Source organism: Ciconia boyciana, chromosome 14 (assembly GCF_034638445.1).
Source record: "Ciconia boyciana chromosome 14, ASM3463844v1, whole genome shotgun sequence".
NCBI classification, from domain to species: domain Eukaryota; kingdom Metazoa; phylum Chordata; class Aves; order Ciconiiformes; family Ciconiidae; genus Ciconia; species Ciconia boyciana.
In genome coordinates, this window is record NC_132947.1 from 15,376,344 (window position 1) to 15,516,812 (window position 140,469).

A 140,469-nucleotide genomic window follows, 5' to 3' on the forward strand; every position below is an offset into this window, starting at 1 on the left:
AACACCCAACGGGACAGATGGGCTCTTTGCTAGCGCAATGCAAGAGCCGGTCACACTCTTTCCCATTTACACTGCGTTTGGGTGTGTCCAGTTTGTACGTTGTATGACCCTCCCAGCCGAGCCCCAATTTGACTCACTTGGTCTGAAGATATTGCCACGCTAAGTGATCCAAACAGCTATGGCATAGGAAAGTTCATGCTTAAAAAAAAAGAAATAAAAAAAGGATGACAGCTACACCAGTTTGTCTTTGCAGCTAGGATCCTTACCCGAGCTAGCCAGTGTTGCAGTAGTTAAATCTGATGGTGTGGTCAAAGTAGCACTGGCTGTTGCCTCGAGGCTGGTAACACGAGGGCATAACCGATGCCAAAAACGCACTCCATGCATGACTCCTCTACATATAGGACTAGTAACATGCAATAATTAAGCATTACTTCACATATTTTAGCTTAATAATGACAGTAAAAACACAACAACAAAAAGTTTTTATTATTATTAAAGCACAGTATTATAATATTCAAAGAGTAATTATACAGAAATAATCCACAAATTAGTTTGGCAGAAAGTCTTGATATACTACACCAACTGCACAAGAAGTCGATTCATAGTGGGCAGAGCTACTTCAACAACCCACTGCCCCCTCTTTCACACATTTTACAACCAAAACCAGATATTCCTACAAGCATCCTGATCAGTGTAAATGCAAGTTACCTGAGTTTATGTTCTTAACTTTATTCTACGCTGTCAGAAAATCAGGGCCTGGATTACACAGCAATTACGAACACAAAATATATACCAAAAGCAGAGGTAATAATACTTGTATTATAGAGCATTTAATTTGTTTTTCCTGCTCCTCATCACCGGTCTCACAAGGAAATGAGACAGTTGAAATTTCTTCTATGTAAAGAAAAAGAAGTTACCTCCTCCAACAATCTGGTATGAACACAAAGGTTGAAAATTCAAGATTAGCACCCCTAAAATATTAACAGTGGCAGACAGACATTACGCTGGATAGCATTACACCTTATTTTCTCTCCTCCCTCATCTGGTGGATTTCAAAACCATCATCAGAAAACCAAACGTGTTCTGCTCAGGTTGGCATAATCCAGGAAGACAAACACAACCTGACAAATAGGAAACGGCATGTGGCTCGGGGTATTATCCAAAGGTCGTATTTGTGCTGATGCAGTGAAACTGAGTTTGAGTCACAGCAGTTTCTCCTGTGTGAGGCTATCTGCACGGGGTTCTGGTTACTCCACTAGCACCAGCTATCCACGACAGCTCCTAGCTGGCTGCAGAGCTTAGCGTGCACAGGGGACCCTCTGCAGTCACAGGGGGTCCCCAAGGACACCTGGTTTTGCTCTACTTCAGCAGCCAGAGACCATCCCCACACTTCTACCCCCACCCAGCTTGGTTTAAAGCAGAGCTTGAACTACTCTACCAGGGCTAGAAAGTCTCACAGCACCAATATCAAAGCTCTTCTGCAGCCTCTCCCTCCTGACCCAGCTATCCGGAGCAGGGGTGGTTATTGCCCAGACACACGGACAGTGGCCGGGACACAGCATGCTGTCATGCTGCAAACACAGGTTCACACCTTATAGCAGCCACAACCTCCTCCGTAAGCACTTCCCTGTGGCACTAATTGGACAAGCACAAGCTTTTCTTTCAGAAATATCCACCCCTTAACTGAAAGGATCAAACACAGTACAGAAAATACTAAACCAAATGTCACGCACCCATTTAATTTTCACCTTTGTTAAACAATGTAATTGTCCCGGAAACGGTTCTTCAGCAATCCTGACAGCCAGCACTAGCATACAAGTTGTCCTCCAAAGAGAAGTGAAGCACAGTGGGCATGCTAGGGCAGCATGCAGCGGCAGTAAATAACCCTGAGCTTGCTTTGTTCCTTCATAAAATAAATGATTAATAGCTCAGTATAGTCAGTCTGCTATTCAAGGTGTGCTGAAAACTTTTGATCAGTTTGATTCATTAACCTTTAAAACTTGCCTCTAAAAGAGGCCTAAAATCTAAAGGAGAAGCATCATTTTAAAATGAACACTTCAATTTTATCCAGAAATCCTAATTTTTGACAAACTGAGCTAAGCATTGAGACACTCTGCTCTTCAGAGGCACTCAGCATCTCAGTCAGGTGTCCAGGAAGAAATAACAAGGTAAAATGAAGTTGATGTAGACAAATAAAACCATGTCCATCTTAAAATTCAAAACTGATCGGGGCTGGGGGGAGAAAATGGCACTTCTTTGTGATTCTTAAGCATTTGGCCGATTCGCAGGTGGCTTCCCAACTGTCTCTTTATTTCTTTTGGTCTTAATGCTAATAAAAAAGAAACACAAACAGGGGACTCAATTCCCAACACAATACACTGGGGGAGGGCAGGGAGTGTAACTTATGTATCTGAAAAGTCTGACTCAGACAAATTACTTCTAGTTCACTTCCTTACTACACGCCTGCATTGTTCCAACACCTCGGTAGCATAAGGGGTTCATCCCCAGCTATCTGGTCACAGAAACAGCAATGCGGACTAATGCCGTTAAAGAACTGTTCCAATTACTTCCCTGGGGAAAGCAGTGACTTGCAGCTTAACGTCCTGCCCCAGCGCAGCAGGAAAACCAACCGTCCGCAAATGCTCGGCTAATGGCTGCTGCTGTACGGGACCCGCTCCTGGGATGAGCTGCAGTTTGTCTTCCAGGACGGCAGCTGGTTCCTGGATCAGAAGTACAGATGGTTTGAGGCTCAGGCAGAATTTGCTTTGAAAGTGAGGTTGGCGATAGATTCCCAAGAGAAAAAGGGCGTTTTGAACCAAGGACGACTGATGGCCACTGCTGCCAGGCTGATACTAGAAACTCGCTATTGGCTTGTTTTTGCCATCTAGAGAGGACAGAGATACTACAGTAGCATAAAAAGGGCAGGACAGGTCACTTGTCCTTCACATGGCCAGAGAAGTGCTTCACAAGCAGCCATATGGTTGCAGTGGCAGAACTACTAGCAGAAGAAAATGATTTTGCCTCTAAGGGAATCACAAGCCTTTCTCAGAGCAAGGAATGCCAGCTATAAATTAAAAAGGCTTAAAACTTCTTATAGACACACGGCTCACATAACCAGCCTGCACCATCTTTTGCTACAATAATTATACACGGTCAGGGTCTAGCAAACTATTGCAAGTCTAACAGTTCTAGGGAGAAATTCTCAAGCCATGGCTGTCAGAATCTGGAAGGGTGTCCTGAAATCCCATCAAAGCTTGCAGGAATTCAGCAATATTAGCAGAAAATTAACATTCTTATTTGGAACAATATTGAGGCTTCTGACATAAAAACAGAGTGCTGCACTTGCGCTGCTTTAGATATCCAGCAGTGGTGCAAATAAAGACACAATGTTTATAAAGAAATCAGACCTCACCTGTAGCTTCAGTATTTCTTCTGTACTTGAATCTTTAAGCTTATATACACCAAATAAAATATTTAACTACAAAGAAACAAAACCAATTCTTAACTTCTATAGCTTTCCTGGGGTCTATCTGATTAAATACTGCTTGGTGTTCAAATTCAAGTATCCAGTACAGACTGTAATAGCAGGTGACGTTAAAAGTTGAAGGTACCTGGGACAGTTGTTATGGCAAAGCAGTATCTTGTCTTTTGGGCACCAAAGACGAGTACATCATGGATTTGCATGGGATGAGCACAAAGAAGCTTCCGCCTCTACACTGTAAGATCTCACAGTGAATGCAGTTAGATTCAGCATTAGATTCAGTTCAAGAGCCAGAAGAGACTACTCCTACTCGACCCGAGACACTCAGGATGCGATTCAATCCCAAACATCACAGCACCAGACAGACTATGGGGAAGGGAACATTTAACTCTCCCTCTTGCTGACACAGAGAATGGAAAAATGAAGAGCAAACCAGCACTCAGAAGATGCATAATAGTAATAAAAGAGCTTAGGAGGACAAGGAAAAATGACTTAAGAAGAAATCGAGAATTTTTTTCTACTCAGAAGCTACCTGAACTTAAATGTATTGTTTTGGCCATACCATTAAATATGACAAACTGCTAGAGCCTGGAGTGTAGAGACTGCAAAAGACGATGAAGAACAGCATCAGGGGGATTATGAAATAACAAGGTCAGGTTACGATGGAAAAGCAGATGGGTACAGGGAGAACTAACCTTTTTTAAACGAGAGGTATAAAAGGAGCAAATAAAATAGTCCTGACTGAGGCAAAAGGGAACGGTTAGCACAGGGTGCTTAATGACTCTCTTGCGATATCACCACATAAAACCAGTCTGTCAGGAATTATTTTAATGTACATCATTAAGTGAATGATATAGTGTTATACGGCAGTGTAAGTGCTTTGTACTATTAACAGTTCAATTTTACTAATTTTAAAGCAGTTTATCTTCTCTCTCAGCTATCTAGTCGATCTTCTGTTAAAGCCCAGTGTGTACTGCACTGTTTCTGGGGCTCAGCAGTGTGTTTTTAAGAGGAAGATTCACTTGCATATTCATCTGTGGCCTCAACCTGTCTCAGCAACAAGCCTGCACAAACTACAGGTACATTCAAGCTTGATTACAGCTAACACATGCCACTGCTGTGGAGGGTAGATTCTGGACCTAAGAGAAACCACGTGCTTATCTTCCACCGAAATAAAAGTGCTTGTTACAAGTGTTGCTTGCTTCTACGTATGAAGTACCCAGTGTGATATCTGAGGGCGTGCAATGCGCCTCGGCCTGTTTTCAAAGGAATCTAAGTTGCGTAACTGGTTTTGGTATTTAGTTCAAGCAGCTTTTAAAAACTTTACAAATAAGTTTAAAATAACTACAGGGTATTAATTAGTGCACTCTGCAGAGGGACAAATTCAGCCCAAGTGCATGAAAGAAACTGAGCAAAAATAGTCCTTCTGAGCCTGATTTACCAGGCTCGTACCAGAAAATCTTGACAGTTTTATTCTCAAACACCTTATTATCTCCCTGAGGGAAAACTGCAGAGAAACTCTCTTAAGGAGCACACAACTGTCCCTGTAATAGTTTAAACTAAGACTGCCAGTCATCCACAGAAATCAAGAAATTATGTTGCTGCTTTCAGACCTGAACAGGTCCCCCACTCTCATCACACTACAGTGAGCACAGCAGCACAGATAAACGCTTCTCTCTTGCGACATTCAGACAATCCCTAGGACATTTTTTTCATGATTAGGCACACTCCCCACTTACTGTCAGGCTGTCATTTTATAAGTATATTTAGTTTCTTTAAAAAATAAACGCACATACTTGTAGGGAAAATAAGGCCTCTTAAAAAAAGACTTATTTTAACTGAAGATTCCCAAGGCATTTTAGTCTCCCTGAGGACTGCAACAAGTTTCTGTGGGGTATTTACATGCTTTAAACAGAGCCAAGAGAAGACTAATCAGAACATTTTGGCCAGGACACAAGAAGCAACTGTGCTTGATAGATGTTAATTTAAAAAAATGACCAGTCAAGAGCAACGGAATAACCTTTTCCCTTAGCAGCTGGCAGGTGCCATCCCATTCCAAGGTGTTTTACAATGAACCACCTACTTGCTGTCTGTCCTTTTGTTATAAATGAGAAAGTCAGAAATGTCATGCCATACATCACTATCATCATACAGGTAGGTCATGGAGGACTGCAGAGAAGGCTGCAGGGTTTGCCGGTGGTATTCAAAGAGCCAGAGAACTGTCCCCCATACCAGAGCAGCGACAAGCGGAAAGGGATCCTGCTTTGGCTGTGGGACGTAGCCCTTTTCCACCGCCAGCCGAGACAAGCCGAACAGGATACGAGACAGCAGGTACATAATGATCTGCATGAAGAGAAAACCCAAAGAGCATTAGGTAAATAACCTGACCAAATATACTAGCCAGGTTAAGTAATTTAGAAGCGATAAGCCAGGCAAGATGAGTGGAAACAATTTACCCAGCTTAACAGCAAACAGGCTGCAGGTTCACATATCAGTCTTTGTAACTGGAGACGTTTGTGTCTTCCCTATGTCCTCAAAGTCCTACTTCTCTGCTGGTGCTCTAGTTTAGTAATCAACAAGTCACACTTGATGCAACATACCTTTGCAGTTGCACAACTTTGCTCAGTTAATGCTACCTCAGATGCTGCTGCTGATAGAATAGTCACGGAGCAGCCCTGCTAGTCGGCCAAGCCGATGCAAACTCAGTAGACTGGATGCATCCTAAAACCAGACTGAAGGTATGCTCTTGCAGGGGACTGCATAAGTAAAAGACTTTTGATTAATCTGCATCTGTGTGTTTTACTGACTGATTAATCTGTGACTGAGTGTTAACAAACAAACTTCCCTTGAGCGGCTTTTGTCAGTTTACCCCGTTTAGTTAAGTGTAGCTCAGTAACTGACTGTGCTCTACACCCACAGCGTTCAAGCTACAGTGTTTAGCCCTGCAAGCGGGCAGACTAGGAGCATACGCCGTCGGTAACCACAGCTCAGGTGACAGGTGGGGTAACCCAACGGCTTTGGATTGCGTGACTGCCTGCCTGTCTTCCTAGGTATACAGCTGCAGCTCTAGCGGTAAACCTGGTCTTTTAGCTCTCAAACTGCACACACCGTTCACTGAGGCACACAACCACCTCTAGGATTTGAGTGCAGTGCAGCCAAAACCAGAACTTGTGCAAAGAGAAATACGATAGAACACCACCACTATACGGTAAGAACCACCAGAAACACGGCAGGCTATACCAACCACGTCCTGGCACACGATCATCCACCTGTTGGGTTTTTTGTCAAGGAAACTTTCAACAGATGCATTTACCTGGCTGTTGATGGGATTGTTCTCACCAAACACTAGCCAACCTCCAATGCAGGCTGCAAAGAAAGAATGAAATGGAATTTTTTTCCCCTGTAGTTGGGACTGCAACGCCATCAGCCCCTTGTAGGTGAACACAAAATACGCCAAGTTCCGGGAATGAATGTACGTAGCCTTAGCAATCGATTTCAATTTCTCTCTTAAACTGAAGAAAAGAAACAGACAATTAGAAGAGCAAAAAGGCAGTACCACTACAGTCACTCAGCCTGGACACTATGCCCCTCTGGCCTGCCCGCCCAGACTGATAGCTCAGGCACCCCACAGAACATCTACTTTGTGAGGAAGGACCAATCCCTTCACCTCTGGCTCACTCCTCAGAATACATTCAACAGCTCTACTTAGACTGTGGGCTGTGCTCTTGTCTAATTCTATGAACAGTCAAGGAGCGCTTTTTTTTTCCATTATTTTTTATTTTTTGCCTAAGTGCAAACCTCTGGCATAAGCAGGGAAAGCCACAACGTGCACTGCTATAGCTTGGCTTCCCTTATTTCAACAGAGAGCAGAGTGCTGCTGTTTGCATCTGCTAATTTCTCCTCTGCCCACTGGTTCTCGTCAACCACCGCACAAGTGGTTGACCCCCATAAGCATGTATAAATATACATACTTGTGTATGTGTGTGCATACGAGTTGTCCTGTGTAGCTGTCAGACAACAGGCTATAACCATGGCTCATGTATCTTTCTGCTTTCTAAGCCCTCTGGAAACATGAAAGAGTGAGTGCTTGAATGAAAGCATTCTAAGCAGTAACAGACACACAGAACTAGGGTTCGTACCTTCCACTCTTGAACAGGAAAGTCATCACCAGGGCATGTGGGGCACGAATTTTTGCTCCATAACTGCAAAAGTGAATAGATATTTCAGACTTTTTGCATTATGCTATCAAATGATTGTATTTCTATTCTACTGACAGCCAAAAGATGCTACTTAAGCAACTACATCTTACTTTCAAGTCAGCAGCACACACACCAAACCAGAAGGAGCCCAGGCCACAGGCTTAAGAGAACGTGCACCCCAACAAGCCAGGCCCAACGGGGACCCCGAAAGCCGTTAAAACCCCACTTATCGGCGAGGGAGACGGAAACGCCTCTCCTGAACCTCTACCACAACAGCCCCGGCCTCCTTACAGGACAGGAGGGCACACGGCAGCTTTCCCGCGGCTCTCGGGGCGACTGGGCCCCGAGAGAACCGAGATCTCCCCCCCACACCGGGTCCGCCGCCCCTCCCTCCCCTCAGCCGCCCCCGCCGCACTCACACGGCCCCGTTGCGGAAGCCCTTGAGGACGGCGAGCGCGGCGCGGTAGCGGCGCTGCTGCAGGAGGGCGTTGGCGGCGCGGAGCAGGGCGCGGAGCGCGTCCCCGCTGCCGGCCATGGCGCACCTCCCGCCCGGACCGGCGGCTGCCGGCAGCGCGCACGCTTCCGGGGGCGGGGCTCCGCCCGAAGCGCGCATAGGCTCTCCCGGCTGTCCATCGACGCTCTTGGCTAATAGGCGGCGCCACCTTAACCGCTCATTGGTGGGGAGCGTCTGTCCCGCAGCCAATGGGGGGTGCGCGGAGCGCCCCGCCCATCCCCTCTCACTGAGGGCGGCCGCGGGGCAGCGTTCGCCGCTGTCGGCCCCGCGGGGCGGCGCGGCCCGGCCCGGCGCGGGTCATGGGGCCGGGGGCGCGGCGGTCCCGCGGCAGAGGCGCGGGGCGGGGGCTCCGCGGGCCCTCGCAGGCGCCGCGCCGGGAGCCCGAGCGGGGCAGGTGCAGTCGCCGGGCGGTTCCCGCCCTTCTCGGCGGGGCCCGGCCTCCGCGGACCCCCGGGGCGCTGCCAGAGGCGCCGCTCCGCCGCGGCCCCAGTTAAACGCGAGAGCCCCGCCCGGCCCTGCGCGCACGCCGGGCGGTCGCTGCCCGGCGCAGCGGCCCAGCCCCCGGGCCGCCCCCCCGCCCCCTCCGGGCGCCGTCGCGGGCGGCGGGCGCCCCCTGGCGGCGGGCGGCGGCGCTGCTCCCGGTGCCCGCTCCGGCTGGCGGGTCGCGGCCGCCCCGGCTCCAAGATGGCGCAGGCGATCTTCGAGGCGCTGGAAGGTAACGGGGCCGCCGCGCCGGGCCCAGCCGGGCTGCGCCGGGCCGACAGCGGGGGATGCGCCTCTCCTCGCTCCCCCCGCCCGGCGTCGCCGCACCGCGCCGCCGCCGCGCGGGACGAGGGGCCGCGGCGGGGCCGCCCCGCGAGGCCTGGCGCGGCGCGGGGGGCTCCCGGCACCGCGGGGCCGCGCCCCGCTCCCCCTTCACTCCCCCCACGGCGGCGGCGCGCACCGGCGCGGCCCCGGGGCAGGCGGGCGGCGCGAGCGGCCCCGTGCGGCGGGGGCGGGGCGGCACGGCGGCGGGCATCCCCCGCCGGCAGCCCGGGGCTCGCCTCGCCGTCCCCTGTCACCTCCCGCCCCCCCGGCCCTGTGCCCCGCGGCACCCCGCCACTCCCTCCCTGCGCGTCGAGGCATCCCCGCGCCGCCCGTCCCAGTGCCCTGTGCACCGGGCAGCCCCCGTTAGCCCGGCGCCCCGGGGCACCCCGTCGCCTCCGGGCCCCGGAGCCCCCCACCCCGGGGCACCCCATCGCCTCCGGGCCCCGGAGCCCCCCACCCCGGGGCACCCCGTCGCCTCCGGGCCCCGGAGCCCCCCACCCCGGGGCACCCCATCGCCTCCCTGCCCCTGTGCCCCCCACCCCGGGGCTCCCCATCGCCTCCCTACCCCTGTGCCCTGCGCCTTGGGGCACTCCCATCGCCCCCGTCTCCGTGCCCGGTAAACGGAATCGCCAGTCCCCGGGGCAGCCCCGTCACTCGTGTGCCCCTCGCCCTCCCCTCGCTCCCCGTCCTCGTGCCCAGCAGCCGGGACGCCACCGTGCAGCGGGGCACCCTCGTGCCCTGCGTGCTGGGCTCCCCCATCCTCCCCGCACCCCAGGGCTCACGCTGCCGGCCCCAGCGATGTGCCTCGCTCCCCGCCTGCCCCGGGGATGGGCCCCGGGTGGGTGCTGGCCCCTGCGTGCGTGTGTTAGTGCGGGGGGTCCGTGCTTTCCGGCGCAGGCAGGGCAGTGCCCGGCTCCTGTCCGCCGTGCGGGCGAACGGGTTGCGCTCGCGTTGGGCTCAGTGTAGCGTTGGGACACTGCGTGTGACAGGCAGGTGCCATCCGAGGGGGACTCTTGGACGTGCTAAGCTGCGGCAGTCTGACACTGAGCTCAGGGTCAGCCCGTTTGGAGAAAAACTATTTCACAAGGCATTTATTTCTGAAATTGGATTACACACATATTTTCTTTTACATGGGGGGACACTGCTAACTGAAAGGCCTTCCATAGGGGTCGTTGCCCTGTGCTTTGCAAACAGCACCTGTGATCACAGCGGCAGAAAGAAGACCAAAGAAAAAATGTTCTCTCTATTTTGTCAGGTTACTTGGTGCATTTGACAGCACTCTGTGTGTCGTCAGGTTCCCTATTTCCTCTTCGCAATCAGCTCCTCATTGTGTGGGTTTCCTCGCAGAATTCAGTAGAGCCAAACATTTTAGCCAATTAAGAAAAAAAGCATGGGGGTTTTTTTTAAACCCACAATAATTGGCAGCTTTTAGTAGCTGAGCTTGTTTGTTTTGTTTTGTTGATTCGATTAGGTGGTGACTTGGAGTTCGTGTGTGGTGCTGAGAGCAGCCGTGTCCTCAGCGGGTGCTGTGGGGCAGAGGTGCATCTTCTCCCATCACCTGGTGCTTGTGTCAGCAGAAAAAAAGACTCAATGCATGAAAGTCAGGGCATGAGGGAAAAGTAGCACCTGGGTGAGACTTGTTTCCCTCTCTAAACTGAGAGAAATTCGAAAGGGAAAGAACAAGCACAAATCAGTAGTCTTGTACTTTTATCCTGGCTTCCCCAAATCGCCTTGTTTTTGTCAGGCTCTGGGGAAAGCCTGCTGCCACCAGGAGAGAAGAGATGGCTTTTTTTTTTTGTTTCATGACTGTGAAGAACATCCTGCAGACTGGTGCTGGCTGTAATCAGTGCAAGATTGATCCAAAGCTTTCTCCTGGAGTCCGTGGATGGCTGTGAACGGCATCTGTGTAACCAAGTAACTCTGCCTGCTTGTCTTCATGGGTTACTAAACCTTGAACTTGGTGATTTCCCTCTGTGTTAAGTGTGGCGTTCTGCATTTACCTTGTGAAACTGCAGGAATTCTGTGGGCATTTGCGTGAATTGCCAAATGAATGAAGAGCAACATATTTCTGTTGTCCTGGGCCACTTTTCTCTGGCAGAAGGCTGAATGCAACACTGACAATGCTGCTGCATTGTTGTTGCCTGTCTTCAGGTCTTGGCTTCTCCTCCAGCTTCCTTCTGCTAGCGGGATCAAGGCAATCATCTCTCTGGCTTTTTCACTTGGAAGATCTGGCTACATGCCAGAAGGAAACCCAGTTGTCTGGTGCCCAGCACGTCAAGAGTGGCATTCTTGATGCAAGCTGTTCTTAATTATCCCCATAATATACTAAACCTGAATTTTTGATCCCCCTTTTTCTTTTGTGTCCTGCTAGCTTACTTCTGCTGAAGAATGGCTGCTCCGTTTCGCTCTCTGGATCAGATGTGCCAACAAGAGCCTGCAGTGCTGCCTTTGCCGTTGATCAGGAGGGTATTTGTAGAAGAGGAGGTATACTTTAAAGCAGGGCTTCAGTCAATATGAGAAGATCCACTCAGGAGTGCTCCAGCGGCATTCTGCTGGCAGGGCTGTCCTACGGGGCTGGTTGCAGCTCTCTGCGCGAGCAAAGGCTTGCAGAACTGGACCTGCAGCTTTGCTGTGCCTCCATGTGATTTATGTGAAAGGGTTCCCATAGGCTTGGTGGCAATTTTATGGTAGCGTGTGAAGTAGTGTGATCTGCTGCTTTCCAGTAGGTGCTTGTGCCCTCCGCTCCCCAGCAGCTGGAGAGCGGTGCTCTCCTCTCTCCCAAGGGCACGTGCAGCATTTGCAACCTCTTCTTGGTGAAAGGTGATTGATGAAAAAGGTGTTCACAGAGTCTTAGTGTTACTTGCTTCACACTGGAGATACAGGAGAAACGAGTATTTAGAGTGTCTTTAAAATGCCATGGATTATATGGGTGCTTCCCATCGGGAACATAACGTCCCAGTTGTCCAGGAGAAATTTTAAAATGACAAGAGGAACTTGCAATGGGAAGATGAGGTGGTTGCTTCTGCTGTGCTGTTCCTTTATGCTGTGATCTGTTACAGCATTTCACTATCCTTCCTGCTGCTGTTTGCAGAGCGAGCTCTCATCAGGAACTGTCCTCACCTCACTGCTTGGAAATGATCAGACCAATAGATTTTACTGCGGCACGTAATTCTGAGTTCAGAGCTTTACAGTTTTGTTTTGCAAAGATCTTGAAGAAAAGTGAAAAGCAACCTAAGAACCCCCCACCTTTCTTTTCTCCCTTAATCCACAAGGTATAACATACAACTCTGGCATGCCATTTATTTTATTCATGGGTTCCTTGCCATAAAGGAATGGTAGGGAGGAGTGGTGCATAAAAATCACCCCTTTTTGCTATTTTTTTCCATAATCAGATTGTTCTACATGTCTTTACATCTGATTTCTAAAAAGAAAGAGTGTGTTGGGCTTAATCCACCGGTCACATGCTACTGGCCAGGTTGTGTCCCTAGATGAGCAGTCCCCATCCCCTGTATTTATCTGGAATATTTTTAGAACGTTTTAGCTGTAGTGAAAAATATTTGTGCCAAACAAAGTGCACCGATTCTGACAACACATCTGTCTGGGAGTGTGTGCTCTTGTGGAATCCTGAGGGAAATGGAAATGAGAGAGAGCAACCGGCAGCTCTTGCGTGAGAGGTCCCCACAGAGGAGCACGGCGCTGGGAGTGGAAGGAGCCACAGTCCAGCTCTCTTGCATGTCCCAGGACTGGTGTGGCAGCTGGTGGCTGAGCAGGTCCCCCCCAGAGCAGCTCTCCCAGGACCCTATGTTTAATATTTCCTTCTTAAAGCTGTATCTAAATCCTCCTGCAGTTCATAGCCCTGTGTCTGATCAGATCTGGGAATGCTGATCTTGAACACAGGGAGGCATTTCTAACACTGCTGCTGAAACAGAGTTGCTGTACACCAAAGATTTTGTCTTCAGCGAGCTCAGCGGCTTGTCTGTGCTTTATGACACTGGGTCCCCAGAGAGATCCACCCAGGCTGCTGCCCCGTCTGACCTGTGATATCCCAAATGCTCTTTTCATACCCACTGTTTGTAAGCATCCTTCCTCTCTGCAGCAAATGCCTGAAACCAAGTCCTCATTAGGCTTTCCTTGCCCTTCTTCCCTTTCTTCTCTTTGTATCGAGGGAGTGTGTGGAGGCAGGTGGGGGTGTTGCTTTAGTACGATAGTTAATCCTGTGGAGTAGAGGGGGATGAGAAGGTGAGAGTGGCTCTGCGGGAGAAGACAGCAGCAGCCAGCAAGTGGCTTCCCTCCACGACTAGTAAGCGAGCTCCCAGCGCCCGAGCGCTCCATGTTCAGGCCGTGCTCGATTTACCATCCATGCTTGTGTCTCCTTTCAGGAATGGATAATCAGACAGTGCTGGCTGTGCAGTCCTTACTGGATGGTCAAGGAGGCGTGACAGATCCATCTGGTCAAAATGTCAACTCCTCCACCGCCATCCAGTCAATGGGTGAGTCCTGGTAGCACTGAGAGAGAGGGGCAGGGACTGCAGGTCTCTTCCTACAGCGCACTCTCAGCATACTCCTACAGCGGCTGTCAGAACAGTTGGCAGAACGGCTGTAGGTGTAGGGCGCTGCTACAAGCGTTGTGAGCCCTCGGCAGGACTAGGCAGAGCAGGAGGAAGGGGGCAAGTGCCCAAGTGAGTTGGTCATGGCAATAGACTGGACCACGCATTTACAATAGGGGCACGAAAGGAGGGAGCAGTCGCTCTCCCTGCCACTAGTCCTGTTACTGTTTACATTTTTTATTTAATGAGCCATTCCTTATCCTCTGGGGATGTACGACTACTCCAGTCATTGAGTATCTCATCTGTGTGATTGAATACGGAAACTGGTGCTCGACCAGCACTCGCTGGGTGGATACCGAGTTATCCTCTGGAGGAGTTATAGTCTGTGTCCCCAGAAACCTTCTGCTTCAGGCTGTGAATCGGACAGGAGGTACAGCCTTGTGAGTCCGACTGGATCGAGTACAAAATGGTGTGTGCTTGTGTGGTTTGCTAACGCTGCACATTTCGTCTAGGACATGGTAACTGGGTTGTCTTTCTGCTTCTAACGTAAGGCAGAGCTGCCAAAGATCAGCAGTCTGGGGGTGGGGGGTTGGCTTTCGGACACAAGCTGCCATTGACTCTGTGCCCTGATCCAAGTTACTTCTCTTCCTGCGTGCAACCTGAGTAATAAAATCTGCCTCAGCCGGCATAACGCAGGTGCTTTGGAAGAAGCTGTTTTGACTAAAAGCAGAGGGTGCTACAGGAGCAAGGCTGGGTTGGTTGTTCATGTCTTTGGGATGAGAAGACAGACAATGGGATTCAGTTTGTCACAGGGAGATGGTGGGTTTCGTGTATGGGAGCAGGGCTGAGATGGGCTCAATCGCATCAGTTGGCTTTAAGGGAGAGCTTGGGATTGAGGAGGAGGGCCAGTTTGGCCTTTGCAGCTGATCTCTCCTGATGATGATGTCCTTGAGGTGCTAAGATCCAAAGGGTGTCTGTTTTCCTACGGCTGTGGTTGTTAGGTGTAGCATTGGGGAATGCAGAAGAAAGCCTGCAGCAGTGACCTGGTCCTCTTAATTGCAGATGACGAAGATGTGTTCCTCTGTGGGAAGTGTAAGAAGCAGTTCAACTCGCTGCCTGCCTTCATGACCCACAAGAGAGAGCAGTGCCAAGGAAATGCCCCTTCGCTCTCCACGGTCTCGCTGGCCACCAACAGTGTGTACACCCCCTCCATCACATCGGTGCAGCAGGCTCCAAGCGCCAGCCGGCAGGTACCATGCTGCGGGCAGAGGCTCTACTGCTCTGTCGCCGTGGTTTTGTGAGTGGGGGGAACCTCTGGGTCATGCTTTTAGATCCAGTGGTGCCTCATGACTGACCTCTTTTCTGGGAAGCTCAGTTGTGGTCCTCTTGGCTTCTGACCTCACAGTTAAAGCTGCCTGGCCCTCTGCAGTGAGGTGTCCTTCAGCACAAGTGTCTGATAGCTCTTTTTTCAAGACAGGAGGGGTTTCATATTGTGTCTGTGCTACAGCCAGACTTCGGTTCTACTGGAGAGCCCCAATGTCACCGCCTGGTAGGCTGGCCACGTGCCTGGGTGCATACTGTGCGGTGCTCAGGGTGGAATGGCTCTCGCTGTCCCCTGGGCCGTGGTCTGGCTCGTGGGCAGAAGAGGAGGGCAATGTCTGGCAGCCTTATTCCTACATCCCTCTTCTCAGTCTCCTGCAGCTAAGCCCACATAATGTGGTGTGATGAGCGTTAAGGGAATATCCTCTCTGGAGTAACTCTCCTTCCCAACAGACTTCTCAGGAGTCAATCCCTTGTGCATGACATGTACTGTGCCTGCAGTCGTGATGGTTTCCGAAGTGCTTTCAAACCAACTGTTTTTTTAAAGTTAACTTAGTGCCAGTGGATGGTGCTGCCCAGGGCTGCAAATACAAGTTGTTTCCACCCAGCAAATGGGACAGCCTGCCTCCCCTCCTATAATCTGACTCCAGTCCGAAGACATGAACCTGACGTTCACCCTCTGCAGCCAGAGCAGCCTCCCTCAGTTCTCCACCTTCCCTAGCTGGGGGAAGCACCCAGGAAAGGCCTGAACTTGTCTGCGACCAGTTTGTCCTGCAGATCTTGTTTAATAACCCCTGATTTGAATTGTAGCCAGTGGCCACTTTCCTGAGCCACTGTGATATTTTTTACCTCCTTTTCTGAGGAACGTTTCTGGAGCTGCCTTATTGTTATGGCTAGAAACTACCATGAACTCAGCAGGAAGCTGTAGATAATTACTGTGGCTCACCAGAGGCTGTGAAAGCAGAGACTCTGAGGTTCAGTAAAAAGCAGTGTCATCATTTTTTGTTTATTGTTTTGTCCTGTTGCTGGTCGACAATGCATCATTTTCTTTCAGCAAATTTCTACGTACATCACCGTTCCCCCATCACCTTTGATCCAGACCCTGGTGCAGGGGAACATCTTAGTCAGCGATGAGGTGCTGATGTCGGCCATGTCTGCTTTTACATCCTTGGATCAGCCCATGCCAACGGTGCAGTCCCCGGCACAGGTAAGGGGCACGTGTGGGCCCGGGGAATCCCGCTGCGTGGGGCCATGCTTTGCACAGCAGGAGAGCCCTGTTGGTCGATCAGACTCTAGAGCTAGTTTGCTTCGATGCTGAATCCTGGGCACCTTCCCAACGTGACAGCCGGGTTCAGGAAGGAGTGATGAATAAATGACAGGATAGCTCCAGGGCCTGCTCTCTCCTGGTGTCCTTGTTGCTGGATGTCCAAATCTTTGTAACGTGGTCTCTCCAGCTTTTTCTTGAGCCCCTGTATAATGGTTGGCTTCCAGAGCCTTTGCCAGTTTGCTCCATGGATCCCTTTCCTCCTGGGATGGTTGTTTCGGGCTCTCCCTGGGGCCGGCCAGGCAGTATACACTCTCCACGCTGTGAAAATGTTCTTTGTAACCAGAAGGATTAAAAGCTTTAAAAACAAAGCAAAAAAAGCAGTGGGGCCTGAGCACTTGGGTTTTGGAGGAGGCAATGTCTACTGGCAGGTCATGCCAACCCTCTGCAAGCCAGCACAGTCTGGTCCAACCTGGCAGTTGGACAGTGCTGCATTGTGTCAAGACATCGTCGCTGTTCCTGCAGGTGCTGTTTTGAATTGGGATTGGGAACGTGTGTGAGGGAGCAGCCCTTCCAACTCATCGCTGCTGCATTTTCAACATCTTGTCTGTCTGTCTCTCTCTGTTTTGGTTTTAGAGCAGCTTGAGTATGCACGCTGGGGCTGGCTACCTCTCCCAGCCCCCCCCTCCTCCGCCTCCCCCACCGCCACCCCCTCCTCAGCCTCCACCGCCTCCCCCCCCAAGCATGGGGGCTCCGGGGCAGCCCAGCGCCGGCGGCAGCGGGGTGGTCGAAGTGTACAGTGCACCTGCTCCTATGGCAGCAAACAGCGCAGTGGAGATCCAGACGCTGGGGATGCAGCCCTATCCGCCCATGGAGGTAAGGCCAGGGCTCTGTTCTCCTGGGCCTCTTCTAACAAGCAAGGCTGCTCAGCAGTCGTCTGGACTGGCAATGCGGAAGTAGAGTCTGGGAAGATGTGTTAGGTTATTTGACAATGATTATTTCCTCTGGGAGAAGGTACTGAACAGAAGGATGTCGGCAAGATGACAGGGATTCTGAGGACAAGAAGAACGGTTAAGAGGGTCGGAGGGCTTGGCTGGCATGGGCCTAGGAGACCTGAATGTCTGCTGTGCTTAAGGGATACCTGCAGGTGTTGGGAGTGAGAGGGAGCTGAGGTGAGGGGGCTTAGCTCCCAGAGGGGTGCAGAGCAGCACCCTGTGCGCTGCAGGCTTAAGTGGAGAGAAAAATTTAATCTGAATATCAATAAGCAGGCTTGACCAGGCAGCTTCTCCTAAAGAGAGGCACAAGCAGGGGTGGATTTACTGGTGGGTCAGCTGTTCACAGCCTCCATGTTCCATTGCCATTCACAACGGAAATTACTGGGTGTAACAGGTTTGTCGGCCTTATCTTTGTAGCTGGCATCTGACCTGGAAGTGTGAGTGGAAGAGGTCAGAAATGGACGGGGATGTTGGATACTCAGCACTCTGTGTTAATTTATCAGGGTGGGCAACAGAAATGCCCTCAAACCATGTCACCCCAGACTAATGCCTCTGTCTTTTTCTCTAAGCGTCCTTTTCTAATATTGGTGCTGACGTAAACAACTGTGCTTTGCCACCTGGAGTTTTCTTGTGCTTTCCTTCCCTTCTGCAGTCCTGCCAGGGCAGGCAGCAGGGCCTGGAGATCCCTGCCTTCAAGGGTGGTGTGAACCCACAGGGTCAGTGCTGATCGTTCTGGTAACCTGCTCCAGAGGGATGAGAAAGTCTTCTAGGCATAAGACACTGATGAGGGATTAGATGGCTCCTTCGTAGTGTTTGTTTGCTGTCCTGTTCCTGCTGTAGTAACTCCTGGATACTTTGTGATGTTCAGTGAGAGAGTTTCACACTGTGCAGGGTGTTATGTTTTAGTTAGAGACACGTTGTTGGACTGGTGAACCGGAAATTCGATCCAGTTTGGCAGGAGGCAGAAAACTCAGCCAGATGTGGCAAGTGTTGCTGAAGATGGAGGTTAGGGCACAGTATGACTCTGTGTAGCAAACTTGTTTCCTCTGATAAATTGCACTCTTGCAGGTACCGAGCCAGTGTGTGGAAAGTCCTGTGTACCCTTCTCCTCCTGTGTACAGCCCTGGGAAGCAGGCGTTCAAGTCCAAGAGCACCAGCACTCCCACACCTTTGACCAGTGCAGGAGGCAATGTGGTTGGTTTTGATTCCACCTCTGCTGCCAAAAGTCGGCGCTGCAAAAACGAGAGCGGGCTGCAGGAAGGTAAGTGTCCTTATAGTGTTTGCCCTGCACTAACCTGTAGGCCAGCGTGCTTATCCCGTAGTGGACTGTCAAGCCATGGGCTCTCTGGGTGTAGTGGGGTGGCACTGGCTGTGCATGCAGCTCTGGAGGAGGAACACGATGCCCTGCACAAAGCTGTCAAGAGCAGGTGAAAGTGTGGATGTGCTTCTTGTCTGTCACCTCTGAGTGCACGTGAAAAGACTGTCACTGTGCTACTGCATGGGCAAGCTTGTGCTGAATCTCTGCAACTACGTGCTTACTGGATCACACCTGAAACGGGGAGATCCTGCAAAGTAAGGTGTTAGAGCTTGGCCCGTTTTAACCCAAGGAAGACTGCCCAGCTGCAAGGCCAGTGGGCTAGATGTGGCCTGGCCCTGAAGACTCTCTTCTCAAGGGCCCCCTGCCGTGTGTTTCGATGCCTATGAAGAAAACACGCCTGTCCCCAGGTGAGGCAGGACAGGGGCATGCCCCATTACAGGATGGAGGAGCGTCAGATCCTCGCTGGCTGAGCCTGCCCGTTGCTGGTGTGATGCAGGCACACCTAGCTGAGTGACAGGGGAGGTCCCAGGTGAGAGGTGGAGGAAAGCCACGTAGCCTTCCTCCCCAGGAAGGTTGGAGTTACACCCATACAGATGCTAGGGTTTAACGTTATTTGCAGAGGTGTGAATGATCATGCAGGCTGCAGCTCTCAGTCCAGAATTTCCTAGAGCAGCGCACAGTTCTGCTGTTTTCCATTGGTTTATACCCCATCACAGTCGATAGATGATGTGACTGACTGGAGGGGAGAAATATGCATGTGCTCTGGCTAATGGCTGACCTTGGTGAGTTCGAAGGAGAGCAACAGAACTGGGGCCCTTTCCCTCACTAATCCCGTGTCTTTTCCCAGTGCCCAACATGCCTTTAAAGTAGGTGCTTTGTAGCACAGCTGGAAGGGTCCCTGGAGCAGTTAGTGCCTGAAGGGGATGCCCTGCCCCTTCCACTACTACTCTTCTCAGTACTTCTAGAGTTACCTCAGGCTACGTTAAATATATGTTTGTGCCCATAACCTCTCCCCAGTCTGGCCAGGCAGATCTTCTCCTTTCATAAGCCCTTTATTCTTGGTCCTGAATAGACATGTCTTGGGGTGAGGGCCCTGTGGCACAGGGGGGGACAGGGCTGTGCCACATGACCTCATTCCTGTGTGTGCTCTTGCTATTTCAGGCAAACCCAAGTCCCCCAAGCTGAAATGCACTTACTGTGACAAGGCCTTTACCAAGAACTTCGACCTGCAGCAGCACATCAGAAGGTAACGGTGCTGCTAGCCCAGACACAGCAGAGTGGCTGGGGTGGAGGTGGACACAGCCCCACTGAGGGAGTCTGCGCAGTCCAGTAGACCTTGCGTTTGTCATGTCCTAGAATCTGTGCTGCGCTGGGAGGTGACCCTTCATCCCCCTTGCTCCAGGACATCTTCTCCCCAGTGGCTGGGCTGAAGGTTGCATCATGGATGTAATCTTGCTGATTATGGGCTGGGACTGGAGACTTGTTTTCCTCGCTGATGAGACCTTGAAAGCCAAACTTGTTGTCACCTGATCACTGGAGCAGCATCATCTCCAGTGCTTGCCTCTGCCCTTTCCTCTTCTCTCCCTCCCTAGCCAAGCTCAGTGTCTATATAGGGAGCTCTTATAAGAGAGCTCTTCTCTGCCAGGAGGCAGTTGAAATCTTCAGAGTTTCCCCCAGTGGAGTCTGCCGGACTCAGGACAGATAAGAAGGAACAAGTGGTGGTTTTGCTCCCCTTCCCAGCCTGGACTCTTCACATGATGTACTCCATGTGTTAGAGTCTGCTCTTTCTCCTGCAGCAGAAGGGCAGAGTAGAAAGACCTTTCTGCTGTGGACAGGGGAAAGCAAATTCAGGGAGATCAAGGGGCTGCAAGCTAGTAGAGACATGGGTGCAGGGGAGAGAGGGGGTGACAGGGAAGAAAAGGGTTGTACACCTGAGAAAATGATGGGGTCCCCAAGGTCCGTGCGGAAACCCCGACAGTGAATGCCCTGATGTTGCAGAGGTCTTTTCCTGTCCCACTTCTTCCTTTGATTCCTTGTCATCCCAGATTGCAAGTGTTTTGTCTGTGTGCCAGGCTTGTTTCCCTAGGCCTCTCACAATCCATTTTCTCTAGTTAATCAGGTCTCAAAGCTGTTGTTTGGCTGGTCCAGGTGCTGATCTGCCAGAGTGCTTAGTGCAGTCCTGCAGCAGCCACCCCACCACAGTCCATGCCTGGGAGCTGCCTTCTCTCTCTGCCCGCTGCTGATACAGTGTCTTCTGCCTTCAGTCACACAGGCGAGAAGCCCTTCCAGTGCATCGTGTGTGGTCGAGCCTTTGCCCAGAAGTCCAACGTGAAGAAGCACATGCAAACCCATAAAGTGTGGCCTCCAGGGCTGGGGTGCACCATCTCCCGCAACTCCATCACAGTGCAGGTCATGGCCTTGAACCCCAACCAGCCAGAGGACGAGGAGAACACAGGTTTGCTGCCTGGGGATGGCATGTGCTAGGGGCAGAGCAGTGATGTGAGGAGTCTGCACGTCCCTGCACCTCCACACAGGGAGGGAGAGGAGACAGGAGCTGTGCGTGCTGTTTGCATTCCTCCCGTGGGGTTTAGCAGCACACGCTAGAGAAGTGAGTCACATTTGCTAGATTTCTGCTGGCAGGTGCATCCTTGGGTACCCCCAGCCATGGTGGATTCAGATGCTGGTGGAGATAGTGGCTCCAGACGCTGTGCCAGTATGTGCATGGGAACAGAGCGAGGTGTCTTTCCCCTTCTCCCTCCCTGGCAGGTGCAGCTTTGGCAGTGCATGAGCCACACTTGGCAGTTCTGGTCTAGTGGCCAGACAAGCCAGTGGTTTAGCATAGCCCAGTGCTCCGTCTTGTTTGCAATGTGCAAGTCATGCCTGGGCTTTGTCTGGCCCTGATGGCCAACTGAAAATACTTGAGGCAGAGAAGAGCTCCTTGTTGGCAGACTGTGTCTGGATACTCTTTCAGCTGGTGGCCTCAGTCCTGGTGGGAGGGGAGGGAACACTGTGACAATGTCATGTTTAGGACAAGGCCCCACTGGAGCTGCTCCATACAGACATCATGGACTGTGAGCTACTGGCTGGATCTTGCCGCCCATCTCCTGCCAGAGATAAGAGTAAATCTGGCTCTGGTTTCCTGGCAGCCCTGCTGACTGCTCCACAGGGCACAATTAGGTCCCTGGAAAAACAGAATGGGTCAAGGAGAGGAAGATGGAGTAGTCAGAGCCCTTGATAATCTGTAGACAAACTTAAAACTACCCTGTTAGAGAGTGAGATTTGTCTGATCTAAAGAATCTGCCTTTGAAAGGAAGGAAAGCATGGCCCCAGAGCCAGGCCTGGTGTGTCTTGGCAGCGTGGCACTTGCATAGCAGCTTTCAGAGCTGTCTCATGGCAGGCTGTGACTTTCTCTCTCCCTTTCTCCAGGTTTGACTCAGCCCTCCAGGAACCCTGCACAACCGCCCCAAGACATGAGCCCCTTGGACGAGAGTGAGGTGGGAAAACTGGAAGCCAAGCAGGTTGTCTTGATTGATAGCTCTTACCAGTGCCAGTTCTGCCCCAGCAAATTCAACACCTATTTCCAGCTCAAATCGCACATGACACAGCACAAGAACGAGCAGGTAGGGACAGAGGGTGTCCTGGGTTGGTGGTGAGATTGGGATGGGCTTCATATAGTGCACCAGCTTCCAGGGTCTGTCCTGAGCCTCTTACTCTCTGAAGCTGCCAGCACTTTGCATGCAGCTTGGCTCTCTGCATGTCTGGCTAGCAGCTGTGTGGTCTGGGTGGCTTTGACAAGCTCTGCTGCCTCCACCCTGCTGAGTGAGAAGTCAGCCGAGCAGGTTTGGGTGGCTAGAGAAGAAGCAAAGAAGCAAAGTCCAAAGTTTTCAGTGTAGGTGGCAGCTCTCAGGTCGTGGGACAGTCACCGCTGGGGTGTTGTGGTCTCACCCACTCGAGTGGTTTCAAGCGCTTACACCAACACCCCTTTCTCCCACCTTGCTTTCTTACAGGGGTGCCCTGACAATCTGCGTTTGCAGAACGTTCAACTCCCAGCAGATTCTGCCGTTGTCTTCCCGTGGAGCTCTCAGCGACATTTTGATGCTGAGCTGCTCTGCACTGTTCTTCAAAGACCCTTCCTCTGAGGAAGGGGATGTTTTACCACCACATTGTGTCCTGCTGCAGTGCAGGGCAGGGTTTCACTGCTGTGCCCTGACTGAGCGCTAATATGGCTGTGGGTGTGGTGGGATGCTCTGGTAACCACAGTGTTGCTTTGTTCATAACATCAGCTCAGCTGTTTTCCAGCACAGTGGGTCAAGGGGCAGTGATCCCTTTCTGTAAGTGACCCAGCAGCAATGATTTCCAAAAAGGAAGGCCACTCTGTCTTGGCAGAGGATTTTCCCTGCTTGTTTCCATGGTGTGCCACTCCAGTCGCTCTCCCTTCTTCTCCCAGGTGTATAAGTGTGTGGTGAAGACCTGTGCTCAGACCTTCCAGAAGCTGGAGTCCTTCCTTGAGCACATCAAGAGCCACCAGGAGGAGCTGAGTTATCGCTGCCACCTCTGCAGCAAGGACTTCCCCTCCCTGTATGAGCTGGGCGTCCACCAGTACTCCCACAGCCTGCTGCCCCAGCACAGCCCCAAGAAGGACGTGGCCGTGTACAAGTACAGTAGCAATCGGTGCTCACAAGGCTTGTAGGAGTGAGTGGGTGCAGAGCGTGTTTGGCTGAGAGCGGTGGGGACATTAGAGGGAAAAGGGGGCTGCGTGTTCAGTGGCTGCGGTTCTCTTGGGCACTCAAGTGGCAAATGGGGGACCCCTCCACCAGGCTACTAGGACGTGGCACTTTGAATGCAAGGAACCTTTCAGAAAGACAGTGAAAGGCTGGGATCAGTTAGGTGGGAAGATCCCATCACTGCAAGTCCTCTTATCACCAGTTGAGAGTGAGACTGGCACAGCTGAACCTGCACTGGACTGGATCAGAGACCCAGGGAAGTCCTTTCCAGCCTGTTTTCTGTGATTCTTTAAACACCTGCAGCAAAGGGAGTGCAGGCTGTAGAAGCTGTGCCCCGAAAAAAAGACTTATTTCTCCTATCCCTTTGCTGCGAAGGCATCTATTACCTGGGAAAGCCTTTCTACTAGTGTAGAGGGAAAGGGTGAGGAGTCCACGAAGAGCTCTCGAAATGCCTGTAGAGACATACAGGAAGAGTAGGAAGCCCAGAGGATACTGAAGTCGCCTAGGAGCTTCATGGAATAAATATCTGCTCCTTCTTGCATAGACCATAATTTCTAGTTATCCTTGTGCTGTGGAGCTTCATCCTACAGCTTGCTAGTGGGGATCTTTGAGATCAGAGCCCTGCTTATATTTGAGGAGGTTTTAGTTTGATCTAAGGAAAAGGGGTTTCACAGCAGATACATGTTGTGAGTGCCTCTGCATTCATTGTTGATGATGCATGTCCCCATTGCCCATTATCAGTCAGCTTTGGCAGACGTCTCCGGCAGAAATGCTGCCAGGATGTGTGAGAACAGGTGAGTTAGGTGGAGAGGGCCCAGGTGGTTTTGGAGAGGTGGCGGTGTGAGGTTTGTTAGATGCCAGAGACCCCACACGGGAGCATGTTGCCTTGTGGCTGCCCCAGCCACGGGTAATGCTGCTGTTGTGCTGTGACCCCACTGTCAGCTCCTTCACTGGGAGCTGCTGTCTCCATGAGGAAGCAACGTGGAATATGTGCTCGGGTCCCTGGCTGCTCCCATGGGTGTCTGTGTGGAAAAGCACTAGCGATTTAAAGGCTTCTCCACCCAGTTTCCCAGCATCTCCCCCTTGTGAAGGGTGCTAAGTGTGAGTGTGATCTGGCCATGTGGGTTGCTGAGGTTTCAGAGCACCTGGGTGTTGTTGTTATTGTCTGTACCAAACTGACCCTACCAAAAATCAACCTGGAAGGTGGCTGGTGAATGGGCTGGGCAGCCCTGCCTGGGGTCTGCCTGCGGTGTGGGGTTTGCTGGCGGCAGCCTCATTCACAGGCTCTGTCCTTTCTCTCCGCATTCAGATGTGTGAAGTGTGTAAATAAGTACTCCACCCCGGAAGCCCTGGAGCACCATCTGCAGACAGCAACGCACAACTTTCCCTGCCCTCACTGCCAGAAGGTGGGTGGGTGACGGCTGCCTGAGCCGGTCCTGGACATGTCGCTAGGGCTCTGAGGGGGACGGGAACCCTCGGCTCCCTTTCCTCTCCCTTCCTACCTCAGTACGGACTGGCAGGCTCACAAGGTGCTTTTCAGAGAGACAGAGGTGAGTGCACCCCTGGCCTCCAGCTCTCTGGCCTCTCACGCAGAGCATGTTCCTCCCTGCACTGCTGGCTTTTCTGCCGGTTCCCATTTGCTGAACAGAATTTGTCAGGGGAGCTCCCTTGTTCCCACGACAGCACAGGACTGCACGCTCTGGGCTGCTGTCCTTATTTCTTAAAAGCAAGTGTACCAGGAGGAGCGAGGCTAGTTTTGGGAAGTCTTAGAGTGGCGGCAGTGCCTTTGACCCACTGTGCCTGGCTACCTATGGCTGGAAGGTTGGGCACGAAAAGCCCTAGGTCCTGGGGGAGCTCGTACATCTCTACTGCTGTCCTCATCTCCTGTTGCAACAGAAGTCTCTGGGTTCCCCCTCGTTCTTCTCTTTTTGATGAGTGCTCTGTGTCCTTGGCAAAGAGAAGCCTGTCTGAGTGATGTGACTGGAACTAGAACGATGCCTGGGTAGGTTTTGGCTGGAAATACTCACTTCAGCACAGTCCCTGAGGGGGTTTGAGGGACAGAATTTTTTTGGATTTGAATTCTAAGAAATTATTTTTTGAAATCCAGACTAAAATTTGGACCCTTGCTCCTCTGTTTATAGCAAAGGAAATGAAAATCCTGCAGTGGGGGCAGGGACAATCTCAAAGGAGTGACCACTCTGTACTGAGGTAGCTCAGGAAGGGGAAACACTCTGCCATGGTTAGTAACTCATCTTTCTTTACCTGTTTTCTCTCCACTTCCCCCGCCAGGTGACAGATGCCCTTCTGAGCCCGGGTGGGACTTTCAGCATGCGGCATAGGGGTTGGAAAGCCCATTATCTGCAGCAGCATTTTTTACTTCTGTTTGTATTCTTACTCATATTGCTGTTTTCTGGAGATGCGAGAGCACAGTCCTGAGTACCAGAACTCCTGGCTCTCCTGTGCTCCCCTCAGATGTGTGCTTGCAGCATCCTCATTAGGAATTCACTTAGCTTGGGTATTTCCAGTATCCCTATTAGCCAAAGGAACCATTCCTACTGGCTTTATAAAGACCGTGAATGAGAGCCTTTGGTAACAGGTGATCGGGAAGAACAAACTGAAGTTAACACTGTGGGAAGGTAGTAACTGCTGGGAGTCCTTGCCCAGCCTGTCCTACCGCTGGTTCCGGTGGGAGACTGGGCATCCATCTGGGGTGCTGGTCCTCAGCAGTATGGTGTTACAAACCTAGCAGCAAGGTTTCAGCTTATGTGTTCCTTAAGGATAAGAAGGTGGTGTTTGTTTTTGTTTTGGGTTTGTTTTTTTTTTTTAAAGCTCTATCTGTATTTTCCTTATGCAAACTAAAGGTTTCCTCAGTGCGTTCTTTCCAAGAAAGCAGTAACCATGAGCTTCTTACACTTTCTATACAGGCCACACCTCCCATGCCCATGCAGGCTCAGTCATGTTCCTTGTGTGCTGCTGGCTCTTAGCCTTGTTTTTATGTGCTAACAGGTGTTCCCCTGCGAGAGGTACCTGCGCCGCCACATCCCCACGCATGGTGGTGGCAGCAAGTTCAAGTGCCAGATCTGCAAGAAGTTCTTTCGCCGGGAGCACTACCTCAAGCTGCATGCCCACATCCACTCGGGTATGGGCTCACCTGCCACCACAGTGCTTACTATCTCCATATCACAGTCCTTGCTGCACGCTGTAATGCCCTGGCTATTTTCCTGATAACCAGAGTAACAGAGTTGAGTGTGTAAGTCATTTGTAGTAACATGGGTTCAGGAAGTTCAGGAAATGTATGGTTTTGGTTCAGCCTCATGCCCAGTACTGCACCAGCTAGAAGTGGGACACAGAGGTGGCCTCCCCCACTGCCTGCGGTTGCAGAAGCTAAGGAAGCTGTCCCTGGAGATCAGGAGCAGCGCGCGGTGTGGATTGTATCCATCCATTTACCCATCAGGCAAGGTAGGGAAGCTTGGGGAAGTTTATAGAGAAGCAGAGAGTGGCACTGCTGCCAGAGTGAATCCTGTACGTGACTAGAGCAGCCCTGTGTGACTGGACTCTCCCTGACTCTTGGTCTCTTTTTTATCCAGGTGAAAAGCCCTTTAAATGCTCAGTGTGTGATGCGGCCTTCAATCGGAAAGACAAACTCAAGCGACATATGCTGATCCATGAGCCTTTTAAGAAATATAAATGTCCCTTCTCGTACGTAGCGTGTCTCCAGCATGGCGGCATGTCTTAAGGGGGTTGGGATGGTGTTTGGGAAGAAAGGAGTGTCTCTTGTAGGTATCCTAGGGTACATGGGTGGCATCTGCCAGTCCACTACTTCTTAGGGAGGCAGGAATGCTGTCTGCTGTTGAACTGGCAACCCAGAAGTCCCAGTTCCTGTCATGTGAGGCCACATAATTTCATCTCGGTTCATCAAGCCTGTAAAATAATGCCTGCCTTCATGGGAAGCTTGGGGGATTGCACCTGGGGAGCACTGGGGAAGAGAAGGAGTATTATTTGAGCACAAAGCACAAGGTTGCCTGAATGATGGGCTCTCCCTGACTGCCATGTCTCGAATAGCACTTGGCAACGTAGGAGCTAATGTACAAGCCAAAGAAACCCAGGTTTAGAAGGTGCATCCCCAAATCCATTGCACAGCCATGGGCCTTCTGAGATAACCAAGACTGACTGACTTCTCCCTGCTCCAACCACCTTGTAGCTCCTTCCAAAATACTTCTGTCTGTAGGCGAGATCTTGAACCTGCTGCTTTTAGAAGCATTCATAGTGAGACACAGGCCCTGTGTAGACTAGCAGAAGCCACATGTCCCTGTAGCAGCCTGTGTATTTCTCGCCCCTCTCCAGAAGGGCTGAAATAGTGGAGCTCCTACCCAGGGACCCATCTGGGTGCTGCTAAGGGGAAGGGTTGTGGGTCTCCTTGTGTTCCAGGGTCTGTTTATACATGGATCCTCAGTTGATTCATGCTGCTCACCAGCATTTGTTGTTGTTACAGAAGCCACACGGGCTGCAATAAAGAGTTCAACAGGCCTGACAAGCTGAAGGCTCACATACTGTCCCATTCGGGTAAGTGCAGCTCTGCCCATGCTGCCAGTGGTTGGGAACAAAGTGGCTGGGATTCGCTGTGGTGCTGCAGGAGCATGTTACAGAAGGAGTAAGCTTGAGAAATGAGATAGCAAACTGTGAAAGTGCTTCTGCTTTATACCCCCAGAAGCACAGGATGTTCCTTACAGGTGCTTTCCCTGTGGTGTCCCTCCACCCACCACTCAGCTAACGCAGCTACTCTCATTTTCTATGGGAGAATTTGCCACCCACCGTGTGTGGTACAGTTTTTCCCAGATATAGGCCTAGATTCTTAATATAATCTATTAGCTTTAGATTTTTTTATCTCTGTTGCTGCAGGCCTGTTTAAGTGAGCTTGCATTTTACAGCTGTGTCTAGGCTTTGGGCTGTTTTCTAAGGCAATATAAATCTGTAGGCAGGGCCTGCTGGCGAGACTCGGAAGCAGAGCTGGATTACTCGGTGTGTTTGCTATCCAATGAATATCCAGAGTGCTCTGTCCACTCCTCCCCAATACCATCTTACATTCAAAAGGAGATCTCTTGGGATTTGATTCCCTTCTCTCTGTGTTCCAAAAATGATGCTCCCACTCCTAATAAAGACAAATGATTTATTCCTGTGCCCTAGGGAACGTTCTGACTTTTGTCTCTTGGAGTAAAACTGAAAGTCTTTTTATGTGCCTGTCATGTCCGAAGCCCTGCAGAGTGCGATCAGATGGGACTGTGCTGACAGTGCAATGGATGGTTTGTTTCAGACTGTACATTCCTATACTTGGGAGGAAAAAAAAAAAGTGAAAATTTTTTTACTTACCAAATACACTAGAAAAAAAATCAGAGTTTAAGACTGTTTTGCGTTTTCATCACAATTACCTGACTTTTTTTTCTGGTGATATTTTAATCCTCTTATTTGAGGCAGGAACTATTGTTTTAGCCCTTCCTAAACACAGACATTCAAGTGTGGCCACTCACCCTTTTCTGACTGCAAATTTGCCTGGCACAATGTCTCCTCAGGCCATGGGGTTTTTGGTTTGTTTTAATTAGCAAGCTGAAAAAGAATAGGGCTTCCTGGGTGAGGAGGTGGCTGCTTCAAGGTTTTATCAGGGAACATCTCCTTGGAAGAGGAGATGGAGCTGTCATGCACTCCCTCGGTGCGGTGCAGATTTTCCTGAAGATCTGCATTAGGATGCAGGGTCTCTTAACTGAGCTCTCTCTCCTCCGATGCTTTGTGCAGGGATGAAGATCCACAAGTGCCAGTACTGTAACAAGTCCTTCAGCCGACGAGCCCACATGATAGAGCATCAGCGCTCGCACACCGGTAACTACAAATACCGCTGCCCCACCTGCAGCAAAGGCTTCACACGCCACAAGTACATGAAGGACCACAAGTGCCGGCTGGGCTCACCCAAGGACAAAGACCTGCAGCTCAGGAAGCCCCAGAAGAAGCGGGTGGCGCGGGGGCGCAAGGTGGGCCTTTCCCTCCCCAACCAGCTGGGTCTGGCAGAGCTGAAGGACAGTGCCGCTGGGGAAAGCCCCCCCGAAGGTGGCCCTAACAAAGAACCGTTCCAGGAGTCAGATGCAGTCCTGTCCATCGTGGTCGGTGGGTCAGGAGCTGCTGACTCGGACCTTGTCGTTCCTGGGCAGCCCAACAGCATCGCATCCAATTTGGCCCTGGCAGAACTGCAGACTGCCTCGGACGGCCCCTGCACCATGCTGGCTGTCCCTGTTTACATCCAGACGACAGAGTGATAATGGGTAGAGCCACTGTGTGGCTGAGGGCTGCTGCTGGGGCTGTCAGACTTGGTGCTGAAATTTATCACAGTGAAAAAGACCAAAGCTCTTGCGGGGAGGTAGGTGGATATGGGAGAGAATGGCTTTCATCTCCACTTGTTCTTCCCATCCTTGGGCAGAGGACTGCTTGGAAGCCACCAACGGCTACAAGGCACTGAAGAGAATGGCTCCATTATTTCTTGTCCCTCTGCATCACTAGTCAGCCTAGGGCAAGAAAGACTAAGATCCCTGAATCAGGGTAAGAAGAAGGAGCATGCAAACTTGCAACAAACAGAGCTGCTGAAATCAGGTGGCTTTGCAAATCACAGCCTGCCCCATCTGTGGTTTTTCTGGCCTAAAAGCTGTATTGCCCAGTATTTGGGTGGCCTTTCCGAGAGCAAACAATTGATCCTTCCTAGTGGAAGCAAGTTCATCCTGAGATCCTTTGGGAACACTGTTCAGAAATACCCTGCTAGACTTATCTCTGGTATCTTTCTCCTCTCTGTCTCTATCAGTAGAAAGATCACCTTGTCTGTACTACATGTGTTATAAACACCGTGGACCTCATGTGCCGTGTGGAGTCGGTGGGTGGGAGCATGCGTGTATGTTGGCTCTTCTTGCTGGTTGGTGTTCTCTCCACAGTGTTTGTTCTTTTCATGGTTTTTCTCCATATCCAAGGATCTCCAAGTGCCTTAAACATCAGTGAGTCAATCCTTGTGACAGTGAAACGTGACACCTTCTGTGTACAGCAAGGGAGACAAAAGCCTGGGTGAAGTGACCTGTCCAGGGTCACACAGGAAACCTGTGATGCATCCACGAGCCAGTTTTCTAGCATCGGCTCTGGACTAGGTGCTGCGGGGTAATTCTGTGCACTTCTCTGGCAGCTGCTTCCCGGGCCGCACATTCCCTTAGCTCAGTTCTGTGAGCCAGTTAGTAGATTCAGTGGGTCACTGGCAGGTGGGGAGTTGGTGTCGTTAGGTAGCAAGAAAGTCTGGTGTGACTGGGACAATTTCTCTTGTCTGCTTGGCTTCTCCTCTCTGATTTTCCAAGTAGGAGTCCCAAACGGTGCCCGGGAGCACCAAACCCAGGAACTGAAAATCACCATTGTGCAATATTGGTACGGGAGGTTGCTCTGCTCTCCCATGCTTTCTTCCTGCTCCATGTGTTGGCCAGCCAAGCTGAGCTTTCCATGGTAAATTCGTGTGATGAGCTGCTAAGTTGTAGATGCAAAATGCTGCATTTCCAGCCTATTTATCTGGGGGTGGTGCAGAGCAGAGCATGGGTTCAGTCAGTCCTGGGTGCCGAAACTCTGGCTGCGGAGTCCCCTGCCTTGCCATCTGGGAAACGGTGGGTGTTTCTGGCAGCTGGGGCAGTCAGCCCAGCGTTACTGGTCTGACCGGCCTGACCCTGATGCCTGCCTGCAACCTGCCTGAGCTCCAGCCCATCGCTTAACCTCGAGGTGCTTTTCCTGTCTCCTTGCAGTGTATTTTGCTCAAATCTTAAAAATAAGAGCTTGCAGAGACAGCGTGCTGGTGCCGTGCCCATCGTGGCATCTCCTGGCGGCATGTGCTCCCAGACTGCACCCAATCTAACGATGAGTTACACTGTCACCCCTGGAAGACTGTCACACAGTTCCTGTCGGGATGGGTCCCGCTGCCAGTTCGCTTTGCTCACTCACTTTCTTAACTCACTTTTTGTCCATTTTACTTTTTTGTGATGCTTCTGTACCTCCTGCTGTTGGTGGGTGTTAGGAAATGGAGCACAGGGCTTACAAGGGGAGGCTGGGAGAAGGGGGTTCAGGCTTTAGAAGAGGTTAAGGAGAGGTCTTGCTGCTGCCTACAGCTGCCTAACAGGTGGGGGTGGAGAAGGTGGAGCCAGACTCTTCAGAGGTCCCCAGGGATGGGACGAGAGGCAACAGGGACATGTTGGAACATGGCAACTTCTGACTCAATACAAAGAAAAGAAATTTCTGCCAAGGGGGTGGTCAAAGGAAGGAGGCCACAGAGAGGCCGTGAGATCTCAGTACCTGCTGATACTCCAAATTCGACAGAGCGTCCTGCTCTGAGTGGATGTGCTTGGGAGGAGGTGGCTGGGCCAGAGATGTCCAGACGGCCCTTCCTACTTAGGAGTTTCTGTGCTTCTGTGAAATGTCTTGTCTACTTTGAAGGACAGAGTTTATTTGCCCACAATGTTTGTTTTAAATACTTAGCTCTCACAGGAGGGGAACAGTATCAGGAAATAGTTTGCTAAATATACTTTTCCTATTTTCCTCCCCTCTGTACCCGCACCATACAGTGTCATTATGTGGTCTCTGGTGCTTGCTGCGGCGCTGCAGTCGGGTCTATTTTGAGATGATGATATGTGGGTGCTGCACTCCTTCAGCTCGGAGGCACCATCTGGAGGCCCGGCCCTTCCTTTCTGGCCCCTGCTTTCCACCAGCCCTGCGCACAGGCCAGCCAGTCTAAATGAGACGCTGGAAGCTGGTTTCCACTGGCTACGCTGAGTGTAATTCAAGGAGTGGAAGCAGAGCCACAGAACAGCCTCGTATGTGACTGTGGGACATGAGGGCTGAAAGATGCTGTGCTGTTTGCTTGATATGTGTTTGCATGTGTCGTACTGTTGAACCGAAACAAGTTTTATCAAGTTTTATCTTGAGCATAACGATTGTCCTCTTAGAGTAAACCTCAGAGCGATTATGTGTAAGATAACATAACAGAGGTCCCTGATCAGAAGAGAGGCCAGGCTGGCTGGTTGTGCAGCCTTTGCCTTTGGCAGCTCTGTGGATGTGAGTCCTACGCGTGTCTGACGGATGCTGCAGCCCCAGGGGGACTGGCAGAGGAAAGGATGGGCGACTGCCTGCAAGTGTGGTGGCCCCTGTCCCGTGCTTCCTAGCTGGGCTGGCTGCACTGGAGCAACAGCAGGTCCCAGCAGCCCCAGGTAGGTGCTCCTGGAGCTTCACTGCCCTTTCTGTGGAAAGGAAAAAAAAAAGCCGTTATTTAAAACAACAACAAACCCCCCCCTCTCCTCTGTAGCCATACTGCCTGCAGATTAAATTTTGCCATGGAAGGAAATGTCATGGGAAAGAGAATTTAATTAGAAGACTAAATGCTGTCACTGAGACATCGTGAGTTACGTGCAATCCTCAGTACTATTCAGTACGCAGGGACCAGTTGTGCAGGGAAGGTGCCTCATCACAGCAGGCCACGAACTTCAGAAATTCTTCTATTTCCTGCTGGCCAAAAGGGAAGAATTCTACCCAGAATTTTACCCCATTTCTGTTCCTCTAGTGGGGGCCTGCCTCCTGCTCAGCTGCAGCACGGGCTGAGGTGGATCTAAGCTGCTCAGGGCACTGCTTTTGTCCCAGCACCTTTCCAGAGGACTGGTTCCATCCTGCGTCCTGGGTACAATCGTTTTCCTTACAAAACCACTGTCGGAAGCATCTTGGCCTTTTCTGGAAGTTCCCTGGAGTACCCCAGGGCCAGAGCCATCCCCTGGGAGAACTGGAGCCGATACTGGATCAGAACAAAGGTCTGCGGTGCTCAGCCTCCACTCCTGACAGCAGGTGCCTATGTGAGAGTAAGAAAAGGGCAGGTAAAAGCTCTGCCTCCCCTGGTACTCATCCAGCCTCCCATGTCGTCAGCTGGGGGGCTTTCCTACCCTTTCTATAAGCCCCTGTGGATTTTTCTTGTGTACTTTTTGTCTTTCTTCCGTATCTGCCATTACAATGTTAACACGGTAGAACGAGGCAGGATCCATTACACAGCTTTGTTGCTGAATTCCCACCTTGTACATAAGGAGGCTGTCTTTAATTATATTAGCCGGCGCAGTGCCTTTTCCCACTTACTGAGGGCATGAAAAGGCTCTCTTGCCCGGTAAGCAGTTGTTTGGTTCATTTTTCCTCTGCCATTTGGTGTGTATACCCCAGCCTGTTTTACAGAGCACTAACTAGTCCAACCCTGCTCAAAATGATTAATTTTCTCGGGTGATTTCCACTGGTAAACACTATTGTCCAAGTCTGTTATTAATTAACTTGTTTTCACAACAGCACTGTGAGTGCTAAGGGGAGTGTTTATTACTTTTACAGATGATAGAGGCCAAGCACAAAGAAAGGAAAGTCAAATGTATCCAGTAAAGGTTGGTAGCAGGCCGAGGCACTTAAGACTTAATTTCTTCATTGGACTTTGGACTCTGTACATAGGTACTGTGGTCATATAGCATGGAATTACATGCTGTATCCACAAATCGGAATGTGTGACTCAAGCTTCCGGGAAATAAGGAGCTCACAACTAGTCACCACCAATTAAGCAATCGTGACTCGGGATTTAAATACTTGATTTTGTGAAGTTGGCAAGTTGAGAGAGGAAGGTTTAAAAGAAGACATTTCCCCGCACCTTCGTGGGCTGTGCACAAGTGGCAGAGTTTGAGGGCCACGTTAAGGGTGGTAACCGAGAGCAGCGTCCCGGCTCTTGCTGTGTGGACTCCCGCTACGGGAGGCGGCGACTTCCCGGGACTGGCAGGCAGGCCCGCCCAGGGCGGGGACAGGAGGCTCCGCTCCCGGCCCCGCCGGTGCCGGGGCGGGAGGGCAGGCTCCCACGTTAACTTCAACGGGGCCCTCTGCGCCCTGGTTCTTCCACGCCCCGTGACGCCACTTCCAGGTTCCGCTCGGGAGACCGCACCTCCCCGCTCTTCCCGTCGTTCCCCGCGCCTCGCTCCGGCCGCGACTACATCTCCCAGCAGCCCTCGGGGGCGGCCGCCGCCTGCCGGCGCGGCGCGGCGCCGCGGGGCACGACGGGAGCCGTATGCGGCGCGGGGGCGGCGGGCGGGGGCGGAACGGCGGGCTGAGGCGGGCGGGGTGCGGGGAGTCCTGCGAGCGGCGGCGGCGGCGGCGGCCCGGGCTGTGCGGGCGGACGGACGGTCGGTCGGTCGGTCGGTCGGTCTGTCTGTCTGTCTGTCTGTGAGGGGAGTACGGAGTGAGGGGAGCCGGTGCTCCACGGCCGTCTTCATCGCCCCCGCCTCACACCGCGGCCTCGGCGGCCCGGCCCGGCGCAGCCATGTCGGGGCTCTTGGGGAAGCTGTTCGGGACGGGCGCCGGCGGGAAGGGCGCCGGGAAGGGCCCGTCCCCGCAGGAGGCGATCCAGCGGCTCCGCGACACGGAGGAGATGCTCAGCAAGAAGCAGGAGTTCCTGGAGAAGAAGATCGAGCAGGAGCTGGCGGCCGCCCGCAAGCACGGCACCAAGAACAAGCGCGGTGAGCGGCCGGGCCGGGGGAGGCCGGGCTGGGCCGCTCCTTCCCCGGGCAACAGGTCGGCCGGGCCCGGCTGCCCGGGAGTGGGGAGGGCCGGGGCGGCCTGTGGGGTTGCTGGCTGTGCTCTGCGTACAGCACAGGCGTATACGTGTAGGTGTATTTTATAGCTTATTGCCTTTATTTTATAGGGCGCTGCCTGGGAGCTGCGGCAGCCCTCTCTCCAGGGCCTGCCGGCCTGCCCAGCGAGGTTATAGCGGAGCAGGCTCTCCCTGGCTGGGGAAGGGCAGCCTTTATCTCCTGGAGCTGTCTAGCGTGGGTGCCGCGTCACTCCCGCGTGATAACCATGTCACGGTGTTGCTCGGCTCCTCTGTGCGAGGTTTGCTTTGTGTTCCGTGTGCGTGTCGGTTTAGGGAGAGGTTGGGAAAATATTTTAAAGCAGAAGCTGGGGTGTTGCTGGTTGGATACAGGAGTAGCTGGAAAAGCGCTGCTTTTTCAGCGTGGAATAAGGCCTTGCTTTACTGTGTCGTTTTTTCTTCTAACAAGCAAAACTCTTCACCAAAACCCTGCTTAATTTGAGGATTTGGTGAAATATATTTTTATTGTTGTCAGGATATGCTAAAGCTATAGGTGGCTTATAAATGGATATTAGAAATTGGTGTTCACCAGGTGGAACTTGGCCTTCCTGGGGAGGTCTAGCTATGTAGTTGCAAGCACCACTTGATAGGCTTTAGCGGTCTGTCAGCCTAAGATAAGAAGTGGGTTGTCAGCTCATGTATTTCGGTGCTCTGATGAGCTTCTTGCTTGTTTTACAAAGGTCATTAAAAGCGGCGTTTTCAGGAAAGCGTATGTAGATCTTTGTGTTGATGTTGCCCTTTTTGTGCTGGTTACGGCAGAGTTTGAGGCAGGAGGTGCGTCTCTGTCACACTGAGAGTTGCTAACACACAACTGTTGGCCAGGTAGCAAGGGTTAACTTACAGTAATTACCAGTAACAGTTTCTGTGTCATATCACTACTTTAGTCAATATTTTAAGCCTCCTTTCAAACTCCAGAACAGTGTGCTACATCAGGGCTTCTCACTTGCACTGTGTTTGAGTCAGTGCAAATGGAGCGGCTCACAAGTGCTCGCTGGGTTTGTCGGCAGCGGCAGCGTGGCAGAGGCCTCACTTGCTGCCCCAGCTGTCTTCTGAAGGACCTCAACAGAGCCTGACTTTAGCCTTAACTAAGTTAGTTTCTAAATCAAATTTATTGCAACAGTTTTAATAAGTCTGAGTTTCTTGTGCAGTTTTTGGCCTAGTTTGGTAATGAGCTTAAAAGGAGAACTAAAATGCATCTGTTTCTAGCCGCCGCCTTCTTCAGCAGTTTCTGCACCCTCTGTCTTACGCTGGTCCTGTTTAACTTCTCTTTCTGCTGCTGGTTGTTCAGGTCTTTGCCATTCTCTACTGTAATGCCATCTCTCTCCATGCCTTTCTGTGCATGCTGCCCGTCAGTGTGCTCTGGAGCACTTTGGGTAGCAGAGGGATTAAATTTCCTTGGAGGTGGAGGAAGGAGAAAAACCTGCCCATTCACTTGCGGGATTCTGGGTCAGACTAATTGAGGTCTCGGAGAAGTACAGGATCCTGACGTGTAATTAAGGAGCTGTGAAAAGGAGAAGGGCTAGGGATGGTTTTCTTTTTTCCAGAGGACTTCTGAAACTAGGAGGCCAACTTTTATTATTGGGCTTCTAGGAAAGACAGCTGGTTATCTGCTAGCTTGCTGGGAAGTGAGTTCCCCTCAGCACAGACTAAGGGACTGCTCATTTATTCTGGGTTCAAGATGTCAGTCATCAGCTGAGCTCCAACAAATTGCATTTTTTTATATGCAGTTGTTTGGATTTTTCCTTCTCTGACTTCAGGCTGTTTTATAATCCATAAATTGGGTAATTTTGATGCAAAGTCACTTAAATCCATAACTTAAGTGAAAATAAAAATATGTTGGTTTTATATGTGGAAGTCTGTCTTTTAAATGGAAATACTTTGATATAGTTGAATGTTTTAAGTAAAACCGAACAAAAGCTAATTAAGTAGGGATTTTTTTTTTAAAATGCTGAATCAACTTTTAAAAAATGCAACTTTAAGAATCCTTAAGCTTTCTTAGTTCTCCAAGACTTAAGCATTTTACTCTGGGGATTTCTGTATATCCCTTCTATTTAGAGAGAAGCGTACTGTGGATGGTGCATATGTGTAAAGCTCAGCTGGACAGCTGTGCTGACATTAACGGAAGCTGCTGTGGTAAAGCCGGCAGAAGAATATGCATGTCTGCAGCAGTGGGGCGGGGAGCTTACCTGCAAGCTTAAAGCCACCTTGGAAAACCTGGAATGATATTTTTGTTTTCTCAGAGGAAAGATGGGCGTCTGGCACACTTGGGGTAACAAAAGGAAACGTTCTCTGCTCTCCAGCACACTGTGCGATTGTTCGGGTGCCAAGTGAGCGGGGTTTCTAAAGGCTCATTGACTAATTCCTACAGCACTTCTGGAGCCTAACGAAAGCACGGAAACTTATAGGCCTTCTGGTTCTTGTGCCTGCCCCAAGCACATACAGGTTTTTATTAATTTATGAACTTACTGTATGTGTATATTTTTCATAATCTGCATTTGGGATATCCAGGCTGTATAACTCCTCATGAAATTCTGAAGTTAAAATGAGTAACTAACTAGTGTAAGCTTCCCTAGTCTGTGTTGTTTCTTGGCATGGGAGACTTTCAACTTTTAATAAAAAGCTCCTTTTTTCAGGGTCTTTCTGTTCTTTTCTGGCTGCACAGACATGGCAATTTTATGCTCACCATGCCTTCTGAAGGAACTCAAGTAATTTTAATAAGTAGAAATTTTTTTTTTGCCTTCACTTTACCGATTCCTTCTCATTAGTCCACAATATCAAACTGGCTCCTGGGGGAGGGAGAGGGCAACAGTCTCCAAGCACTAGGTTGGTGTGAAGGCACCTGTGCTGCTTCTAGAGCGTGCTGGGGAGACCAGCAGTTGTGGCTTTAATGTGCATGTCACTTTTTGTCCATGGGATGAAAAACTGCTGAGGAGAAGACTGATCATCTTTAGAAGGGTTTCTTGAAAAGATGCAAGTTAATATTCCCTCTTCTGGGAAGAAGCTGGGTTATGCTTGTGTTTTGTTTTGTGTTATCTCATGAAAATGTTCAGCCTGTTCTTTTGGAAACAGTGTGTGTTCTGGTGTTTATCTTTTTTTTTTTTCTTTTCTCTCGAGAGGCTCTTCAGCACTTTTGCTCTAGCTCATGAATAGTGGACTTACTCCTTTTGGTGAAGTTAATGGAAGTAGCAGTAGTACAGCATGGTTTGAACACCAGTCAGGCAGTATCTTACTGGATTTTAAATCTGTCCTGAAAATAACTTTTGCTTTAACAAAAGAAGTGCGCAGCTGTGAGCTTGACGGTTTGGAAGTACTGTGCTGCTGCTGCATCCTTTTATTCCGCTCCAGTTTGTTGATAGGGCGTTGTTGCATCCAGTCTGGGATATTTTATCAGGCACTCAAACTTCATGAAGCAAACCAATCTGCTAGATCTTGCCAAGGGTTATGAAGTATGGTGCTCAGTGTTCAGTTTCAGGATAGCTCAAGCTGATCTTAATCACTACGGCTCCAGTTTTACTTCTTTCCTTATGGCTATCGCCACAAAACCAAGCTGCCAGAGAAATAGCATACATACACAAAGCAGCAATGTGTTAATTCCTTGATCTCTGACTGCTTTGGGTGTAACAATTCCAGAATCTGTTTCTGCATTATCTTTTCTGATGGAAATCCAAAGCTCACGTTATGCCTCAATGTGAGGATTACAGTAGGGAGAGAAACCTGATGCTCTGCTCAGGTGCCAGTTTTATAAGTAGTCCACTCTAGAGTTTAGATCCAGGATGAATCAATGCAGTTATGTTCCTGCCTGCCACTAGATTTTACATTTTTGTTAATGAACACTACGTCCACAAACACTGGAATAGGTGAAAAGCTAATATCGTGCTAATATGCAGTAAAAATGTTCAGGCTTCAGCAGGAACTGACATTTCATGGATTTTCTATCAACTCTGACTTCTGTTAGTTAGCATTTTTTCTTCTCCGATGTCAGAGTTTCTCTTTCACTGGAAATAAATGCTGGTTTTTTTCAGCAGTGGTGACCGAGTACAAAATGGATGCAAAACCACTGCTAGATTCCAGGCCTTTCCTGGAAAGAGAACACTCCTATGCTCCACCCCACACATAAAAAAAACAACAAAGAAAGTTGGGTGTAGGCTGAAGCCAAAAGTGGTAATTTTATGCCTACCAATAAAATAGATCACACACTGCTGCCACAGGTAAGTCAGTTCAGCTGGCTGGTCCGATGGAAAATTAACTGTTTTCCATCTTCCTGCCTTTTCAATCTGTCATGTCAGTCTGCTGGACTGATTTGCCTGTTGCTGGAGGGTTACTGTGTGTGGCACCAGAGAGGAGACAGAACTGCCCCTTTCAGTAGCAGCTCAGTTAACCTGGCTGAAACGTACAACTGGTGCGTGCTGGTGCGGCCGTGGAACAGGCACCGGCTGCTCTCCAGTGATGTGGCTGCCAGAAGCGGTAGTGCCCTGTCCCGCTTGTTTCTCTTGTGCTGGTGTTAGCATTTGTGTGGGCAGTGCATGAGTTGGATTAGTTTGCTGATCCAGCCAAAACCTAACTCTTAAGGGGAAAAAAAAAAAAGAATATTTTTCATGCTTAACTGCACAAATGCTAGAGCTGGCAGGAGAGGGAGTCAGGAATGTGACTGGAAGGAGGGGGGCAGTTCTGCCTCTCCTGGCAACAGTTCCCCTGCTTGGTCAGCTTAGAGGTATTAACTGTGATAAAATCTGAGGGTGACGTGCCATCTCCTAGCAAGGAGGCCAGCTGATCATTAATTAAAAAAATGCCATCATGCAGGCTTGCTTCCATGGACATTTTTATTTAGAAGTTTGAGTGGTTCAAAGTGTTGCAACAATCTGGAATTCAAGGAAGAGAAAGCTGCAGCCTCAGGCCTGGGTATGGGCAGAGACTCAAATGACCTATGACCATGTATGTAAGGTCTTAGACATTAATGCATTGCTTGCAAACGTGTTTTTAAGGTCCTGCTTGACATTTGGCAAGAGAAGTGATCTCTGCTTCCAGAATCAAATAACACGAACCTGGTTTTGTTTCCATGAATCGCAAGATGCTCATGTAGGAGAAGCAGGAGTCCTGCAGCACACACTATCCAGCCCTTCTTGTAGTACTTCAGTCTGTCTTTTCTGTGTTTTAGGTCATAATCTAATGTAAAAATGCATCTTTGAGTTCCAGGTCCTTAATCGTAAACCACAGCTTCAGTGCAAGAGTACTGATAGCAGTGCTGGCCTGAGCCCTTCTTTTCCCCTCAGACTCATGAGTTGAGCATTAACCACCTGGCTTGGGAAAATTGTGATCATTACTCTTTTTAAATAGGTGTTTAAAAATTAGGAAACTTTTTTGAAATTCTACCCTACCTATGTTTAACAGAGGCTTTTTGAGGCAGATTTCTGTAGTATAGAACAGTTTGGGAGGGATGGGGGGATTCACAAACAACTTTTTAAAAACTTTAAAAAACTTTAAAACTTTTTAAAAACTTTAAAAAGTGGCATAAATAAAAACAAAAACCTATGGTTCTGCCAGATGTGTTTTGGTAACTGTATTTGATGCAATACATCCTTCCTGTTCTCTGTCAAGCCCTGTCAGAAGAGAAACCTGGCATGTTTGTGGCCACTGACTTTGTTTTTATTACTTTTTCTGTCCAAATGTATTAGATGTTGGATTCTAGTATCTCATTAAGCTCCATCCCTAGTTACCGAATCCTGCTTAAGGGCTCCTAGTGCTAGTTCAAAACTGTAATTTGCAGGTGATGCAAATTGCTAATTTGGTTTAATCCTCTTCTACTTTCTCAGACTTGGTCAGAAAACTGACAGGTTGTTTCTCACTGGCAGAATTTCTGCTGACTTGTGTAACATTTGTCTGGAGCGCGATGTTGTGGGGCTTTGCGCTTGTATCCTTCAGGCCTCTCTGTCAGTCCCTTCCTGCCCTTTGGCCATGTGTGGTGGCTGTCTCCAGATACTTCTCCTTTAGCAGCACAGCTGAAGTGCACGGTGAGAGGTGGGAATATTCTCCACTGCCAAGGTTTACACTGAGTTTTGCCTTTGATTAGAGGACATGGAGCCTGTTCTGTCTGGATTCCGGTAAGAACCATGTGCTCATACTTGAACATCACCTGGGCCATGTAGCAGGATCCCAGCTGGACCTTCTGGGACGCTGGGGATGGCCAGGCGCTGTGTGCTCAGGTACGCTCCGTGGTGCAATCTACAATGCTGCTCAGTGGACAGGTCAGTGTAGGAAAGGTGTTGTATTGGGGCTTGGAATTAAAAGTGGTCGCTACTCCTTACCTGGCAAATCTTGGTGCTTCCAGGCCTGAAGTGATGGTGAAGGCTATGCTTCATTGCTGAGCAGGCGATTAATTTAACACAGAGAAGGGAGGGATGGTGTCACATCAAGAGGAGTCTGCAGCCAATGCTGTTCAGGAAAAGGAGTTTTTGTTTTGTTGCCTAAACTGTTTTGCAGTTGCTCTTTGACATTTATGAATGACCTACCTTAGGAGGGTACCACCACCTCTAAGCTCTTGGAGGGCTCATGCAGACTGTGTTGCCTGTACTACTGGACTGAGTGCACACCCTTGCAAAAGGTCTGCCGCAGCTGTGCGTGTCCATGTGCCTCTGTGTCTCCTTGTCTGGTAGCCCAGCCTCTCCTGCCTGCATACGGTGGACCTCCTGCCTGTATGCGGTGCTCTGCATTGCTCCTGGGCTCTTGTACTTGCTGGGAGCAGCAGCAGGCAGGGGGTTGCACTGCTGGCACTTGCTCAGTCTAGCTGGGAAAAGACCACTGAGATGATTTTGGCAGCTTTTTGCTCTCCCCTGTGAAATGCCCATCTGTTTTGGAAAAAAACAAAGTTTTTAACATTGCCCTTTTCTTTTTTGGGGTAGTACACACTGCTTGTTTCAGAGACTTTGCATGGGATGTGCTGTGAGTGGGGAGGATGTGGCCTGACCTTCTGCAGCCAGCAAGGCTCTGAAAGAGTGTGTGTGTGTGGGGTGTGAAGTAAAATCTTACTGTTTACTCACGCCACTTAAAAATGGATGATTTTTGCAAAACTAAAAGTTGGAGCAGCTCATGTGTTTTAACGTGCTTTCCGTGAAGTTTGCAGCCAGGCGTCCAGTAAACTGGAACTCCTGGCATGAAGTGCCTGAAACAAAAAGGATGTGGTTGGAGAATCCTAAACAGGCCATGCATCAGATGTCGATAGACCTTTGCCTTTCCCTCAGACAACCCAAGGCCACAGCATACAGCTGATGGTAAGGAGGTTACATCTGCTTGTAATCATCCTGGATGAGTCTTTGAGCAGAAGTGGTGTTACGGTTGCTGAAGATGTTGGCAGATGCAGGCAAGTCTGCTCACATGGATGTAGCCAGGTTGCAGGTGAGGAACCTGGGGGCACTATGGACCTTCCCAGTCGCCAGTACAGAGGGCAGTGAAATGTTCCCCCCAGCGGAATGTCACTGTGGCCACGGTAGAGCAGAAGTTTCCCCTTGGTGAAGCTCAGTGCCTGGCTGCGGCAAAGAACTGTAATGTTCTTGCAGTTGGAAGCCCAGTTGGGAAAGGTCTTCTATGGCTTCCTCTGGTTTCATTGTTTAAATGAAGCCTTGCCAATAAACATTTTTATAGGGGTTAGTACAAGTATAGGGTAATTATACAGACAGCTCTTGTCTTGCAACAACTGATTGGCAGCAAACCATGGAAGTTTGGGGTTGGTGTTGTCCAAATAACCAGTATAGCCATCTCTCTTGCACACACTGGGATGTGCATGTTTATCCTTGTGTGCAGCAAGTGAGCGCTGAGCTCAGTACAGACTTTCATGACTGCTCCCTTCCCATTTCTGAGCTTCTGCACCAGCCTGTGCTCCAGCACTCAGCTGTTTCCCCAGCTCCTTAACCCTCCCCCAGATAAGGGCAGCCAAGTCAGCAAGTGTATCGGTACAACTGATAGTCCATCCTGGACTGTGCTGTTGCAGCTTGCACAATCACATCTGGAGTGATAACCAGGTAGTACCACCTTCCACTGCAGCTGCTTTCCAGACAGCAGTTGCTTCAAAACAGAATATAAGATTAACAGGTCTCTCCCATCCAGTAGGTCTGACGTGTGGAAGTCAAGGGTTGGCTTAGGCACAAGGTAAACCAAGACACTTGGTAACGTGGTCACCATCCTGCTGGCACAAACCCCTTGAGTCTAACCTGATAGTAACTGTTTGTGAATTTGGTCATGAAGCTGCAGCTTGAGCTTGTTTGGATACCTGCTGCCATGCATGCAAAGACTTGCAACATCTTTCACTGTAAAACCTGTATTTTTGGAGTCCCCCGTTCTGATAAGGCTGTGATCAGCCATGCTGGCTGTTTCACTAATGTGGTGGTGTATTAAGTGTTACCAAACATCCATGTTGTATGTGCTCTTCATGGCTCGGCAGGAGCTTATTCAGGTTTAAGGATGTCATGTTTACTTCCAGGTGACTGCACAGAGGTTCCTCAGATGTAGTGGAACTGAAAAGAAACATAAATGCCAGGGTGACAGGAACAGCAATCGATGATATTCAGGAACTTGCAGGTGTTTTTTTGTTAGTTATGAAATAAAACAACTTGATATAAAGCAAACTTTGTAATGGGCTAACTAGGAACTCTGCACAGTCATTGTATCTCCCCCGAAGGGTACCTTAATAAACTGTCTTGACAGCATCCCCATGGTGGGCTCAGCATGTGCGGTGTCCTGGGAGGAAACTGAGTGGTAGAAAGCCTCTTCTGGTAAGTGCTTCCCTGGCAGCACTGTCAGCTTGTGATGCGAGGGCTGCAGTAACAATGCTTATTGCTAAACCTGGCTCCTGGAGCTGATCACTGCTTAAGAGTGTGGGATTACCATTAAAAAAAAATGAAATTCATTTCTGGCCTCGAGAGACGTACTGCAGTGTTGCCAGTTAAGTGTTTAGGGGTTGATTCAAGAATTACAAAAATTTTATTTTTTTTTTTTGAAAATAAATATGTTTTGTTTTATTTGCTTTATAACTGCTGGGTTTCTAAAGGCCTGCATTTTCAACTTTCCCCCCTTAGTTGTTAGTGTTGGAATCTGAGCATTCATGAAAAAAGTAATTTTTTCACATCTCAAAATAGCATAACTTCACCAGATGAGATGTTAAGAGAAATGCTAAATATTATGACAGCCTCAAAAAAATTCTTAGACTTGGCAACACTCTAATAATAATTGCCCAAAGCTGGAAAATGCATGATAGATTACCAGGCAGCCACTTGTTTTATTCCCCAGAAAGAGAAGGTCTTGAAATGGGCCACTTAAGGGTAGGATCTTCTGAGTTTTGTGACTTAATCACAAAAAATATTGTTAAGCATAGGGAATTTGGTTGTTTGGGTGTTTTCCCCTGTGAGAAAAGAACATTTTGAGATACTTCAGAAGAGCTGCTTCTGTTCTTGTAAAGCTGAATCTCTACCTGATGCATTTCTGGCAGGGATTCAGAGGAAGATTATAGTTTTGCTCTGGAATTCTTCTTAGCAAGGTATCTTCAGCAATCACAAAATAAAGAAGAAAACCTGTAAAGAGTATTTGCAGGCTGGGAGAATCCCAAGGAGTCCTTAAGGAACATACTTTTCTCATCCTAAAAGTTTAAACATTTGTTGAATTCTGAATAATTATCTCATTTGATATACATGTAAAATTCTGATGTGAAATAAGGTGCAGATTTTTAACAGCAAAGTTATTGGGCAGTTTAAAAGGGGAAGGGAGGATAATTTACCCCAGCAGCCTTAGAATATATCTAGTTTTATTTGGAAAGAAGAAATGTGTTTTGGGTAAATCATTTTTGGAGATGCCTTGCGTCATCCAATGACATGTAGGACTGCAAGAAGTGAAACACTGAAAATTGGGAAATAGGGTATACGGTTTGCTTTCAGAGAGTGGATCAGATTTAATGTAATAGTTGGAAGCATTAGGCCTAGATGATCTTGGCTGCTCTGGCGTTTCTTAGGCTCATTCCAGCTCCTGGGTGGAACAAACCCGTTGGCTACTTCTCTGTAATTGGGTTCTGTCTTTCCTGGTTTTCTCATTTGGGCTTCAGATCTCACTGTAGTTGACATTTTTTTCCTTTTCTTGGACCAAACTGTCCCAGACTTACCTAGAGATTATTTTACAGAGGATTATTGACCAGAAGGTTGTTGCCTTGATGTTCAAGGGGCAGAGGAATCAACTTCCAAGACTGAAGGCTTGCTTGCTTTCTGGACTATCCACCTCTGTTGCCTGAGAAGGCCAGGCCAGGAGGAGGTTACTCAGCTGACCGGTTCTGCATCCACCAGTGCAATACATTTCCATCTGTAACTTTCAACCTGAGCAAATTACTCGCCATTTCAGGAATAAATAGCGTTGTCATCATGGATTCTGACCTTCGGAAACACACTTTCTGCACTCCATATGAAAATGACTGCTTGTGACTAATTTGTAATAAGGAAGTGTGACAAGGAAGTGTGTTATGCTTCAAGTATCGCTGCCTTACGTGTCGGCTGTGGGATGTGGAACCACACTGACAGTTGCTGGTGCAAAGGTTGAGTCGATGGTGATCAGAGCACTGAGCAGCACTGCAGCACTGAGTCAGCGCTGCATGAAGGCAGTGGTTACTGTGTTGTTTGGGTAATGCATGTATCAAAGCTTTGATTGCTGTTGTACAGGATGCTTTTTTCTTTTTTTTTTTTTCCTGCCTTTGTGTATTTATAGATTTTTAGACCAGGAATGCTTATTGTTTAGTTTAATGTCTTGCACAATAGACTAAATATTCTGGCACTACTCTGCTCAAGAGGCAGTTGTAATCTTGTTGTTTTAAATACAGATAGGACAGAAACCTCCTTGTATTCTCTGCCTGGGTTTGCATGTTTTATTGGAGTAGTTTTAATCAGGCACTTCATCTCTGAGCTGAGAATAGTTGCCTTCCTTTGAGGAGAGGATTTGGGAACTTTATTAGATGTTTAGTAGACAGACACAGAAAGATAAGCGGAGGACAAAGACTGAAGCTCACAATTCCCTGCTAAAAGCGCAGCATCTCCTGAAAGAAAGGCACAGGAGGCTGCTGCCAGCTCTTGCGAGCTGCTCTCTGGGAAGCATGCTTGGAGACCTTAGGCCCTGGCATTGGGGGGAAACGTGTGATAATGGCTTCAGACATTCAGCATGAAGTGACTTTTAGGCCTGTGTATATCCTCTAGACATCATAGATCTCAGCAGGTGATCCTCATGGGAAAGGAAATCATGCTGCTTTGCACTGTATTAGCCTTGGAGTTGATGTGAATTTATTTTTAACCATGCTTCGGTACCTCTGTCTCCCAGCCACTTTCACACCATGATGCTTAAAATCAAACCTGACTCCTTGGACCTCTGACGTTTCGTGCTGTGCCATCAACTTGGCTCAATGTAGCTGGGTATTTAACGGGCAACCAGTTAAGAATATGCTTATGTATCAGCTTAGTGGCCATGCTTGCTTCCTTCCTCTTCAGTCCCTTGTACGAGGCCTGTATGTTACTGTCTCTGAAAGGCTTTACGTTTCTTTTCATGTAGAGAAATCTCACTAATGTGCAGGATGTGGGCAAGGCTCTGCTGGAGCAAAGGAAGGGTAGGAAGTACTTCCAGAACTGGAAAGAGCACCAAAACAAAAATGCTCAGGCAGAAGCTTGCAGGACAAGGGTGCTCTCTAGCTGTTGTATCTAGAGTAGTTACATGGTTTTGGAAATACCCTGCCTGAAAGGTTTTGGAAACACCCTGAAAAGATCTGACCTCTAGGACCCTGAGTAGAGAATTGAGAGTCACCAGCTTCTGCATCTTGTAAGACTCACCTGGTCTGGGACGAGCATTCCTTTGTATGTACTGCAGATCTGTTGTGGCAAGATAGTGGCTGGATGCTGTTGTACTGGGTTTGGTTTGAACCAACATGAACATTCTTCAGCTGGTTAACAGTTTCTTGAGCCAGCACATCCCTGCAGAAAGATATTTATTCAAGGCTAAACTCAATGGTGTGAAAAAAATTTGGTAAGACTGTAGTGGGATTTATATCTATCTTTTTATCTGCTTGTAGCATTGGAGGATATTTTGCGAATTGCTTTAAATTACCTTTGCACTTCTCAGGAATGTTTTTGAGATACTGTGGGCAGTTTGCTAATTCTCAGTAGAATGAGAGATGAGCAGTTGCTGCCTAAGATGAAGCTCCTCTGCTATATGACTACTGCAGGCAAGGCAGATGATTACTTCTTACACCTACTGGTGTCTCTTGTTTATCCCATTTCAAGGATGGTGAGGATGTTGTGCATGATTAAATTTGCTGCCAAGGCAAGTGCCAGGAAGATGGAATGGTATTTTCAGAGGCAGCAAAAATAATGACACTTCTTTCCATTGAGCAAATTATAGATGGAGACACGATATAATGTGCCAGACAGTCACCCAGTATTGAGTTGATTATCTCAATCATCTCTAATATCTGGGCTTTCTGCTAGAGGGGCAAAGAGACCCCCATTTGGGAAGCTTCTCTGCAGCTATCTTGCACTATTTATTTTGGTGTGGCTTGACATTTGGTGTACATTATTTTTGAGGCTGCTGTGGACCTTTTTAATCCCATATTAATGCAGCTGGTATCCTTTTGCAGTGGTATCTCTGCTGCTGCCATTTCTTCTCTCGTTTGCTAGAGAAAATGTAAGTATTAGATGTGAGATGAAGTTATTTTTTTCCCCTCAATTGGAGTAATCAGAGCTATTAACCCATGTGTCTTCCTCTGGATGAGAAGCCTTTCTGGTTTAGGTATTGGCATGATTTTTTTAGCAGAGTTTTGCAGAGGCAGGCGTTGGGTAGGCAGGAAATGCTGCGTTGTGAGCCACCAGTCGGGACAATTTCCCTGGGTTCACAAATGTGTGGACCTTGGTACAAGTGTGTTTTTGAATTCAGTGAAACTCTTGAATTATATTCCCAGTTGTTCCCAGTGCTCTTTGAAGTAACTGGCCCTCCTGCTCTTCTGAAGTTGAGGCATGCTTTTGCTAGCAAAATTTGGAGTTGCAAGTATGTAGAAAAAGAAGTCTTAAGTTCTTCCTTGTTTTTTATCTACTCATCTGTACGTTTCTACTAATGATGTTTAAAAGCATTAATTCAATAGAATTGCTGTATGCATAAATATCCCACTAACACTACTTGTCCTATAAGCGTATAAGCAGTACTTATTTGCTGGAGGGCTGTTGATTTTTAACAAAATCACTGACACGTTCATAGTTAATTTTTCCTCTCTGAATGCGGTACTGTGTAGTAAAATTGTATTTTTATTATCCTGCTAACTTCTTATCACAGTGAACATTTTTCTTATTTCACTCACAAACTGCTTTAAATATTGCAAGGAAAATCTTAAGACTTACAACAGCTCTGTTAGTAATTTGCTTATATACAGGTTGAAATACTTTAAAAATACATAAAATTAAATTCTTCCAGATAGCATTTCTTGAGAATAAAGTGAAATTATTTGGGTGAGCAGTCATGCTTTTCAGACTGTGAGTGCTGATGGAGGAGGATAGTCTGGCTAAATGACTCTCTTCACTTGTGAGTGTTCATTAGTCAGAAGGAGCAGTGGCTGAAAACCGTAACACGAGTTCCTGCTTATCAGTTGTGCTGGAGGGCTGGGTGCTGCCATGGTAGGCATAACAATGAAACCCTTGGCTTCTTGTTATTCACCGTGGTCGAACAGTAAGTGTAAAACTTCTGCCAGGATTTCTAGGGCGGACTAGCATAGAAATTCAGATAAACATTAAATTAAAAATAGTATTTTGCAGTTCATCAATTGAAGACTGTAAATAAAAACAAAACAAACCCAAAACCAAGCAACCTCCTCCCCAAAAACCCAGAGGAAGGAATGGCTTTTTATGTATTAAAAAGTTTGAGTTTTTAAAAAGCCTTTAAAATGTTCTTCAAATGTACTTTTATACATGTTTTTACATTCAAGTAATTGAAGCAGTCAGTCCAGATCTCACTGCTTTTGACTCGGCTGCTGTTTTACTGGACTTGTCCTCCTCTCTGGAAGCTGACGTTTTCTTTGTGAGAATTTCTGTGTAAAAAGGAACTGCAGAAGTTAGAGACTGATGCTTATTAACACTGAGACACTTTATTTTACTTTGCCAATGGAAAAGGGGTCATAAACTATTTATATCAGTTTTAACTGGTCAGAGCTCTGTGGTGAAATCTTTATGAATAAAAATTGGCTCCAACATCCCAGTCATAGCTGATAATAAAGGCAATGAATATATCAGAATGTCATATGGAGAAGATAATGCTGAGCCTGCTCACCATCTCCTAATGGATGGCAGGAGTCACCCAGTTAGTTTTAAATGTATTACCTTTAATTTAATTGTAATAATATATATAACTGCTTTTTCCCCAGTGCATACTTCTTTATGTAATCTGCTGAAAACTTTACTAAAATTCAAATAAAATACAACTAAGTTTTGTTATCTGCTGTTATTGTTTTAGAGGATATTTTAAGTGCATGCAATTCCTCATGCACATTGGACTTACAAGGTAAAACACACACTCGGCCTGTTAAGGTACGGGTTGTAAAGGTTGTCTAAAATACTGAGTGTTTATTGGCAGGTTTTTTCTGTCGTCTTGTGGAAGCTAACTTCCCATGTAATGATCAAATATTTTTGCTGTCGTTGAGTCTGCATTGATTCATTAAGTGAAGGTTATCTTTAATATTAAACTTTTTTAAAATAGTAAATTCTAAGTCTACCAACAGCTTTCTCTTCTTGCATCAGTTTATCTAATCTGTGGCTGTTTAGCAGGTCGGGAGGGTAATCTGTCAGTTTGTTCTTGTAAAATGGTTCAGCAACTACTGTATTTTCCTCCTGTGCAACCTATGGGGAGACTTGAGCTAAAAAAAGGGGGGTGGGGGGGGAAAAGGAGGGGTGGGGGGGGCCCTGCAAGGAAGAAAAATCCCCTCCTAAACAAGCCAGTGATTTGAACTGGTACTACTGTTTTTATATGTAATACGGATATTTCAAGAGTAAGTTAACCCCCACCCAAAGGCAGGATGCTCTGGGAGGAGAAACTGGAGGTGTTACTGAGCGACTTCAGTGGAATGTCACTTCTCACCGAGGGACGGCTGCTCATGGGACAGTGAGTGCTGATCAGGGACACCGCCTGTCATTTTTCTGTACCTGTTCCTGGCATCCTTTGTTGCAAGTGTGGTGCCTAGGAGCTGGGGAGGTTTTTATATAGAGTGATTTCCTTCAGCTCTGTGCAAGAGGAACGCTGCGCCGAGTGATCCTGCAAGAGCTGCACCTTGCCCTGTACTCACCGCCTGCAACGCACCGGACTTACCAGCTGTGCTTAAGTAATTAGTAACATGTAGAGATCGTAGTCGGGATCTTTCTGTGCTTTATTCTGTATAAAGGCAGATATTTTCATAAGAAATACACAGCTACAACATGGTGAGAAAAAGCATCAGTCCTTATTTGTTTCGAGCCTCTGAATATCGGGCACTTTGCAGAAGCCACTGTGAGAGTCTGGTCCAGCGATCTTGTAATCTCATATAGCTTTTTACTCTTAAGATAAGGAAATTGTCACACTGTTGGAAAACTTAGATGAGCTGTTTCTAGAAAAATGTGCTGGTGATCTCTCTAGCAACAGGTTCTGAGTGAAGTCTGTCTGGCTATGTTAGAGAATAAATGCTTTAAACTTAATATATGGTTACAGGTCCTGCTGAAGGAGTTCCACAGCAATTAAAGCTGGGTATTAAATTACATTGCCTGCCTATGTAATTACTGTCTTGGAAGCAGTGAAGGCATAATTAGGGGTGTGGGTCCTGAGGACTGCCTCTTCCACGGCTGCCTAACGTGATAGCAGTCTTCAGGAGGAATGAAGATGGGCTGTATTACACTTTGACTTCAAACACGCATTCGTTTCTTGCATGTGTATAATGCTAGAGGACATATTTGTAGCCTACTGTCTCTTTTTTATATTTATTTCAACCTCTGGAAACTGATTTTTTTTTTTTTTGAGAAAAAGAGCCAATGTCATTCCCTTCAGAGTAAGTATTTATAGCTTTGACTTCAATGAAAACTTAATAAAAATGTATTGCTCTGGCAGTACATAAGATTTCAGTAGGTATTTATGCAGATGGTAAAGACTGTTTTGCAGGAAAAAAAGCGGCACAACTGCTCATCAGTTTTCAGAAATCGACGCTTAAATAGAGTAGAGATGAAGTAGCTGCAGATCAGAACAGAATCACCCCCTTGGATCTATACCTCTGTGAGATACCACCGCTTTGTAAAGTACGTCAAGTGTGATAGCAACAGATGGAAAATCTGCAGACCCATTATTTGTGCTAGCAAAGACTTGCTGGTCCTGCATTTCAAGCAGGTGACTCTTCCCCCTTGCCTGTGCCCGGGTGGGTAAGCCCCTTGGCCCTGTGCAGAGGTCAGCGTGGCTCTCATTTTTGCCTCCAGATGGACCCTTACTCTAGAAATTCCTTGAGACCTCTGAGCAGTGGGTATTGATGTGGTGTGCTCATCCACAAATACCTGAAAATTGGGAAGTCAGTCCTGAGAGATGGACTTAACTGTAATGGTCTTAAACAAACATGATTTCAAGTATTTCTCTAAGAAAATGTGTTTTTATTAACCTTTTTATTAAGTTACATGCAGAGAAAATGATCATTTAGTGATCTGTTTTTCTAGCCAAGGTAAGTACTGATGAGAAAGGTCTGCACCAGATCCTAGCAGTCTCCACCACCCTGTGTAGAAGGCAGGCACGCGGGAACGTAGCACAGAGCATTGTTTTCTGAGTTGTGTTTGTGTCCAGATGTGGGTGCCTGGGACCATCCGTGAAAGGGGCACCGTGAAACAGCTGTGCTGCTAACTGCAACAAGGAGAATCCTGAACGTAAAGTGCAAATCCTCTTCTGGGGGGTAGGAATGTGGGAAAGGAATTGCCAAAACTTGCAGGATGAAATGAATGCGAGTGACCTAAATTAACTTGGTGTTTTCTTTTCAGCTTAATAAAAATCTTCTAGTATAAACAAGGACTTTACATTAAAAGATAGTTAAGCAAGGAAACACAGATGAAAATAAATTGCAGGAAGTTGTGATCATCTAATTTAAGGCACCGAGTACCTTGTTTTACATTCCTTAGTGCTTCTAGGTGCAAGAAATTGCATTCTCTTGTGTAAGATTTTCTTCATTTCAGAAACTCATTTATCACTTTGTTAATTGGCCTGTGCTAAATATTTATGCCGAACTGTCCAGACACAGAATCTTTATGCACGGCCCTGCGTTTGTTGCTGGGGCTGTGTATCACTCCGTGCTCCTTTTAGGTTACCGAAACAGGCATTTCTACCAGTCAGTCTTCAAGTAGGTATGGGTGGGCACTGTGGCCATGGGAAGCTTTGTCCTTGCACTGGCCTTACGGAGGAGAGGGGGAAATATAAATATCTTCCTTGGCTGCTCTTGGTCTAAAGGAGTTGGAAACATTTCTAGAAAGTACCACAAATCCATTTTAAGTTTGCACTTTAAATAAGGCAAGTTGTAAAACGAGCATGTTTGTATTCCTGTTCATAGGCAGGGGTCTGTGTGCCAGGCTTCCGACTGTAGCAGATCCGAGTGTGGTCGGTGCTTGGCTGGGAGACCAGCAGGAACTCGAGGAGGGTCAGCAGCAACTGGGCAGGTGGCAGTGCTGCAGCCTGAACCCCGTGGGAGACGTGTGCCGTCTTCCAGGTCTCGTGGGGGGACCCCTGCTCAGTTCTGCAAGCTAGATTATGTACCATGCTTTTGTAAAAATGGGAGCTTTGATCTGTAGATACAAGTGAGAAATTAAGCAAGGAAAGGACTTATAAAACAGAGTGAGGGCTGGGGAGTGCAGTTCTGGTACACTGAACCAGCACGCGTGGGAGCAGGAGGGGTAGGGTTACTCAACAGTCCGATAAACACTCCTGATCACAAGATCTTTTACAATGACGCTTGCAATATTTGGTATCTGAGCAGCTTGTTTTAAAAGTACATAAGCATGAAATGTAGATAAACTGTAGCTATTCTCAGAGAAAGCTATAGTGGGGAACCGTATGTAAATTATAGTACTTTACTTGGGTTTGTATAATGGTTATAAAATCTCTGGTTTTGCCAATGCAAAAATCCATGATGCACAAAATCCTCAATAAAGGATGTCCTATCACTGTCTGACACTTTCCCAGCATCTGTCACTATATCAACACAGCCTATTAACAGTTTTATCTTTGAGTAAGAAAACTTTATATATCCTTAATTAAACCATTAGCACAAATTTAACCAGACTAAATACACCAGTAATGTGTTGCTCATCACTTTATGATCTGGCATAAAGCTGGAATGTTTCAGATGGTATCTGTGTTGTGCTTGATTCTGCAGAGCAAATGTTGTCCTTTGTGTTACACGAAAACCCAGTCCTGTTCCCACTCTTGTCAAAAGAGAATGGATGTTGGGACTGGCCCCAAAGCAGTGGGGAGATTTAACTGATCGTTGGAGTGAAAGTCAGTGAAGCGGCTTGTTTTGGGTCTTTGGCTTCTGTTGGAACAGTCGAGGTGACCTGTGTGTGCTTTTATGTCTTTGATCACTTCTACTAAATCAACCTGTGCTACTTTGCATGCTGGGCAACCTTCACAAAGTACTTTTTTATTCTCTAATACATTAGTGTAATTTGAAAGTAATCAAATACAGCATATTCATAACCAGTTGTAGAACTGAAGGTATATGTAGGGCTTCTGGATGCCAGGATGTTGTCTTGAAGGACTGTCGAGCTTCTCAAGATGGCATCTGACAAAAGACTCGGGATGCCTGCAGGCCTAAGCTGCTTATCGGAGAGGAGCCATTTTGCATGTGCTGCAGGAACATACTCATCATGTCACAAAGTTATCACCACTCTAGTAGGGAAGATGAGGGAAGCTGTCTGCTGTCGGGATTTCCTACTCCTTGTTTTCTACTCCCCTCCAAAAAATCTGCAAAGGTTTGAAATAACATCTTTCGGAGACTTAAAGATTTAAAGCCTTTATTTGCCACCATTCCTGGTGCCTGTGACTGATTTGTTGGGAGGTCCAGGACACCGATTTTTAGCAGAGCTGATCCTGTATCATGTTAACTGTTTTCCGGTATGAGTTTCACAGAGATTAGAGCATTGAAGAAATGAAGTGTGCACATGGCTGAGTTCAGAAACCGAGGGAGTAAGGCTGTTAGGACAGCAGCTTGTGTCCAAGCTGAGTTTTTAAAGTACATGGGTGTATTATGTGACCAAGACTGTCACACAGTGGATGAGTCTGTTCATATCAGGAGGGGAAGTAGAAATGCCACGAAGGGAAGCTGTATTTATATCTTACCCCGTGTGATACTTGGTGTTTGTTTGTCAGCCGGCAGTGCTCAGTGCTTGGTAGGTCTTGCTGCCACTGCGGCTGCTACAAAAACTTTTAGCCACATACAGGCAAGATTATATGTAAATCTAGTTTTTGTTCACTGTCAGTGTTCCAGGAACGGACGTGCACCAGTCTGTTGTCTGTCCAGGTGCCTCAGGAAGAGCTAGCTGTTGACTGTTTTCACCCGTTGGATGCATACCTGGTCTGGGTGGGGTGGAGCTGAGCGTTGGAGAAGCCTAGCTGTGCAGCGGGTCGGACCAGTCCTCCCACACCGGGTGGTCCCTGTGGGTGTGGACCTCTGTGTTGGTGCTGTCATGGGTGAACTCCTCTTGCAAGAGCAGGCATTGTACAAGTGCTTATGAGCAGCAAATTCCTCAAACCAACTTAAGTGATGGCATCTCTCTTCTCAAGTCTATCAGTAGAGACTGTTGTGTGGACAGTACCTTGTAGTAGGAGTAATATGAAACATGCACAAAGTTTGTATGTTTCCATATATGCACAAATATGCTTATTTCACAGCGTTCAGTAGCAAAGCTGAAGAAACATTTGCCTTGCTTTGTATTTGAACGAGTTTCGTCTCCCAGCAGCTGCCCAGGAGTTCAGCTGGCTGGTAGGGACCCTGCAGCAACATCATAACCTCATCTGACAGGGGCTACAGCAACAACCGTGCCTTGATGTATTGGGGTGATGGTGAAAAAAGATGTTTTTTAAGTGGATCAGCTTGCGTATTGAAGGCTGCTGTTTGTTGTAGTGTAGTCTCTGGTTTGTGGTGTGTTACGCGTGACTGGACTGCTGATCCTTGAGTTGTCTCTTGGCTTGCATCCTTCGTGTGGCAGGGGATGGAGAGGAGGCACCTGGCCACCTTTAAACAATTTTGTTGAAGGAGGCAAACACAAGGGTTGGGCAATTTAGTTTATCTAGGAAGAAAAGTAGATGACAAACAATAGAAGGTGTTAAACATTGCTCTGTACTGAGTGGCATTTGGTACAAAATGTGAATGGCTGTTTTGGGCATAAATCTCACAAATCCTACCCTCCTCTTTGTCGTTCAGCTGCTCTTCAGGCCCTAAAGCGTAAGAAGAGGTACGAGAAGCAGCTTGCACAGATAGACGGCACGTTATCCACAATTGAATTTCAGAGGGAAGCCCTTGAGAATGCCAACACTAACACTGAAGTGCTTAAGAATATGGGTTTTGCTGCTAAAGCTATGAAAGCTGCTCATGACAACATGTAAGTTATTCCCTTCTGCATCTTTCCATAGGACCTTTAGTTTGCCATTTGTTTGATCTGCTAAATGCCAGGTGTTTCATAACCAAAGGTAGAGCTGGAGTAGCAAAATCTTCTTTTAAAAGGCTATAACTTAAATTAAACTAAAATCCTAGATATGCTTTCATATTGAACAGAATACACAAGTATCGCTGCTTTCTCAGTTTGACACCATTTTATATGGCACAAAAGCCGCTGCCTTTGTCCAACAGAAGGCTAGCACCAGTGTAGTCTAAAGCAGATGGGAGGGTGCACCAGTTACAGATCCACCTAGCAGCAGCAAGAATTTTGAGCCTTAAGGGGAAACTTAAACTTCTTTCTGTGCAGTGGAGTTTGTGTATGTAGCAATAATTAAAGGAGAACTGCATTATGGGAATGTTGTACTTGCTCCAAAAGCAAATATTGTGGATGTAATGTAATAATGCTGGATCAGGGAAGAGAGCAAATTGTTATTAATACCAGTAATGCAGAACAAAACCTCGTCATATGAAGTCTCTGTATATAACTGCTGTGAGCTAAGCTTTTAGGGAAGAGTAAAATATACATGCATAATTTTGTTGAGACCGGGGGGATAAAATTCAGACTTGCATGCAAAGTATATTTTGGGAAAGGACCTTGTAAATGTCACCATGGTGTGGCATTTCTACAAAACCCAAGAAATACAGTCTTAAGTGTTGATTGGGAAAGTGCCTGATTATATTGAACTCTTTCCTTTCTTTTACAGGGATATTGATAAAGTAGATGAATTAATGCAGGACATTGCAGAACAGCAAGAGCTGGCAGATGAGATTTCAACAGCCATCTCAAAGCCAGTGGGATTTGGGGAAGAATTTGATGAGGTATGCTTTAAATTTGCCTCTGTTTATATCATAGAATCATGGAATCATTTAGGTTGGAAAAGACCCTTGAGATCATTGAGTCCAACTGTTAACCTAACAGTACCAAGTCCACAACTAAACGATGTCCCTAAGCGCCACGTCTACACTTCTTTTAAATACCTCCAGGGATGGTGACTCTTATGAGATCTTTCTTTTAAGATCTACGTATTGTGTGTGTCTAGCTGTAGTACTAGGATATGAAATCTCTCCTAGAACTTGTTACTAGCTGTTCCTACCAGTGCATACAACAGCTATGAACCTGACTTTATGCTGAGAATGGTCTGGATGGCCTGATCTGAAAATGTTTGGGCTTAGATTTCTTCTCTTCACTGCTTTCCCCACCCTCCAAGAGATCATGTACAGGAATTCAGATGAAGAATCAGACTCCTCATCTCCTCAGTTTGCTCTGATCCTGTGTGTTTAAGCTATTTTCTTTAATAATATGACCAGCTAAATCTGCTTGCTAATAAATATGACTTAAAGTTTCTTTCCCCTTTTTTTTTTTCTCCTTTAAAAAACTAGGATGAACTCATGGCAGAACTAGAGGAACTAGAACAAGAAGAACTAGACAAAAACTTGCTGGAAATAAGTGGTCCCGAGACAGTACCACTACCAAATGTGCCCTCAATATCAATACCATCAAAGCCAGGTATGTATGGACCTTTACAAGAAACATCTTGGATTGTTAAAAAGTATGCTTATTAACTGCCAGCTCGTCAGATTTGAGAGATCTAGCTGCAGGCAACACAGACATTTTGCTTGAAATTGCTTATAAATCACAAATTACATCTAGTGCCGTTTCTCCGTGGGGGTAACCTGCCTTTCATAAAAACTGTGAAACTTAATAGTTATCACAGGAACAGTTATTATCTATTCTAGCACTACCAGTTTATCTACAGCATGGATGATGCTCAGGGTAGAGCGGAGATGTGGAGAAAGGAAGCCTTCCACCATTTGCTGCTGGCCCAACAAGGAAGTAATCTTGACAAATATACCAAGGCTGTAAAAGGGAGTGGAGAGTAAATTAGCTCTTGGAATTAGTCCCAGGCTGGTTCAGATTCCCACATTGAACCATGCTTCCTTGCTGCTGCTTTGTTTGTTAATTTGATCCCTGCTTTTCTGGCTTTTAGGAGGAACTAACCTCGGAGTCCCCTCTTTGGGGACAGCTGTTACCTCCTCTGAGGTTTACACGTACTCGAGCCAGACAGTACCAAACTTAGGGTCATCCCAGTCTTACAGCACATATATCTAGGAAATTTTAGTTAGTGTGGTGACTGTTTGACAGAGGCCCTTGGGAGGCAGTCCTGAAGGGCAAAGGAGTCGAGCAAGGCTGGATGTTCTTCAAGAAGGAAATCTTAAAGGCACAGGAACAGGCCGTCCCCATGTGCCGAAAGATGAGCTGGCGGGGAAGAAGACTGGCCTGGCTGAACACAGAGCTTTGGCTGGAACTCAGGAAAAAAAGGAGAGTTTATGACCTTTGGAAGAAGGGGCAGGCAACTCAGGACTACAAAGATGTTGTGAGGTTATGCAGGGAGAAAATCAGAAGGGCCAAAACCCAACTAGAACTTAATCTGGCTACTGCCATAAAAGACAGTAAAAAATGTTTCTATAAATACAATAGCAACAAAAGGAGGGCTAAGGAGAATCTCCATCCTGTATTGCATGCAGGGGGAAACATAGTGACCAAGGATGAGGAAAAGGCTGAGGTACTTAATGCCTTCTTTGCCACAGTCTTTAACAGTAAGACCAGCACTTTGTTCTCTGGGTACCCAGCCCCCTGAGCTGGAAGACGGGGACGGGGAGCAGAATGCAGCCCCCATAATCCAAGGGGAAATGGTTAGCGACCTGCTACACCACTTGGTCACACACAAGTCCATGGGGCTGGATGGGATCCACCCTAGGGTACTGAGGGAGCTGGTGGAAGTGCTCACCAAGCCACCTTCCATCCTTTACCAGCAGTCCTGGCTGACCAGGGAGGTCCCAGTTGACTGGAGGTTAGCAAGTGTGATGCCCATCTACAAGAAGGGCCAGAAGGAGGATCTGGGGAACTACAGGCCTGTCAGCCTGACCTCGGTGCTGGGGAAGCTGATGGAGCAGATCATCCTGAGTGCCATCATGCGGCACGTACAGGGCAACCAGGTGATCAGGCCCAGCCAGCATGGGTTTATGAAAGGCAGGTCCTGCTTGACCAACCTGATCTCCTTCTACGACAAGGTGACCCACTTAGTGGATGAGGGAAAGGCTGTGGATGTTGTCTGTCTGGACTTCAGTAAAGCCTTTGACAGTCTCCCACAGCATTCTCCTGGAGAAACTGTCTGCTCATGGCTTAGGCAGGTGTACTCTTTGCTGGGTAAAGAGCTGGCTGGATGGCTGAGCCCAGAGAGTTGTGGTGAATGGAGTTAACTCCAGTTGGCGGCCGGTCACAAGTGGTGTTCCCCAGGGCTCAGTTTTGGGGCCAGTCTTGTTTAATATCTTTATCAATGATCTGGATGAGGGGATCGAGTGCAGCCTCAGTGAGTTTGCAGATGACACCAAATTGGGTGGGAGTGTTGATCTGCTTGAGGGGAGGAAGGCTCTGCAGAGGGACCTGGACAGGCTGGATTGATGGGCCGAGGCCAGTTGTATGAGGTTCAACAAGGCGAAGTGCCAGGTCCTGCCCTTGGGTCACAACAACCCCATGCAACGCTACAGGCTTGGGGAAGAGTGGCTGGAAAGCTGCCCGGTGGAAAAGGAACTGGGGGTGCTGGTTGGCAGCCGGCTGAATTATGAGCCAGCAGTGTGCCCAGGTGGCCAAGAAGGCCAACAGGATCCTGGCTTGTATCGAGAATAGTGTGGCCAGCAGGACTAGGGCAGTGATCGTGCCCCTGTACTCGGCACTGGTGAGGCCACACCTCAGATAATACTGTGTTCAGTTTTGGGCCCCCCACTACAAGAGAGACATTGAGGGGCTGGAGCGTGTCCAGAGAAGGGCAACGGAGCTGTGGAAGGGTCTGGAGCACAAGGCTGATGAGGAGCGGCTGAGGGAACTGGGGTTGTTTAGCCTGGAGAAAAGGAGGCTGAGGGGAGACCTTCTCGCTGTGTACAGCTACCTGAAAGGAGGTGGTAGGGAGGTGGGTGGTGGTCTCTTCTCCCAAGTAACAAGTGATAGGACAAGAGGAAATGGCCTCAAGTTGCACCAGGGGAGGTTTATATTGGATATTAGGAACAATGTCTTCACCGAAAGGGTTGTCAAGCGTTGGAACAGGCTGCCCAGGGCAGTGGTTGAGTCACCATCCCTGGAGGTATTTGAAAGATGTTTGGATGTGGTGCTTAGGGACACGGTGTAGTGGTGGACTTGGCAGTGCTGGGTTAATGGTTGGACTTGATGATCTTAAAGGTCTTTTCCAACCTAAATGATTCTGTGATCCTGTGATTTTACATGGAGAATGGGCAAGGCAAGAATAGTTCATATTTACAGAGACAGTTTAAAGCTGCTGTTAAATCTGAACTGGTCAGTCTTCTATGAACTAGAAGTGATACCTCATGAAATATAGTTGTTGGAATACCTCTGGCATGCATTAGTGGGATATGAAGCTTTAGTAGCTTATTTTGCTGAATCTGCCTTAATGTATTATGAGTAAGTTGTAGGCTTTGCGGCTCTGTTTCATGTGCTTACTTTGGAAAAAAAGGTCCAAGAAACTAGTGGATGAAAGTAGTCCCAATTGGTCAGTGTATCTATAATTATGTTGCTGCCTTTCCAGGCTTAAAAGGACCTGGGAAGCAGCAGACGCTGCCAAACCACAAGGTTCTGCTTTAGGGGGCATACTATGAAGTTTGCTCCTTGTGCATTGTAGTTCTTTTATTTTGACGTAATTGATTTTATGTGTTTTTAGTTCTGTTTTGCTAGGCAGAATTGCTGACAAGTGTTGATGAGAGGGGAGTGAGTTATATCAAAATATCTTAAATCTGAGACTTTATCTAGATTCAGATCCAACAGCGGGAGAAATAGTTTAAATAAATGTGTGTGTTACCTTTTTATTTCCTAGCTGGTTTAATGAGGTTTGTTCTCTAAGTATTCTTTGGGTATGGACATTAAAACATACTGACTTGAACCCAAATACGCTTTTTGCATTATATTAGGTAGTAGTGACTGCACTAGTAAGAGGCATTGTAATTGTGCACATATTTAGGTAACTATACAGCATAAGACTTATGTAGACATACCACTTCCTAAAATAATAATAAAAATTACGAATGTTTTTTGTAGTAAAAACTATGAGTATAAAACTCAGTGTTTTATAGGATTTATGTTAAGCTGCTTTTGAATGGAAATTAGAATTCCATTAATGTATTTAAATAGCATGCTACTTCTTACTTAAATAAAACTGCTTCCAAGACTGGTATTTGGGAAACCTCGGGATTCTGGGGTGGTGTGGGTGGGGATTTTGTGTGGGTTGGTTTTTTTTTTAACCTAAATTGTTTTTCACTTAAAATTAACTTAATATACACTGGGATTAAAAGTTTACTTCTGGTCATCATGAGTCGGACTTTCAAAGGGACTACTTTACCTAACAACGCAGGTACATGCTTAATGTGTCTTTTGGAAATAAGTCAGGTGTCTTCTGCGGTAGAGCTGACTCTTATTACCTCCTTTTTATTCATTGAATGGAAAATGATCGTGAGCTTTCCCGCTTTTCCAGTTCTCGGGAGCTGTCTGGATTTTGACTTAATTGGTCTGAATGAGAAATTTTTTGCTGTTGCCTGTCAGCTAAGTTGATGTCAGGAGAAATTCAGTCAAAAGCAGTTTTTGTTTAACGGAGACCAGAAGAGCTTAATATAGAAAAACAAATTCCAAACTTGTACAAATTATAGGTCTCAGGTTTGACTTAAAGCTGACTCAGTTCTCTCTTACGTAAATGTTTCATTTGGAATGACACAAACGATTTTGAGTATGAATTATTTGACTCTGTTTTTCCCCTCTTGATGCGAAAACACTGTCTGAGGAAATGACATCTTTTTTTGGTATTTGCCAAAATTATTGCAGCTATTTCTGGGTTAAAACCTTTTTGCCAAGTTAGTGGTTTTCATCTCCAGAAACTGAACTTGTCACGTTATGACAAATAGCAGCATTTGCTCCCCTGGAAGGACCAAAAATGACAAGAAGGCAGGATGCAGCCCGCTGCTTAACAATCCCATCCAACCGGCTCCTAGCGAGCGCGGCCAGAGGTGGGGAGTAGCACGCACCCAGTGCTGGTTAGCTCTTCAGCCCTTGAAGAGCTTGAGCTGGCACAGGGGTTGGAGGTCTCCAAATTCTGTACCTAGCTAGACCAAAACACGGTAGCCTCCTTTGTTGCACTTTGAGGACTTAGTGGTGGAATAAGGAATTTATTTTTTATGGGGGAGAGACTGTAATATTGGAGATGTCAGACGAATTTGTGCAAGAAGCTATATCCCCCTGAGAGGGGCTCAGAACCTGAAGGCTTGGGGTCTCTTGCTTGGTGGCTTAGCGATTATAGAAAACGATAGACACTGCTGGTGTACACATCTTAACCTTCATGCATGTTTGCATTCTTCCCACGTGAGCTATTGTCTTTCTCCACTTAAAGTGGTAATATCAGGAAGGTCAGCCCATGCTGGCTTTTTCAGAAAGCACCTTTTACTTCAATTCAGAAAGGTCTTTTTTTTTTCCTCTGCTGGCATTTGGTGCTTCATTTATTGGTTAGGGCAGTGGCACAGAGGCTTCTCTCCTGCAAAGAATTGAGACAGGATTCTGTCAAGATTCCCACTCATTTGTTTTCTTTTAATATTTTGCAGCCAAGAAGAAAGAGGAAGAAGAGGATGATGACATGAAAGAGCTTGAAGCTTGGGCAGGAACCATGTAACCACAGCAGTAACTGGCTGGAAAAAGACTTTGGTTACCTATTCTGGGTGCAAATGTGTTGTGTTGCGGAGAAAGCATAAGCAAAATATCTTTATCTTTAATTTTAACCCAAAGCAGTGGGAACTGCATTGCTGTTTTCTGCATAGCATGGTCTGCACAAAAGAAAGAAAGGGGAGCAGGGGGAATTGCCTGCAGTTTATACGGTTGAATTTCTGTAAAAAGGTATTTGCAAAATCAAACATTCAGCTTTTGGACTGTGCTGCTGCCACTGCTGGATCTTCGTCTTCAAAAGTTTGGGCCATACTGAATTGAAATAAGCTGAGAAACACTCTGTAATTTTAAGTCTGTTTTAGTGTGTCTAGAAGTCTTGTAAGGCATTTGAAAAACAGGAAAAGTCGTAAGCCACCATCGGCTTCTTATTGTGTTTAGGTGCAAGAATGCTTTAGGTTTTTAGTTCTTTGCAAGTTATATTTATATCCCTCGACTGATGTGTGGCCAGCCTTGTGTTTGTCACTGCAACAACATAGTCACTATTCCCATTTTAATTGGTGATAATGATTTGCAATTGACAAATGCTATCTTGGAAGTAGGAAAGATTTAAATTTCAGTTGTACATTTTTCTACATAGCACTACAATGTTTATTGCTTTTTTGTGATAATTGATAACCCATTCAGATACATGCACACAATTATTTTAATTAAGAAACTACTATGGATTGCACTGTATTAAATATCTTGATTAATTTTCATCTGTGGCTACTGTTGTCAATTCTTTGTGATGTTGAAGTAATCTGACTATAACTTACGTGCAGTTTGGCCTCTTTCTACATGAGTGACGTACACTCTTTAAAGCTAGCTGAACTTGGTTGAATGACTGTAGCGTAGTTGCATAAAACTACAGTCTTAGCTGAGCAAAATTGCTGGAGTGCTGCTATAGCTGTTTTCTTGCTGTAATAATATTCTGGTCCACCATGTCGAAACCTCCACACTAAGGAGAAATCAAAGCTGAATTAATACTAGAAGCAACAGGTTTAGGGACAGAGCTGGGAGCCTTGGCTTTATATTTTTTGTCATAGAAATGATAGCTGTTGTGCACTGTGCTAACAAAATGTTGTATTTTAAAGCACTAGTATTATAGGAGCTATGGGTGAGCATCTCAAGTGCAGTGAAGTGTCTTAATAGAAGTGTTCAGGTGTAGCTGGGAGAGGAAAAAGAAATCCTACAGCACTGTTAATGCTCTTAAGGTTACTGATGTAGAAGCTCAGAAACTGTAAGTGACAGAGGCACCACCTGGCAACCCAGCTGTTTCCTGGGTTGTGTTTCCTTTCCTGTTCATTTAGCCAATTGCTTTAACTAAAGGAAGAACCTCGTCTGCACAGCAAGAAAAAAAATGCAATAATGAGCATATGTCACAATTCCTGTTTACTTTTAGCCAGACAGCTAGGACAACTTTGTGTCTTATAACCTATTTTTTCTTGATTATTTTAATAAATGATGGGGTGGTTTCTTAATCCTACAATTTATTAGTATGTCTGAGGACTGCTCACCTTTCTGCTTTGAATATCACTGAATTCCTTGATATATTGCATAATAGCAGTGAATAGCTAAAATGCTTAGAGTAAAACATTTTTCTGCCTTGCTCAGACTCATTCTGTGGGCAAAACTGACCTGTAAAGAGCACCAAGATGCAATGTAAAAGGAAGCAGCTATCAAGTGCCAGCAGGCTTTCTGTAGCTGTGCACTCAGTGCCCAGGGTTTCCCCTTCCTCGGAAAGGTCTAGTTCCTGCTAGGAAACTATTCTCAGCTAACTTGTCCTCATCACACAGTTTGCAGCTGCATCAGTGTTTTCTTGTAGAGCTGCTGTTACGTGTTCAAGGAGGCAAGCGGGACACTGGGATCCAGGTAGTTTCAGTTTGTGATTAACCTGTGTTTTTTCTAATGGGAAAGGTGAAAAGCATTTTGCTGTTGCATGTGTGTGTGATACTGACGCATTTAAAGCAGGGCAAAAACGTAGTCCAGGCTGAGGGACCTCATTACTGCTTTTCCCCATGACACTTTCAGCCTTTTGCAGAGGGGATGGCTGTTATCTCTGCTATGCAGGTGGAGAAACCAGGACACTGCGTTTGTACTTTGACCCTAGGGAAGCACAGCGCTTTTGCCAGGAGAGGCAGGGAAGTATTTTGTGTTTATGCTGCTTGTTTGGGTTCGAGGAGTCAGAGAAGAGATCGCTGTGTGGTGGCCGCTCAAAGGCTCAGGATTTCACTCTCACCAAGTATCTGCTTTTCTACCTTTAGAACAGGGCGAACATGCAAAGAGAGCACTTGGAAAAGCTGGGCCAGAGAGTGGCTGAGGTGGCTTTGCTTTCAGCACTGCTGATTATAAACCTCAGCACACATCCTCCCCGGGGGCTGGAGAGTGCTTGTGTTGTAGGGCAGGCGAGGGGGCTGTTCCCTCCCAGCAATAATGGAAATCCATAGCTCTGCCTCATACTGCTTTATATGAAATCAATCTTTAGCGTTGTCGGATCTTTACCTTTCCAGATGTCTAAATGGCTTTTCTGTGTGCCTTTCCTTGTCTTCTCTCCAACAGATGCTCTTTCTGGGACTGTTTTAAGACATTTAACTGCAAGAACCTTCAGTGTAATGTTAAATAGGCAGGAAATAAGAGGGGCTCCATTAGCCACTGGTGGCAAATCGCTCTCCAGTTGCTTAACTGATGAGTTGTAAGCTTGTTACTTAATGCATGTTAGTAATGGGCTCTCAGGAGATGCTTCTTGGGACTTCCCTGGTGTGAGCAGTAAGAGATCTAGCTGGAGAGCGGTTGGCTTCGCACACGGGTCCTGGCGCAGCAGGAGCGAAGCAGTGCATCGTGTGGGGGGCATTTGGGTACGTAGCCCACCAGGAACCATCTCGGGCTGCGGTGGGGGGCAACACGCTCACTAAAATGTATAATCTACTTTTTGGTACTTGAAGCATTCGAGGGAAAGTGTGACTTCTCCAGAAAAAGTCATCGGACCTTTGTCTTTGCTTCGCCTGCAGGGAAGTGCTGCCCATCTCCCCAGGAACGAGTGCTGTACCCTGGCTGCCTGTCCCTAATGGACCTCCTGTGGGCCAAAGGCTTTGCTGCCAGATGTGCTAGCACTGTTCTTGCATTAGGTCTGCTCTTATTGCTTGTGGCTAAACGGCCTCTGTGCTAAACGGCAAGTGGAGGTCAGCAGTCAAGGGCCTGCGTGTGGCTGTGGTTCACTTTCAGAGCAAGGCTGAACCTGCTCTGAGTGCCCTTGGGGTGGCAGTTCGTTAGCATGGTTGCTGCAGGGATGGATGGAGATGTGACTGCTCCCTAAAGGCAGGGAGAACCTGTGTCCTCAGCTCGGGAAGGTGAATATGAAAGTGGTGGGAGGCAGGAGGCCTTTTTCAAAAGGGCCAAGGTGCCATCTCGGCCACGTTTGTCAGTGCTGCGATGGGAAGGAGCAGGAATGCTTTCCCAGCTTTCCAGGAGCTGCTGCACCCTGTGCACACACAGAGCATGACATTTCATTTAGGAGTGAGGGCTCATGGCTGTCACTTAGTGGCATGAATCGGCTGCCACGCTTGCCCTGGGGACTTCCTTTTCCCTGTCTGAAATGCTGGCTGCCACCCCACCTCTGTCACTCTCCCCCTTCCCATGGCATCTTACCTATGCCTGTAGAGCTCCTGCATCCCCCCTCGGGACCTAGTCCCGATCTGGGGGACAGCTGACCTTATTTCACCGCCAAATAAACCCTGCTTCCCACTCTCACAGCAACACGTTACAGCTCCCTGGCTCTGCCTTTGCCCTCACGTTGTCTGATGCAAGTCACCGTCCGGTTGCTCCTGCCCCCGGTTCTCCCAACCCTAAATTGACCCTCTGGCTCTGGACTTCTGCATGTGTCTCACTGCCGGGCTTCCTTGCAGGACGGGTGGGTGCCACCAGGCTGGGCCCCTTGGGAGCAGCCGATGCGGGTGCTATGGGGCGTGCGCTGGGCTGTGCCTCCAGTAGAGCCGGGAGCCCCTGCTTCCCCTGCTGCTGGGGGAGGCTGGAGCCATGATCGTGGGTTTTGGCACTGAAGAACCTCTGGCCAGCCTGGCCCTGGAGGTCACGGCCTGGGCTAAGCTGCTTGTGCTTCTTTCTTCCTCCTCTTCTCTACGTTGGACCTACCCTGCCTGCATCCCCTGTTAAACCCCACCACAGAAACCCATCAGATGCTCCTGTGATGCTGCAGCTCCTCCATCCCCGGGCACAACCCCTGTGGTACATCACGTCCCGGGGTCCCAAGGCCACCTCCATCATCCTGCGCATCGCTGGTGCCAGGTGAGTGTTTAACAGCACGGGGCACCCGAAAAGCGGAGCGTGCTGGAGAGCCCCTCAGCTGCACCGGGGCTGCAGTGCTGGTGGCCGCGGGGTCTCTCCCCAGGCAGCCCGTCCCTCCACGGCTCCCCGGGGATGCTGGTGCCCCAGGAAGCACCGTGGGCTTCTCCACGCCTCTGCGGGTACCCCCAGCGTGTGACAGCCTGTTGGGTTACTATGGCAATGTGGCTTCATCCCCAGAGATGCCATCACCAGTTGCAACTCTCTCTAATCCCTTTGCAGACGTATATTTAAATCTCAACCCTTTCATTAAAACCGATCAGCTTATTGAAGCCTCTGAACGCAGCGTATTTATGAAATTAGCCTGCCTGTAAGAATGAGTTTCTTCTCACTCAAGAGGTGTAATACCACTAATCGATATAATAGGTTAAACCCTTTTATTATGGCTCTGCTGAGAGGATCTGGAGTTTGACATTTGTATGCCGTGCTCAATGCTCCCTTTCTCCCCTGCTAGTTATTTTTATCATTATTTTGGTTCTTATGTCAAAATTGCACTCTGCTCATCTGGAAAGCTCTTCCCCCTCTAAATCCTGCTCGCGTTCGGCTTATGCTCAGCCCTGTGGCAAATAAAAGAGCTCTCTTGACTTAATTTTCAAACATCAAGGTCCATTAAATCAAAGTGATGCTTTCCAGATCTTGTGGTTCTCAGCAGCCCACCCCGTCCCCGTCCCTCCCTCCCCTGGCTCCAGGCGTTTCAGCTCTGCTGGACGTTTCCTGAGCTGGTCAGCTGGCAGGATTTTGAGGTCACATTTTAGGGCCTTAATGGAGGTTCCCCCTTGTCCTCCCTGTGCTATGGGAACCCGGTGATGTCCTCCTACTCTGAGCTGTGGCTGAGAGCATCCCTTGTTGGCTGTCCCATGGGTGCGAAGGAGGGATGGTTGGCCGGATCCAGCTGGGGCCAGCTCGTGCTGCCCTTCTGGCCAGCTCATGTCACCCTTCTGCTGTTCTTGGCTTTCCCCTGCCCTTTGCTATTTGCTTAGCCGTTCACCTGCACTCGTGCTCCTGTTCTCATTACCTGCTGTGCTAACAAGGGGAAGGTCCCCATCCTCCTCCGTGACCAGCTCCATGCACGCGATGTGAGGAGGTTTTGCAGAGGGACCCGGAGAGTGGTCAGCAGGGAGGAGGGACACGACACGCAGGGCTAAATGGCTTGGACAGATCTTCCCCGTCCACGGTGAGTTCTCTAAAATGAGCCGCCTTTGCAGCTCCCGTCCCCGGCTGTGGGCAGACGGTCCCAGGGACTCACCTATGGGCACGAGGGAGAAGATGGCTTTGGGGTTAGGTGGAACTGAGACTTCTAGGGCTTTTTGGGGTCCCGGGTAGGCAGCACCCCGGCTTGAGGATCCCAAATGTCCCAGGCACCAGTGGGGCTTAGGCTGGGCTATCAAGCCCAGAGGCACAACCAAAAAGCTTGTCCTGCTGCCCTGCATTGTCCCATCTCTGCTGTGCTTGCGCACGCGTCCCCCTTCTCCGCGTCGTTCAGCCTGCGGCAGGGAGCGCGCAAACGCGATTTGCGGGCTGTACTGTGCCGTGCGGGAGGGTGAGACCAGCTAACGCCGCCCGTGCAATGTCCTGCTTGAACGCTTGGAGGCAAAACTGCGTTTCTGGACAGACGTGCCGGCACCGCGATGCACAGCTGGCGGGCACAGCTGGCGGGCACAGCTGGCGGGCACAGCTGGCGGGCACGGCAGGGGCTCCGGCCGCCCCTTCCTGGCTCTTCCCTTGAGGCGCGGGGGAGGCACTAACCCCAGCTGCGGGGTGCTGCCTAGGAGCGGGGCACAGGGTGCTGCCCGCGGGCCCCGGCCCTCTGCCGTGGGTTGCGATGTGGGCACGAAGCTGCCCGCCCTGGGCAGCGGGGCCCGGCCGTGAGGTGCTCTGCCAGCGGCCGACCTTCGCCCGGCTCCCCGCTGCCGGGGGGCGGGGGGTGCTGGGGTGCTGCTGAGGGCACCCTGCCAGGGTCGCCCCAGGCCCAAAAGCAGTGGTGGCCCGTCAGCCAGGCATCCCTCTGCTCTGGAAAGCATCTCCCAACGAGCTTTGCAACCCTAAAATAATTTCTGTGTCTCTCTCCTGAACTGCGTCAAACTTCTGTAAATGAGAGACCAGTATTTTAATGCTGCGATGGGGTCACTGGCTGCCAACTGTTAATGAAAACCAATTTTTTTCCCACTTTAATTTTCGGCTCCCTGTTTCCCCAAGGGTGAAGCCCGGCCCCTGAAAGGCTCCAGCCCCCTTTTCCAGTTGCTCGGCTGCTTTTCTGGGCGCACAGCAGCCTGCCAGAGCCTGCAGCCGAGCCTCGGTGGAAGGTCTTCCTTGCCCAGCCCCTCCAGCTGAGGCCAGTGGTGCCGCTGGGATCGGCCCCGGGGATGCTGTGGGTGCCCAGATGAGCAGCCAGAGGCAGCGGAGATGCTCCCCGGCATATTTTGGGGATACACGGCGGTGGAAAGGCTTCTCCGGGTGGGATTACCAGCAGAGGGCAATGCCGTGATGGATTTCCATCTCTGCGTAGATCAGTAGGTGTTAAGCCAGAGCTGGTCCAGCGTGGGAGGGGGAAGGAGACAGATGCTGGGACCGCAGTCCCCCTCGCCTTTTCAAACAGCCTCAGCCCTGGCGACGTTTCCCTCAGCAGGCAGGAGCAGGCAGGAGGGCACCTTCCTGCCGGGGCAGGCAGCTCTCGACTGCCCAGCACCTCCCAGTCCCACCAGTGAGGGCCGGAGGTGATGGCTGGGAGCTGCCTCCCTGCCCGCGCGGTGCCCTTGGGGGCAGCTCTGGGGAAGCGGCCGCGGGATCAGAGCATCCCAAATGCGGGTGGACCAAATCCTGGATGGTGCTGAGTGTTTTGACTGCTCTCAAAGATCAAGGCTTGGGCTTTGCTGCTGGCCCGTTCCCCTGAGGGCAAGGCAGAGCATTCGGGAGGCAAGAGGAGAAGCGCTCACACCGCTCTTCAAACCCTCAGCGGAACAGGGAGGAACGTTGCCTTTGGCTTTGCGAGGCTGCAAGCACCCTAACCGGGTTTGCGCACCTGTATCGTCAGTAGAGACAAGAGCATCCTTCCAGCAGGCAGCGACAAATGCTGCCGCTCCCCTCGGCGTGGCGATGGCATCCGGGGAGGCGAGGAGTGCTCGTGCTCGCGCAGGAGCGATGTGCGTGGGGCTGGCGGGAGCTTGGTCTCTTGTGAACGTGGTAGGGGAAGGGGAAAATCTGATTACAAGTGGCAAAAATGCAGTGGGGTTACACCAAATATGCGTGGTGTGGAGCACAGAAAAGCATGCACTTTTGCACAAAAGACCCTAAAAAGTAGCACCTTTCAAAAAAAAAAAGAGAAAAAAACAGAGAAATCTCAGGGTGCCTGGATGGTCGCGTGGCTCATTCTCGTGGCTCAGCTGACGGGCAGTAAAGTGGCAGCTTGGCCATGCAGGGATGCATCGGATCCTGCAAAAAAGTTAAATGCTCTTTTTCAAGTAACTCTGCACCCACAGCTCGCTGACTGGCCCTTGCTCTGCCTGGATCGCAGTGTCCTCTGCAGCGCCAGCGATCCCCGTCTCTCCCACCACGGTGTGCTGGAAAAGCAACTTGCATTTTCCTGCTCTGGCCACCTCTGGAGGTGACAGAGGTCACATCCAGTGACAGCAGCGCTGGGTTCAGGGAGCACAAATGCCTTCCTCTGCTGGACCGGTAACTTTTTGGCAGTGCAACCACCAGCATCCCTGTGCGGGGCCGGCCGCAGCTCCTGGGCGCTGGGCTCTGTTCTCCTGCCCTGCAGCACGTGGGCACCTGGCCAGAGGAGCAGCACCTTCCCAGGGGCTGCTGATGCTTTGGAGTCCTTGCTTTGCCTTGCTCTGTTGTTTCATGAAGCAGCAGCACACAATGGTCTCTTTAGTCTCTATTAACAGAACACGAGCTGGAGAAAATTTGTAGCCAGCTGAAGTGCTGAGCGGAGGAGGAGGTGATCCGCGCTTGCAGCTAGAGAGCGATGCTGCTTTGGACACGGCAGAGGCACTCGTCATCCCGTGGCCGTTCCCTGCAGAAACAGGGATCAGCTCAGCGGATCAGCTCTCTGCACTTACATCTTTTATTTCACCCTCCAGGAAAGCTGCTGCTCCTAAGGCTGCCATAAGCACAGCACTGTCCCCAAACCCAGGAGACCCTGGCTGGGCTCCCGCTCTGCATTTTCCAAGATTGCACTTGTTTGGCTTCCAGGGAAGAAGTTTGTTTCATTCTTCCAAAAAAGATCAGAACAAAGAGGCCAGTTTCATCATAAATAAAATATAACGCATCTTCATTATTAAGTGTACACCCACTCCAGCATCAGTTATGGAGAAAGAGTGTTACTTGCCCCGATGTTCGGGGCTGGAGTCAGAAGACTGCTTGCTGGCCAGAAAATAGCTGGGGTAAACTGTCCTCAGCCCTCTTCCTTGGCTGCTTGGGACCAAAGCTCAGGGCAGGTCCCCACCACCGTGCTCAGCCCCTGCGATGCTGAATGGACAAGCAAGATCAGCTGCAGGTGGGAGATGTCACCGCTTATTAATGACTCCTGTTTTGAATAGGGGTGTTGGAATGAACTTGGCTGATGGCCACTGCTCTGAAGTCTCTGCGGTCTCGTCTGGGACCTCTCCTGGCCAGGGCTGGTGGCTTTTGGGGCATTTGGCCAAGGATGTCCACGTTCCTCCTCCTGTCCTTCCCCTGTTGGCTTCCCACGTTCCTTCCCCCTGTCCTTCGCCCCTCCAAGGTGCAAGAGCCGTTTGTGAAGCTCTGAGCAATGAAATCCCTCCTTTGCAGAGCCATCCTCAGGCCACTGTGTCCGAACACCAGTCTGAGCAGCTCTTCTTTCCCCCCCAGCCTGTCAGGCTACCACCCCGGGGCCATGCTGGGGTCTCTGGGGTTTGGCACAGCCTCTCCCAGCTCTTGTGCTCACCCCTGTCAGGGAGGGTCAGGTCTCAGCTCTTCCCTACCAGCAACGACATGGAGATAAAATGTAAAATGCACTTCTTTATTGCAGGGAAGACACAGTCCAAGGCTTTTCTCTCCCACGCTGGCAATGGCAGTACAATTTATGCCCCCCTGACGGTAGGAGGGCCATAAAGAGACTGTGGTGCAAGCAGTCCCATGGTGCAAACTCTGGTCCGTGGAATAAATCCTGGGCAGGTTTGTTACAAGATGGGTGGATCCAGCTGTGATTTGGGCATGCAGGGAGACTCTCCCGTCCCTCCTTGTCCTTGTGAGTTGGAGGCTTCACGAAGCTGGGCTGTGCTCTGCCCCAGCATGCCTGACATATCTGCCCAGCTTTCACCTCGGATGGGCTTGGGCCTGGGTTGTGGCTCTCACACTTCTAGTAAGAAAACCATCAGCTGATGTTTGATGGCACAGAGGGGGATCGGGCTCGTCAGCACAAGTGGTTAAACTGGTTTATAGGTGGGGAAACTGAGGTGCAGAGCGGCAGCACTGCCCTGTGCGACAGGCTCTCGGGAAGCACGGCCACCGTCTTTGGGCAGGGCCATCTTGTGCCGTGTTGGCATCCTGACTGACAGCACATCCCTCTCGTGTCCGTGGCGTTCCAGTTACTCAGTTAACGCTCCCAGACCTCTCTCTCCTTTGACTCTGCTGGAAGATGAGAAAGTAGAATTTTGCCATATGGTTTCTTGATGGCACGTTGCTGTAAAAGGAGCTATTACAGATGCAAATGAACAATTTTAAGCAGTGAATGTGAACCCCAATGGCAACGGGACGCCCTTCGCCTCTGTGACACTCTCACTTTGGCAGAGGCTTGTGCAGCCGTGTGCCCCAGGTGATGGGTCTGGCACGTCAGGACTGAGCTCTCAGCAGTGTTGGGATGCTGGGCCTGGAGGCATCGCTGGATTGCTCTGCATGGGGCGGGATAAATTGCCTTGTGCTGGCTCGGGTGGAGCATTGGAGGCAGTAAATGCTGTGCTCAGCATCCCCAAAAATGGGGGCCCAGCTCCTGGGAGGGGAGCATCTCCACTGCATGTCCCTGAGGAACCATTGCAGTGATGGAGCTGTTCCCTCTGGGCATCTTCAAGATGTCCCAGCTCTGGGGCTCTTGTGTACAACAGGGATTGCTGGGCTGATGGTTGTGGCTGTGCTGGGGCTTTCTGCAGCCCCGCAAGACACATAACCATTTTTTCTCTCTGTTGTCCCAAACAGCTCTTCTGCTGGGTCTGAGAGTTCCACGAGCGGCAACAGTGCGTGTCCATCCTTGTCCTTGTCCTGGTCTGCTCCTCCCTGACTGCAGAGGTGCAGAACAGAAACACTTGTAATGACTTTCACAGGGCCTGCTGGCATTTTTGGGCACAGGAAGGAAACAGAAACCTCCCAGCCCCAGGTCAGATGTGCATGGAGGCAGGGTTTCATGCCCATAACCCTGCGCGCAAGGAGAGCAGGAGCATCCAAGACACGTTTTTTCAGCCTCTGCATTAACAGCCTGCTGCCCGCAGACACGAACCGGGGAACAAGTGCTAAAGCTCTGTGATGGCACACATGTTCCCAGCAGAAAACGCCAACACGTGTCCCGCAGACCAAGGAGGTCTTGGAGAGGATGTGTGGTGCGGGGAGGGGGAGCAGAGCCATCTGTCACTGCTTTCTAATTAACACTGGGTTTGATATGATAATTAAATCTGACTTTTGCATTAATTTTTTGCTAATTATTTACAAAAAATGTTTTGGATAACTGTCATCATGTTGTGCAAAAGTGATATCCAGCGGCCAGCTGGTGGGTGCTGAGTCTGAGTGTGATGATGGGCTCATCAGCGCGCTTGGCCGTGGGGCTGAAGCTGCCGGGAAGCAGGCGGCCCCAGGTCCTCAGGGCCACCACATCAGCGGGGGCTTTTTGGGAAGCTCCACATCCCACAGTACTGGGATGGGGGTCGGGGCCGGCCCTGGGGGTTGGCAGCGGCTCTCCTTCACCCAGCTGCCCTGGTGCCATGTGCTGGTGTGTGCAGGGCTGGGGGAAGGAGGACGCATGGGTGTCCCCCATGGGGCATCCAAGCCTCCGGCGAGGGTGCGGGAGGGGCCCGGGGTGCATCCCGGGGCTGCCCCAGGTAGGGCAGGGGCTGGAGGGAAGGTGGGGGCAGCAGCATGGCTGCTACTCCGCTGGGTTCTGATGAACGACCCGATTTTGAGCATCCATTGATGAACACAAAGGGCCGCTCCCACTGACATTTCACAGCTCTGACCGCATCATTTGGAGCGCCGGAGACTCGTCCCCTTCTAAAGTCAAACCTGTGACCATGTTTGGCATCGCCACCAGGTGCTGCGGCCAGGTTGCCCCTGCAGGCAGCTCCGATGGCTGCACAGATGTCCCCGCTCACCAGGTTACGCCGTGGGGGCTCAGGGATGCTCTGCCCACAGCGGGTGCCAGACCTGGAGAGAAAAGCAACCCCGTGGCAGCAGCCTTGTGGGTCAGAAGAACAGTGCTGGAAATCAGCGTTTTCAGGCAAGGCCAGCCGCCCCAGAGGAGCTGTGCTCTGGGCTCCCTGGCCTTCGCAGCCCACCGTCGCCTTGAGGTGAGGCAGCATTTGTCTCATCCTTGGGGCACCCTGGAGCAGTTGTGCCAGGTGCTGCTGAAAAGTCAGCTGCAAAGGAGCTTCCTGGCATTTCAAAGCACTGGTGTTTGAATGAGCTGTAAGAACGAGAGCTGGCATCAGCGGGGGAAGCACGGGGAGGCTGGGGGGCCAGCAGGACCGAGGGAGCGGCCGAGGGATGCGGATGGATGCTCCAGCGCAGTAGAGAAGGACTGTCAGGGACCAGCAGCGCGGCTGGGGTCTCTGCAAACTTCTTGGCATCACACCCAAGCTGCTCGGTGCAGGTTCAACCCCAGGACTCCCTTTGCCACTGCCAGCAGCCAAGGGGGCTGGGGTCTCTGGGGGCTATAAATGCCAGCCAGCCTTTGCGCAGGGGCTCCATTTTCCCCTTTTTCATAGAAATTGGATTTTGTGGTTCCTCTCCAGCCGTGCTCTGCCATTCCTGCTCACCGCGTCCCTAAACCCCGTCCTCTCAGGTGCTGGCACCACAGGGGACAACGTCAGCGCAGCCCAGTCCCACCATGTCAGCCCGAGAGCCGTTGGGGATGTCTTTCCCCAGGAAGGACCTGAACTGGTTCAGCCTCCTCCCGCTGTGGAGGGAAGCACTGCAGGAGGCTGCTGGCCGTCAGGCAGCTCTGCGGAAGGACGTGCGCCACTTATTGTATTTTTACGGGCATCTGCATTGAAATTTGTCAGATGGCCTCAACAGGGAGCAGCTCTGCATTGCACGTAAGGCTGGGGTGGGCACCATGGTCTCCTGGCCCTGCCGAAGCATCGGTGCTTTCCCAGTGCTTCCCTCCTCATGTGTTTCACCGGCTCCACCCGCCCTTGCGTGGTACAAAGGGTCTGACTGCTCTCCCCGGCAAGGCTTTGGCGAGTGACGAGTGGTGGCTGTGCTGGATCTGTGCAGGGCCAGCAGCGCTGCCAGTGCCTCGGTGAGGCTTGGCCGCTGCCAGCTCTCATCGCTTGCACAAGGGGGGCAGGAGCATCTCAAAACCAGCGGTTAAAAGCTGTGCAGAGCAGTTGTGGCAGGTATTTTAAGTAAGTTTTCCTCCACCCAGGGCAAATCTTGGGTAAGAAATGTTTAAATTTTAAATCTGTGGTTCTCACTTGGTGCTTTCATGGCTCATCTGACTCTTTGCATGCTGCCTGAGAGGCAGATTATGGAGCTGGGTGGGACTGAGCTGCAGAGGTTGGTGATGGGGGTAGGCAGGGGGTGGCGGGGAGCTGCCCGGGGGTGAGCGGGGCCCTGTGCCCAACTGTCGGGGTGCAGGATGGGGTGCACGAGCTGCAGCCTGCGGCACCCTCAGTTCTGGCTGTTGCTTTTCCCTTCGTTAGTATGAAGCACGCGTGTGCGGATTAGCTCACCCTGCTGAGCATATTATAGGTTGCTGGTTTTCTGCACCGGTCGGCTCTGTGGCTGTACAATGTGTAATTCACAATCAATTTACCTAAAGTTAAAATACAAAGAAGGGGGAGAAAAAGAAAAAAAAGAGCCTTTTCAGTTTAACAGCTGGTGATGCCTCAATAGCCACCACCGTGGGCTATCAACGGCACTTCACAATCCAACATCTGACATTATTTCTTAGCCTCACTCAGTTCAGTTTCACCTCAATCCTGAGCAAATATTGACAAATCTCATATAATCCTGCCGGTACAGTACCGGAGAACTTTATTTTGCTTGCAGCGCACTTGATACCATCTATATCCCCCGGACAGGAGCCAGGGGACACAAGCACAAAGTTAAACAGGAAGAGCAACAGGATGGGGGAGCAAAGAGGCTGTGTGTGCACGCAGTTTGCTGGGAGCGTTTTCTGGGGACCAGGGCTGCTCCTTCCCACGTGTCTGCCCAGCCCAGGGCTGTCGGGGCCTGGTGGCTGTGGGCGCGTCCCCTCCTGGGCATCCCCCTGCGTCCTTCTGCAAAGTCTTCCAGGCACATCCAAAAGGCAAAGGTCTCTCTGTAACATTTCCAGGGACACAGGTATGGCACTGACTGTCTGCAGGGGGCCGGTGGAGATCTGGCACATGGGTACGAGCCATGGCTCGCAGACCCCAGGCCAGAAGGGACACCCCGGGCTGGGCACCGTGTCCCACCGCTGGAGCCTGGCTGGGGCCGAGCGGTGCTGCGGCAAGGCACGACAGGAGGGAGCATCGCTCAGGCAGGCAAGCGGGGAGAGTTTTGCTTTGATATTGCTGCCGGGACAGTTTCTAGTGTTCGTTTTCAGAGAGTGTGACAAATCTTCCTGCACCCACTGCTTTCATCACTCACCTGTGGTTTATTCTTCCCCACCAAACCATCTCTCAGCGAGGCCGGGAGGTGCTAAATCAGCTCCGTCTCAGCGCCACGGCTCGCGTTATTGCTTGGAAGGTTTGGGGCGCTTTTGTTTTACCAATCCATCAAAAACCAATTCCGGGTCAGGGAGAGTGATGGGTGCATCAGGATAAAGACCCAGTGAGTGCTGCAGTTTCTCCTGGACGTGTGCTGTCAGGGTCCCCATCACTCCTGCGGTGGCCGGGCAAGGAGCTGGGGAGGGTCCTTGCTATGGCTCTGGGGCTCAGTGAGCAGAGCGATGTCGTGGGCATGGACTGGCTGAAGTCTGTTGCCTTGATCTTGAGCCAAAGGTTTTGGCTGAGGCAGGGGGAAGGTCTGCTCTTTCTTCCGCTTATCCCCATGGAGGTGGCAATGGGTGCTCAGTGTTCATGCTGAGCTGAGGTCTGGTTCAGCAAAGCTCATAGCAAAACAGCATTCGGACTGCTCCTCCCTGGGACACAAGGGGTGCTATGAATGGCTGAGACCTTTTTGGGGATCGCTCTGCACCCCAACAGGCTGCACCCGCTGGGCAGAGCTGGGCCAGTGCTTGAATCCTGGAGGTAAAACGCCAGCACTTGAAAGGGAAAGACCTGGCCCAGCTCTGCTCATAGGAAATCTGGAGTCTGCTGGGTGCCGTGGTGAAGCTGGGGTCCCTGGGGTGCTGCAGCAAAGCTGGAGTCCCCTGGGCCCTACAGCAAAGCTGGTCCCCAGGGTGCCACCGCAAAGCTGCAAGAAAAGGGACCTTCTTTCCCAGGGTGGCTGCTGTGGTGTCACCTCCTGCCTCACTGCCCAGTGCAGGTGAATATTTGCAACCCCCCTATTCTGGGTGCGATCTCCCATCCCACGCTGCTGTTGCTCTGGGCCAACATGTCCCTCTGCAGCGAAAGGCAACTGCGCAGCGGGTGGAGCTGCCTTTGCAGCCGTGCGGCTCCGCAGGGGCTGCGATGGGGCAGGACCTGTGTCCAAATGTCCCTGTCTCCCTGCTTCGGGACCTTGGCTGTGATTTTGTCCCCTGGGCTGTTAATTCTCTGATCAGCTCGTCGTACCCTGCCCAGCACAGGAGCTCCTCTGTCCCTTGGCTGGATAGGGCTGGACTTTGTGGCCAGTGCTGGGCTAGCACATGGAGGGGGAGTGCTGCTGGTGCCATCGCAGAAGTGAAGCAGTGTCAGGGCAGGATAAGCCCGTTGCAGCAGGATGAGCCCATTGCAGGATGACCCATGGGGGGAGCAGCGAGATTTGGGGGACCGCAGTGCCCCAGCCTGAACCCCACCCGGCCCCAGCCAGGGCTTTTCATTTGTCAGCATCACGAGTGCTAAAATGGCCCATCTCCATCAAAAACTGTGCTTTTTATGCAGCCAGGCAACTGAATTTCTCACCTACATCATCCGCAGCATCTTCAGCCTACCCAAATCCTGCTGCAGTGTGGACCCAAGGAAACGGCGCCGGGGCACTGAGATGGATGTGCAGAGCCAGGAGTGATGGATAGACGGGCGCCTGGCAGGAGGGTGGCAGTGGAAGAGAAAGCTGATTTCAATCGACTGGTTAATGACTTCATAAAGTCAGTGACTTGTTGGCAGTGCCTGGCAGTTCATTTTTAACAGCAGAACTCCAGTGCTCAGCCCCAAAGCCAGCTGCCTCGGAAATTCAAAACTCAATAAGCAGCTCTGGAGGTGAAAATAAGCTGAGTTTGAATCAAATTGCGCTCTTCCCTGCACCCCGTCCGTGCTCCGCGTGCTGCGTCCTTGCCATCCCCCAGACCTGATGGAGGAATCATGCTCTTCCACATGGTATTAATCATAGCCCGGGACCTAGATTAACCTGTTTGAGATCCAAAAGAGCTGGGGACAAATGGCATCTGTGGTTTGACCTGGACACGGCATTCATTTTCTTTCTGAATTCCTGTGCTTTTACACCCCGCTCACCCGCAGCGTGGGCAGATCAGGCCCCTCAGTGGGAGGCAGCGTCAGGCCCCATCTCACCCTCAGTTATTCCCTCCCCAGACTCCTGTCCTGTCCCCTGGATTAAGATGGATGGTTTCTCTCATTGCTTATCTACGGCGCATGTCTTGAAACACTCGTAATATAATTTAATCTTTTTCAAGTCCCACGGCGTTGCTTGGCGAAATGCTGGGTATTACCGCTAATCTTCCTGATCTCTGCTCATTTAATTATCTTACTCCACACTTCACCCCCGCCCTCTCCCACCCCTGGCTCTCCAGCCCCTGATCCACAGTCTGTGGTGGCTTCTCAGCATGGGCAAAAAAGCTGACCCTGCAGCTGGGGCTTCATCTCCAGCTCTACACTCTGACGTTAAGGTCTCATTTGAAATCTTCACCTTAAATACCTCTAAAGGCTCCTTCAACCTGCCCATGACCCGCTCCCCACCTTTTCAGGTGTCCCTCCCTGTGACACCCCCCTGCTCCCGCACCCTACAAAGCATTGCAGCTTCTCCCACAGGTGAGGCTCATTCCTGGCGAGGTCCAAAAACCCAGGATAAAACAGTAATAAGGGCATCCTGCTTTGCACTAACTTTATAACTTATTTATGGGCACATGTGCAAAAAGCTTTGCTGTATTTAATCAACTCACTGCCAGCAGCCCGACGGCGATGGGCTGCGTTATTTCAGCAGCTTGGGCTCATGGTTATGGAAACGTGGGGTTACAGCTGTGGCGAGGAGCTGGCCGCAGAAGAAAAGTCTCTTCAGCGCGGCGGTGTGTGGTAATACATACTAATTAAGACAAATGTAATTACCCAGGCTGCAACTCATGCTTAACAAATTAGAACCAAAACATGGCAAACATGAAGAGAGAGGAAAAACAGGCTCACGGCTTTGAAAAGCGCAGAGCCCAGGCAGGAGCTCGGGCATCGTCTCAAGTCAGTGACTCTCCTAGAGTTCATCCAGGGCACAGGGGATGACTTCTCAGCTTCCTCCACTGGCAGAAAGTCACTGCTGCAAATTAAAGGGGCAAAAATAAAAAGAAAAAATATTAAAGGGGCAAAGAAAAAGAAAAAAAAAGTGTGTGTTTGTGTATGGAGAACTCGGGGTGAAAAAATGAACCAGGCATCCCAGGTCCTTTGCAAAGAGCGAAGGACAGGGACAACAAATCCACGTTCTTATTAGCTGTGAAACCCCTGTGTTTCCTCAGCGGCCAGCGCTGGGGACAGCCAGCTGCCTGTGCTGGGGACACCAGTGCCGAGCGCTCCCAGAGCCGGCCGTGCTGGCTCGGAAGGGCGGCGAGAGGAGTGCTGCCCCGGCCGCTGCGGCACCACGGGGCTTTCTGCTACCTGCCGCGCTTCTTGCCTCCTGCTCGTTTTCTTGCCAGTGTGTGGATGGCCTCCATGGCACCGCTGCACTCCCGGGCAAGTCATCGAAGGAGTTTAATGCAGGCTGCGTTAAAAATCCTCTTTGTCTTTATGCACAGCCATAAACTAATCAAGGAAAGCTGAGCTCTTGGTAAAAATCCTGAGCTGGATTGCTTTAGACTTCAGGCTTTAATTTTTATCAGATGATCTGACTTCTAGCAGATAAATCAGGCTTCAATTTTATCAGAAAGGAGCTGCTGGTGGAAGCTTAATGCACTGATCACAGGTGGGCGCTAGTGAGGATTGTGGGACTGAGCTGCTGAGGTTTCCTGTGGGGACATGACCATGGCCGATGTGCTGTGTGGGGATGCATGGACGCTCCTGCACCGACACAGCTGAGCTCGGTGCCTTGCCTGGGCATCAGCGAGCTGAGCGCGGGTCCCTGGTGGGTGTCTCATTTGATTCCCTGGCTCAGACAAGCTGCTGTTGGTCTATAGCCTGGTCTGGTGCAAGTGTCCTGAACCAGAAGCCTGCTGGGAGGAGAAGGGGTTATGGGAAAACAAGTTTCAATGAAGCCTTTCCACGCTTGGTATAAATGTCGGGAAGAGATGCTGAATATTTCTTGCTCCCCTGGAAATGCCAAAAGAGGCTTTCGAGCACGGAGCTGAGAATGAGCAAATTGGCCGGAGAAGTGGATGCTGCCCAGAAGTAGATATTGTCCAGACGTGGCCATTGCCCATCGGGGCAGGGCAGGACCATGCGCTCCTGCCCTCGAGAGAACGCTGGTGGCTGTGCTGACCCTTCCAAGGGCTCGATGGGGTTCTCTGGGGCTGCTCCGCGTGGAGCCCCCGCGCCCGCCTGCGCTTGGCAGGAGGGCGGCTGCATTCGCTGCCTTGTGGTTTCTACTCACAGAGGGGTGTTTGCGAGGGGATGTTAGAAAGCAGATTAATGAGCAAGACATTAACAATTAAACCAATAAAAATCTGCACAGTGTGTAGACCTGCTGTCAAATGGTGTTCCCGAGGGAGATAATACCCCTTCCCCCTTAATTTCTTAGTAAATCCATTATGATTAATGCTATTACAGAAGAAACACTATTATTACAAACACATTGATGATGGCAGAGCTGCAGAATTAATAACACTGGGTATTACTTAACTAATTAGCTGCTGTTTTCAATAGGACTGTTATCCAGATACATTAAACTGAGCCTTACATTGCGTTGTCCTCTGTGCTCTTTGCTGCAAGGAGATGAAATGAGAAGCATCTCCTTCTTTTTGGCCAAAAGCCATCTCCATGTGGCACTGACATTCAGCTGAGCTGCCCGCGGTTAGTGGCACCTGTGGAATCATAGCATCACAGAATGGTTTGGTTGGAAGGGATCTTTACAGGTCATCCAGTCCAAGCCCCCTGCAACAAGCAGGGACATCTTCCACTCGATCAGGTTGCTCAGAGCCCCGTCCGACCTGACCTCGAATGCTTCCAGGGATGGGGCATCTACCACCTCTCTGGGCAACCTGGGCCAGTGTTTCACCACCCTCAGCATAGAAAACTTCTTCCTTATATCTAGTCTAAATCTATCCTCTTCTAGTTTAAAACCATTACCCCTTGTCCTATCAGGACAGGCCCTGCTAAAAAGTCTGTCCCCATCTTTCTTGTAAGCCCCCTTTAAGCACTGAAAGGCCGCAATAAGGTCTCCCCAGAGCCTTCTCTTCCCCAGGCTGAACAACCCCAACTCTCTCAGCCTTTCCTCATAGCAGATGTTCCATCCCTCTGATCATTTTGTGTCCCTCCTCTGGACCCGCTCCAACAGGTCCATGTCGTTCCTGTGCTGAGGACCCCAGAGCTGGACGCAGCACTGCAGGGGGGGTCTCACCAGAGCGGAGTGGAGGGGCAGAACCCCCTCCCTCGACCTGCTGGCCACACTGTGGGTGATGCAGCGCAGGACGCGGTTCGCCTGGGCCGTGAGTGCACATTGCTGCCTCATGTCCAGCTTTTTATCCACCAGTACCCCCAAGCCCTTCTCTGCAGGGCTGCTCTCAATCCCTTCATCCCCCAGCCTGTACTGATACTGGGGGTTCCCCCAACCCAGGGGCAGGACCTTGCACTTGCCCTTGTTGAACCTCATGAGGTTCGCATGGGCCCACTTCTCAAGCTTGTCCAGGTCCCTCTGGATGGCATCCCGTCCCTCAGGCGTGTCAACCGCACCACTCAGCTTGGTGTCATCTGCTAACTTGCTGAGGGTACACTCGATCCCACTGTCTATGTCACTGATGAAGATATTAAACAGCCCTGGTCCCAGTACAGACCCCTGAGGGACACCACTTCTCACTGATCTCCATCTGGACATTGAGCCGTTGACCGCTACCCTCTGGATGCGACCATCCAACCTATTCCTCATCCACTGAACAGTCCACCCATCAAATCCATATCTCTCCAATTTAGAGAGAAGGATGTTCTGGGGGACCACGTCAAAGACCTTACAGAAGTCCAGATATATAACACTCCCAGGAAGCCCCAGGAAGCTGGTGGTGGAGAGTCTTGTGGTGTTGCAGACCAGCAGCAACCGAAGGAGGAAGTGGAACCAGGACCTGGCATCTCAGGGTGGTCCTCAGCCCTCCAGGGGACCCGAGAGGCCACTGCAGCCCACAGGGACCCGGGCCAGCTTGGGAACGTGCTCATCCCTCCTTGCAGCCTCATGGCTTCAGGGCTGCTCTGAAGGATTTTCGAACACCTTTTTTTGCTGCTTTTCCCGCCTACTGCAGAAATGTAATTAGCAGGAGACCTCCTTAGCTGGGGTTTGCTTTGCCTGTTGCTGGTTGGCACTTCCACGCTGGGAAATCCTGATCCTAGTTGCATATTGAGCTTCACCAAGAGAGTGGTATCAGCTCAGTGGACAGACTGGGTTTGAACAGGAGCTGGAAGGAGACAGGTGGGTTGAAAGTGCTCAACCCATTGATGCTGCACAGGTCACCAGGACCCTGGGGACCCTTTTGTCACCTTAGGAAAGCCATCTCTTGTTGTCAGGTAGACCTGGGAGCTGTGGGCAGCCTTGATAGTTATTCAGCACATCCCATTTCAAATCGGAGCAAAGACCAGGTGGGGGTGAGGCAGTCGCCTGCCGTAGCTGGGAGGGTCTCACCCAGTCCATGCCACTGTCACATCAACGGTCGTGTCCTGCTCAACATCATCAGGCAACTTCTTGGCAATTGCTGCATAACGGCTTGGAGCTGGGCTGGCACCGTACCGCCTCTGCCAGCACTGCCCCGGCTCCCCAGGGACCAGCTCCCTCCCCTGCGCAAGCATTGCTGTCCCTGGGTGATGGAGCAGGCTCTTGCCCTCCTCCATCCCCCAGCCCCATCCCCTACAAACGGATCCTGACGTTGCCAGAGGGCTCTTTTCAGTGCCTTCAAATTAACACCTACTTAAAATTCAAACGCAAATAAATTTTTAATTTCCTTAATTAAAATTATTTCCTCATTAGATCTGAATAATGGGATTTGAGGAATAGAAGTAATGGGACGTGCCTGGCCATGTTGGAGGGGACCGAGGTGCAGGCAAGCAGAGTGAGAGCCCAGGAGCAGTGGGACCATGGCCCACGTGTTTGGGGAGCCGGAGCGAGCTGGAGCTCAGCATCCCTTGCATCTCCAGTAAGTAAAATTCACTCAAGTGGCAGCTTAAAACGGTATCACAGCAGCCCCTGGTTATGCAGAGTTTGAAGATGATGGATTGCTCCCACAGCCTCCCCTATAGCCCAAAGCAAGGTCCAAAGGGGCTGCTGGGGGTTGGAGCCGCTACGGGGGCTGATCTGCTCTCACTTGCACTGCGGGGGACCACAGGAGCCGGGTCGTGGGGTCCTGAGCCGTGGGTGAATGTGGAGTAACATCATCGTGGGACTGAACCGCTGCAGCCCAACGGTGGACGGGGTGAGCTCCCTCCCTGTGTGCCACTCTGCGCTGAAATGCCTCTGCCCCAAAATAACTCTGTTTTTCTGGTTTGCTGGCTGGTTTTCTCAGCTTGGCTGTTGTGCTGGTGAGATGCAGGAGACCTGTGTATCAGGACTCTGGTGTACATGTGACTGTGAAAGAAAAGGGAAAATACATGATGATGATGATGGTATCAATGCATTTAATCAGCTGTGCTGCCCATACACACCCCAGTGCCTGGACTCGTGGACAGGAGGTGCTGTAGTAAAGACACAGATTAGATCCACTCTCATCTGACTGAAAGACTATTGAGTGAAAACACAGACGTTTGGACTCTGACTCTCTGAAACGTCCCTGCTGCTCTGTCTGTGTGTCTCCCAGTCTCTGAGTTAGCTCTGTCTGATCTGCTCCCAGCCTCTCCCTAGCATTGTACTGTCTTTGGAAGCTTTTAATGTATTTATTTAAATTAATAATAATTTACCCATTAAAATGCTGCAGATCAATGAGTTATTCTTGAATGAGGTGAAGAGCTCCACATGTTTGGCTTCAGAGAATTTATTAGCTTGTGTATTTGCATCTCTTGCAGCATGCTTTTTAGATGCTGTACATGAAATGATTCATACAGATCACTGCCGCTTGTACCAATCCAGCCTAGAATAATTCAAAAGCAATTGCATAAATCATTTATTAATTATTACTGAAGTATTTATGCAGCAAAGGGGTGCCTTCATTTGAATTGTCAGCCTTTTTTTACCAGCATTTGCTGCATTGACAAAAAAATTTTTGAGTGTCTATCTAATGCATCTTGCTAACAGGGCAAGCTGACTGCAGGAGCGGCCAAACCTTTGCAGCCCCTCTCTGCCTGGCTGAGGTTTGGGCACGCAGCCTCTCACTGCAGCCCCTGGCCTGACCACAGCGGGTCTACGTGCTCCCTCAAATAATGAGCAGGTATCCTAATTAATCCTCATTTCCAGCAGCAGCTGAAATGAGCTCCACGATGAGCACAATGCCATTTGATGCAGATGAACTGTGCTTTGGTGGGAATTCAATTACACAATTTTTCCTCGCTGAACATAATGCATTTTGACGATACAGTAGTTTCAGTGCTAATGAGATGCATTTTAACTGCTGTGAAGACTGTATTTCTCCATGCACTTAGTACACAGGATCCACATTAATTACAGTTTCAGTGGAGAAAAACCCACAGAGTTACTACCTACATTTTACTCCTGGTAACAGCAGTTTCCTTGCATTGCCAGGAACATTATGGATTCACTTTTAAGCCACATTTTATACCAAACAACTTGATTGTGGTAGCAGGGAGAAAACAACTCTGCTTTCCTTCGACTGCTCAGTCTGTGTTGTAAAAGGGTCATTTATAGCAGGGAGATGAATCAGATGCGTTCAAGTCAGAACATCCTTGGAATAAAAGCATTTATGGAAGTTGTTTTAAGAGGGGTTCGTAAGACATATGGGACTCAAGGCCAAATTAAAACAGCAGCTCATGGCCCCCACAAAGACGCACTCGTTCTTTGCCCCTGTGATGGGGGGCTATGGCCGGCTGGAGCACATCCTCGCAGGGCAGCACCTGGCCCCAGAGCCAGCGTGGAAAATCACAGTTGTTTTATTCCAAGGGAGAGGCATGTTTGCTCTTTGATGTCTTTTTGCGAGTTTTTGAACTCTCAAGCCCGGCAGCGTGGAGTTTCCCTGGTATTTCTCCTGCAGGAGCTGTGCACCGCAGGAGGTGCCACTGCTTGCTGTAAGTCACAGCAAAAAACCCCACATTTTGGCCACAGCTTTTGTCTCCTCAGTTAAACCACAGTGTTTGCCTGCATTTCTGGTGTGTGGTCCTGGCGTGGCAGGAGAGCAGGAAGGCAGCAGACCAGGCAGCGGCTCCCGCGGGGTGGGACTGTCGAGGTGCAGCAGCACTGGGGAGCTAGGCTGCATCCAGCCGGGGAGCGTAGAACAGCCCTGGGGCTGCTCTAATGCTCTGAAGCATTGGCCTTGGGAATTTATAGCCGATTTCTTTACAGCCATTTCCCTTTCTCCACACAGTGGTTCAGGCTGAGAGACCGAAGCAGACAGGTTGGAAAAGCCGAGCGGTTGTAAGCTGTGTGAAGCATGTGTTTGATGAGGAGTTAGCAGTCAAAAGCACGGCAGAGATATTTAATAAAAGATTGATCAAACGCGTTGTAGCATGTTGTATAAATCACTCTGTGACCTTTATTTAATGCTGACGCCTCATCTGTTAATAGCTGGAAATCATTTGTAGCTTTCTATAATGCATCTCAGCAATTGTCGTGGAAAAAATAAAAACAATTATTTCTGTTAATCATTCATGTCTTTATTTAAGTATTTATACATCTCCCTTCATTTAAAGTTCCCCTCCCTCTCAGCAGAAGGGAGAACCCAAGCCCACCCGTGCCGCTGACCCGGGGAGCACTGCAGCCGGGCTGTGAACCGGCACTAAGGCAGGTGACAAGTGGTTCGTCAGCCCAGCGAGGCAATTAGGCCCTTGCTTCTGTGGCTAGGTGAAATGGCTGAAGAGACAAAGATGTATTTGCTGTTGAAACTCTTTGAATATTGGGTATGTTTAAAAACGTAATATCATGCACAAAGTCTTACTTGGCTTCCCTGAAGAGCGGCCGTGCGGGAGGAGGGGGAGATGCTGGGGTCCATGGTTGGTGTGGTGGGCACGGAGAGCAGAGGGTCTTTTGAAAATGGGTTTGCACGGAGCGCTGGGGAGAGAGATACTCTATGCCAAGTGGAGTGCCTTTTGGGAAAAAGCAGCGAGAAGGATCTCATCCTGCTTTTTCCTTCATTCCTTCTGAAATGAATGCTGCTTTTTGTTTTTTCAAAAAAACCTTTTTTCTTTTCCTTTTTTCCCCCTTTTGATACTGATGGTTAAAGCAAAATCAGGAACTAACAGCTCTGTCGTGCTCATGGTGCAGGCTCCCTGTTTGCCGACAGCTCACAGCAAGAAGTTGTTTAGGGGGAAATCATCTTTTTCTAGAGTCCTCAACACCTCTGGCGCGGTGGATGCTTTTGAAGACAATCAGACGGGTGCCAAGACCTTGAAAATCTGAGTCCTTTTGAAAAATCAGGGGTGTGCTTCAGGCAGCCATGCCCTGACACCTGGCTCTGCTCTGCACTTGCAGAGGTGGAGGCTGCAGTGCCAGTGAGCAGCGCAGGCTTTTGCAGTGCGGCCAATCCTAAGTACTTCCAAACAGAAAACCAACCAGAGGATTTAAAAAAATAGAGACCCACTGTCCTTTTACTTTCTCTCTGGTTGTGAAGGCACTTGAATTGTATTTTTATGGTGCCTTTTGCAGCATCAACAGCTGAAAATAGAGCGAATTTGAGAACTGTAAAGCACAAGTCTCCAGGAATCCTGGGACTCCTGGAGCCAGGGCTTCCCAAAATGTGGAGACAGAGATAAAACCTGGGTGCTGGCCATGCCACGGGTGCAGTGCACTAGATGGACCTACAGGATAGCTGGGTGCCCCTGGTTGCCCGCCCACCCGCTTGCAACCCAGCAGAGGAAGGTGGCCGGACATAGGGAGCTGACATAGGTGACCTGAATGGGGACATTGGTGGCCACCCTGTCCACCCCAGAAAAGCCCCCAGGATGCCTTAGGCTGATCTCATTTGATGCCTGGTCACTGATTTTGCTGCCTGCAAAGAAAATTTTCAAAAATGTGGAAATAATTTTGCAGGTACTCTAAGGTAACTACCTTTATTTTTTTCACTTTGGCAAGAATCAGCAGAGGATGTGAAGACGTTTGACTCATCTGGATATATCTGGCCTCTGAGCCTTCAGGCTTCATTTTCTGTGAAAGTACGACCATTCTCACTTGGCCAGCTGGGACTCAGCAAGGTCAGCGTTAGCTCTTTGCACTTGCAGCATGAGGCTGGGCCAGCGCCTTTGCCGCAAGAGCACTCGCTGCCCACCCGCGCCATTAACCGCTCTTATCTTATCCCACCGTCTCGGTGAAACATTGCTGGATGAGTCAAGGACCATTTTCTGGGCCAGAAATGCTATCTAAAATACCAGCTCCTCCTTCTCCCTTCCACCAACAACCGTCTCTTTGGTCAGCCCCATTGCAGAAGCAGGAGCGTGCCATCCTCCTCGGTCTTGGGACAGTGAAGTGCTGGTAGATCTTGCCCTCAGCTCACCTGCTGCTGGCATCAGCTGTGTCTTTGCAAAGGGGAGTCTGTCTGTCCAAACAAAATGAGCATGGGGGCAGTCACGGCTGCTGAAGAGGTTTTGCAGATCATATATTAAAACTGAATGAAAGTATATACTTCAGATATAAAAATATGTAAATATCTAGAAGTAGTGGGGAAAAAGCAGCAAAAAATAAATCTGGAGGAATTTACTTGAGAGTAGAGATTTCACTGTTTCTTTAAATAAAACTTGCTAGCAGATTCAGGTAGTTCGAATTCTCTTTAAATCTCTGGCTTGGTAGACACCTGTAAGGGTTTACTGGTAGCTAATAGGAAGTACCAGGCCTGGTAATTAAGGGGAAAGGAATGAACATGCATCAGGTGAGTGGTTATGGTGGAGCTTTTCAACAATTCTGAAGTTCTTTGGTACTCAGTGAGATCCTGTTTTCCAGGCAGGCATGTTTACAGGAAGGGTTTTACTTAAAAATCCATTTATAAATGGTACTAGAGCCTCTAGGAAGACTCCAAAAAAGAGACTGCTTCTTCTTGAATGGGGAAAATGCTGGTGAGCCTCTGGCTGGCTCTTTGTGCTTGTGTGTCTGAGCCTGTGTGTCAATGCACTAAGCTTAATTGTGGAGCTGTGCTTGTGTAGCCTTCACTTGTCTCTCAGCCCAGGCTCTGCTTTCAGGTCAGGCTCAATGTCAGAAATTTCCAACTGTTTGTTTATTTTTTTGCATGAAACATTGCTTTTTTTGTGGCCATTGTTGCGGGGCCACTGAAAACTTTCATGGCAATGTCTCAGCTGGTGAAACCTTGAATGGGGGACGTGCCCTGGCCAAGGATGGGGGAGGAGGGAGCTGCTCCTTAGGGTGAAGGCGGGCCACCATCTAGTGCCTAGCTCTGAGCAGGGTTGGGGAGAGTCCCACTGTGTGATCTCCCTTTGGGTGCTGGTGAGAAGAAGCCAGCAGGTTTTTTAGTTTGAGCAAACAGCTGGTTGCTTGTGGCTGGGTTGGGAGTTTGGCTGAGGTCCTGCTGCTCAGATCTGCCCTGCTGCAGGTGGAGAGAAGGGTGAAGAGCAGTTTCTCACCTGTGGACACTTCTGCTTTTAGTGACTATTGAGCTTTTGCAGGGAGGTGGATGTGAAGGTCTGTGAGGTCAAGTCCGGCCCTGTGTCCTAAGTCATCCAAGGCTGCTCTACTCCCTTCCACCTTTCTCCCCCCAAATGTAGGTCTGCTTCAGGGTCTTTGTTGCAAAGAAACAGCAGCCATCTGTTCAGCCTGCATGAACTTTTATTTTAATTCTCATTTCCACGTCCGCTGCAATAATGATCTCGGCTGGGAAGAGAGAGTACCTTGCAAATGCCATATGCCCAGAGTTGTTCTCATTGTAGTTCCCCAGAAGCACTAAAATCTCATAAGCGACCTGGTTTAACATGATTACCAGCCCAGTTTCATTCATCAAAGGGGAATGGATAGTTTGCATCTATTTCAGAGAAGCAGCGGTGATTTTGATACTTTTTGTGAGATTAATTGAACCATGACAAGTTTTCTGGTTCACCAGTTCCAGAGGTCTGGCCATAGAAATTCTTCCTCTTCTGCTACTTGAAAGCAGATGGCAATTTATTCTGTAGTCATGTTGGAATAATGTGTGTTTCTGTGCCTCTGTATATAGATGGTCAATAGGGAGCAGTCCATCTTCATGTAATTTTAAATATCTTAGAGGATCCAAATGCACAACCCTGCACTTGGGGACTTCATGTAGATTTGTGACCCTCTTTAGAGGAGTGGAGGTCATAAAATAGTGACTGGAATTCAGAGGGACATAAATATCATATTTTCATCTGTGGCAGCTATAACCTTGCTTGAATACTGTTCATGTTATTTAGAGGGAATATGGACCCATTTGGCTTATTTAATCAACCTGGAAGTTGCAAGACAGGATGGAGGCAGTAGTTCTGATAATGGAATAAATCGTACACAAGATTTGGAAAGGCAGCCGAATGTCCTATGACAGCAAAAATGTTATTTTTAGGCGTTTCTAGAGGTTTATTTATGGAGGAATGTGTGCTCCTGCACTCTTTGGAACAGAGCAGGGTTCTGGTGGGAATAGCCATCTTCTTGCCTTCATCAGAAAGCAGCATGCCACATTTTATTGGCTTTTAGCTGGGATGAGCTGGAAGCCCCTTGGAAGCATCAGGGAGCAATGGTGTCTACAGACAGGAGAGTAACTGTGGTGCTTGGGAGGTCTCTGAGCTGGAGCGCAGATCTGGAGAACCTCAGCTGTGCTGCCAACAGACAAAGTGCCTGGTGCGTGGTCTCAGCAAGGACATTTGAGGACTACAGGCTCAGGCTGGGCCTCCAGGCACAGCCATATGGTACGTGACTGTCCAGTTCTGGGGTTGTCTTGTGAAGGTCCCGTTTTCCATAGGTCAGAGCTACCTCAGAGATGGTAGGTACAAGGTAGGAGTAAGACGGGCACAGCACTAACACTTCTTCCCTCTCTCTAAGGTCAGCTATTTTGGGTTTTTAGGGAGTCAAATCATATTTATGAATAACTTATTGTACAAAGGTTTAAACTGTCAACAGAGTGATTTGTGAATAAATGTTTTCATTACTCGGCTGGCTCTATGGATGGATGAATAATATCCATCAAATAAATTATTCATCTTTTTCTCTCCTTGCCATCATCAGATAAATTCTTTGTGATTTATATTTGTTCATTATTCATCTGGCTACGAGAAACAGACATATTAGAGATGGGTTAAGGGCTAAATCTACTTTATTGAAACCAATGACAAAGTTCTGGCTGATATTGGAGGCTGTACCAACACAAATCTCATCCTGCATAGTTCAAGTGCCCTCTGAGCAGTGATGCTCAGAGCGGCTCCATGGGTAGCGAGAGTCCCCAAGTGATGTGGGCAAAGGCACGTTCTCCTGCTCTGATACCTGATCCCCAACTTCTTAACTTCCTCTGATATGTTGGGGCTGCCTTGGGCTACTTCTTGCCAGAAACCGTGGGTTAGGGATGCCATCCTGGATGGCTGATGAGTTGTGTCCTTTGGTCAGGTCATGGCTACAGAAAATAAGACACGTGTGCTTTTAGAGAGTGCAATTCCTCAAAGGCATCTGGTGTTTTGGAGTCCAGGGACAGTGAAGAGGGGGGTTATTGGTCTTTATAGCAGCTTTTGCAGTGTTTTACTTAACATGGATCTGAGGCTGCAGTCCTTCCTTTCCCAGGTTCCCACTTTGCAGCTTCCTCAGGCTGCTTTTGCCCCTGACAAAGCGGTGCCAGCACACTCTTTGGCGTGGCGTTGGTGGGAAGCCACCAGAAATGGGCCACCAAGACCGGGGGCGTCAGGCCTGCAGGGGTCAAGTGTGGCAAACTATATAGGGGTAGACCTTCAGTATCTTCCCTTCTAGCTCCATCACCTTTTAAAACAGGCCAGTGAGTAGTAGAGGGAAGGCAGATGGTTTTGTTTTTCCTTCAACTTTCTGATTGAAGGGTTGGTGCTTGACAGGCATGGGACCTCCCTGCTTCCTAGCAGCCTCCTGTTCAAAACACTCCAGCAACAGGGATATGGAAAGACTTTCCAGTGATGCCAGTGGAGGGAGGGGGAGAGGACTTCATCTGGCTCCTCTACAAAAAGGAGCGAAGAAAACCATCCACACAAAACTGACTGAAGAGACAGACAGCAGATATCTGCTGCTCCTGCTCAGAAGTGACCTTCCATTTGTTCATCTGATTTACAGGCATTATATTGTTCCACAGCCTGGTGACTGAACCAGTTTCAAGCTTCAAACTTTTGCTTTTTTTGCTTTATACCGGTTGTGAAAAGTGTGTCTATGGTTATTTTCTTTTTAAACCTCTGGGAAAAGCATCTTTCAATTGCTCTCCCATGACTCAAAAAAATGACAAAATGTTCTTCAAACACTTTTCCCTCTCAAAAAGTTCAGGCAGACAGAAAATATAGAAAGTTTCACCTTTAAATAGTGAATAGCTGGGAAAGTTACCTGTATGTGAAAAGTGGAGGTAATAATGGAGCTTGTTTTGTAACCTAAGCTCAAGCATGCTGTGCCAGGCACCCGCTTGGAATAACAGGCTGATCTACGTGAGGTGTTTGCAGATAGCCCTGGAACACAAGAAAAGCTTTGATTTTTCATTCACGGCATCTAACATGACACTCAGCTGAGTGATCAAATACAGACATAAACGTCAAGATTCAGCGGAGAGGAGAAATGACAACTGAAGGAAAAAACCCGTAACTGAGCAGATGAAAGGAAATGCATCCTCTGCAGGCAGGGAGGAGGCAGGTGGCACGGGCAGCGATCTGTTTAGCGCTTCCCAGCCCGCCTCGGTCTGGTGCTGGCTTTGCTCGGAGCAGCGCTGCTCAGCTGGACCCCGTTGGAGGGGCCGCAGGGGCCTGCTCTGTGATACCGGGCGCGTGAGCCCGCGGCTCCGGTCCCTGCCAGGGGACCCCACAGCAGTGCCCTGCATGGGCTCTGTGGCTGTCATGGGCAGGGTCCTCTCAAACGCACACTCGGCTGTTGTAATCCATGCGTACTCTAAAGAAAGCGAATACGGAAGCAAGCAGGGGACCTTCATGCCTGAAGGACATATTGGAGTATAATTTGTGGAGTGATTGATATTTTTTCTTAAATATTTTTTTCCCTTCTTGCCAGCTGTCTGGTCCAGGGGACACATCAATCTTTGAGCCCTTTCGAACTCAGAAACGTATTTCAGCAGGAATCGTTTGTCTTGCCCACCTGTGTGGGATGGGTGGGTGCGGGAAGGGAAAGGAGCAGGGGTTTGCTCTGCAGAGCAGTGCTGGAGAGAGGCATCTTCCGCTTGTTTTCTGTTTGCCTCTGGTCTGGCACCCAGGGTACCTGCTGCTCTCATGGGTGTGCAGGAGCCCTCACCCAGCCCAAGAGCTGATCCATTAAAAGCTGGTGCTTTTGAGGCTGTGAGAGCATTTTACATAAAATTAAGCATATTTCAGTCTCCTTTTCAAAGCTCAACAGGTCTTGGGAGCAATCACGGGGGCAAGGGTGTCCTAAGCCTCAGGCAGGGAGCTCACTTCTTGGGCCTCCTCAGGTTGGCTTTTCTGATGTGGATGGGGAAAGTTTGCTTTCTTGCTTTTTTTTTTTTAATTTTTTTTTTAAGCTTTTCCTCCCTCTAGCAATGGAAAGGAAAGTTCTTAGACATCAGCGACTTGATATTCTGTGTAGGATTGATGGGTGAGGGGCATCAGGCTGGCGTGTTCCAAGGAGGGACCATCCCACCAGCTGGAGCCAAGGCAGACCTGGGTGCGAGTGGCTGGCCTTCGGGGTCTGTTCAGGCTGCCTCTGTGGTGCCCAAGATCGATTTAGCACCTGTGATTTGCTGAAGTTTAGACACATCCCGGATCTTCCCTGAGGCCTACAGAGAGCAGAGGTGTGTTGGGAGGGATGGAGAGCGCAGGTGAAACCAACACTGGGTCAGGTTTGAGGTACCCAATGCAAGAGGAGGCTGACTGCAGCTTGGTAAAGGGCTGTAGCCTCCTTGGGAGCATCTCTGCCAGGGGAGCTGCTGGGTAGGACTGTGGCACACCCCTTCCTGCTGCCCTTCTCTGTACACTGTCACTGGTGAGTCTCCCCTGAAAAACTCAGGCAGACTTAAGTGAACATGTATGTGTGTTGGCTTAATCTGCCCTGAGTAGTTTCCCTTGAGCACTTGTATTGGGCAAAGGATGCAAACATGTGCAGGGGAGCAGAGCTGTCAGCGTCTGCTGAGCTGCAAAGGTTGTGTTGCCTCATGGCTTTGCACCCCCTGAGCGCTGGGCTTCATCACGTCTCGGTTTGCTCCTGTGAGATGTAGCTGTTGAGCTGGGGGGAACGGGGTCAGCACGCAGACCAGGAGCTGCAGAGGCAGCTGCCAGCCTGGATCCTATTAAATCAATGGGACAAAGCAAAGATGATGAGATGTCTCCCAGACTTGTGTAACCAAGGAGTCTTTTCCTTCAGGCCAGGCTACCAGCATCTCAGGAGAAGATAAGCTTACGATAAGCTTACAGGACCTGCTTGTGCATGGGAATGTGTGCAAATAGTTGCCGTCTGTGTGACAAACCAAACTTGTTCCGCAGAGCTGTTTTTTTTGGGATACTGAGTTCTCAGCGTTGCTGTTCTTTGCTAAGAGCTGTTAGTCTATTGGAAAACAAGGAAAATTGCAACTTCCCATGAAGCTGGGAGAGGGCAGCACTCATCTGACTTGCACAATATGGTTTAGAGCTGTCCTGAATTTTAGCCTGAGGTTGTCTCTGTGGCCAACATTGGGAACTGCATCTTCAAGATGTTCCCTGCACTGAGCATGTTCATTGTGTTACTTGGCCTCTTGGGACATAGAGGTGATATTGAAAAGTTTTGGGCTAGGAAATTCACCATCTGCTCATCCTGCTCAAGGTTCCCTGCAGTCTCAGTCTATTACTGGAATTTGCTGGGATGTATTTTGATGAAGATCCTATTAGTCACCTCAAATTAACCAGCAGACAGTTACATTGCTCTATTATTAGCTGCTGTGTCTCCTGTAAATGTTGGAAATAAGTACCACAAATGCAGGCTGGGAGGTGGGTGGCTCAGGAGGATGAAGACTGGTGGGTCAGCTCGAGTGTATGTCCCTGCTGATGAAGATTTGCAGACCTCTCTACCAGAGAGCTGGGAGAGGTGCAGAAAAGCTCCTGAGAGATGTTCCCACACTCATGCTGGGGCTGGTGTTCAAGAAGACGGTGTCTATGGAAAAGCAGTAGTGGACAGAAGTAGACACTTGCTGCTTCCAGAGTCCTTTCATCTGTGAGTGCTTTGTAGAAGTGTCACCTCCCCACTGTCAGAATAAAAGTGATTATTCATATATTTTCCACAGCCGAGAGGGCAACTGGTGCCTGGATGGACTATATGGCTTTGTAAAGGTGACCTGGCAAACTGCTGAAGGAGGGCACCCAGACCCTCAGCTACAACTGCTGGGCCATGCTTAATGAGCTGCCTTGGCATGACTGTGTACGTGTATATGTGGAGGTCCTTGGTTCAACACTTTTTCATGGTCCAATTTTATGGAAATTTACTCGAAGCTCTGGGCTTGACTCTGGTCTCTGAGGAGAGCTCTTAGGGGAGCCCCATTATCACTTCACTGATGATGCAGACCCAGAGCTTCACTCAACTGTGGTTCTGACATTGGGAAGAGGTTAGAAAACCAGGTTGCTCCATCAGTCCTATCCCCTCTGTTTCACCAGCTCCTACCCCTTCACTGGTGCCCTCCTGGGGAGGAACTCCTCCACCCTCCTGGCTAGAGAGGTTTTGGGTGGCTGGGGCAGTGCTGCCATGAGGGTTGGGATTGTCACCTTTCCGCTGTCGAGCCAGAGTGGTGGGTGGGCAGCCCATGGAGATGCTTCGCATGAAGCTTTGCAAAGCACAGGGCAGTGGCCTCTCTGCAGGGGCTGCTGGAGCTAACCTGCCCCAGGCACATTGAGGGCTGCTTGCTCTGTCTCTGGAGTGGATTAGAAGATTTTTAGACTTCCCCCCACACCTCCTGCTGAGCAAGTGGCATGGGCAGGACATGCTATTGCACTAGGGGATATTGAGAGGCAGCTTTCCTGCAGGCAGACCCCAGGGCTGGTCCTGAAAAAACATAATTTCCTTTCAGCTACAAGGAAACCTTTCCACACGGGGCGCCCATCAGTGCAGGGACAGTTTTACCAGGAATGCTTTTAAATTTTTCTTCTGGTAACAGGAACTCCAGGAGGCTTCTGCTGAGACTTCCCACCTCATGTGTCTCTAGCTCAGCTGCTGGAGCTTCCAGCTTACCGGTAACAGTTTTTCTAACACTCTCATTTTACCCAGAATATTCTGTAGCTCACTTAAAATTAAAAATGTAAGAGTTGGGTAAAATAAATTGTATTTAATTTCAACTTAAGTAGTCCAATGATACTGCACAGATGGTATTCTGGATTTTCATATTTTATTCAATAAACCCTTTGGTTTGTGATAATATATCTGAAACTGTGGCAGAACTTAGCAGCCTCGTCTCGGCATTTAGGCCAAGCCTGCAGCAAGAAAGCCTGTGTGGTGTGTTTTGGTTTTTTTTTTTTTTCTTCATGGGGCCAGTTCTGATCTTGGGTGGGCAACAGTAGATAAGGAGATGCCCAACTGGAGTCACAGGTAGGTATAAAGTTGGCTGTTGGAAGACAGCCTGACAGAGACCAGATGATAAGCAGCCTTATAAAGGGGAAAGAAAGATGAAAAGCTATATTTCTTGGAAACCAAGCAGAAACTCTTGCAGTTCCTGTGGGCAGGGAAAGTGGTTGGCCAAGCAGATAATCCTTCCTCTTCAGCCACAGTTATTGTCAGCATTGCTTTTCAAGTGAGGACCAGGTGGTCGGATTCCCCAGGCTCTCTCCCTTTCTGCTCTTCGAGGTGGTGTCCCTAAGAAGTGTTGCCTTGGAGGATCCCAGTGGCCCCGAGCTCCAAGAGGAGATCCTGTCTCCCTTGGCTCTGGGGTCATGAGATGAGCCTCAGCCCTGGCCCTGCCTCTTGGTTGCTCTCTATTTTCTGAGCCTCCTTCACCCACCAATGAGTATCCCTGAAGAGCTACCTATAAGGAGCAATTTTACTGAATAGCCCAAGGTAAGCCTCCTGCAAGTGTCACAGCTGAATTACAGTGTGCAATTACTGAATCCACTCCTTTAGCCTATGGTTGGTGTTGAGAAGCTGAGGAGCTGTGTGGCTGGGCTGCACTGTGTCCCAGCTCCCTGTCCCAGCTTCACTGCACACCGCTGACTTTCCTGCCTTGGTGCTTCCAGCTACCCCTCGGTGGGGTGACCGTGCTCTGCTCCTGGCCCTCCTAGTCGTCCCAGCTCCAGGAGCAATGGCAGACTCTTTCAAAATCATTTTTCTTTATTGAGCCAGCACCACCTTGATTTCAAGGCCAGAAAGGGCTGTTGCAGTGGCCTGAGCAGACCTCCCCATGCCCAGGATATCCTTCCTGTGGCTTCTGCCTCCAGTTCAGCATTTTGACTTTGCATGACCTTCTGGACACTGGTCAGCCTTGATCTGAAGACCCTGGCTGTAGGGAGGTCTCCATACCCACAGGGAAGGTCTTCCAATGCCAATTTCTGGTGAAAATGGGGTTGGCTGCCAACCATTTCTCTGCAATGTTGGAGAGTGCTTCTATTTTGGACAGAAAGAGGTGAGTTGCGAGTTCCACGTGGGCAAAGTCATGGGCTGATTTGGGTCCAGAACAGGTAATGTTTGGACCATCCCATATGAGTAGGTAAAGCTGCCTCCTGCCCTTGGTTGACAATGTCCCCAACACCAGGGAAGGAGTCTCCTGCCAGCTTGTCTCCTGCAGGGCAGGAGAGCTGTTAGGCAAGAGGTCTTCGAGCTGTGTTGGCCAGGGTCATGTCTCAGCCAGGCTTCGAGGCTCCCTCAAGCTGGACTGAGTGGGCAGGGGACAGCCACAGGGCTCACTTGCACAGAGCTGAGCCTGCTCCCCTGTGAGCATGCAGCTCAGCTTTGCTGTGGGTTTTCTCCTGCTGTGGGTACCTAGGTGTCACTCTGGAAAAAGGAGATGGGTAACTGCAAGTCTGTACATCTTGGGAAATGTTGGGCAACTTAAACAGCTGAATTCTGGTATGACTTTCCAAGCTGATACAGGGGTGTGTTTTGCTCTGTGCTTTGTCACATGGCATCAGGCTGACCCCAAAGTGTCTGAGATGTGGGGAGATGTAATGCTGCCGGACAGGATGTACTGCAGAAAGAGCCCTTCAGCTGAAGGGTAAGAGACAGCCCAGGAGTCTGGGTAGAAAAGCAAACTTCACTGGTCCCCCAGGTAAAGCACCTCATACATGGCTGGTTGGTCTTGGGAAAGACAAACAGGCTGCTCAGGTGGGTTTGGGCAGACTGAGGTTGGTGCCTCCTGCTGTTACATCTTGCCTGCAGCTGGGAAGCACGTCCCCAGGTGAGCAGCCAGGCTCCAACCCTGCTACAGTCGTGCAGCAAACCCTGCTTGCCTGTGTTAAACTCCACCAGGAGCCTTCCTGCACCGTGCAGCACGTTTCAGCGCTGGAGCTGTGATCTCCTGCTGATGGGTGGTAATTAGCAGCTCCTGGGAAGAGTTGGGGGCACTCACTTCTGAACCTGATCAGATGTGATCTGCAGATGCCCATCTGTTCAAACCCTTAATTAATATCTCGCTGTGTGTCTCATGAGTACTTGACAAACCTTAGAAGTTAACCAGAAGTGGCTCGTGGCCCTGTTTGGATGGGTCTCTAAAGCTTAGGCACCATTAGATACGTATTAAGGGATTCAATGAGCAAAGTATTTTCAGAGTCCTCTAGACAGTGCTGAATGTGACAAGCCAAGACTCCATTTTCATGGCTCAGTTATCCCATTCACATCCTTTCTCTTGTTCCCAGTTGTTTTTAATACTCCCATGTTCTACTTTCAATTGTGGATCTTGTTCCAGGGATATAGGGGGAAAAAATGTGGGTGGTTTTTTTTTTGTGGTGTTTTGTGTGTTTTCTTTTTTTGTTTTGGTTTGGTTTTTTTAGGTTTAATCAAAATAACTTTATCTGACTGAGCACATGGCACCATGGTCATTTGCATTAATCCAACAGAAGGGTCAGTTAACTGGGAAAATGAGAGCAGGGACTGCATCGATCTCCAAAGAGCCCATTTGTGTTGACCTCGCTTTGCACCCACCCATTTCCCATGCACGGGCTGAACTTGAGTGTGGTCTGTTCAGCCAGAGCAATTCAACATGTTCTGCCTAAGGACTTGGGGGACACACCTAGCCTTCTGTCACACCTGCTCCTGCTGGGTGCCACGTGTCAGGACTGCAAGAGGGCAGATGGTCTCTCTCAAGCTTGCAAAGAGGGCAAGGTTGCAAAGAAGAATGGAAAACCAGCTGTGACCTGCTTGGAGGCACAGGGTGAGGAGCAAGGACAAGAACGAAGAACTCCATGGCAGCAAAGCACAGAGTAAGGGAATGTGCTGGGATTAAAAGCAGAGGGAAGCAGGCTTGGTGAGCTGGGGCAGGGACCTGTACCCTCTAGTCCTGCTTCTCCTCAAGGCTGGACAGGCATCTGGGAGGTGAGCACTGGGGTTGTCTGGTGCCTGCAAGGAGGTGTGGAATTAACCTTGAAAACACATCTCTTCAATCCATGCACAAAACCGTAACTCATCAGAGCTACAGTTATCCTGTTAGATCAATTCACATCATCCTTTCTGTCCATGAAGGTCTACTTGTGCTGCTGACCCTGTCCCATAGGACAAAATATTTCTGTTTTCAGGGTCTGTTTAATTTGTATTTTTCATGGATGTTTCAGCAGTAAAAGACCATCTTTCTGGGTGCAGAGTGGAGTGCTTGGAAGTCAGAAATGCCAGTGCTGTATGTGTTTATGTTAAGGCATTTTCTCTAATCATTACCTTCCTTTGCTGCTGCTGCAGACTCCTCTGCCCCTCTATAATCACATAAAAAGCGTGTCCCGGCAGCCTTGAAGAGCAACCAAGAATGAAGTTGTGCTTTGACTTTCCTTATTTGCAGACAGAGCCTGGTGCTCCCTCCTCCTTTCAGCCACTGTGAGTGGCAGAGAAAGATCTGATGAAAGCCCTGAAGCCATCTCTGCCATTGGAGAAGCAGCAGTGTTGAGTCTCTTTTCTAATGCCTTCCTCAATGTATTGATCCCATGAGCTACGAAGTGTATGTAGGAGCAAGATTTGGATGTAATCCTTATTTAACCCCCCCCGCAATGCTATCAGTAAATTACTTCTTGTTGAGGGTTTTACTGATGCTAGCATCTTTGACATAGGCCATCAAACTGAGGCCATATCCTGTCCATGCCCACTACCGGCTTGTTCCAAGCTGCAGACTTAACTGGGAATCTTTGCCTTGGACTTGGCCCCTCGTTGCCCTCAGCTAACGAGTCCCTCTGATGTGTGCTGGATTCAGCTCACCACTATCAGCCATCTGAAGTTGAGGCATCTCATTACAGATTTTTTTTTTTTTTTTTTTTTTTTTTACTTTTGGCCAAGGCAGTGGAGAGAGGTGGTCACCCTAGAGGGCAGCTGATATAATTTGGAGGTTGGTATCTAAAGATAGCTGGGCTGGGTGGCTCTTGGGGAACATTGTCTCCACAGCCCCTAAAAGCTCATGGTGACTAGGTGAGATTGGACACAGAGGGGAGATCTGCATCATCCAACTCTATATGTCTCCAGTGCAAAAAGCTGTGTCTGAGCAAGTTATACAGGCTTCCCTTGGAGCTGAGAGAGAGAAATAATTTTTTCTGGAGTGCCATTCACCTCCCTGGGTTTAGATATCTGAAACGAGTGAGAATACATGTCCTGGAGAAGTCTTTTTTTTTTTTTTAAAAAAAAAAACAAACCACAACCTGAAACCTTCAAAAGGAGTCTGAGTGGCCTACTTGAATGGAGACATAGTTAATATCTTGAATGTTATCCAACCACTTGGATGAGTGGTTAATATTTAAATTTGGACAAATGTTTCTTCCCTAATTTTAACTCAACTTCCACCCTCCAGCAGTAGGTGAGCTACATCCACCTAGCTAAAGCAGACCCAAGTTCTCTGCTCTTTGTACCTCTCTTCCCCCCAACATGATGTGAAACACTATTTTAAAATGTTTTACTCTGTAAAACAACATATTGCACTATTCTCCATTCACTTTCAATTTTGTGCAACTATCTTCACTGGAATAGGCTCAATGATCTCAGGAAATAATTGGTGAGCTTGTTAGACTAATGGGATTTTTATTTCCAAGGCTATAGATCAAACAAGTATGCCTGAAAATTCATTATACATGCAGTGTGCACTAAATAATTATTCCTGCCCATGAAAGTACTGGAGGAGAGACTATGACAAGGTATAGCTTTAAAAAAAGCTTCTTGATTTATCATTTATAAAGCAAAGTTCATATTAGATGCACTATTTAAATATTCAGTGAATAGTAAGTCACTTGACCAGCCAGGAAGAAAGCCTGGCAAGAATGGTGTCTTTTCTTGTTTAACTTTATTTTTGGTCTGGATCTGAACAAATTCCCTCTCCCTGTGTTCACCTCCACCTTGTTAGCAGAGATAGCCCTTGATGTTGCTGGGAACCATAGAATTTTGTGTTGCTTCCAGGTGGTGAAAGGGGATGGTCTCCTGCCTCCTTGTTTTCCAGGGCTTTGATCTTCATCCTTCTTCCCCTCTGCTCTCACTTACACCTGGGTAAGCAAGAGCAAATTTCAGTGTGCAGCAAGGAGGGAAGTGTTTTGCCCAACCCTGCATGTGGACACCTGGCAAATGGGACATCAGCAGTGGAGAACCTGTCCCATAATAAAATGATGAATATTACTGACTATGAGCCATGGGCTTTGCAGGGATCACACTCAGCCTTGCCATCCTGAGCATTTTGTATCTGAATTGCAGTATCTTGTTCTGGCCAAGGCTGCTGGAAGGGAGTCGAGCTGAGATCTTGCCTATAAGCTGAGCTTGAGCAAGTCTGTGTTGTGCCCTGTGTGGAACTAGATGGAGATGTTGCGTTTGGCTGTGTGATGCTCTGGGCAAGCAACCCTGGCTCAGGCTTTGACTATCTATGTACTCCACAAATAACTTGAGGAGGGTGGTTGTTACCCTGGGACCTGGCCCCTGTCTCACAAGCTGGGCTTAATAACTTTGCTTTTTGGCATGGCTGGTTACAGGAAAGACTTTTCTTACCGTAGTCGTTCTTGCATTTGTTCCTAACTTTTTTTTTTTTTTGAGGAGCGGGGTAGTGGGTGAATTTTACCTTCAGTGTATTTGCAAAGTGTATTTGCAAATTGAAACTTATTTTTGCAGCTTTGTTTGCAAACTAAACTGTCTTAAGGATGATATTTTGTGTGTCTGTGTTGGAGTTGTCCACTCATTGCTACTATTCTATCAAGTATTTAGTATTTTCTATTTCTAGAGCTGGTCAAAGAATTGTTCACTGAGAATTTCCATAGAAAAACCTTTTTTAAAAAAAATCACAAGTAGATACTGTCTTTGTGGAGAAAATTGGTGAATGTTTGGGATATGACAGAAGAAAGAAAAAATGAAGAAATACAAAGGAAAGTAATAAAAGGATCAAAAGCATGAGCTATGACATGTCTCAAATGAAAATGCTTGATATACCTTGGAAAAACTTGAAAACAAATCTCCAACATAACTTAAAAATAGTTTTGCAGGCATCTTGCAGGCGCAGAGACTAATTTGAAGTGACATCATTTAAGAATGTCATTTCCAGTTTGTTTCATTCACCCGGTATTTGCCTTCTGGGTCACCCATTGTGTGCCTGGGTGGGATCACTCTGTGATCAGGCGGGAGGAGGAATTTAGTGACCGCTCATCAGAGGCTGGTCTAGATGGCCCAGCTCTTTCTGGGCAAGCAGTTCCCGACCCCCATGGGGTTGCACACATAAGTGCAGAACAAGGGCTTGAACTTGGGTTTTCTAAGCCTAGGGTCTGAACCATTACGCCATTTTCCACATGTGCTATTAATTTAATAAATGATTTAATCACTATTCAGCCCCTGATAAGAAAAACAGTGCTCTTGAGAGCTGTGCTCTTGCCAGTGGCCACCTGGAAGCAGTCCATGCCCAGCCTGGATGCTTTGCTTGGAGCAGGGAGGGTTGCAGGCTGTTACTCTGGTGCTCCTCGTGGTAAAATGACCCTTGGCTGCACTGTCTGATGGGACGTCTCCTGGCAATGTCAGGTGAAGGCAATGTCATGGTGAAGGCAATGTCACCATGAACATCCTGACTTAGGATGAACCTTCCGGCTGATTAATCTAGCATTCAGGGTACTGCAGTTCATCAATCATGTTAACCATGGGTGTGCTGAGAAAGGGAAAGGGAGTGGGTTTGAATGATGAGTTGCACATCATGGTACACTGAGTAAGTGGATAACTAATAGGTAAGCAGCACAGATTTGGCCAGAGAGTGCCTGCTGGGATGAGGGGAGTGGCTGCATCCATCCATTCAGGAAACACACTCAGCATCTGATGATGGAGACCTTTAGGCACACGCTTCTGCTAAATGTTTGCAACTGTTTGCAAATAGCTTGCTGGGCAAATCATCCAGGGCAGTTTTTCAAAAGACCACAGCAGCACCTTTTAGAAATCCACCCTGCAGAGCACAGTTTTTAACAAGATGCACACAATTACTCTGCATGCGTATGAGAAACAAGCCATCAAGCATGCTAACAACCAGCAACATTAATTACTGGCCATTTCATTCAGTCGCTTCTAACCTCTGGTCACAGCTGCAAAACCAGTTCATGTTGCACAACAACTGCATTTAGAGGCCCAGAACATCCCCATCCTTCCGTTTACTGTGTAAAAGTGGGATGATAATATGTAGCTCCACAGGGAAATTGTAAAGCTTAACTAATTAATCTAGAAATGACTGTGAAATTCTCAGCTGCAATGTGCTGTGCGAGTATGAAGTGCTGCTTATAATGCTTTAAGATGGGCGTTGTTTTTATACACGGTGCTTCATAAAGGAGTCTGGTCTCACGCAGTTCCCTCTGAAGGTCCAGTACTGAAAAGTATCTCTGTAGCTCTAGCTGCTGAATTTTAACACTAGAAGCCAAAAACAAAACTCAGAAGAAAGGGAGCTCCTAATCAAGCTGGCCAGGAGGAACGTTTCCCCTCCTGCTGCCAATTATTGGGCAAGTATTACAATAAAACATGTTAGCAGGATTAAATATCTATTTGAACTTGGATTCTCATGTACTTAGGGGTGACAAATTAATTTTAATATTATTTATTCTGTGACTTTCAATAATTCATTGGGATGTGTTCATACTAGTAATTAGAACATGTAAAGTAAGAAACAGAGCTCACATAAATTATTCCATGGCATTCATTATTTATTTGAACATTTATAGCTGTGCAAAATTTACTGAGAAAATATGTACATTAATTAACATGTACATTATGATTTCATTAGTCCTACTACACTTTTTCAACAGTAAAGATACTTAGATTTCGGTGTGTGAAGAGCTAGAAAGGTTTTGCTTGTGTCTCTTAAATTATTTAAATTTAACAAGGAGCTCTGTGATTGGGGTCCAGGAAGAGCTGCTTGTGGGCAGCCTTTCTGCTGGCCTACACAAGCAATGGGAAAGTTGTTTTGTCAAAAGCTTCTGAGATTCCTGAGCCAAAGTAAGAGACGAATGTCTGGCTATGATGTTTCAGCTAGAGCAATAAACAAGAGAAAATCCAATACTGAAGACCCTCTGCTTTAATTTGCCATAGTGGAGGGGACTATAGGGGAGTGCAGTTGGCATGGTGGTCCCACTGCATTTGCTTGGCTAATGCATGCCTCGTGGCTGAGGCCCAGGACAAGGCCCTGGAGAAAACTGTCAGAGGGGTCCTGGGGGCATCACTGACTCCTTCTACCAGCTCCACAGACCTTGCTCGACGCTGCTGTAAAGTTACTCTAGTTCCAACAGTGTGTCTCTGAGAAAAGTCATGTGCGTCAGCACTGACATACAGCTCAAACGATGAGGAGTTCGTTTATGCCAAGTGGATTAAAAAAAACAAACAACCAACCCACAAATTCTTTTGTAGTCTGGAAGGGAAGAGAAACATTTTTAATCAATGCCATAAAACTGATGCCTGCTCACCTTTTTTTACATCATTAATGAGTCCACTGGAGGATGCACCAGGAAATTTCCACATGAGTAAACTCCACCCAGTGCAAAAAGGCTTAGATCCACCTCTGTAATTTAATGGTTCAGCTCACACATGAAAGCTATTATTTGGGGTTTTAATTATTAAGCACAAATTGAATTTCAGCTTTTGGAGCAAAGAGCTCCCTCCCTCTGCAGATTCCAGCTGAGGACTTCCTCGCTGGGGAATACTGAAGAGGATTTTGGTATGTCCACTTAAAATAACAGCCACAGAGATGCATGTCCCATGGGAGCCTCACGGCTAGGAGTATATTCAGAAAGCGCAGTGTCTTGGATAGAGATAATGAACTATTCATGAAGCATAATTCACCTCAGGAATCCCAGGTGTATGTTTTTCTGGTTATGAATTACTAACAAAACTCATGGTGAAAGCTGGCTACTAACTTTCTCATGGTTACTGCTGGTCAAGTAAAGAAATGCTCCGCTTCATGGTTGTGATGATTCTCCTTCCCCTGGCCGACCTCTGGATGGCTGTGACTTGTAATGGGAAATGGTAGTGTTGCTGTATGGAGAAGACTCGTCCAGGTTGGTCACCAGCAGGTAGATGAAGAAAGGCTGTGAGAACAAAGACCCTTCCAAAACTCACTCTGTCTTTCCAACCAAACCCAGCCCCACAAAATATGCTTGTGTGCTTTCATAGTTCTTGAATTAACAACCACAAAACACTTTGAGGCATTTTGGGTCTGGCTATGCATGCACTCAGTGGGTGGAGCACATGAAGGGAGACCAAAGGTTTTGGGAAGCAGAGTAGGAGAAACCAACCATCTGCTTCCTGGAAGGCCTGCAGTGTGAAGGTCTTCAAAGGAAAGCTGTCTGGTCTCCTCCTGCCTCTCGTGGAGGCTGGCTGAGAGCCATGGGGCTCTGGGGCACCCTTCCCTGGACTGTCCAGTGTTGGGAACTCCATAGCTCTGTCCTCCAGAGAGGCAAAAACCAGAACCCTCATAGCCTTCCCCAAATGCCAAATGTATTCAGGGGTCTTAGGAGCTTATCTCCCCACAAAGACCAAGGCAGGGCTGCAGTTTGGGAATTTGTTTGTTTTGTCTTTACAGCTCAACTGCCAAGATGCAAAAAATAAATTGGTTTGGATCGATACAAAATACATTTCTTCTCACTGCAGTGAATCTGAACAAATTCCCATTTGACTCAACCATCTGTTCTTCCGCAAGTCTCTGACGCTAAATGGAGCCAAAGGTGAGAATCACAAGGCTGCCAGGAAGGGGCTCTCCTCTTCCCCCTTGTCCTCTTCATCATCGTCCTCCAAGGTAACTTGGAGGTTAGGGCACTTCACTAGGTGGGTGAAACCTAGGCTCGCTTCTGCCTGCTTTTGCAGCCAGATGCTGGGGCTGGGCATTATCCTGCTGTGGCAGGCTGCCATTTATAAATGCTTCATGGGTGCAGCTATTACAGTCTCAGTGTGTCTCACTTTGAAGTCTATGTCTCAGCTACTGAGTTAGAGAACTCCCCACTTCTCTTACATATTAATGATGCTAACATTGCGGAGAGATGCATCCCAGAGGAGCCTGTTGCTTCATGGCAGATGGTGGAGGATGCTGGAAGCCCTCTCAGGGAAAGAGGAGGAGAAACTGAGTCCGCCTTGCCCGTGTCCTCAGAGCAAAACTTTGGACAACATTATTCCATGTATTCTGAAGTTCATGTCCAGAGTTGAGGCTGGTTTTGAAAAATGTGTATTCAGTTCTTTTATAGAGGGGCATTTATTTTTCACAGCTGAGGGACTCTCTTGAGTATCATGCTTGAGACAGTGCTTGAAAAATACGGTGCCTTGTCTTTTGAAAATGTTCTGAGGAGCTATTGCATGGTTTCAGATGAGGGCCACGATTATGCTCTGGAGGTTGTCATGGGGAAGGATGCTGCTCAGTCTTTCTCTTTTCTTTTTACTGGAGCTGGCATGAAAATGGATTATTCCAAACCATCTCTCTGTCTTGCTGTCCCATTTGTCAGGTTCCTGCAGTCACATTCCCTGCTTGATGTTTTCATAAACTGCGCTCCTTTTCCTTGGTTTCTCGTGATTGATTGTAATGACAAGTGGAAAAATTCCAAAATAAACCTGTTCTCAGGGCCCTCTGCAAAGTTCACTCTGAGAACCCCCTGCAGATTTAACAGTTCAGGGGGAGGGGGGAAGCACAAGATTTACATCAGAGCAGCTGTCCCGTGGTGTCCCTTAACACTGCAGTTGTTTTGGTAGGGACTGTATTTTCCCCTAAGGGGCAAATAATTACCATTCAGCCCGGGCAACTAAAGGAAAATAGGCAGAAGTCCTGCTTGTCAGGGGCTCCATGGACATGCAGAGGCCAGCAACAGCTCCAAAGCTGGGCACCAATAGAGCAGAGATGGGGCCAAATCCAGAACTGCTTGAGGTAATTGTTTGCAATTACTTCCCTGCATTCATGTTTTCCTTTTAAAAATATTTCCAGTACAAAGACTGTTCTTTTGTCCAGAAATGAGCCTTTCCAGTCCTGAAACTGCCTCTCCACTGAAGACAGTCCCATCGTGTAGAACATCCCTTTGCCATCAGTAGTGCCCTTCTCGCACATCATGGATACTGCATGGATGAAGCCCATGGCCTCTTGGTTTGGGTTTCTGTGGCTCAGTCACTATCCAAGAGAAGCTCTGCCAACACCTCCTGCTCTGCCTGCATCCTTGCACACCGTTTCTGATGATCTTAAGGGTCTTTTCCAACCTAAATAACTCTATGATCCCAGAGGAGCATGAAACCCTGGTCCTGACAAGGGCGGTCTGCAGACAACTTCATCGGCTTGGTGTAGGTGGGATGTTTGGCAGAAGGGGTTGTGGCAGTCGTGAAGCACAAGTAATGCCCTGGCGATGCGCTGGGGCTTTCAGCAGGAGGCTAAGCAGTGAGGTTAGTTCCCACAGCAGCAATCAGCCTCAGGTGGTCTTGGTTTTACCCTGCAGCCTGGTTTGCAGTGAGCAGAGGAAAAGCTGAAAATGAACTCTAATGATCACTTTTTCCTGCAGGAAGCTACAGATGGGCAGGTCCTTCACTTGAGATGCCCTTCAGCCTGACGCCTGAGACACCACTGCTGAGCTGGGGTGATTTTTATTTTCTCTCTCCAAGTAAAAGAAAGGATATAAACTAAGACGAAACAACAAAGACGGAGAGACAAAGAGGGAGAGACTAGATTTGAATTGATATAAGACCCAGTAACTGGCATGCAGCCCAGTAAATATTGGAATGACATTACCTGAGCTTAAAAAAAAATTTGACAAATTGTTAGGCTTAATTTATATCTGTAGTGGAACTGGGGAGCAAACACCATGGAAATATCATTATTTCTTTTAATAATTTTCTTTGGTAACAGAATCAGAAGGAAAAAGCTCTGGAGAGACTTTTATTATATTTTCCCTCCCTCTGTCTTTTCTTTCTGATTCCCTCCATTGTTCCCAGCTCTGTCAAGATTGTGACAAACTTAATTACCAGCAAACAGTAGGAAATCCAGATGACATATCACTTTTTTTTTTTTCTTCTTTTGACTTCATAAAAGCTTTATAGTCTTTAATCTAGAGTGAATAAGGACAGGAGCCAGATGGTGCTGGTGTCCAATATCGGCAGCATCTGAGCCCTTATCTCCTTGAGATCTTCAGTGTCAAAAAGCCAAAGATGAGGATAACAAAACCTCCAGGCTGTGTGTTTCAGGGCTGGAGTTTCAGAAAACAGCATCATGCATGGCCAGGGCCAGATCTGCAGAGTATTCCCACTCCCGTTTGTGGGGGAGTCACCTGCCAACCTTTTCTTGAAAATCTGGACTAATTGCACTAATTGCAGGAGTGCTTACAGGAGTGGCTGCAGAGCCCAGGCCCCAATCTCCTGGCACCGGGGTAAGGCACATTTGTGGCTCCTGCATCAGCAAAGCCTGATGCTTGATTGATTATAAAACAAGAGTGGGGTGAAATGTTCCCATGAACAGGGTGTTTGCCCCAAAATCATGTTTCTGAGAGTCTGAAACAACTCAGGGTGAGGTTCAGTGAATAGGTTTTGAATGAGAAAAAGAGAATTAGAAGAAAAATGCCATAAAATACTTTGAGCATTTTTAAGTGAGGTTTTCCTCTTTGAGCTTTTCAAAGGCAGTTTTTCTGTCTTGCTCTTTCAAAGACATTTTTGGATTTAAAATCGGGTCCAACTCAAAAAAGAAATAAGCGAAAGGGAAACAAAAAATGGAAGAGGGTTAAAAAGGGACCTAAAGTGCCAAATGACCTGAAATGGAGATTTTTTTGAAATCCTGAGGACTAGAAAATTTCTTGACTTCCTTTTAATGAATTCCAGGGGAGCTGGGACACAGCAAGTGCCATGATGCTGTGGTGAGGTCCAGCTACCAGAGAGAAGCTGAGATTTGTGCTCCAGTGAATCGTGGCTTTGCAGGGTTCATCAGCCCCATTTGCAGCAGCTCAGCTGTGTTTCCTTACTCTCCCTTTCCCTGTGAAAGAAGAAAATCATCCATCCATAGAGGGATTATCCCTCAATAGCTTTGACAGGGGTTCTGGCACCCTTAGCCAGGGGTTTTGGGGTTTCCTGGTGGCCTCTCTGCTGTCCTGCTGTGAGAGTCCCACCTTTCCCCCTGAGCTGTAATGTAGAGAGATCTCCCAAAAGCCAAAATGCTGCTGCCCTTTTTCTCAAGGGGGAATAGACAGAAAAGAGCATTTAATTCCCAGCCTCAAGGCAGTTTTCTCTTTTCCTCCCTTCTTCTCTAAATAACTAATGAAGTGGAGCAGTGCAGATAAAGCCATTTCTCTCAGCTGTAAACCAGACCACAGACAAATCACTAAACATCTCATTTACCCATCAGAGTCAAACAAGAAGCTGAGTGTGGTGCTAACTGCTCTCCATATGCCAGTTATGATGGTGCCTTTCCTGGCACAGATGCTCCTGGACAACTCACCAAATCTGGGGACTTGTTGGAGGGGCATCAGACCTGAAGGGGCCAACTGGCTTGTTTTGCGTGGGGGGGATGCAGATGCCTGCTGCTTAATGGTGTCTTAGGGGCTGTTCAGCGTTGATAAGAGCTAAGCAGATGTTTAGCTAGGAGGAGATGGATGGGAGGAATAAGTCAAGTGACTCCTGAGGGACCTCTGGGGAAGAAGGCTGGGGGAGAGGGGAGAGATTGCTGCAGCCTTGGAAGACCCAAGGGTCCTTGAGTTGCCGTGAGTAGAGCAGGTCTGAGCTGGCTGGAGTCCTTGCTTGGAGAAAAGGGTAGGAGAGTTCCCGTCTCTCTGTGCTGCAGGAGGTGAGGAAGGGCTCAGTAGCTCCTCAACTTCAACCCATGTATTGCCGTGGTGGGCAACGGTGCTGCCCAACATCCAGCCAGACCCCTTTCCAGGGGCACCTTTCCTGTGAAATGTGAAGGCAGTTAAGTTTGCAGCTCTGCAAAGGTCATTTTCACCCACTCATCGCTTGCCACATGGCAGTGTAGAGGCCAGAAGCATAAGTGGCTTAAAATTTACAAAATTTATTTCTTGAATGTGAAATCTATTGGGTGTCCATCTGAGTGCAGGGTCTGGATGCCTTTGTGAACGTTGGTGCTTTACTCCTCCTTTGCTTTCATCGTTGGTCTGGATGGAGCTTTGGAGACTCAGGTCTAGAGGGAGAAAGACGAGCTGTGTGTATGTGTCGATTGTCTTTCTAAGGGAGTTTCTGGGAACACTCCTGGGGAAGAGGTGTATACAGTTTTTTTCTTGTTCTTGTTAAGTTTTACTATTTTGAATAAAAATTTTTACTGCAGCACCAAGGGTCCAAACACTGCATATGTCTATAGGTGTCTGTGAGCACTAGGGTGGTGGTGCTTTTCAGAGTCCGTGCCAGTTCTCCAAGCTCAAGCAAGCCCGTGGAACCCAGGTTTTGGGGACCTGTGCTCCCATTTCTGCAGAAGCAGGGACCCCTTGCCTCCACCCTGCCCTCCTGCCTGCTGTCCCACTGACTTACCCCGGCCACAGGCCGCGCCCAGGCCATGTTGCGCATCACTGATACTTTGGACAGTGTTGTCCAAAACAAAATTCCAGCCTGGAATTTTCTTCTTTTTACCACTGAAGACAAAGTTAATGATAGGCCACAGCACTCTCAAGTCAGCATCAATGAGTTAAGGGTAGAGTGTCATGCATTTGGGTTTCCTGTCTATTTACAAAGAGCCTAATGAACAAAGAACCTAATGAACCTGGTAGCGATGACCAGCCTGTAGCTGGGAGCCAAGAGATGTGTTGGCCATGGGGATCTTCTGTTTGGTGGTGACGGAGTGGGGCTGCGAACATGTGTCCCCCAATAGCACAGCCTGCACTCTCCACTCTGCAATGAGATGCAGCCTGAAATGTAACTCAGTTTTCCTGCATCGCACCATCATTTCTGGAGGTTGTTGCCACAGCAGCCACGTATGCAGGGAGCTATGGAGAGCTTTACAGACGGGAGATGTGCCCTTGCTCGCTGCTGGCGGTAGGTTAGGAGTGTTCCCGTGGGATTAGCTGCACATCAGGAGGTTGGACTCAGAAATCGTAAATGGGGCTTCAAAGGTGTTTAAGCACAGGGGTGCCAGGAAGCTGAGGGGTTCCTGCAGGTTGTCCACAGGTCTCTGAGCTGCTCGTAGCTTGTATTGTCCCGCCTGAAATGCAGGGAGAGGAGCAACTGGCAGCCACAGCACTTGGTTGGCTTCGTTGTTAACTGGCTTATTTTCCTGCCTACAAAGTGGTTTTAGATTAATGAAGTTTTCTGTAAAAAATTTACACTGTTTTCCCCCCATTTTCAAGCTGTTCCTTGCCAGGAGAGTGCTCTTGTAAATGGAGTTATGCATGACCACGTGTGGCCTGCTGAGAGGCTGTGCTAGCTCATAGCCAACGCGTGGCATTGTTACTATTATTTTAATAATACAGCCCAGGCAATCCGTTGCTGTGCAGGAAATGCCAAGATTTGCCATACTGACACCTCTTCCCCCATGCTTCCTCTCACGGGAGATGGACAGTGGTCACGGGGCAGAGCTGTCCAGCTCTCTGCAGGTGGCTACAAGTGCTTGAACTGTGCCACAAGCCACTCTGCCAATGCAGGGGTTTGCAAGCATATACTACGCAGTTGTAGAAAAACCCAAACCACCCCCCACCCCACAAACCCCTCTGAACAACCGCACTCCCTCCTGCAATATTGTATCTCCATGGCTCCAGCCTTGCAGAGCAGCTCCTGGCTTTGAAACTTATGGGCCAGCTTCTTTCTCCTCCAGGAAATATATTTTCTGCCAGTATTTGTTTTTCTGGGCACTGCCGAAGCTTGGAGCGTGGTTAGGGCCTCATGCCACCTGCGCTTCAGTAAATCATTACTCTGAGCACGATGGAGCAAAGAGTTAGGACAAGGAGACCATGGACAATTTTGGCTGTGGGCTGTTGATCTCAGAAGTGTCTTAACTGAATCCAAACCATTAAAATCAGTTCAGTTGAAATGTTGTAATCCTGTAAGATGAAGATGCTCACCTGAGGGTGAGGGCTTAGCAGGACTTAGGGTGTGTTTCACTGCCCATGAGCTTGGGCACTGGAACATCTGGTAAAAAATAAATTGTAGAGATGTTTCGCATGGCTGGGGCATGTGCCACACCTCCAGGCTTCATAGCCCCGCCCCCCCCATTTTATTACTTATAATTAATGAAATGAGGCAGCAGACGTGTAAAAGTAGAACCCAAATCTAAAATTCTCGAAGCAAAAAAGTTACATCATCTTATGAATTTATAACATTCTTTTTTTTTTTTTCTTTTTTAATCTCTCCAGACTCTCCTCTGGCTAGTTACCTATTCATGTCCCTCCCTCTCTGTCCCACCCTGGCTGTTCATGGCATAGCCAGAAGCTGAAAACCTGGCCTTCTGCAAACCAGGAGACTGCCTCTCCTGCTTCCTTAACTTTTAAACAAAGTCTCTATATGCAGCAACAGGATGGGCATTTCAGGAACCATTTTTTCTTAAAGTTTGGGATGCTGGTTTGCAGAATGAACTGAAGGCAAGTTTGCTTTTCCATGGTGTTTTCTGCAGGGCTGTGCACAATGTTTTACTCGTTGAGGCTGATGGCAAAATTTCTTTGTATTTTGAGACATTGTTGAGAATGAAGCTGGAAGGTGTCCAGCCCACTGCTCTGGAGCATGATCATCTGTACAATGCATGTGGCAGATAATTTCTATCTTGTGCTTCAGGGTCTCACAGGTAGAGACTACACCTTCTTCCATGCTTCACTCTCCCACTGTCAGTGATTTCTTCTACCACCTGCCTTGTTCCCCTCCTGCCTCAAGCTGAGCCCATTGGTTTTTGCTCTAGCCCTTGCACAGGAATTTGTTATTCATTTGAAAACTGTAGCCACGTCTGTTGTTGATCTTCTCTCCTCTGAACTAAGCAACCTTCCAAGCTCCCCTTGTAGGTCATGCTCCTGAGGACTCTTGCTGCTGCATGCTGGATTTTTACACAGCTGGTAACTTTCTTGAGCAGGTATTAGGATTTGTTTTCAGAGGAAGTCGCCCCACTTCTGCCTGTTTATTAACCCAGAAGAGCTGGAGCCTGTCCATCCTCTGGGGTGCTCACAGGTGGCCTGGGAAGAGGAGAGATGCTCCCAGCACTGCCAGCAGCGACTGCACGTGACAGAGCAGCCCCCAGGCAGGATGCCCTGACCTGGGACATCAGGAAGGGCAGGCGGACATTTGCACTGGGGTGGGCTGAACACTTCAGGGAGGATCAGGGAGATGGTGCTTGCCGGAGACCAGCCAGGAGCAGCAGGAATTTGATTTCCAGCAAGTTTGGACAGGTGGGGCCAGCAAGCCTCAATGATACACGTGAAGCTTAAAAATGGCAGGTTTGGGAGCATGCTGGTGGATACGCTTGTGCCAATATAATCACTTCTATACTAATTCAGCTCTATACAGGAGGGAGAATAAATTACGTGTAGCTTCACGTGTGTGAAGAGCTGTGCAGCTCTAGCAGTTGTTTCAGCACATACAGTCAGATGGACCCTTCTGTCCCTGGCTCATCTAAAGAGAACGAGAAGGTTGCAGGAGGAGGTGGTGGAAATATCTACTCCTTGGGACTTGTTGAGCACAGCATTTATTCTTGCTTTTAGATATGACCTCAGGGAGGGCCAGGCCAGGCTCACCAAGGTACCTGGTCTGAGAGAGGAAGAGACCATTTGCAAGTGGCACCTTTCAGCAGAATTCCCAAGTGTCACACGTTCCTGTCATTTTCGCCTTTGTTCCACCCCCAACAGCTGAGTTATAAGGTTCTTAAAACAGGCTCATAAATGAGAAAGTAAGAAATGGCTCTAGGCTGTGCCCGATCAATAACAAGCATTACCTGGGGGCAGTGATTCTTGGAAACTTGGAGGAAAGGCCTCATGTTGTTTCTGCTCTTTGGGGAACAATTTCTCCGTGGCTAGCTTGGTTTTCTTACACAGAAAACATATTCCTTTTAAAAGGTTGTATTGCTACTCAGTTTTTCCTGTTGGGCCCATGGGGCTTTCCCCTTACGACAGACAGAGGTGGGAATCATTGAAACGAGCAGCTCTCGAGCCAGGGGGGACGTGGTGGTGAGAGATGGCTTTGCTAATAGCTTCCGAGGGAAAGTTCAGTATTTTGGAAGAAAAGAAAAAAGTTGCATCCCTTTCCTGGCTGTAATTACTGTAATGAGGTCAGCTTTGTTTGCTTTGCTACTCATACAGCGTATGCAAACCATCCTGATTTTGTGTCCTTCCAGGGCATTTCCCAGGCTCTCACCTTCACTGTCAGCTCACCCTGCACACCTTGCAGCTCACTGATGAGATGTGATGCTGTCCCCAGCTTGACACCTCAGCTTGGCTGGGATGTTGCAAAGCCCCCTGCCACGCACTGGCAATTCTGACTAGTTTTATTAGCAATATCTCATGGTTTTCTGACATTTTGCCGTTTGCTGCTCCCTGCCCTGGCTGGAAGGTTTTTGCAGCCGTCTTACTTCTTGCTTTAGATTGTGCGTGAGCACTGCATGCCATGGCCCCAGCTCTCAGTTAGACTTCAACACCATAAATACAGATTTCATGAATTAAATAGTATAACAGAAATGGCTTACGAGAGCCCCTCCATGAATCCTCGACTGTTCTCTCCACCTCCAGCACAGCTGAAACCCAGCTGGGCTGCACAGTGGCATCAAGAAAAGATACAGCCAAAACAAAGAGGGTTGTAAGAAATTGAAGAAACAAGCAGAGCATGAGAAATGTAAACAGCAGCAGCTGAGCACGATTCATTCCATCATTCCTCAGTAGCTGGATAACTTTTTCTAAATTGCTAGTTAATTTTTCACACCACTGTTCAGTGACTCTATTACCGTACTTGGATTTTCACCCTGGTGTATGACAAGACCCTCTTTCTGAATTCTTGTGGAAATACAGTGAAGAGATCTATCCCTACCCAGACCTGAATACACCCTATATCACCTTCCACTGACAGCCAGAATCTGGTGGAAGTCACTCCCTTTCTTCTCCTGAAGGAGATCCACTTTATGAAGCAACTAATTTATGTTCCCACGCTGGCTTGGCTGGATCCACAGCTTGGTGCTGTTCTCCTTTGGAAGTCACTTATATTTGTCAGATACATCATTTTTCCATTACAAGAAACATATAAGATTTACAAGGAGCTGCTTTCCCCCTTTCCGTGCGTACTGTTTGCTTCTATCTCTTTAGACTGTCAAACCAGCATAAAGCCTATAATATTTCTTCTGCTTTTCTTCCATGTCAACAGTAAGAGAAAGGACATCAACTGGAAATTAAAGAAATTTAGTTAAAAAACTTGTAGGAAAGCACCAAGAGGAAAGATCACATAAAGCAGAGAACAAAGACACCAGAAATAAAATTGTCTGACAAACAATAGAATTGATATGAAAAGGGGAGAAAAGAAGTACAAAAGCCTCAAAAAAACACCAGAAACTGTGTAAAAAGCGATGCCTGACTTCAGAAATGAAAAATACAAGGAACATAACAAATGATTTCAGATCTGATCCTATCAGAAAGAAATCTGATTTTAAAAAAAAAAGAAAGCAGCAGCTATGGAGACACTTTTATAAAAGGATGTACAATAAAATATTTGAAAATTGTATCCTCCAAACTACTTTAAAGAATGGCAAAAGAAAGGGATACATACTAAAATACACTAACGCTGCAGCATCTAATACAAAATATTCTGTCAGTGAAAAAAAGAAGTATTTTGACAGGTGTATCAAGATTTACCACCAATCTTGGTGACCCCATAAAAAAAAAAAAGCTCTGAAAGAATCATTTTAAAATAGCTATAACAACTGACTAGGAAGATCGTGGAAGCAAACAGCTCACAATTATCTCTGTGGTTGGAAAGAGATCAAACCTTATTTCTGTGCTATTTTTACAAGAGGCAAAGTAGGACAGTCATATCACACTGCTCCAGATAATAATGCAAACGAAGGCTACTTGAGAGCACACAGTTGAATAAAACACCAGCAAGTCAGGAGTTATGAACTGAGCCACAGCAAGTCTCCCTGAAATTTAGAGATTTCTGGAAAAGTCTGCCACAAGAAACAGACTTTCTGTTTGTTTCCCATGGAAGCAGGGAGAGGAGCCCCTGGCCATGGCTCATGATGACCATCACTGGGGCTATAAGTCTCCACAGAGGGCTCAGAAAGGGGATTTGCAGCAGGAGGAGGAAAATGCAACTTCTCCTCCCAGAGGCAGAGCCAAGCCAGACATCCCCGAGGCTGCTGGTGCAGGGAAGGCCATGAAGCCGTGGCAGCATGGACATTGGCTCTGAAATGGGGCTGCTGGAAAACAAACTGTTGTTAATAGTTGAGGGCATCAGTTTAAAGGGAGGAAACCCCGTGGTCTAGACACACATGTTTCTCTTGTAACATCTTCTTTAAAATTAACTTCCCCAATTAAAAAAAAAAAAAGCCAAAAAAAAAAAGCTGTTGGCAGATGGAGAAAACAATACGTGAATGTTACAGTCAAGTTACCTTTGATTGCACCAGTGTTATCCCATAACATTTCTACATTCATGAGCGATCTCGATTGCCTGGCATCATGTAGCCACGTAAGATTGGATGTTTATTTGCAAAACCAAGCAAATAAATAAACTATTTTGCCCCTCAGGCCACCAGTTCTGAAATTCAAATGCAAAATAATTGGGACAGTCCATAGGCTGCTGTTTGCATACCAGTGATATTCCTAAAATGTTTGTGAAATTCAGTGAATAACACCCTGCGCCATAGTCAAAGCTGGAAGCCAGATGAAATGGCTGTAATCCATTCTAACCTTGATGCCATTAAACTGCAAATTGAACCACAGTGAAATTAATCTACCAACTGCACTTAAATGGTGGGAACACTTTGCAAATACTCTACGAAAGTCTAAAGCCTCAGCATTTGTGTTTGGTGGCTAGAATTCAACTGACCATGGACAACCTTCATTCAGACCATTTACACACTTAATAACACCCGCCCTGCGGTCTCCCTGCCAAGAAGTATGACACAGATTCTCTTCTATAAAATGAAGTTTCCAAACCTTGAGGACTGGATATTGCATCATCAGTCTCCCATTAAAACCTCAAGCCATGCTATGTGGAAAAAAGACATCCATTTGGGATCAGTCAATGGTACAGTAGGAAGACAATTTGAAGGACACTAAAGGTCAAGTGCCTTCCAAAAAGGACAATATATGGGAGGATTCAAAATACCAAATAGCCCCAACCAGTCATTCTTATAAATCTCAGCCTGCAGTTACTGGGAGTCTTTTCTACTGGAAAGAAAAAGCTCTCGTTGTCCATGGCCTGTGATGGATCGATGTGAGGGAGGGGCTGCTTCCTACCATCCCCTGAGACAGCGGCCATGGGTGAAGGGAATAGGAACCTCATGGGGGTTTATCACGACTTGTGCGAGGAGAATAAGCAAGACCAGTCCCAAAGCTTAGACACAGAGCAGTGCAGTGGAAACACCAGTGGTGGAAGATGAAGGTGTCCCGAAGAAGATCATTACACCTGAGTTGCCCACTTACCTCTACGGCAAAGCCCAGGAGTTCAGGTACAACCTTAACGATTAAGAGATTAAATATCCACACACAACAATGTAGATTTAGTTAATTGCATGCTTTCCAGTTTCTGACCTTTTGTTTCTCGTTTGAATTGCATTTTTTACTCTGTAGACACACTGAAAAGATTGTGAGCTGAGGCTGTTGCTCTGCGCGGTGTGGGGTCCCTACCAGGTGGTGCAAGGTACTTCAGGCAGTTCGAAGAAAAAAGAGGGGACAGAAAGGACTGGAATAAGTTTCTCAAAATTACATCAGTTAACATATAAGGAAAAATTTTAAGTGCTGTGGATAAATTAAACTCAAATGGATTATATATTATTTCACATTGCAGTGTAACTATCTCCTTTGGGTTTTTAAATTGTCCCTACAATGTAGTTTCTGAATCCATTGGCTAAATTTCAATCAAATCTTACAGAGCAGGGAAGAGGTTTCAAAGGTAATTAAATTCTTACAAAATGTGAAAAAACAGGCAACCGAATAAGAAAAAGGTAGTGTAAGTATCCTAACTAGAGGGAAAGATCATTGTGTGAGCTCAAAGTCTAGCAGGCACCAGAGAATCAGATGGGGAGCATACAAATTCCAGATAAAGCTCAGCTAGGATCTGCAATTAGTCATGAGACATAAACCTGCTTCATCAGCCCCACTGCTTGGGGACCGTGTGTGGTCAAGGGACACACACGCTCGTGTTTGTCCTTATGCAGGCTTGGGTGAGTCCTCTCTCATCGACCAGCATCGATGGAGCAGCTCTAACTACCCCAGCCCGAAACAGCACGTGCACTGAGCTGGACTGAACACGAGGGAGCATCTGCAAGGGAGGAGGAGCAGAAGAGGATGCTGTCACCCCACTCAAATGCTCTGCAGACCACTGGAGGCCCAAAACTTGATGCTGGAGAGCTGTTGGCCTTAGCCTACTTTCTGCAAGAGTCTGGAGTGATGTTTTCTATTATTCAGAACAAAAAGAGTAGATGAACGCAATCAACATAGGAAGATTGATCTAGCAGTGCAAGTTATTTATTCGTGGTCTGTAACTGCATTGAGCACTGAAGGTTCATTATCCTCTGCTCTTTTCAATGCATCTTTTTTCTTTTTTTTGAACAGTCATTTCTGGGACCTTTCCCCCATCACCCACAGTGAAAATTCAACAGGGAGTTTCAAAAGACTCCTCACAATGTGAATTTTTACTGGCTGTTTCTGTGTATTTCAAATAACTCTAGCCTGGGTTGCAATTATTTTTTAAGAAATAAACCAACCATTTCAAGGGAGAAGTGTAAAATGAGTTTGCTACTTCCCCTATACAATATTCCATCTTTTAAATCAAAGAAGTAAATCTCTCACAGGTGTGTTGTTGGGTAGAAGGCACAAAGGCACTTGTGTCCTTTCTGCCCTGCTTCATCTGTGCCGTCCCCAAGGATGTCGCTAGCAGGAAAGCTTTTCCTGGTGGACTGATGCAATCATTGAGGTGTGGTTATGTCCACAAGGACAATCGTCCTGAGCACAGGAGTATTTGCAGGGAGCTTACTAGTTCCCACAGTTCACTGGTTAAAACACTCTCCCAATACATCAGGCATGCAAATCGCTTCTCTGCTTAACGGCGTATCTACTGTGCCATAGCTTCCACTGCCCGGGTGGCTATCTCACCGCCCCAGCCCCGGGGGAGCTTGGATGTTCACCACTTCTCTCGGGAACACCAGTCCACTTTGCAGTCCGGTGAAACATGCAGGTATACGCCGATTCCCTTATTATCCTCCTCCATGCTTAATACTAACACCTTCTCTTGGGATCCCAGAGAGCGCTTAGCTGTGCTAATGAGAAGGTATCACAGCTCAGCAAGTGCCTGACTTGCTAAGGCAAACAAAGTATTGGCTGGAACTAATGCAGAAAAAGATGGCCCTGATGTCCTTCCTATTTTTTTTTCTGCCAGCCAAGCCATCTGTACTACGGGTTTTGGATTCCTTCAGCTGCATAGAAGGGCACGTGATTTATTGAAATTGGAAAGCTTGCAGACAAAAAAGGCTGTGAAATTATTTTGTATCTGACACAATCATTAGTAGTATTATTTCTTCTGGAACTGGGAAGGACACTTATAAAACATCTAACAAGCTGCTAAGGAGATTGCCTAAAGCACTGATTTTCAAAATGTGCTGCTAGAGCCTATTCGTCCATGATCTGTACATATTTCAAGCTCCAGTTTCTTTTTATGGAAGGGACTTCAAATGATATTTCTGAAGGGTGTTTCTGACAGCTTAGTGGGCACCCTTTCAAATACTGGGCCTGGGTTACCTGCTGATCCCATGATATAGAGATGATTGAAAGAGGCCAGTACAAGCTAAGCAAGTGTGGGCATACAATCAGAGGGCATCCAGACCTCCTATTTTACTTTGTTGAAGAGCAATAACCCCCTCTGTGCATGTGCATCGTGCAAGTCCTCCAGATCCATTTTCTACACTGAAACTGAGCACAATTAGCCAGGTGTCAGTCTCTGAGCTAAGGGTGCTGTTGGAGGGGTTTGGATGGTCTCCTGTGGGCAACCCGCTGTTGCCTGCTTCAGCTAGGATTTGCCCTGTGGTCCAGCCTGCCTGGAAGTCCTGCTCCAGCTAAAACAGATGTAGGTGGGAGGCAGCTGGTGACACTTTCTCAGAGGACAGGCATCTATTTCATACAGTCACTGCCTCAATTCACCCAGGTCTCAGGAGAAGGAACAAGATTTGACAGGCAGCAGAGCCCAGCTTGTCCTCCTGACAGCTCTGCTTACATGCTTGAGTCGAGCTCCTGCATAAGCACATCCCCACATCCGAGACTGAACATGCCTCCTCCTCCTGGAGGGAAACAAATCCAAGGACTTGGAAACTGGTGCTGGCCAGATCTGCACAGAGAAACTATTTCTCTGGTTAAGGGGACTGTGGCTTGACTTGAGCAGGAACTGCCTTTCTAATAGTAAGTGTGGAGTTTATTATCTCGTATCCCTAACTCTCATCTGGCACTTTTCATCAGCAGATCACAAAGCATGTTGTGGAAAAAGGTCAAAATCATGATCACGATTTTAAAGATGGAGAAGCTGAGACACAGAGCCCACCAGCCTCAGAGAAAGTCACCCCGCAGGCAGCTGGCAGAACTGAGGACAGAGTCCCACAGTCCCCAAGCTCAGCCCAGTGCTCCAGCCTCCCTGTTCCCATCATTAGCACTGGGAAGGCTACCTCTAATTGGTGTCGAATGATTGAAACTGGAAGGAGCTGTTGTCATGGATACAGCATCTGCAGGCTGTCCTCTGCCTTGGTTGGAGTCCTGCTCTTCCACAATAGCTCTGTGGTCTTCAAACATCAGTGCAATAACGAGCACAGAAACAGTGATTCATTTGCAACAGGTGCAAATACTTGCCATGTAATACAAAGCCAGAATAAACTGTTAGCTGTGACCCTCTTAGATTAACTGAGCTGGTTGATTCACTGATTTCTCTAGCACCAACTGGAGCAGACTGTCAGGACCTCATCCTAGTGGATGAGGGAAAGGCTGTGGATGTTGTCTATCTGGACTTCAGTAAAGCCTTTGACAGTCTCCCACAGCATTCTCCTGGAGAAACTGGCTGCTCATGGCTTAGGCAGGTGTACTCTTTGCTGGGTAAAGAGCTGGCTGGATGGCTGAGCCCAGAGAGTTGTGGTGAATGGAGTTAACTCCAGTTGGCGGCCGGTCACAAGTGGTGTTCCCCAGGGCTCAGTTTTGGGGCCAGTCTTGTTTAATATCTTTATCAATGATCTGGATGAGGGGATCGAGTGCAGCCTCAGTGAGTTTGCAGATGACACCAAATTGGGTGGGAGTGTTGATCTGCTTGAGGGGAGGAAGGCTCTGCAGAGGGACCTGGACAGGCTGGATCGATGTGCCAAGGTCAGTTGTATGGGGTTCAACAAGGCCAAGTGCCAGGTCCTGCCCTTGGGTCACAACAACCCCATGCAACGCTACAGGCTTGGGGAAGAGTGGCTGGAAAGCTGCCTGGTGGAAAAGGACCTGGGTGTGTTGGTCAACAGCCGGCTGAATTATGAGCCAGCAGTGTGCCCAGGTGGCCAAGAAGGCATCCTGGCTTGTATCAAGAATAGCGTGGCCAGCAGGACTAGGGAAGTGATCATCCCCCTGTAATCCACACTGGTGAGGCCGCACCTCGAATGCTGTGTTCAGTGTTGGGCCCCTCACTCCAAGAGGGACATTGAGGGGCTGGAGCGTGTCCAGAGAAGGGCAGCGAAGCTGGTGAAGGGTCTGGAGCACAAGGCTGATGAGGAGCGGCTGAGGGAACTGGGGTTGTTTAGCCTGGAGAAGCGGAGGCTGAGGGGAGACCTTCTCGCTCTCTACAACTGCCTGAAAGGAGGTGGTAGCCAGGTGGGTGTTGGTCTCTTCTCCCAAGTAACAAGTGATAGGACAAAAGGAAATGGCCTCAAGTTGCGTCAGGAGAGGTTTAGACTGGATATTAGGAAAAATTTCTTTACTGAAAGGGTGGCCAAGCATTGGACCAGGCTGCCCAGAGAGGTGGTGGAGTCACCATACCTGGAGAAGTTAAAAAAATATGTAGGCGTGGCACTTCAGGACGTGGTTTAGTAGGCATGGAATTGTTGGGTTGACGGTTGGACTAGATGATCTTAAAGGTCTTTTCCATCCTTAATGATTCTGTGATTCTGTGACCTGTTGCATCAGTTACCTCCCATAACTTACGTACAGGATTTACACTCCACCTGTGCCCTTCACAGCACAGCAGCACCTGTCTTCTCCCTGTCCCCACCTTGGGTAGTGTCTTTCCTTCACAGTAGGTGGTCTCAGCAGTGAATAGGAAGAAAGACCCCCCCAGCCACACACAAACACGCATCCCCCAAGAGGGTTTTAGCTGCAGAGAGGCACAGATGAGCACCCACCTGCAGTGCTGAGAACTTTGCTGCCAACCCACAGACAAACCTGACGTGCCATCCCTGCCTGTGCAGGGACACTCAGCTCACCAGAGCACGGCGCCATCTCCTTCTCAGACGTGCTGGCTCTCCCAGCTGAGCTCAGTACAGCTCTCAGACCTTCCCAACCCACTTCTCTTCCCAACGAAAGGCTCTGCCACACTTTCAGAGCCAATAGCCAGAATAACCCTGAGAGCACACCTGAGGACAGGGATATTTTTCTTACCTTAGAAGGAAGGGGCTCTTATTCAGTGCTTCACAGAGGCCTCCTTATCCACTGTGCCCTCTAATCCATGAGTGGAACCGTTACCAGGAACAGGCCCGCCTGGTGCAGAGTTTGGCCAGGTGTGAAGAACAGGGCCAGACTGATCCAGCAGCATTAGAAAGATGCTCATTTCTAGCTTAGCTGTTGGAATGCAGTGTGTTTTTTCTTCCTTGTCCAGTGTGGTTAAGATGAGTTTCACCAGGAAAAGAAAAAAACCCACCATCTTTCATACCTTGGAAAAGTGGAAATGGCCAGGCAGCCTGCCCAAGCAAGGCTCAGCTCTCTGTCCTCCCACTAGTCTCTTTGAAATGGTAGTTACAGGGATTTACCAGCACTTGCAAGACACTCAACAGGTCCAAGGTAAAGCAGATGGGAAGAAGGTCTCTATTTTTTGGATCTCTGTTGTATTAATGTTGCCATGCTGATCTGTCCTACCCCAGACTGGGACAGTTCATAGTACCTATTGATGGGTGATGCTCAGTTCTGAAGACCAAATATTGCTCAACCAGTTACTGCATTTGGCCAATACCACCCATGCTGTCATTAAAAAAATGCCAATCTCCTCCTGAGAGCAGCATGCTTGATGTTGTTGAGTCCTTCAGAGTCAGTCTACCTCCAGGGGAACCATTCTCAAGTCCGCTGACTATTCTAGCAGCCTGCCGCTGAGCTGGATGCAGTCTCTGCAGCACTGACTCTAGCCAGAGGGATTGGCACAGGTTTTCCCATTGACCATCAGTGATCAGGCAGCAAAGGATTCTCCGCTTCAGTTCACCACCATCGGCTTTCCTAATCTCTGCATTAATTGTGTTGACTATGAGCAAAAGGTACAGCCAATGCCCATTCTGGCTACCTCTTCCCACACCCCTTTACTTCCTCTCTCCTTCACCCCTGCTAAAAGAGGGGAAAAAATATTACCTTTTAAACCACAATAAGTTTGGCATGGGCGATCCCAGGCATCAGAAACTCCCCCCCTTTGATTTTCCCAGTGTCTCCCTTTGTTTTTCACTGTTTGTCTTCATCTTCCTTACAAACACAGGTGCTGTGCAGCTTCGGCCAAGGCAACGGGGGTAGTTATCACCGTAACTACCCAGCTGTTGAAACCCAGCTGTACTGCAATTATGCTAAACTCCGCAGCAGGCTGACAGCTATCACACTCATTACATCTTCCTGAGACGGAAAGGCTCAGTCAATAATACAAAGGATCTGAACAGCAATTTCCAGGTCGAGAGTCTCTGTTCCCCCCGTGACACAAAGCATGAGGACATGCCTTTTGGTGACTAAGAGCAGCAGACCCATAACATGAAATTGCTCACTCTTTTCTCCCTCTGTGCGAGTTTTTTTCTGCCAAGGGAGCTTAGAAAAACATTCTGCTTTCAAAAAGAGCTGTGAAAAACAAGTGGTAAAGAGAGGGTGCAAGAGAAGATAGGAGCAGTTCCTTGGAATTCAGTATGTTTTTGAAAGGTTTTCTGCAGGAGTTCAGGTGCTGTCAGGCCAATGCATCTGTCTGTAACTGGTACTTCTTTCCTCTGATGGCAGCTAAAGGGAGCTAAGAGGGAGATTTAACTCTTGACTTTCTATTGCATGGCAGCTCAAGCTCAGCACAGGAACAGAAACATTAATGTCTCTTTATTTTCTGGTAAACCTGCAGGGTTTCAGGATCGATCCTTCACAGCCTCAGGGCCCCTGATGTGTGTGGGACAGCAGGAGCAGCCCTCCTCCTGAGAGACTCTGGGGTCTTCTGAAGGCTTGTGCTGTACTGATGAGCCAGATGAAGCTCATCTTCTGGAATATGGTTGGAAGCAGTGGTAGCTCCCATTTCCAAAGGTTCAAAATTCAATTTCTCATGTAAACATCCTCAGGAGACTCACTTCAGGCAGAGAAGACTGCATGAACAGCTCAAGACACCAAGGACCTTTCTGTCCCCGTACGAGGCGACAAACCATTATGAGTCTGATCATCCAAAGCCTTACCAGGAGCTCTGTCAAGTGGAGGACCGACTCACCCTAACTCCTCCACTCAACACCATAAGACCCATTGTGGGCTCTACCCCTGATATACTGCCTCTGCTGCACATGTGGCATTCGTAGCTGAGGATGTGAGGAGCAATGAGAGGCGAGTGGTGGGAGCCACTGCACGGCTCCTTGTGCAGGAGGATGACGTCTTTCAGGGGTGCTGCTGTCACATTCCAAAACAGAAAGTGAAAGACAGACCTCAAGGCAAATGGCACAAACAGTGCTCCTTCCTCAAGGCCTTCTGGGATGATAGATCCTCTGACATGACATTTACCATTGCTTCAGGGCTTGTCTGGAGGACAGTTCATACTTGGAGGGGTTTTTTTCCTCTTTTGCAGAAAAGACACAAGGGAACATACAGAGGGATTTAGACTCTGATTGCTCTCATGTTCTCTATTATGGTGATAGCGAGCTCTGACGAGAGACGCTATGTCAGAACCTCCAGATTTACTGCATTAGCCTCCAGCCTCACGCTTGCCAGCAGTTTCATGGCCATTACAACAGGCTTATTTTGCAGCCTCACAATCACCCAAGTACATCATCCAGAAAACTGCATGCCACTGTGATCTTTGTGCAGCCAGGGCCATTCAAAAGTATTGTTTTCCTTTTTCTAACACTGAGTTTACCATTAAATGCACCTGAGAAACCACAGCTAATGCCTTATATTTAGTGTAAAAATTAGGATCTTTGGTACTTAGTGTCCATCATCAGAGCAACTGAATTACTCGTAATGTTCAGAATCCAGGGACATAAGGAGATCTGTAGATAACTGGTACACAGTCACATGGAACCTGGTCTGTGAAGGACTGTGGCACCTCAGACAAACTTAGAAATGAAGTGCCCCTTAAATAACCCCAAATCTTATGGCTCATCAATAATGTTATCTAGGAACATGAAACTGCTTTTACACATTCCCATAGCTATGGCTGACAAAACGGAAGCAACCAAATCAGTGTCTGTTTGGGATCATCCAGTCAAACATTTTTTTTCTAGGTATCTTTAAGGTTTTGTTTGGCAGATATTCAGTACATATTTATTCCTCTCAAAACACAGTAGCCATGCTGTCCTCATGCAAAAATACAAGCTGTGATACTATATACATGCTGATGCTAAAGAATTAATCCAGGTTATAGGACAGCTGAATTCAATGCCTTCTGCAGGCCAAGGGGGTCTTCACCTGCCAGGCAAACAGCGAGGTGGGGCCATGGCTCGCCCCCGCTCTGCCCGGAGCTGCCCTTTGTGCCCCTGTGGTTAAGGCATCCCGCACCTATATACAACCCGTGCACCCCCTGCCCCCTCTCTGCCACCACGCTGTGCATTAGGAGTGCGGGTGGCCTCAGGACAAGCCAAGGACTACCTGGGTTTCCTTTCAGGCTTTATAGTCAAAGGAGAAAAGATACAGAAATTTCAGTTTTATTTTCTATCTTCTCATTAGGAAGGATTTGCTTTTATCTCTGTTTCATTCGAGTTGTTTGCATTTAGCAGGGTAGCTGTTTTGTGTTTATAAAGGACTGGCTAAAGTCTGTTTTCCTCCCTGGTTTAGCTTTTCCTGCTCCCCACTGTTCTGCTGCATAAAGATCTTCTTTATCTGGCTCCAGCAGCAGGAGTCCTGCTCGGCGTCCTGCCAAGGACAGGACTGAAAGGAACCGCGTTTTGTAACTGGCTGTGTGAGCATCATTTCCAGCAACACTTGCTGCTCCACACCATGTTAGTCTGGTTTCCATCAACTTGGTGTGCAACGGCAGACACTCCGCCACCGCGGGCAAACATGGCTGCTGCGACCTTTCCCACAGCAGTCAGATCATCAAAGTTGGCTCCTAGTGCCAGGACTAGCTCTAGGAGGGACCTAACACAAATGTTAGACAGTGGTTGAAGCCTATGAAGCCCTGGCTGAGATCTGAGGCTCTTCTTGGTGTGCCACACAGCCACTCAGCACGGGTCCCCCGTGACACCCACAGCAGGCAGCTGTGCTCCACATGGGGAGCTGCAGCCCTGGTGCCCGCTGCCGTGTCTCCTTGCTGCCTCCCAGCACAGCTATTCACATGGCTGGAGACACCAACCCTTCCCTTGATGGCAGTTTTGGGCACTCCCAAATGCATGGTCTGACTCTGAAGGCTATGTCACATACTTAGTCCCACCTGTACTGCCAGGTGCAAAGATGAAGGTGGTGTGTGCTCCTCAGGGCTGTCAGGGCTTCGACTGGACTGGTCCCTCCTCTAGACACATGATGAGGGAGCAGAAACCCAAATCTGCAGCTACCCCAGAGCAGGGATGAGATGTGAGCCACGGGCACGTGGGGCCCTCAGGTGTGCAGATGCGTCCAGAGCCTGGTAAACGCTGTCTTCCCAGAGATCAGACATTGTGCAGGACAAGCACAATTTAGCCTGTCTATTTGCATTTCTATAAGTACAAAGACACTCAGGCTCTGTAGCAAAAGAGAAGGACTTTCTTAGTAACTAGTTAAACCAACCATAGTCATAAAGGACTTCCAGACTCTTGTGATTTACCATTTCTGGCCTCACTCCTGGTGGACCTCCCTTCTATGGCTCTAGGGGGTGAAGGCAGTTTGAAACTTGTCTGTACACTGTTCCAGGGCCTGATACCTTACTTGCAACACTTTTGACTCATGCTTTGAAAAATGGTGAGATGTGCAACCATCCTGCCTTTGGTCACTTCAACAGCCGTCAGCCTCCTCCTCGTCATCAAGATAGCACGACATGGTGTGACCACCACATCTTCCATAGCAAGCTGTGCAGAGCCACTTCTGTCTGCATGTAGGCCTTGAGGTGACTAAGCAGGACCAAAAAATGCTTGTGGTCATGCCCAGGGAAGTCCTGGGTGAGCCTAGGGGAGTCCCATGAGCTGGAATGAGACTTCTCACCTCATCAAGTGAAGGTCTCAGCAGGCCACTCCGAGGAAGAGGATGGCTCAGAGACAGCATTATCTTGTCTTAAGCTGCTTCTACCTGAACCATCCATAAGCTTTGAACCATCTCTCGTAGAAAGTGCATCTTCACTGTCAAGCTGGTCAACTTCTTGTTTTGCTCCTGGGACCCCAGCGCCGACACTGAGCGCTTGTGAGGGCTTCCTCTGAGCAGACAGTGGATTCCCTCTTGGGCCGTGCCTGGGGCAGGTTGTTGGGGCTCTTCACTGCCAGGCGTGCTCGCAGGGAGTGTGGAGGCAGTACATGTAACCCAGCGCGCTCTGCCCAGAGCATGAGCCCAGCAAAATGGCAGCCTCGAGGTCTCTGCAGCCCAGATGCCATCATACCAAGCTGCGAGCTGTGGCTGGGGGATGTGGGACGTTTGGGGAGGCAGCATGTGGGTTATATCTGGATGCTGCCCAGGACTAACATGTTTGCTTTGCTTTCCTTGCCAGATGCATATGAAGGGAAGACATCCAACATATTCTCTGTGGCTATTTCACAATGCATAACTTTGGTTTTGCAGGGCTGTGCTGGTTTGTTCACATGGAGGGTCTCCTGGGGCTCTGCACGTTGTCCCCCACTGTGCACATGAGGGACAGGGGTTGCACGGGATGGTGCGGGACACAGGCTGCCTTGAGGTATCTGCTCTGCTGCGGGAGCAGGGAACAGGCTGCTCCCTGCTCGGGGAAACTGGCTTTTAAGATAAAGCTCTGTAGCTGCCGTGGTATCCTGATGGATGCTGGATGGAGCTAAGCTCATGAATACTGGAAAGGGAAGAAGGTAATTCAGTTCACATCATGTGTGGTTGGGTGCCAGTCCTGTCTGCTCTGCCACCGGGATCCGGATTCCTCTGGCAGGTAACAGCAGAGCAGATCCAAGCTGACGTTACACTGGTGCCACCTACTCAGAGTTTTTTTCTTCTGATTTTCTTTTTAAATGAAGGCAATGACAGACACTGTATTTGAGGAGCTGTGGCTTTGCGTGAAGGCTACAAAACAAACACTTTATGTGTTCTCCTGCAAGCAAAACAAAATCACATCAACCCTGATCCTGCAAAGCTTCAGTGTTGAACTCCCGCTCAACAACAGGCTTGCTGAAACGTTGGATGATGCATGCATAGAAGTAAAGCAGTGACCCTTAGCGGGGTCAGGGCACTAAGAGGGTACCTGGAACATCCCACTCCCACTCAAAGCCTCCCAACGGGACTGCACGCGATTGCCTGAATCATCGGCCGTATGGACAGTGCTGTCTTCCTAGGCTGGCTGCCCTGGGAGTGTACAGAGAATTTCACTTTTTCTTTTTCATAAGATCTCACCAAATCATGACGACACAAAAACTGGGCCATGTGCTGTGTTTTGGAGAGATAATCTTGCTCTTTTGTAACAGTCCTTTCTGCTGTTGTCAAATGAAAGTCAGAGATTTGTCCTTGATCAGCTGCTTTGTCCCCATCACTGTGCCCTTATTTCTCTTTATCCTGATGTGTCAGAGAGCCATGTTCTGTGTGCATTTGTGTGACTATTGGTTTTCCCTTCCCCCATATAATATTTGAACTGCTCAGTTGATTTCAGGTTTAACAAAACATCAAGGGCCTCAAGCTCCCAATAAAACCAGGTGAAGAGGTGGCCCAGGAGGAGAGGGGTCCATGGCAATGCCTCCTCTGAAGAGAATGACATGGTGTGACTCACTCTTCATTAATCATCAGAGAAGCTGGAGAAAAGCAGCCCCAAGATACAAATCTGTGGGAAACCCCCTGCTCCTGGAATGGATTGTTCAGTATAATTGCTGCTCTGTAAATTAAACGAGAGCCATTTCCAAGACTTCTGTATTTTAAAGTCACTAGATTGCACACAGGGAGTCCTTGCAGGACCCAGACACTGCTGGCTTCCCTCTTCCTGCTAATGGTGCCCACCACCATGAGGCAGGTCCCTGCATGGTCTGAGACCTGGTGAATCAGAAGGGTCTTTCTGCAGCGAAGCGAAGCTCTGCCGAGTGGGGAGGACCACCCAGGCTGCCAGGTGACCAAATTCCACCCCCAGCACAGGGATGAATGGAAGCTGCAATTCCCAAAATGCATGCAAAGATCAGTGGGCTGTTGTGCAATTGTGTTTGAAGAAAAGTGGGTCGTCTGAGGTGGATGGCACGAGTCAGATCAGCCCTGAAAGTACACACTGAACCCAAGCAGAAGGGGTCTAACATGGCTACTAATCAGTCTTATGCACAGGATACTCACCCTGCAGGCGTTTGGGGAAGACAGGGAGAGACTGGGCTCTCTAGGGACTTCAAGACAAAAAACTTGAGTTTCAGTGCTTCGAAGATTAGGCAGTGGCTGAGCAGCTACTTCTGTCATTAAACATAAAGCACTAGCAGGTAAAAGCAATAGGAATCCCACATTAGGTGTGAAGTCTTTCTCTGGATTTGTTTTACTATATTTGCTTTTCTCTTCTGGTTATTGTTTCCCATCAAAAAGAGGAAAAAAATCTAATTGCCATTTCCAGATGGTGTGTGATCTGAGGCAAGATCTTAGAGGGTGCATGGTGCATGCCAGCAATGCCTCTCTCATTTTGCAGGAGCACTGGCCTCTGAAGGGAGCTCCTTTACACAGGGCAAGGTGTACCTGCCTGATTGCAGAGTAATTAACGAGCCACAGCAGGGCCCATCTCTGCCCAGTTCCACCTCTAATTGGCCAGGACAAAGACTGGCTCCTTTCTGCTGCTTCCCAGAGCTGTCAGTCACTGAGGGTCCCTCCTTACCCCCCTTCCCCAGCCAGTACAAAAAGGCAGAGCAGGGATAATGGAGCATGGTGTGGTGTCTGGTTCTTCCTTGCTGGGCATCTGCTCACCTCTAACAGGACAAGAAGGTACTGCTCTCAAATTTTCAGAGGAAATTTTTAGGTGATAGGTCTGTAATTGTTCTATGAACTCCTGGTTCATGTTTGAATGTTTCTTACTTGGTTTAATTACAGAATGGAATTAGTCTTAATTAACATAAGGTTGCTTGTAGACCTGCCTGAAAGGTTAGATACAGCCTGTGCTGGTTTTGAGTGAAAATTTAGTTCAGGTTGGGGTGTGCTGGCAGCAGTTGGCAGCTCAACTTTTTTGAGCTGCTATTTTTCCCTAGTTCTGCTGTCATTAGCTTTTCTAATGCAATACTTCTAAACCTTGGTGGGGAGAAAGGAGGTACCAGGTATGTCTCCTAAATATATTGATAATAAGCACTATGGTCTCTCTGACAAGAGCTTTCCTGGGTGAGGGAAGACTTTCTCATCACTCCTCTGATACCATAAACTATGTGAAACTTAAATGCTAGGTGGCTTTGCAAGCAGCACAGTTCCCTTCCTTCTGTAAGGGGAAAAGGCCCATTTTTAGGATCTTCCCTTAATGGGTACTAAAGGAACTTCTCCCTCTAATGAAGTCGGAGGGAAGGCTCACCAGCGACTTTGTCTTTTTATTTGTCTTTTTTCTTCTTCCTAAGCCATGGTACTGCTTGTATTTCAGCTGCAATGGCCTCTGCTATGCCTGACAAAGAGGAAGCTGCCAAGGGCTCCCTGGATGTGAAGGAAGAGGAGCAGCAGGTAGGTGCTCCATGTGATGTGCAGGGAGTGGCAGCTCCTGGGTGCAGGTATGAGGAGGTGGCCCTGCTGTGGCAGGGGGGGCTAAGCCTCCACAAAGTGAGGAGTTTCCTCTGCTCAGGCTGGGCCTGCAGCTTCTCTGGAAATGTGGGTGGCAGCACAGCTAAAAGAGTAGACCTGAAGACCCTGTAAGTAACCTCCTAGGCTAAGCAAAATAGCCTGGTTCTTGGCTAGGAGATATGTTTATCAAACTTTGAAGTCAAGATCCTGCCTTGCTGCAGGCAATGCTCCTGTGGAAAGGCTCCCATGTTTCAGCAGTCCTGAGACCTGCTGTGTGTGCTTTAGTGCCATGACCAGCAGCATGCTTCTTGCAGGCTAGTGTAAAGTCTGTCAACTTAAAACCAACCTGATCCTGTTCTGATGAAGCTTTTCCTGGAGGACTGGCTTGTTAAATAGCTATACCAAATGAATTAGAGCTGGGTATGGGTCCAGAAGCATTGAGGTTGCCCACAAATTCAGCTGTCCCTTGGGTAGCATTGCACTAGAGGAAGAGCTTGCTAGAATGGACCAACCATAAGTGTCAATGCTCCACAGCTTGTTTCTTGATTGAGTTGTATATTTTAAAGCAACTGTTCAAGAAGGGCAAGCCTTGCTTCCTCAACCAGTCTAGGTGACCTGAACAGGCAAACATAAGAGGAAGTTCAGTGTCATGTTTGCAGGCTTCATAGCTCTTTTTTTTTTTCCCCCCTCTTCTAGGATGCAGTAAATCAGGTGGCTAACCTGACCTTGGTCAGCTCTGCCTGTGACATGGTTTCCACAGCTTATGCTTCCACTAAGGAGAGCCACCCCTACATCACATCTGTGTGTGATGCAGCAGAGAAAGGAGTGAAGAGTGTGACCAAAGCCACAGCCATCTGTGTGCAGCCAGTTCTGACTACACTGGAGCCTCATGGTAATCTCCTGTGGAAGGGCAGGTTTGCACCTGCCTGTGAGGGACTCTGGCTCCTTCCAGCTCTGGAAGGAGCCCTAGGATGTGGAAATGTGCCTCTCCATCACCATACTGAAAGGACTATTCCTGGCTTACAAGTAAGGCTAAAAAGCTGAGTCCTAGTTCAAGTAGTGTGATGGAGTGTTGCTCCCTGGAGGACCAGGACTTGACTCTGACTACCCTAAAGCTAATCTTGCAAGGTCCAAAGTTTTAGGTGGCAGTTGCTTATAGTCAGATTCTTACAAGCTGGTGGTGATGACAGGAAGAAGCCTCCTCCTGGAGGACTGTTACATCTAAAAGCCCTGTTTGCCATGGCCCTTAAAGAACATGACTGTGGCATCTGAGAAGAAGCTCTAAACTTCTGGATGGAGAGGGGCTGTTCCTAATGGCAAGTGTCTGGCAAAACAGTTCATGTGACAGGCCTGAGTTCACTCTAAGCCCACAGTGGGCATCCCCCTGCTGTCAGGGATGTGGAGGCTTGAGCAGAAATGAAGGCTATGCATCTATTTATTCAGGAGCTCAAGAAGCTGCGGGAGGGGGACACATGTAGGTGGCTATGTCCATACAAGTAGAAATTGGTTGTTGTCAAAATGAACAGATCTGTGAGGAGACTAAGACAAGCTGCTCTACAAATTCAGCTTACAACACCACACCTGGCCTGGTGATCTGGATGGAGGCTCTCATCTAGGCTCCCTGTGGAGCAACATGCTCACAAAGGTAGGACTTGAGATTGAATTGCAGGAAAACCAAGTTTTGACACTCTTCTCTTTTTTTTTTTCTTTCCCCAGTTGCTGCAGCAAGTGAGTATGCCTCCAAGGGTTTGGATAAACTAGGAGAAAAGCTTCCACTCCTTCAAAAGCCAGTGGACCAGGTAAGAATCAAAGGCTGTGCTGTCCCTTGCTGGCAGAGGGGCCTGGTTCTTGCAGGGTTTCTGACCTTGGGAGTGAAGAAGGCTTTCATATGAGGCACAAACTACCCCTAGATGTGTAATGCAAGCTCTTACAGGAGAAAATGCTCAGCAGACAGTGTTAACTGTCCTCTTGGTGCAATTCAGAATTGTAGTGTACTACATGACCCACTCCCTTCTCTGACATGTCTCCTCTTCTGCAGATTATCTCTGACACAAAAGAGCTGGTGTCATCCAGAGTGGCTGATGCAAAGGATGTTATGAGCAGCAAAGTGATGGAGGTGATAGATGTAACTAAGGACACTCTTCAGAGCAGTGTGGAGGCTGCCAGATCTGCAGTGACCAGCAGTGTGGGGATGGTTATGGACTCCAGGGTGGGCCAGACTGCTGGAAGTGGAGCAGAAGCTGTGCCCAGGAGAACAGAAGATGACTCTCTCCCCATTGGAAATGAGGAACTAGGTAAAGAAACAATATATGTGACTATTTGTAATGGGAACCATCGCACTGGGGATGGTCAGCCTCATTCCTCACTCCGCTACTCTGGAATGGGGCTAATGGGAAGTGCCATGCTGGAGGCTACCTGGCTCCTAGTCCAAGATCTCCTGATACTTGTATACTCTGTGTGGTAAGTATCTCTGGTCAGCCGCCTACAGATGCTGTCTCTTTCCTCAGCTAAACTGGCAGCATCTGAGGAGGGTGCAGACATAATGTCTGTGGAGCAGCAGCAGGAGAAGAGGAGGTACTTTGTGCGGTTGGGGTCTCTCTCTGATGAACTTCGCCTGTTTGCCTACCTGCGCTCAACAGACAAAATGAAGCAGGTCTGGCAGGGCATGCAGGAGGCCCTTGCACAGCTTCACTGCGTCATTGAACTGGTAGGTAGAGCCTGGTTTTATGGCAGCAGGGGGACCAAATTGTTGGCTTGGTCTCAGCTTTCTTACTATAAGAGCTGTGCTGATCACCAGCAGATCTGTCTGTCTTGACACTCTGATCTTCCCCTGCCACAGATTGAAGTGTTTAAGCAAGGATTTAATCAAAAGCTTCACGAGGGGCAGGAGAAACTACATCAGATGTGGCTGGACTGGAGTAGGAAGTCTTCCAAAGAGAGTGGAGAAGAAAGCTCTGCAGAGCCAGAGGTACCCCCTGGGGAGGGAAGAAAAGGGCTCTAGGCATCCCCTAAATTTTTTTAAATCTTTTTTTTTTTGGCAGTAACTCACTCTGATCTTGTCCTTCCTGCCTCCTCCCAGGAGATGGAGTCTCTGGCCCTGCTCATGGCATGCAGTATCACACAGCAGCTACAAATCACCTGCTGTAAAATAGTGTCTGCAATCCAAGGCCTTCCCTCAAGCCTTCAAGATAAGGTGAAACAATCTCTTTGTACCATACAGGAGCTTCATGCTTCTTTCTCAGCAGCAAACTCCTTCCAGGACTTGTCCAGCAGTGTCTTGACCCAGGACCAGAGGAAGCTGGCTGTGATCCAGGAGTACATGGAGGAGCTGCTGGACTACCTGAAGAATAACACACCTCTGTCCTGGCTGGTGGGACCCTTCTCCCCCAGGGAGGAGGAAGTGGGAACCTCACAGGAGGAAGAACCCTTGCAGGAGAAGGAAGCAGAGACAGCAGGGGATCATGAAGCTTCCACCACCCTCATGTAAAGGATAAGGCCATGAGCACAGGTCTGCCTGGTATGACTCTGAGGGCTTGGTCTTAGCTTTATGTATCTCCACTCTCCAGCTGAGGGTGGGGCTGTCATATCTTCAATGGTTATTGGGTACTGGTAAATAAATCCTTAGGAGCTTCTAAGAAGGTAGTGGAAGTAGCAGGGCCACTCTTAAGTGCTTGTAGCTGCCTTCAGGAATGGTGGTTGAGCTCTGGGCCAGGAGGAGAATGGAGCCGAAGCTCTGCAATGCTCCCACCTCCCTAGCAAGCTGTCCATGCTATGTCCTTCATCAGTGTATCCAGGCACTGCCAATATTCAACACAATGATTGCTGTTGGTCTTAAACCCTCAGCTAGTATACAATGTAAAGAATTTTCTTTAGAAGCTGCTTGTACTATCATGACTGCTTAAAATAAAACTACTGCATGCAAAACCACTTATTGTCTCTAGTCTCTCTTGGAGAGGGACTGCAAGAGTGAGTATTGCTCAACACATGAACCATACTCTCTGAATCTATTTAGTCCTTGATGTGGGACAGTGCAGTCAGGAATGCAAGAACTGGTGAGCAGTCAGTGGTACAGTAAGGATTGCAGCTGGTAAGCCCTGGTACCGTCCTGGGAAGTACCAAGTTGTAATTCCTTCTCACTCCTAAGCCTGCAGGCATGTATATGCCCTCCTGGCACTTCCCCGTGCTTGGAGAAGCTGTAGGGAGCTGTCAGGGTCCTGGCATCCCTTGTCACTAGTCCTCCTAGGTCTAATTCTCCTCCTGTAGCTGTCTGCTGCTACCTGGTGAAGACTCTAGTCTGTGGTGGGGTAGTGAGCTGCAGGAGTGGCTGCTTGGGAGAGATGTGGACTCCTTGATGGAGAGTTGTTAGAGTGTAGGTGACAGATACTGTCAGCACTGAGCTCTCCTGGCCAGGAGATGTTTCAGTTGAGCTAAGAGCTCTTCAGCTGCCATGTGTGACCCTCTTCCAAAGAGCTGGAACAGCCCAGTGCTTTCAGACTTGCCAGACAGTGATGTAGCTGTGGCTGACAGACAAAGTGCCTATTGAACTTCTAGATGAAAAGCTCTACTCTTTCCTTCTTGTCCTTCTGCCTTCAAGGAAAGAAGTGGATTCTGCTCCCATGTGAGTACTGCTTCTTCTAGACTTAATTTTTTAAAAAAGTGGTTAAAATTCCTGTTTTCTGGAGGTTGGAAACAGACTGGGGAGGGGGTTTTCTTGCGGAGAGCAAGTATAGATGTGAAGAGGTGGAACTTCCCTGCTCTTTTAAATAGAAGTGAATGCTGTTCCAACAACACTCACAATCCTACATTACTATGTGTAATGGCTTGGTGCTGTACTGTGGCAGGACCGTGTCATCCTTGGGTTTTGGCATCCATTATTCCACTGATACAACACAACCCCCTGATGTAGTAAAGCTTTGGATCCAACTTCATTGAGCTCAGCATGTCAGAGAGGCTATTGGACAACTGTCCAACCTGTGTTCCTCATGTAGCTCCTAGTTCGTGTTGAAGGCAAAATAACAAGCCAATTTAAGTTGCCAGGCCAAGCTATTGTTGAGATCAGAGAGATAAATTGCAGGGGTCATCTCTCCACTGCATGCTCTCTGATTACTGCCAAGCAATTTCTCTCTGGCAAAGAGCCTAAGGAGAGGCAGATCCAGTCTGCCTCATGTAATTATAGCTGAACTTGTAGGGTGGAAAGTGGGGCACTAACTGCAAACAGCATTGGAGCTAGTCCTGCTGCTTGGCAGGAAATACCCTGTATGTTGCCTTCTCGATAGCAAAGCTACACCTTGCCACCTAGGAGTGCCTGAATCCTATTTTTAAGCTTGCCTGGTTAAAGATGCTTTTTAAGAAATAGCTAGACATTCCTGTGCTGCATTGACAAATCAAGTACATCTATTCTATATTAATATAGGTCTTATCCTAGCAAATCATGCTGCTTCTGCCTATGGATCACTGGGGTATATTCTTGCTTGTTGAGTAAATCTATTTCCTGCAAATGCTACTGGTTGCTCTTACCTTGGAGGCCTGGTGCATGATCCATGGACCCCTCTGTAGTTGCAGGTGGGAACTTAAATGCTGCATGTGGCTGGGGTCTCCATGGTTCCCTGTACTGGAGCAGGACAGCCTGGCATGTGTAAGGCTTTTGTGAGTCTTCTGCTGCTATGGTCCATGTGGCCTACAACAGGCTAAAATGACCTTCTCATGGCAGCTCCTAAAGCTCCGCTTGAGAAGAGGAGGCTGAGTGGAAGCCTCTGCACGTGTTAACTCTTGCTTAACCTCAAAGGTTCAGGGAACCATAGAGATGTGTTAGACCAAGCAAGAAGGGGAAAACTCTTGCTAAGACTAGCCATGGCTAGGAATAGTTTGACTTCTTACTTGCTCTTCCTCTTCTGGTCTCATCCATGCTGCAGAGACAGCAGGAGGATAAAGGTGAAAAGAAACTGCGAATGACAAATGAACTGGCTTTCTGCAATGTTTAAGATGGAAACTCATCTGAGCTCTGGGAGAGTATCCAGATTGTCCTCCATTTTATTCAAGCCTGTTTGTCTGACTATCCACACTTATTTTTGAGTCCTTTTGGATAGAAATAAGAAATGTGTTAGCAATGTGACAACCCTAGACAAACACCTTGGCAGGGAAGACATGCTTTGAGGTGTCTCTTTTGGCTCTCAGTAGCCCTTGGGAATGATGTAGTGTTCCTTGATTCTGATGATTATAGCCCAAGTGATTATATCTTGCCCTCCCCTACTGCTGTTCCTCCCTGCTTATGCTGTGGTCACATGTGATAGCTCAGTTATAGGCTGATTTGAATTTTAAATGCAATCACAGGGGCACTTGCTCCTTGTTTCCCTCTTGGTAGATGCCACCTCATCTTCCTCTGCCAGTTTGCTTAACATTTTAATTATTTAATTCTCATGTTAATGTACTTCTGCCTTTCTTTATTCAGTCCCTGCTGTTCTGTGTTCACATGCCTGACTTCTAGGTCAGAGAATGTGCTGACACCGGTTGAAGGCCACCTTGGGCATCACTCCAAAAGGCTGTCACTTTTTCATGAGTTGAGTTAGGAGGCATTAGCCAACATGTTACCTCTAACTGGCAAGGGTAACTGCTTAAGGAGGGTTTCCCAAGCAGCTTTGTCATGAAGGCAACAGATTGGGAAACTGGAGTTCTTAGTAAGTGCTGAAAGACATAAGCGCTCTAGTTTCTTGCAAGGAGCTTAATTTCCCCTTTTCACTTCCATGTTTCTTGATACACTTGGATGTTGTCATCCCTTCTGCAAAAGCTGTGCTATTGCCTGCTGTAAAATAATGCTATGCTTAAAAAAAGTTTGTGACCTCCCTGAAGGGCTGCTTAGGTAGCTGGGGCCCTGCTCAGGTGTGAGCTGTCTGGGTTCCAATTGTTCTATGACCTTAAGTCCCTGTGGCTGGGGAACTTTAAGACCTTCAAAGCTTATTGGAATTAATTTGCAGTGGAAACTGGATGAAATTTCTGAAGTGCTGAAAAATGAGGAAGCTGTGAGTGACTGGTGTGGGAGCAGAATCAGATTGTGGGACCTACTCTGCTAGGTCTTCCTCCTGCTGCTGTCTAATGTGGGCAGGTAGGAATTTTATTTTGCTGGTTAGCACTTGGCCCTGTGCTTTCCCATTAACTCTCCCCATCCCCACATCTTTCCTATTGCACCTCATTTCCTTGCATTAAAGGAGGAAACAAAGTGCTTCAGTGCATGGGAGAGAACCCTGGAGAGACTTCACTGTGCTCCAGGTTGGATTGTGCCAACCTGAAATGATCAGGTGAGACCAGCGTGGGTTTAGGAGCCCCTGAGAATATTCATTTGTCTGCTGGAGAAAGGACATAGGTGCTTTTAGTAGCAGCACTTTGTGGTGACCTGTACTCCCAGTTGAAGCACACCAATGCTTTTCCTACTAAAATCTTTGCTGGTGTCAGCATTCACCTCTTCCTTCTTTCAGAGGCTCCTGCCAGGGGCCTCTTCTGGCAGGTCCTGGCAAGACATTTGCTGGACAGCTTTCCTTCCCTCTGCACCCTGCGGATGGCAGAGGAGGGAAGGGAGTCAATAAATCTGCTTCAAATTGCCTTACAAACCAAGCATGAACTCGTGACAATTCCAATGTGGTCTTTGCATGGCTTGTTAAAACCCCTGATGCCTCCAGGAGCGACAGGCGTCTGACCTGATCGATAGCTCAGCTGCCCTTTACTGCTGCAAACAAGGCAAAGTACCTTCTGTGAATACAGAGCACTGCCAGCAAATAATTACCTTTGTTGTGCTTTCTGGACACTAGCGCCTGCCCCTATGGTAATGAAAATCCATTTGCAGAAGCAGTTAGTTTGCAGTATTGACTTCCTGGTCTTCCTCTGATTCTCATATTTATTTAGATTCAGCAATGGCTTGAGGTTCTCCAGCAGTGAATTTGGAGGGGAGGTGATCTAGAGGATAATTAACAAGCTGAATGCTGACATGGTTGGATTTTATGCCATCCTCAGTACCGATACTTTCTTGTTTGTTTGTGCTGAGCTTGTTTCATAAACTCTGATGGGAGCTTAGTGTGGGAGGCAGGCTGGCAGACAGGCGGATTCCTGCCCATTGCTCCCCCATGTGCCCTGTCCTACCTCCCTAGAGGGGAAGGCATGGGAGTTGTTAGAGGCAATTATCTGGGAAAGCTAAGTGAGGGCAAGAAACAGCAAGTAAGGGAAGGGTGTGGAGGAGTTTGAGGCTAAGGCTGGGGAGAGGTGGAAGGGGAAAGCATGAGAGGGGTGGGAGAGAGCTGGAGGTGGAGACACCAGGAGGGCTGGGGCCAACTAGAGAGCAGGTGAAGGGCTGGATAGAAAAATAGTGGATTTGGATTAAAGGTGAGAATTCAATGTATATGGGGGAGGAGGGGTAAACTGAGCATCTGGAAGACTGGAGCAGAAAAACAAGAAAAGCAGGGAAGTGCTGTATAGAGAGGGGTTCAGCTCGGGCAGGACTTGGGCAAGGTGGAGAAGACTGGAGGATGGGAGAGGAACCAGATGGTAGGGAGTTAGAGGCTCCTTTGCTTAAGGGCACTGTGCGTATGTCCCTTATCAAGTTGTCTCACTGGGTGTCTCAGTGCAAGGCAAAATAATCTCTGCCTTTGCCAAGTAAATGTTGGAGAAAAACAGATTCCTTTGCAGGAGGGACTCCAGGAGACGTACGCTGCATATAACGACTCTTGAACCGACCATCCTGCAAGGTGGTATCATCGCATACCCTGGTTTTTCAGGAGCTGTTATTCCCTAGGACAAAAGACATCCTTAACTTTCTCATTTGAGGAAACGCCAACTGCCTGCATCTTACAGTGGCCCTTCCCCTAGCAGAGGAATCAGAGTTTGGTTTTGTGCACGCTGTCCTCACTGAAACACCACTCTGCCTGCATTGGCTGATTTTGGAGGAACATCTGGCTGGCATCTTCACAGGCGCCTCTTGCCTGGGGAATGGTGTGCTGCCTCCCCTCTCTGCTCCACCTCTCCTGTGGGATGGTTATTGCAGCTGTGAGCTGAA

At 48.5% G+C, this 140,469-nt stretch overlaps 4 protein-coding genes across 11 annotated transcripts; 3 read left to right on the forward strand and 1 right to left on the reverse strand.

The window, feature by feature from the left end:
• Window positions 1–462: 462 nt before the first annotated feature.
• On the reverse strand, window positions 463–8,497 carry PXMP4 (peroxisomal membrane protein 4). Of its 3 annotated transcripts, none has more exons than XM_072879481.1 (5): window positions 8,100–8,497; window positions 7,621–7,683; window positions 6,795–6,993; window positions 5,714–5,824; window positions 463–2,720 (listed from the first exon to the last, which is right to left on the reverse strand). In XM_072879481.1, the coding sequence occupies exons 1-5, from the start codon at window positions 8,291–8,293 to the stop codon at window positions 2,547–2,549; spliced, it is 741 nt and encodes a 246-aa protein (XP_072735582.1). In that variant the 5' UTR covers window positions 8,294–8,497; the 3' UTR covers window positions 463–2,546. The 3 variants fall into 3 exon arrangements, with proteins under 3 accessions (XP_072735582.1, XP_072735584.1, XP_072735583.1); XM_072879483.1 differs by having other exon boundaries at window positions 2,577–3,725; XM_072879482.1 differs by having other exon boundaries at window positions 2,577–5,824.
• A 250-nt stretch (window positions 8,498–8,747) lies between these two features.
• ZNF341 (zinc finger protein 341) lies at window positions 8,748–32,514 on the forward strand. 6 transcript variants are annotated; one of them, XM_072879473.1, is made up of 16 exons: window positions 9,865–11,152; window positions 11,373–11,485; window positions 13,381–13,491; window positions 14,611–14,798; window positions 15,923–16,075; window positions 16,769–17,008; window positions 18,196–18,388; window positions 19,607–19,691; window positions 20,710–20,900; window positions 21,872–22,065; window positions 22,893–23,101; window positions 24,479–24,575; window positions 26,176–26,308; window positions 26,757–26,868; window positions 27,662–27,732; window positions 28,957–32,514. In XM_072879473.1, exons 1-16 carry the CDS (start codon window positions 11,052–11,054, stop codon window positions 29,469–29,471), a joined length of 2,706 nt encoding a protein of 901 aa, XP_072735574.1. In that variant the 5' UTR covers window positions 9,865–11,051; the 3' UTR covers window positions 29,472–32,514. The 6 variants fall into 6 exon arrangements, with proteins under 6 accessions (XP_072735578.1, XP_072735574.1, XP_072735575.1 ...); XM_072879474.1 differs by having other exon boundaries at window positions 9,866–11,195; XM_072879476.1 differs by having other exon boundaries at window positions 9,866–10,915.
• A 1,824-nt stretch (window positions 32,515–34,338) lies between these two features.
• On the forward strand, window positions 34,339–63,023 carry CHMP4B (charged multivesicular body protein 4B). Its single transcript, XM_072879278.1, has 5 exons — window positions 34,339–34,739; window positions 55,323–55,500; window positions 56,261–56,375; window positions 56,937–57,063; window positions 62,208–63,023. The coding sequence occupies exons 1-5, from the start codon at window positions 34,544–34,546 to the stop codon at window positions 62,273–62,275; spliced, it is 684 nt and encodes a 227-aa protein (XP_072735379.1). The 5' UTR covers window positions 34,339–34,543; the 3' UTR covers window positions 62,276–63,023.
• A 67,571-nt stretch (window positions 63,024–130,594) lies between these two features.
• LOC140659498 (perilipin-3-like) lies at window positions 130,595–134,919 on the forward strand. The gene is made up of 8 exons (XM_072879229.1): window positions 130,595–130,616; window positions 131,236–131,375; window positions 132,129–132,324; window positions 133,149–133,231; window positions 133,471–133,726; window positions 133,940–134,139; window positions 134,272–134,400; window positions 134,512–134,919. The coding sequence occupies exons 1-8, from the start codon at window positions 130,595–130,597 to the stop codon at window positions 134,917–134,919; spliced, it is 1,434 nt and encodes a 477-aa protein (XP_072735330.1).
• Window positions 134,920–140,469: the final 5,550 nt, after the last annotated feature.

Excerpts from the sequence above, each read along its gene's own strand:
- CHMP4B (XM_072879278.1), top strand. The coding sequence starts at position 34,544 with ATGTCGGGGCTCTTGGGGAAGCTGTTCGGGACGGGCGCCGGCGGGAAG. Across the intron at positions 34,740-55,322 it reads CGGCACCAAGAACAAGCGCG|CTGCTCTTCAGGCCCTAAAG; the intron begins GTGAGCGGCCGG and ends TTTGTCGTTCAG. Across the intron at positions 56,376-56,936 it reads TTGGGGAAGAATTTGATGAG|GATGAACTCATGGCAGAACT; the intron begins GTATGCTTTAAA and ends TTAAAAAACTAG.
- LOC140659498 (XM_072879229.1), top strand. The coding sequence starts at position 130,595 with ATGGAGCATGGTGTGGTGTCTG. Across the intron at positions 130,617-131,235 it reads GGAGCATGGTGTGGTGTCTG|CGACTTTGTCTTTTTATTTG; the intron begins GTTCTTCCTTGC and ends AAGGCTCACCAG. Across the intron at positions 132,325-133,148 it reads GACTACACTGGAGCCTCATG|TTGCTGCAGCAAGTGAGTAT; the intron begins GTAATCTCCTGT and ends TTCTTTCCCCAG.
- ZNF341 (XM_072879473.1), top strand. The coding sequence starts at position 11,052 with ATGAAGAGCAACATATTTCTGTTGTCCTGGGCCACTTTTCTCTGGCAG. Across the intron at positions 24,576-26,175 it reads CCTGCCCTCACTGCCAGAAG|GTGTTCCCCTGCGAGAGGTA; the intron begins GTGGGTGGGTGA and ends ATGTGCTAACAG. Across the intron at positions 26,309-26,756 it reads GCATGCCCACATCCACTCGG|GTGAAAAGCCCTTTAAATGC; the intron begins GTATGGGCTCAC and ends TTTTTTATCCAG.
- PXMP4 (XM_072879481.1), bottom strand. The coding sequence starts at position 8,293 with ATGCGCGCTTCGGGCGGAGCCCCGCCCCCGGAAGCGTGCGCGCTGCCG. Across the intron at positions 7,684-8,099 it reads GGCTTCCGCAACGGGGCCGT|TTATGGAGCAAAAATTCGTG; the intron begins GTGAGTGCGGCG and ends TCACTTTTGCAG. Across the intron at positions 2,721-5,713 it reads TTCCGCTTGTCGCTGCTCTG|GAACCAGCTGCCGTCCTGGA; the intron begins GTATGGGGGACA and ends CTTCTGATCCAG.